The sequence below is a fragment of the Schistocerca piceifrons genome, chromosome 1 (assembly GCF_021461385.2).
Source record: "Schistocerca piceifrons isolate TAMUIC-IGC-003096 chromosome 1, iqSchPice1.1, whole genome shotgun sequence".
Classification (NCBI taxonomy): Eukaryota; Metazoa; Arthropoda; class Insecta; order Orthoptera; family Acrididae; genus Schistocerca; species Schistocerca piceifrons.
This window is the reverse complement of record NC_060138.1, coordinates 977,390,049-977,534,227: the sequence shown is the minus strand read 5'-3', so window position 1 is coordinate 977,534,227 and position 144,179 is coordinate 977,390,049.

Genomic DNA, 144,179 nt, shown 5'->3' with positions numbered 1-144,179 from the left:
GGATTACGAACGCACGAGGATTCTGGTACAGACGTCGAGATACTGGGACAGCGTTGTTAGAGAGGCCATCGAAATTCGTACCAATGACGACCTCGTAAACCGTGACTTAGCAAGGCTTGGGAACCAGCGATCGGGTTAATCAAGAGTAAATCGAGCAAACGTATAGTTGTGACGACCACGGCGGACAGAGCCATCACACCGACGTCATCTCAGACGCGTCCACAGCGCGATCGTGGTGCGGGGTGCGGACGGCGGAGTGAGCGCGCCGCGGGCGGAGGGTATCTAAATCGGCCGCCGCCGCGACCGAACCCAGTTCCCCCTGAGCAGCCATAGCGTACGGATCTCCGTGCCGGCCCGTTTACAGGAGCTCAGTCCGTCAGTTCACCTGATGATGGCGACATGTATGATCGCCGAAATATTGTGCCCGTTGGACACTGTAGACCAGCAGTACACCCGTGGATATTTTTATCATAGTTACTTATGTTCAAGAATCACTCATGTTTGAAATCATTTCTCACTGCATGAAGGCTCCATTTTAATTTTTAAATTGGACGTAATACGTTGTAAACCAACTTACTCAACAAAATACGTTTTCATTCAATCATGTTTTCTCATAATATGATTTGAGACGTTCATTTTATTTTTTTTTTTAAATTTCCTACTGGATACAGCCCATCACGCAATAACACAAAGTTATTAACATGCTTTTGACGGTCGATCGATGTGTTCCAACCTTGCATTTAGCCCTTCTTCATCGTATAAACAGTCATCTTCATCATGAGTCAGCCTAGCAGTTTCGACGGATGTGACATCGATATTTAGTGCCTAAACATAAAAGTGCAAACTATTAAACTCTTTCCAGTTGTCTCCAAATCTTGTTTGACTTTTTTTTAACATTCGGTTACTTGTCGTCAGGTAATCAATGGAATTTCGACTGCGCTTTCCTGCATCGTGCTTTCCAGTTCTTCGTGGTTTCGGAACTGTAACTTCCACCACATATCTGAGTCAGAGATCTTGTTCCACTTTACGCTGTAAACTTTATTGTTTTGCTTTCGGTAGGTAGAATACTAGGACGCTTCCACATTTGAATCCTCCTTCTTTCTGATTACAAGGTGGTTCAAAATTATTTAAATATAGATCTTGGCTGAAGCCCTCAAAACTAAAACGTCTGGTAACGTCCTAACTACTGATAGCGAAGCTCAACCGTGTATTTATGGAGTCTTTCCCAGACTAATAAAACATCAATGCGTCGATGTTACAAATTTCGCTGAAAGTGATCATTCGTAAAATATATCAGGTGTTATTTCAGAATAAAACAGTTTTGGTTGCTAAATTATGTAATATCACACTTTTGGAGCATTATTAGACTGTGTAAAAGTAGCTGGTTAGATAATCCATCCGTGATAAAGCCATATAAAATGGTAAAAGGAAGCAACACTAATAGGATATGTAGCCCATCTGTCATAAAAACATATAAAATGCAAGGTGGACCTTGAGTACAGCAGACGCCGCCGCCATAGCAGTAAAAAATAGGGCCACGCTTACAAAATAAACCTCGGTATGAGCCGCACGCACTACAGTGTTCCTTTGACTGGATAAAAACTGATCGTCAGGGTGTTTGGTCGCTTCCATGGTTCCACGTTTTTTCTTCGAAGGGCGTTGACCATCACAAAAGTTCCGCTATTTGTTGATTTTTAATCGAGTGATTCACATGTTACGGTTTGTGATATTTTCCGTAGGCCTGGGTACGATTACCCATTAATACGAGCCCATCGGGATATGGAATGGGGTTGGTCGAAAGCGAACTAAGTGTAGTGGATTGAAAGGTCAGAGGGGCGAGGGAGAGAAAGAGAGCGATAAAGACTATAGAGAGGGGGAAGGGGATGCAAAGTGCAACAACGCGTGCCAAGGAGGAAATGTCTCTGTTACGGCTGCTCCTGTAACATAGCAGGGCCGTCATATGTAAGTCATTTCGATGGTCCTTGAAAGAAATAACGAGTGTAGGTTGGGGGTTTGTCTGTGTATTGTGTTCGACATTTCTACGATTGCCAGTTCTTTTGGCTAAGGCCCAGCTAGCGGTGCTAGTTAGTAGCTGATATACATGAGTTCGCCTTATTGCGTCGTTTGTGTAATAGCATAAATATGGTAGATAGTTAGTCCCTAAGGAACCATGTGGTTGGGCACTTGTGATTCCGTCTATGGTTGCCATCGTAGTTCCCCAGGTGTATGTGAGGGTTGACCGAGTGCGCCGGCCGGAATGGCCGAGCGGTTGTAGGCGCTACAGTCTGCGACCGCTACGGTCTCAGGTTCGAGTCCTGCCTCGGGCATGGATGTGTGTGATGTCGTTAGGTTAGTTAGGTTTAAGTAGTTCTAAGTTCTAGGGGACTGACGATCTCAGAAGTTAAGTCCCATAGTGCTCAGAACCATTTGAACCATTTGAACCAGTGACTGCATTTTCTGTATAGCCAAAGACGTGTGGCGTGTTTTCTGAATAGCTCCGAGAGAGACTCCAGGGGTATTCGCTATGATGATCCACTGTGCGAGAATATCTGTAAGCATTTCTTATGGTGCCTAGAACTTTGTTCTATATTTTCTGAAGGTGTTTAGCCGCTGCGTATTCCCAGGCACGAGCAGTGTATGACAACAGTATTCTAATTAGTGTCGTATACAAGGACTAAAACGCCCTCCTGCTGAGTGTAGTATTCCTGCTCAGCATTGGGTACAGCTTTTTGAGCGTGGCGTTAGCTCTCTTGCCATATACTTCAAAACGCCTCGCAGGGAACGCCTCGAGTGCGAGGTCGCAAAATGCCAATGATGTGCACAGCGTTCTACGCCCCACATATTGTGTACCATGCAACCACAATATTGCCCGCTAATGAGAAAAGGAGGGGGGGGGGGTGAAGCAGGATTGGAGGTATCCAATGGTGAGCTCAGCATGAAGTTACGGAGCGTAGTTGAACTGCTTTGTCAATGAGTAACTCATAACAGTGCTACTGTGCTAATGTTGTTGATAAAGAGCAGAGCGATGGCAACGCTCTAAACAAACAATAATCGCCAAAGTTTACATTTCGTCACAAAGAAACCGAAGGAATTTCGCGGAATTGGAAAGAGGTGAAAGATGAAATATTAGCGTTTATGCACGACGAGTCCGTGGAATGTGTGGTATCGTATACGCTCGACTGTGCATACAATGTACAGTCGTGGACAAAACGAGCGAGACCCCTCGCCTTTTCGTTATGCTGATCCGTACAACTTTAAAGTTTGATGCATAGCGTAACATGCAATGCGACGAAGTGCTATCAACATACTATGCACAGGCGTGAAATTGAAAAACTATCCGAACTTTGTCAGACTGTTTCCAGTCACGTCTAATGCTGATTAGTGTGTTAAACACAACACGTAATTGCAAAATATAAATGAAAGAAGAAACGCTAATTAGTATGAACTGTATTAATGAAAACGAATTCCAGCCTATCGAGATAACATAACTGTTTTAGTAAGCAAAGTACCCCAGATCGATACGAATTAGCAAAATATTATGCACATTCGGCCGCGTAACGGTCTGTGTCAATGTTCAGACCAGTCGTACTGGATTACCGTTGCTGACCTACCATGAAAGTGTGCAAAATCAACAATGAAGCAAAGATTCGTAACGAAATTCAGTTAAAAACCAATTAAATTATTGACAGAAGCTGAGAAAGTAGGCAGTAACAAGTATGAAATTCTACAAGAGTTTCATATTTACATCCACAGGGCGCCGGTACAGAGTTGAGAAAGTAGGCAGTAACAAGAATGAAATTCTACAAGAGTTTGAAATTTACATCCACAGGGCGCCGGTACAGAGTAAAGGTAGCAAAGGAACGTAAAGGGGGCTCGATAAATTCTTAAAATTGCTTTATTGATAGTCTATCTGCCTCCATCAAGATTAGAACCGAAAACAAATCTGACCTCCCTTGCAGTAGCAAACACCTTTCACTATGCTAGCAGACAACCCAGGCGAACAACCCTCTATTATTACCCCAGACATGAATAAGCTGCCAATTTCGCAATAAAAATGGCAAAATGATCTGCAGTTTCTGTTTCATAGAGCTTTCTGGACTCAAAAACATGAATTTTCTACCTTTATGTCACCGCTTATGCGACAATCATTCGGGATGTTTATCGACATACCAAGTACTGTTATTAGCGAGTAAAGTTAGTAGGATAACTCTGCACCACCCCAGGAAATAAACGGCGACATAGCTGCCAAACGTATTCTACAATGTTTCGAATTCTCCATTAGACTCGCCACAGCCAGGAAACGTTCATTAGCCGAAGTGTTTCTTAAACTATGGGAATGCTCGCACTTCTAAAACGGGGTGGAATTAATACTAGGATCCGAATTAAACCGTGTATAGGCAAATGGATTTTATTTGCTTTCCTGTAAACGTGATTTGGATCGAAAGCGTAGCTACGATTATATATATGCTGATGTATCGACTGCAACTAGAACATTTCGAATGAAGAGTAGGGGGAATTATTATGCGGTCGTCATCTTCAGTGACTGTCGTAGCTATTTTCGTTGTTAGAATTTAGTCACCAAAATCGGTAAAAATAGAACCCTACTAGTCTCACTTTCTTGACCGTCTACCTGTCTACCCAACCCTTAAAATCCGTTTACCTCGAGTACGGGTAGACATAATAAGCGGAAATGTATTGCACTTCCTGCGGTATACGGTCCCTTGCTGCTGTAAAAAAGTGAGCTTCTATTTGAACGGAATCTAAAGATACGGCTGTTTATGTAAAGAAAATTTACGCAGCGGTAATCCAGCATGACTGGTCTGAACGTTGACACAGACCGTTTCGCGGCCGAATGCGCATAATATTTTGCTAATTCGTAACGATCTGGGGCACTTTGTCTTACTAAAACAGTTATGTTATCTCGAAAAAAAATTGTTCAAATGACTCTGAGCACTATGAGACTTAACTGCTGGGGTCATCAGTCCCCTAGAACTTAGAACTACTTAAACCTAGCTAACCTAAGGACATCCACACAGATCTATTCCCGAGGCAGGATTCGAAACTGCGACCATAGCTATCTCGAAAAGCTGAAATTCATTTTTATTAGTACAGTTCATACTAATTAGCGTTTCTTCTTTCATTTATATCTTATATTTACGTGTTGTGTTTAGCACACTAATCAGCATTAATATAGTTTTAGACATGATTAAAAACAGTCTGACAAAGTTCGGATAGTTTTTCAATTTCACGCCTGTGCATAGTATGTTGGTAGCACTTCGTCGCCTTGCCTGTTATGCTGTGTAGCAGACTTCAAAGCTGTGCGGATCAGCATAACGTAAAGGCGATGGGTCTCGCTCGGTTTGTCCACGACTGTATATATGGAATACAATGATGAAATCACGTGCTTAACAGATGAAAATGGTACTGAAGTAGATATCTAACCACGTAGTTTGCCATTATTATTGGACAGAGAACCACAAACCTCGTCTCACGTGAAACGTAGTAAAGGGCGATTGTTGTCCAAGGAGCGGTTTTTTTCTGGTTCCCATCCGTTCCCGATGTTGGCAACCATCTTGGCAGTGATATTCCTATCAATTGCGACTCTAAAAAGCTCTGAAGATGCTTTAGAAGTCCACGTTCTGATGATCTTAAGCCAGGCCATTCTTCAGCGGCCAATGCTTCTCTTCCCTGGTATTTTTCCTTGGAGGATGATCTGGAGGAGATGGTATCTGTTGTTGTTCCGCATGATGTGTCCCACGTACCGGATCTTTCATGCTTTCACGGTGGCCAGTACTTCTTTCTCTTTCTTCATTCTTCGTAGAACCTCGACGTTTGTGACATGTGCTGTCCCCGGAATTCTTAACATTCTCATGTACAGCCACATCTCAAAAGCCTCCAGCCGCTTACCCAACGAGTCCATGTTTCAGCACCATAGAAGAGGGTGGAAAATACGTAGCAGCGTAGAAGTCTGATCTTCTCGTCATTGCTAAGCCATGATTCTTGAAAAGGTTACTCATCTTATTGAAGACAGCCCTGGTTTCTCCAATTCGAGTTCTCATCTCATCAGAAAGATCCCACTGGTCATTTATTGTAGTGCCAAGGTAAGTGTGTTTACGTACTTGCTCTATGTCATTTTGGCCTATCTTAATGTGACATGCCGGGACTCTGTTTTTACTGATTATCATTGTTTCCGTTTTTTGAGGGTTGACATCTAGATCATATTCAGAGCTTTTTTGTGCAAGTCTATCGACACGGTACTAAACATGATTACGTGCTTGGTAGATCATCGGCAACATAGTAAAGAAACAATAATGAACAGATATTTTTTTAATGTTTTTTATTCCAGTCTTTGATCACAACATCAATTCTTTTGACGAAGACCGGTTTCAATCCGTAATGACCATCCTCAGATCTTCTCTACATCATGTCCTAAAGTGATAAGGCCGGACTTAAACCGTCAAAAGAATTGATATTGTGATCAAAGAGTGGAATAAAAACATATGATAGTATTGGATAACTGTTCGTACACGCGACTACATCGCAGCTGGTGAAATTATGAACAGATTTGAAAAAAAAGCCCGGTGCAGTATGACCGTGTAGACATAAGATGAACTACGGTTGACCAAAGGAAGACAAGTCGCACTTGTTACAGAAAATGGTGTTCGCGTGTTTCAAGAATGTTCGATAGAATTTATAGAACGTGCGTGATAGGTGACCTACTGAGTTATGCACATGAAATTCTGCGTGACATAGATTACACTGATTTCAAAGGGAGGAACGGGTGGTTGCATAACTTCAGAGTTACGTAACTGAAAGGCGTAAGATAACGAAATTTCTTCAGGGACGAATTTTTTTAATAATTTCAATTCTGACAATTATTTTGAACACTATATTGGAGATGTAAGGAAGTCATCACAAATACATTTTTTCAACAATTGCTTCAATTTACTGTACAACAATGAAAATAGGAAATGGCCACATTTGTGTACATGGTGCAAAGCAGGTTACATTAGAGCTAACACGTTGAAAACAAAGAAACCAAAAAATATGATAAATAATGGCAAAAGTCAAGTAACAAGAAATTGTTCACATCATGTATTGTGGAAGAACTCCATACATTCTGGGCAAACAGGAACTCTGCACTTTTTGCAAATGTTCTTCTTTTGCAGTTTTTATCTCTGTAATGCCTTTTTTTCAGCGCAATGGGCTATTCCATCCACGCTTATATCTGCAGAACATTCAGTGTGTTGCCTTTTCTTCCAGCGAGCATAGTCAGGGGTGTTTGATGGTCTGCCACGCTTCCTTTCCAGGCTTCCAAGCTCTATAACTGTTGTAGCAACTGATGCCTTGAATTCCACAAAAGAAATATTTCTTTCAGTGTCTGTTCTGTAAAGAAACCATGTATTTACTAGTGCAACATTATAAAAGAGGAAAAATGTTCTCAAATAAAACTTCTTGCTCTTCATTGTATGAGGGTAGTGTGCAAGCATCCGGTCAGTCATGTCTACTCGGCCCATTAATTTGTTGTAGCTTGCTACAGCATATGGCTTCTATTTCTATGCGAGTATCCTTCTTCACGTCCCATCTTTTGACAGTATCAGTTCGTTGTCTGGGAAGACGTTGAAAAATTAGGAACTGTGGAACTTGTAGTTGCGCTATTGGTCTGCACTTTTATTTACTGAATTTTTAAGAATGATCTTGTGATTCTTTCCTTCTATTCCTGGCACCATCTTACGACAATGTTCCAATTGGACCAAAGTTAGGGCACAGCGTGTTATTTTGTTCCTGTCTTTTCCCTTGGTACATTTCAAAAAATATCAAGTCTCCATCTGAGCTACAGCGTACCCATGCTTTGAATCCCCACTTTTTGCTTTCAGACTTTATATACAGTTTTGCTCTGCTTCTAACCTTGAAGGGAATAATCATTTCATCTATAGATTTATATTCAGTAGGAGTTACTGTCTCTGAAAATGTCTCTTTCTGTATGTCCAAAATGGGTTTCACCTTCACAAACATGTCAGTGTTGTTTTAAGAGATTTCGTCATTGTCCACAAAATGTAAATACCTTTTTATTTTCTCAAATCTCTTTAGTGACATAATGTCAGCAATAAGACCCATTCTCAAAGCTAGGTTTCTTGACCCGTACATACGATAGTTTGGGTACTTTATATACGTCATAATCAAAGTAATCGCTAAGAAGAAATGAATTTCACTTACTGAGACTGAGAAATTGCATTCATCATTTGAAAATGCATACGCGTGTTATCTCTCTATCACGTCCAGTGCTTCAGGAGTGAACATGTTGCAGCAGTAAAAATGTGGTTTCTTTTCTACTGAAGGATCACTATTACTTTTGTAAACGCCACAGAATGCAGGAAGTTTACCATCGAAGTCATTGTCCTTGTTTGGATACCATATAATGCGGGAAGACGTTGGAGAATTCGGAACTGTGGAATGTCATCACCAACAACACTACCATCATCAGAATCGTCATCAGGAATATCACTGCCTTCGTCACTTGTAATTGCGTCCAAATCAGAACAATTGGCATCGTCAACAGAATCTAAAATGAGTAAAATTTCCTCTGGGCTCAACGTTTTCCTTCGATTCATTTTGAATAATGCTGGAAAGAAACTGTAAAATAAATGAAAATAACAAAATGAAAAAAACCGTATTTTATAACTGAGACACTGGTGGTTACGTTGTATTTCAAGCTATGTTACCTATTTCACTGTGTCCATAAATGTGTACGTTTGTTAGCAGTCGATTTATACAAAACATTTCCCATAATAATAAATGATCAAAGCACACAGTAAAAAATTGTCGACGAAAAATTCTCCTGCAAAAAGGTGTAGATTATGATTTCAAATGCGCGTACTGTACAACAGGCAGCCACTGACTATCCATAGGTATAAAAACATCGCTCTCCATAACAGTCAAAGATTATGAACTAGGGACAAGGTAGCCAACTTATGGGAACACAATGGCCACAAATGTAACCACTGCCCATTACAGGACATCATTTTCTTCAATATATTCAGCATAAGGTCAATGATCACATATGTGCCAATATCCCTGTAGAGGTTAGAAAGGGTTTAAAACTGACGATACAAAGCAAACGGCGGAATCGGCACGAAAATTTGTAGACGATAAAACACTTTTATCCCATCGTTCAGTAAAGAATTTGTTTTTAACTCCAATCAATCAGCCTTTGCAGAGGAAGTGCACGTGAAGAAAACGCTAGAAATTAGAAGTACCAAGAGAGGTTTATCGAGATCAACGAATATCAATGCCTAAACGCCTTCGTATACCATTACGCCGACCACTCATCTGGATGGTAAATTGGGTAGAAGTTAGTTACTGTCCTGAGAGAGGTTGGAGTGCTCAGCCCCTACCATTCTTTGTGTGATCTTGCAAGGGCAGTTGCAAATATTTACGTCACAGCAAGGAAGAATGGGAGTCAGAGTACTATAATTATGGTACGAGCAGTGTTTTTGGTCAACAGCTTGACTCCTGGTCTGCATGCAAAAATCATTCTCCTTTAGAGCAAACTATCCGTGCCGAAAAGTGTAACATCGCAGTTTATACCACCCGGATCCACTGGACAAATGTATCCTCGTGATGTTTGTTTTTTCCCTGTCTACAAAACATATTGCAGCTACGCCTTGAAGGATAGCCAGTTTCATGACAAGCTCCACGACCGACTGTTTCGAATTCGGTTGTGTGCCATTCCATTCCATCATTTCTCATCACCCCCAGTATAATTCTATATGCATTCTTTAATAGTGGATACCTAGGTGAACGTCCTGCCAGATTTGTAACTCCAAAGGAGTTCGCCTTCGATCTTAATGGTAGGAACCTTTGTGATAACTGTGGGGCGCCATTTTTCATTCGGTGTTCATGGAGCAAATTAATGGTTTGTTTTGAACGTTTCTTGAATGCCGACAGTGTCCATTTTGTGAAGCGTAATTCTCGAACATACATCCCATAGAAGATTGATCACTACACCTCCCGGACACTCATTTTCGGTCGCCTTCCTGATGCACTTGATGAGTTGTTAGCTGCTAATATTTTTCCTGTGATATATAATTTTTAACACAACACTTTCAGATGAGCCTAACTGAAGAATGAACTTACGACCCCATACTCATGGGATTGATTGTTAGACTGGATTATCAGTGGAATTTAATAAATACATTGATGAGAACTATCTTGCGCCCTTATTTTTCGAAACTGAGTGTCTCTAAATGTAAATGTTTGTATGTCTTGAAATTATTCCTTGACACTTTAACATGTGTCCTATCATTCTATCCCTTCTTTTTATCATTTTCACATATTTCTCTTCTGACCGGCTCTGCGAAGAACGTAATCGGTCTTAATTTGCAGTTTCCTTATATAGCATCATATCTGAAACGCCTCGGTTTTCTTCTTAACTGGTTTCCCCAAGGTCCATGATTCACTCCCACAGAAAGTCGTGCTCCAAAGATACTTTCTCAGAAACGTCTTCCTCAAATTAACGCTTATGTTTCATATTGGCAAATTCATTGTCACCCGTAGTGTCCCCTTATCCTATGATAGTCTGATATTTAGGCCCACTTTGCTTCACCAGACATGTGTTATTTTGCCCCAGTTCACTGAGTACGTCTATTTTCTTGTTCCCAAAAACAGATAGCAAATTTCAATTTCACTTCACTTCATTCGTTCAGTCATTCTATGGTTTATTCGCAGTCCACATTCTGTACTCACCATTCATTCGTTTTAACAGACTTTTTTTCTTTCTCTCTTCTACCAAGGATAGCAACGTCATTGACAAACGCTATTCTTACAGCCGAAGTTCAACTTGATTTTTAATCCCTTACTTTATCTATCTTATATTTCAGGTGTTTCTGTCATAGATTCATGAGCAATAAGTAAGACTATTTAAACTTCGGTAAACAGTTGACATGCATTTCACGAGACATCGAAATCGCTGAGAAGTCATTCTTATACAGTACGACGCGACCGTCGCAACCCATCACAGAGACTGAGTGGAGGTGGTTTCCCGGAAGTGATTACTGGATTGCAGTGAAGTGACCTCGGTGATCACATAGGCTTCAACGTAGCCATGCAGTGCTCAAACCATTTTGAGAATATTCTGTATGGGAGACTACATCTCCTGCCTGCCTTTTTATATGCGGGATGTATCGCCATATGTGACTTCCGATGTACTCATCTCCTCCGTCCAAGTACGAACTTTAATCAGTTTTGTCCACCGATATATGAAACTTTCGATGGGGCTCACTTGGCAATAGTGGTCAACAAACCGCCTTATAGAGAGCATGCCACAATGCTGTCATGGAAGGGTGGCATCTGCATATAACCATATCCACTATTAAGAGTTTTCACGTAATTTAAAAAATATGTTTTGCATTTGTGTAACAAGCAATTTAGGTTTCAGAAGCTCCCAATTGCGTTTTGGAGATCCTGGCTTATAAAAAGTGTCCAGGTTAAGTTTGCCTTACTCCCGACAGCTGTTCTGAAAATATGCCCACATTCATTTACTCAAATTCATTGGTTAAGGTGAAGCTAATGATAATATTTTCAAGATTTTTTTCCTGTCCGTCAATGTGAACTCTTGTATCACAAAGTTTAGCTACCTTGTATGTACGGTATAAATCTGTTCTCAATATAACAATTTTATTATTTTTTGTTTTAGGCAAAGTATATCAATCTTCGAGTAAACTAGCCACAGTATCCAAGGAAATTGTGCAGACAAATTAAATGAGTTCTCAAGATAGTGATTATTTGACCAGTTGATGTTACAGCTGAATGTTGGCAGAGAATGGCGTGCACTATACGCGGGTGCGGTGTGGTGGCGGCCGGGGAAAAGGGGTGGCGTGAGTTGACAGAGGCATTTAGTGCCACCCAACCGGTTTTCGTGTATTCAGAATTCCTCGGTTAGCGGTTTCGCGGAAAGCCATGATTGTCACACTACTGCGGCGGTGGTTTAGCGTAATTGAATACGCGGTCGGGGTGTATATTTCGTGGTACAGAAATGGTCCGACAGTGTTTCAGCACAGCTGGTGGAGGGGGTACCCGTCATTAAATTGCAACAGTGGCGTGTTGTGAAGTCTTCTACAAATGAACGGGTGTGTGAACTGCTTAGGCACTAAAGAACTCGCGTATGTTTCAATTTAAATGTTACCTGAAAGGCGGTCATTCCTCAGCGTTGAAAGTAGGTCTTGAGTCGGTTACCACGTTAGAAAGGCTATAATTATTTGAAGTAAATGATTATAGTTCATCATGCGTCATACACAGGAGAATGTATTGTTTTATTTGTTATATCCCTCTTTCTGTCATTCATACAAAACTATTCTGGACATGAATAACCATTCAAAGTCTCCCATAAGTCCAACCCCTCGTCCAAGTCGTGGGAGATGGGCAACGGCACAAAGTAGGGGATTGCCTTTAGGGGCGATGTACAGCGGGGACTTCGTGTGCCCCAGGACCGCTACGGTAGCTGAGAAGGCCCTATGGGAACCCTGAAACGTGACGGCTAACGGGGCTCTGGTGAAGCTGCGATAGGCCTAGCAAGCCAGTAGTGGATAAATCAACTGCTTTCAAAAAGGGAACATGCCTCGGATCACGGAACGGATTTAAAGGAAACGGACCAAGCAATGGAAAAGGATTACGAGATGGTTTACGGCTGGGCACCTTAAACGTAAGGACTCTAACTGGGAAGTTAGAAGAAATTGTAGAAATGATGGAAAGGAGGAAATTGGACATCTTGGGACTTGCTGAGACTAGGTGGAGAGGAGTTGGTGAAAAACCACTAAGTAAAGGATGTAAACTGTACTGGATAGGGAATGAGAGGGGAAGAAATGGAGTGGCAATAGTGGTCAGAGAGGGTCTGCAGGAGGAGGTGGAAGGTATCAATGATCGAATGATAAAAGCCAGAGTACGGGTGAAAGGAAAAAGCATTGAAATCATCCAAGCATATGCCCCACAGGTGGGGTGTACAAAAAAGGAGAAGGAGGAATTTGAAGATGACATGCAAAAGCAGCTAAATGGAGGAAATCAGATTATAATAGGGGACCTCAATGCACATGTTGGCACAGACAGGAAAGGATTCGAGGAGATAATGGGACCAGAGGGCTGGGGGAACCAAAATAGAGAAGGAAAATTGTTGCTGGAATTCTGCAAGAGGAATGGGCTGGCGATCGCAAATTCGTGGTACAAGAAGAGGAGTAGTCACAAAATAACTTGGTACAGTGGGGACTGGTCCCAAACTTCAGTAGTAGACTGTGTACTAGTGGATAGGCAGATGATGAGCAGCCTCACAGATGTTAAGGTCATACCATCTGAGGCCTTAGACAGCGACCATCGGCTGTTGGTAGCCACCCTAAGAGAGAAAAAAGATAGGAGGGCAACAGATATACAGGAGAAAAGGTTGAAGACATGGATGCTGAAAGAGGATGAACGGAGGACCCAGTACCAGACACTGATCAGGAAGAAGCTGACAAAGGAAGATCAGAGAACAGTGGAAGAAGAATGGGGCGATTTTAAGAGGGCTCTAGTTGAGGCAGCTGAGACTGTGTGCGGAAGAACTAGCACAAAGAGGAGAAGTAGGGAAACCCCATGGTGGAACAACATATGTATAGAGGCAGTACTTCGAAAGAACAAAGCCTTCAGAGAATGGTTCCAGACCCGAACAGAGGAAGCTAGGGTAAAATATAAGGAAAGCAAGAAAGCGGCACAGACCATAGTAAGGGCGGAGAAGAATAAGTGGATGGAAAAATGGACAAGAATGTTAGAAGAGGACAGTGAAGGGAACAAAAAAGTACTTTACACCATGGTAAGAAATAAGAGGAATGACAGAAGCGAGTGCCTGAGGATTATGGATAATAATGGAAGAGTTGTGGAGGAAATGCATGAGCTCAAAAAGATTTGGAAGGAGTACTTTGAAGATCTGTTGAATGCTGCCAAGCAGGTAACTAACAGCGATGGAGAGCGTAAGGCAGCAGACGATTATAATAGTGGGGAAATTGATGATCTAACTTGGAATGAAGTGGAAGAAGCCATAAAGAGGATGAAAGGGGGCAAGGCACCAGGTTGGGATGAAGTAACAGTGGATATGATACGAGCAGCAGGAGAAGTAGGAACCCAGTGGCTATACAGAGTGCTGAGGGTGGTGTGGAAGGAGAACAGAATTCCTGAGGATTGGAAGAAAGGAATTATAGTCCCGATCTTCAAGAAAGGGGATAAAAGGAGATGTGAGAACTACAGAGGAATCACCCTGCTATGCCACTGTGGAAAAATCTATGAAAAGATGCTGGAGAAGAGAATAAGAAGCAGTATTGAAAGTAGACTGCAAGAGGAGCAGTACGGTTTCAGACCGGGAAGATCAACAACGGACCTCATATTTGCGGTAAGGCAACTGCAGGAAAGGCACTATGAGTACGGGAAGGACTTAATCATGGCCTTTTTGGATATTGAGAAGGCGTATGACAGTATCTGTAGGGACAAGCTCTGGGATGTGCTGAACGCAAAAGGGATAGATGAAGAGATTACACGAAAAGTCAGAAAAATGTATGAGGGAAGTGAGAGTTGTGTGAAAGTGGGGAGGGAACGTACTGCATGGTTCAAGCTGGAAAATGGGCTGCGACAGGGAAGTGCACTTTCGCCTTTATTGTTTATTATTGTTATGGATGAAATCCTACAGCAAGTATCAGATGCAATTGGAGATCATAAAATGAAAGCAGTGCTTTTTGCCGATGACCTGATGTTATGGGGAAATTGCGTGAAGGAGGTGCAAGAGCAGTTAGATGCATGGGAGGCAACGGCAGCACAATATGGAATGCATTTCTCTGCAAAGAAAAGTGAAATAATCGTCACAACAAGGAAGAAGAATAGGCCAAATGTGGATATAACTTGTGGAGGGGAAAAACTACAAGTGGTAGAGAACTTCAAGTACCTGGGAAGCGTGATTGAAAGTAAGGGGGGAAACGCAATGGAAATAAATGAAAGATGCAGAAAAGCAGGGCAGTTCTACAAATGCATTAGGGGGCTTATTTGGAGCAAGGAGGTGCCACAGAAATCCAAGGGAATTATATACCGAACCTACTTTGTCCCCATATTGACATACGGAAGTGAGACATGGGTAATGCACAAAAGCGACAAAAGTAGAATACAGGCTAGTGAAATGAAGTTCCAGAGGAGCAGGTTGGGTGTAACAAGACGAGACAGATTGCGAAATTTGTATGTGAGGGAAAGACTAAAGGAGGAACCAGTACAGGACAGGATAGAAAAATCAAGACTGCAGTGGTATGGACACATGAAGAGAATGGATGAGGGAAGAATTCCAAAGAGGATGTTTGATCTGCAACTGGAGGGGAAGAGGCCCAGAGGAAGACCAAGAGATAGATGGGTGAAGGGAGTGAAGGAATGTGTGATGAGAAGAGGAGAGAACTGGACGAAGGTGGAAGAGGGGGAATGGTGGAAAGACAGAACACGGTGGAGAGGCTTGTGTTCCCGACAGACCCAGCCAGTGGCTGGAAACTGTCCAAGATGATGATGAATAACCATTCAAAAATTGAAGTTAGTCCCCACTAGAAGCCCTCAATTGACATCATCCATCCTAAAAGTTCCTGTACTTTTATTTCTTCTATGTAAGTGACGCCAGTGTCTATGAAACGTAAACAACAGAAATGTATTCGATCAGTCAGTTGAGGGCAGGCAGTGCTAAGTAGTGGACATGCGGGCGTAGTGTGTCAACGTTGTAGTGTGTCAAATCGCAATAAAACAACGAACCGGACATCTGTAAATCATATGTTCAGCACAGCCTTCAGAATGTTTTGAAGAGTACGAGAGAGTGTGCAGAGTTTGCCTCGAAAATCATGACTGCCGAACAAGAACAAGACTCCTGGACATTGATTTTATGGAAAAAATAACAATATGTGACAAACGTCAGTGCTTCCATTTGTACCTACCACAAAACGATAGTGTGCAGAATAGGATTTAGATGGTTCGAAAGTGACGAGCGAGTTGTTGAATAACATCCCAAAGCAAAACTTTTCTGATAGTCTCACGTGGTTTTGTGGACGATACGTGCGTTGTAATCAAGTGGAGTGGAGGGGGGGGAGGGGGAGGGAAGTAGAACACATGAAGCATTAAAACCATCATCTTAACTTTTATCAAATTTTAATTAATCCAGGCTCGCTTTTTGGCCAGACGTGGCAAGAAACACGCTGTAGGTACTACCGTTCGTCAACAAACGTAAAGGAACATTACTTGGTTTTCCTTGGAGACGATTACTTCTTTGCACATCACATAGATGGAATTAGTGGTTTTACGACCTACATTATGTATCTTATTCGTAACGCGATAAGTTGAAACTTTTATACGTAAATTCAGTATACCTCTGAAGCATAAAGCATTACGTAAAATCACTGCGCATCGACACATCACCCTTCCTGAATTCTCTCTCTCTCTCTCTCTCTCTCTCTCTCTCTCTCTCTCTCTCTCTATCTATCTCTCTTTCTCATTATCTCTCTTCTTTTTTTCAATTAATCGTGCTCTGAAAACTGCCACCACGTTTAAATCTACAATATAAAATTATTTGCTTCTCTTCACAAGCGTTGGGGACTAACAGTCTACTCTTCACGAAAGTATTTCATCAAGTCATTGTCCACGGCTGTTGGTAAGTTAGAAATCTCGTTGACTGCCCACACTTACTTTGCCTCACTTCCTCTTCTTTCACGTCACACGTCCTTTATTGTTATACATTCTCAAGTCAAATCCAGAACGTTGCACATGTAAATGCACAAAATGCACAAAGAAAGACGATTTCTCCCCTTAACAAAATATTGTCGTCGTACAGTTATTCGGTCAACTCGGCCTATCGACCAGTGTCATTTCATCACTAAAGTTTGCCTGTACTGGATTGGACTTCTCTCTGAACCTCGCCATCTGTATAGAGTCCATTCAGTTTCATTTTGCCAAGTATCCATTCCTTGTTCGAGATGGCTGGCGTACTGCAGAACGCGAATATTCATATGTGAAGTAATATATACACACGAAACCAATACATATTTACAAATAATAAAATTTTACACCAAAGGACCAACTCCACAACGCTAACTACAGATGGTTGGAATGCCACAAATGCTGCTCAGACGCAAAATGGAATTTTCCCAGCCTATAGAATCTCATCTTTCTTTCAGGCTACTAACTTCAACTGCGGAAAACCTCTACAGCCACACTCTTTTTTAAACCAGACTTCCTTTCCACTTGCGTCAAACTGCTGAAACGACACCCCTGCCGATCCTTGAGCGCCATCTTCGTTCAGAAAGATCTTCGCCTCTGTAAACATGTCATTGTAGATCATTAATATTCTGAAATTAGTTTCAACTTAACGATTATCACCTGACAACCAGTGGGTTTTCCGTCACAATTTATCTGATGATCATCCTTTTTTTTTTATCCCATCACGTTATAAGAGAAAATTTGAAACTATAGTGCCAAATGACTATGACGAGGCCAGTCACCATGTAAGACGTTTTGATATTCCTGCCTCAAAAAGTAAGTAATTTACCTGCCTTCGTCTTGTCGTCAACAGAGATTTCTATAACGTCGATCGTATTGTAAATGTACTCGAAGGCTTTGTCGTCGCCCTTGAGTCTCCTATATCAAGAACACGTCTCAACTGCTTCCCCCTGCCTATCTGCTGTATTACACCGATTATACTGCTTCCCTTGACTACAACGCTACTCTCCAGAAATCTCAATGCTCCTTTAAATTTCATTTCAAGCAGTTTATCTCATGGTACAATCAGTGGTTCCTTAAGAAAAATTTCTTCAAAATACTAGCAATACTTTTAAAAACAACCATCCAAAGCTTCTGTTCCTCTGACGTTTAACCATCCATTTATTACTACCCTATCATTTAACTAACACAAAAATGTGTCGAAGGGACCTTCAACTAACAACGAAACCAAGCCTATGGAGCATGCAAGTCCACAACGGACAAGAGCTGTTAACTAGTCAAACTTGAGTATTTATAGCACAGTTTCCATTCCCCGCACTTAAAAAGCTTTTATTCAATCCATTCCTCCCAAGCTGGATAGTCGTTCCACAGAAGTTAAATCATCCCCTCCAAATCCGAACTTCATGCAGTCCGTCTTGTTTACGGTATCCGCTTATCCTTCCCTATGTGAATCCTTTATCGCATCTTCAATTTCCTCCCGCTCCACATACACACTGAACGTTTCCCTACATCCTATTCATCCCGAAAACTTTTCTCTAGACATCCATAGTTTCCCCTGTCGTTATCAACATTGATATTCTTCCCAATCAGTACCAACGTACCATATCAAATCCCGACTTATTATCACTCCGAATCCTGAACAAACGCAATTGCAGCAAAGCGCGCCCCTCCTGGTACGTATATCCAACTACTGTGCTGTATTCTTTGGATCGTTACAGCTTTCTCCTCTTTTTCAGGCTATTTCCTCCTTCCCTTTCCATAAACTTACCGTAGTCTCCAACCAAGCTCCCCTATACCAGATTCTAAGTCTTTAGACAACCGTTCTCTAATAGCAGAATTCCCAAATTACCAACTATACTTTTCCGAAACTGTGTAACTGTCTCCCACTGGCACCCATAAATTAGAGATTTGGCTCAAAGGTACATAAAACCAGCTTATCTACTGGCGCCATACGACACCCTCGGGCTCGACAACGCTTCACACGCCGAGATATCGACACACGCGGAAAGAAGGCAACAGCTCAGAAGTTTATGTGACGTGTAATGTCATTTAATGACGTCACATTGGTAGTAAACTTTACCACAATTCTGACCAAAGCCACGGTGGACGTGTCACATGACGGCAGGTTGTCACAGTCCCTCTTACCCTCATTTCGCCCCATTTATTGACGCCTCTGCGATGTTGGTTAGAACTGCGACGCCCAGCATTGAAATCAGAGCAGAAAAGGGTGCTTACGCATTTTTGTCAATTCTATTTCACCCTTCCTGTGGTGTGATCACGGGTGTGCGACATTGACACATCTACGAATGAAACGGCAAACTGTCCTAAGATCCTTGCCCCTCCAACCCCCCCCCCCCCCTCTACGCTCTGAATTCGAAATTTGTGGTAATCAGCATCCCAGGGAAAGGGATGGTTCCACTGACGCCCTTAATGCCATCCGCTGAGGCCTTTTCATAATTGTTCTGGGTGGCGGTCTGTCCGGAATTTTTCCTCGGCCACTCATCAAACAACCTCATGATTTCATCTCTGGCCATGCGGTTCTAGCGACCATGGCAGAAATGTCAAAAGAAAGTGTGAAATGTGGGTAAGAGGGGCTGTAAAAACCTTCCCAGTACGTAAGGAGACCACGGTGGTGGCGTTCAGCAGAACTGTGGTGAAGTTTGGTGTCAACGTAACATCTATAACCCACTTTACACATCGCATGAACGTCTGTGTTGCGGCCATTTCTTACATGTGTCGACACCTGGATATCTGAATTATCGCTGAGTCCGAGGGTGACGTCCCAGGGCGCCACGTTTTTCCATCATTAAAGAGGAGGATTTTACGCATCTTGGAGACAAACCGCAAACTTGTGCGTCGCTATGATGGTCAGTTACAGGGTTTACAAAAAGCGACCCATTACTTCCCTTGGGTAGTGTAAATCATCACCATCCAACTCAAGACATTACTTGTGATGTACTAATGGCTTCAACTACAATGCACCTGTGTGCCAAAGGGGTTAACTAAGTTTGTGACCGATTATTAACGTTCACTGGATTCGCACATGTCTTGGAAAGGGTCATAAACCTGTTGCTGTACCTTGTTGTTGTTATATTAACTTAATATAGCTTTATTAAATTGCATGCATCATTAGCGTTGGTGAAATGAAGAAATGTCCTTACCACAAACGGGTACCCTTTAGTAATTAGAATGATTTTTCCACACTTAATACCATGAGTGTAATGAGGGGTCTCAGAACACAATTCGGATCAGAGTTAAAGCCCATGAACCAATTAAAAATGTGACAAGTGCAGTACTGTCGGTTTCTCAAGGTCCGTGAGTGTAACTGTCGAAATATTTCCAAGTTTGTCTTGTAGACATTCTTCAAGTCCCTAAACGTATCTCCCAAAAATACTTTTAACACTTTAAACGCCACCGACACGCCGCTCATCAGTAAACGTCCGTTCTCCCCGACCTAGCAAAGCCGCTGCCAATAAAGACTCGATTTGCCGCTGTATAATCCACAAATTGACACATATTGTACGTATTACCATAAAAATTACAGATATAAGCACTCTACATGATTTGTACCTGCAAGCAGAATTCTTTTAACTGTCGGAAATACCAGTATCATTGTCTTTTTATCAGAAAAATCTTGGGTGATTTCTTTTATTTCTTCTATACAAAAGTTAAAACGAAGAAAAATTATATTAAACGTATTGATACCTTACGTGTTACATATGAATTAGGCCTAGAACTGCACCAGATTTTCTGGAATGACGTTAAGTCCTGCTGAGGTCGTTGGTATTTCGTTGCACCTTGAAATTTCCTGGCAGATTAAAAGTGTGTCGTGGATCGGGACTCGAACCCAGGCCCTCTGTCTTTGATGGGTAAGTGCTCCACCAGCTGAGCTACTCTAGCACATGTAACGCCCCCTCCTTATAGCTTTACTTGCGCCAGTACATCTCACACCTTCCAAAGTTCACAAACGTTCTCCTGCGAAACCTACAGGACTAGCACTCCTAGAAGAAAGGATATCGTGGACAAATGTTTACCCACAGCCTGGGGGATGTGTCCAAAATGAAACTCTCACTCTTCAGTGGAATTTACTCTAATAGGTTAACTTAGAGGCAAATTAAAACTGTATGCACAACCGGGACATAAACACAGGACTTTTGCCTTTCTCAGGAAAGTGCTCTACCAAGTGATCTACCCAAGAGCCACATACGACCCGTCCTCACAACTGTAGTTCCGCGAGCCGCGAGTACCTCATATCATAGCTTCCCAACATCACTGAAGTTCTCCTACGGTACTTGGAGGACTAGCGCTCTTGTAGGAAAGTTCCGGTCAGGCACCTAGTTTTATCCTGCCACTTCAACAGAAACTCCGCTGCTTTCTGTTATTTACAATTTATTTAGTGAAATGCTCTACTTGAGCATATTTGATATTATCTACATGAAACCTAATGAAAACGAACGTCTATAGATAGTTATTGTAGTCTGTTATCTAATTCTACCACTGTTCTTAGTGTCATGCAACTAACTTACTTTGACTGAAAACTGCATCCACTATTTTGGCCCATTAGTCGAAATGTATTCCTTAAATAGAGATTATGAAGCCGCTTCTCAACATTGCTGTTTAATCGCTATTCGCCGACACTTTGTTCTCTAAGGTCGCGAAATGGGTAAATTACGCCCAAAGGAATTTCTAGAGAAACACTCACATGGAAGGACGTGACCCCTAGTTGTTCAACAGAATTCACCGTTTAATTTCAAACACCAACATATATTGATCATAACTATTTAACTAAACAATCACTCAATTAAAATAAGGTTACTTAAAACCGTTAATTAATCCAGAATTTGCTGTAGCGATCTCATGAATATGTGACTAATTAATAACATCAGAATCAAGGTTTACAGGTTCACTAATGCTCAGAATAAACTGATCATTATTTTTTTCTGTTACGAAAAACGAATAGAACATTTACCACAAGGAACCAGTCATTTAAGCACAACTAGCTGAATAAAAAATAGCGCCTTTAAGAAAACGTTGGTGGGATCAAAATTACAATTGCGTCAGAGAACTAAGAGAACAATATACAATTAAGGAAACACTAGGCAAGTAAAGCTATTAATCAACACAATAACAGACCAGATACAAGAACACCAAACAGTATAGCATGCAATTTCTTGGAACATGAAAAACAAATAACTTTCAGTTATTACATAAAATATTAAAGGCCCAAGCCAATTCCTAACAACAGTGAACAGCATCTTAACTTTGCCAATTAGCTTAGATGCAACAGATACAATATACAGACGGAGTCCCTCTGGAATGTATACATACAACAACGTTTGTCACCCGATGTCTAGAAGCCCATTCGGCATCGCAGATATGCGAACTGGCCAGTGCCGCCACCCTCTCATCGTAGAGGATTAGCACAGACAATGAAACCCACACAAGGAAGCAAGAAAGGAAATTCCGGAGAAATGGTTTATCCACAGCCTGGGGGATGTTTCCAAAATGAAACAGTCACTCTGTAGTGGAATTTACAACTCGGACGGGAGGCAGACCAAGGATATAAAATCTTATTAGTCGGTATATATGAGCAAAATCTAGCGTTAAATGCACTGAGGGATAACCCCATCAAATTTTCTTTAGGAAAACCTTGCACCAGGCCACCACGCTTGGGAATGACACAAATTTAGGCAACCACCCGAAATGCCTGGGCGACAGTACCTTGGTACCTCAGTAACATCAGCAATCTCACAAAGATAGTAAGAATGCAATTAATCTGCTGAGCGGACAGCACAAGATGCTTACAGAAATCTTAGCTATTTAATTTCCAATGAAATTTAAGCTGAGTCACAAATTTACATCCAAAAACCTGCAAGGGTGCGCAGCATGCTATACGTACAGTTCCACAAGACAAATTAAGCATTAATTGCTAACAGTGTACCACAGTTCCAGCTGTGAGCCCGCGAGTTATCAACAGGTCATATACTCTCTGCGGAACAGTCGTCCAGTGACGTAACCGTAGTTCAGTCTTAGCAGTCCAGGTGAGCAGCACTAGAACGCACAAAGATTTCTATCACTTTTCAGTACAAATAATTGCATGAATTTAAAACAAATCGCTCAAAATAGCCGGAACCAAAGACGGTGAAAACTGTCGTTTTAAATACAATGTCAAGCCACTCTGGCAATACAAATGCAGAAGGAAGAAATTACAATGCTTGGATCTACATCTACATTTATACTCCGCAAGCCACCCAACGGTGTGTGGCGGAGGGCACTTTTGTGTGCCACTGTCATTACCTCCCTTTCCTGTTCCAGTCGTTTATGGTTCGCGGGAAGAACGACTGCCGGAAAGCCTCCGTGCGCTCTCGAATCTCTCTAATTTTACATTCGTGATCTCCTCGGAAGGTATATGTAGGGGGAAGCAACATATTCGATACCTCATCCAGAAACGCACCCTCTCGAAACCTGGACAGCAAGCTACACCGCGATGCAGAGCACCTCTCTTGCGGAGACTCTATCTCCTCTGTCAACCCGACCTGGTAGTGATCCCACACTGATGAGCAACACCCAAGTATAGGTCGAACGAGTGTTCTGTAAGCCACCTCCTTTGTTGATGGACTACATTTTCTAAGGACTCTCCCAATGAATCTCAACCTGGCACCCGGCTTACCAGCAATTAATTTTATATGATCATTCCACTTCAAATCATTCCGTAGGCATACTCCCAGATATTTTACAGAAGTAACTGCTACCAATGTTTGTTCCGCTATCATATAATCATACAATAAGGGATCCTTCTTTATATGTATTCGCAATACATTACATTTGTATATGTTAAGGGTCAGTCGCCACTCCCTGCACCAAGTGCCTATCCGCTGCAGATCTTCCTGTATTTCGCTGCAATTTTCTAATGCTGTATACTACAGCATCATCCACGAAATGCCGCATGGAACTTCCGACACTATCTACTAGGTCATTACTATATATTGTGAAAGGCTATAGTCCCATAACACTCCCCTGTGGCACGCCAGAGGTTACTTTAACGTCTGTAGACGTCTCTCCATTGAGAACAACATGCTGTGTTCTGTTTGCTAAAAACTCTTCAATCCAGCACACAGCTGGACTGATATTCCGTAGGCTCTTATTTTGTTTATCAGGCGCCAGTGCCTTCTCTAGAGTTCCGAACAGTAAAACCTTCGCTTCCAGGAGATCGACTTCATTCTCCAGAAATATCGTGTTAACGGACAAACGGAAGGCGCCAAAATCACATCTGTCCTTCGGCCAACGTGCAACGAAAATACGGCACGCCTCGAGGATAATAACCACTGCAATATGCTGCCAGACGCCCATAACCCTCGACGCTAACACCAGCGTTCAACACATTCAATAGCGCGCACTTGCTCGTAAACGGTCTTGCTAGGCTCGGCGCGCCCGCCTACCTACTCGAGTCAAACCATTTCTTTCTCTTAGTTTACCTCCCGGTCCCGCATCGTCAGCTAGCGATACGGCGCGGCAGCGAACCGAACATACGCCAGCAAGGATGGATAGACTCGAAAGGAGCCGCAGCGTCTTAGATCGCTTCAGGCATTTACAAGTTATTAATTTTTAAAGATAATACCTGTAGATACATTCATATCTACCATAGTCAGAATCTAAAGTACTATTATGTCTACAGTGTGGATGTTTAAGCATGCCTTCTCACCTTGATTCTTTGTCATGTGGTGCCAGTGCCTTTTCTGCATCTTTTTTTATTATAGGTTTTACGTATGCGGCGGTCGTGAAACAATATGAAGCCTCTGAGTTGCCATCATGATGACACCCTTCACACAACGAGCGGTCTAGCAAAGGTCAGTCCCTAGCAAACCTTTAGAATTCCTGCGGTCTTTATCATAGCCGGCTTACTTATTGGTCCTCACATTCTGCAGTAGCAGACTTTGATGTCGTCTGATGGTCAAACAAACAGCTGCACACGCTACCTCCACTTGGGCTATGCTCGCCTGTGTCGAAACTGGCGCCTCGCTGCGTCTTGATTGTCTTCTCTCGTACCTAACCCTTTCCCCTTCACCTTCCACCTCATTCTTCCCGTTTTTCCTCTCCTATATGACAGTGCACTGTACTGATTTTCTTCCATCTTAATATAAATGTGATAACCAATATTTGGCTTTCAGAAAGACAGAGAATAGTTTAAACATGTTCAGTGCACAATTTCCTATCTAATAATTTTAAGAAATATGTAAATAATTCACATTTTTAGCTTTTTAAAGCTTTCCGTCTGTATTTTCATAATTGCTGATCTGTACCGCTGTCAGCCCATCCTCACCCATGGGTGCGACATGAAAGAATGAAAGTTTGATTTCTCTGAAAGAAATTTTGTAAATATAGGAAAGTTAATACCAGAATAAGTCTACTACAGAACCGACAAATCAGACATCAATTACACCGTGATGCAAACGCCATTGTAGAATGCAGTGGTGGTTACATATAATGAGCCATCAACGACAATGCAGTTGAAGGAAAAATTGAAGGACAATACAAGGAAAAAAATATGATACATAACAGGAAAAATATCAAGATACGTAATGATTCCATTTAAGATATGCTGTGCTCATGTAGAGGTTTACAGCCGAAATTTCAAAAACTATTCGCGAACCACTTTACTTACTCCCGTATACGTCTTTTTAATTGACCATAACGATAACATTAGGGGATTTCGAGGTCACACAGTACTATTGGTCGTCCTCTCCATGCATCATTTACAAATAAAGAGGGGATAGATCATAGATCAAAAACCATGCAAGATTCCTTCCAGTACATACAGTACCACGTGTAATGGCGCGAGCGTAGGCAAGACGGGTGGATGCTGTATAAAGGACATTTGCCACAACACGATGGGGCAGCATTAAGCCATGGCATCTGCTAGGCGTCATTGCCTGCCTGTCATTCAGAGCGTAACTGGTTTCCGAAGTCAGGAACACGTTGGGACAGAGCGTACGTGATATCTGCACCAGTAACATTACACCAAACCTGCTATGGCACGTATAACCACTGACCATACAGCCAGGTAGATAATAAAATCGACGAGTCATCACGTCGGCGTCCGTCACAATGTAAGTTGTTATTGGTGGGAGGTGATTTTAATACTGAATATTTAATTGAATACAGGATGTAGCAAAAATGTACGGCACAAAGTTCAGATCACATGACCTCCATACAGACGACGAAATTATGTTAAGTGAAGATGGATCTGGAAAGTCTTTGTTTCTATGTTACAACTTATTATATCATGAGAAACACCCACGAACAGAGCACACCGGCATTCTACATGTAACTGTTTCTTACAGGAGATGTTCAACATTCCCTTCCGTGGTTATGCACCAACCTGCCGTCGTGTTGAATCTCGGATGCGCCGATGTATCCCGAGAGCGCTGCGTATGGTTTCGCAGCCTTCCAGAATACGCGCATGGACACTCTGAACATCTTTTACCGCGGGTCAATACAAAAGAACTTTCAAATTCCCCCACGAAAGACCAGTGGGTGTAGGTCCTGAGAACATGGAGACCAGGCAATGGGTCCATCTCTACCTATCCATCTGGCACTAAAATGAGGTGCTCCTTAGTGCATGACGTCCATGTTTTGTATCAAGACACATCCGCTAACATTCTCTACGAAATTATGATAACTTTGTCCCTTGAGCGTGGGTGGAACAAAGTGAGACCCCACCGAACGATCACCCACAAACCTTGACAGAAAATCTGTGTTGATGACCTGCCATAGAAGCTGTGTGAGGATTGATATCTACCCATGCGTGCATATAGTGAAACTTTACAATGCGCGCTCATTGTAACTCGTTGGAGAAAATGAGTTGTAACATGGAAACCGCAAGAGCTGACAGGTGCGAGAATTATCGCACAATCAGCTTAACAGCTCATGCATCGAAGCTGCTTACAAGAATAATATACAGAAGAATGGAAAAGAAAATTGGGAATGCGCTAGATGACGATCAGCTTGGCTTTAGGAAAAGTAAAGGGACGAGAGAGGCAATTCTGACGTTACGGCTAATAATGGAAGCAAGCCTAAAGAAAAATCAAGACACTTTCGTAGGATTTGTCGACTTGGAAAAGCGTTCGACAATATGAAATGGTGCAAGCTGTTCGAGATTCTGAAAAAAGTAGGGGTAAGCTGTAGGTAGAGACGGGTCATATACAATATGAACAACAACCAAGAGGAATAATAAGAGTGGACGATCAAGAACGAAGTGCTCGTATTAAAAAGGGTGTAAGACAAGGCTGTAGCCTTTCGCCCCTACTCTTCAATCTGTACATCGAGGAAGCAATGATGGAAATAAAAGAAAGGTTCAGGAGTTGAATTAAAATACTAGGTGAAAGGATATCAATGATACGATTCGCTGATGACATTGCTATCCTGAGTGAAAGTGAAGAAGAATTAAATGATCTGTTGAACAGAATGAACAGTCTAATGAGTACACAGTATGGTTTGAGAGTAAATCGGAGAAAGACGAAGGTAATGAGAAGTAGCAGAAATGAGAACAGCAAGAAACTTAACATCAGGATAGATGGTCACGAAGTCAATGAAGTTAAGGAATTCTGCTACCTAGGCAGTAAAATAACCAATGACGGACGGAGTAAGGAGGACATCAAAAGCAGACTCGCTATGGCAAAAAAGGCATTTCTGGCCAAGAGAAGTCAACTAATATCAAATACCGGCCTTAATTTGAGGAAGAAATTTCTGAGGATGTACGTCTGGAGTACAGCATTGTATGGTAGTGAAACATGGACTGTGGGAAAACCGGAACAGAAGAGAATTGAAGCATTTGAGATGTGATGCTATAGACGAATGTTGAAAATTAGGTGGACTGATAAGGTAAGGAATGAGGAGGTTCTACGCAGAATCGGAGAGGAAAGGAATATCTGGAAAACACTGATAAGGAGAAGGGACAGGATGATAAGACATCTGCTAAGACATGAGGGAATGACTTCGATGGTACTAGAGGGAGCTGTAGAGGGCAAAAACTGTAGAGGAAGACAGAGATTGGAATACGTCAAGCAAATAATTGAGGACGTAGGTTGCAAGTGCTACTCTGAGATGAAGAGGTTAGCACAGGAAAGGAATTCGTGGCGGGCCGCATCAAACTAGTAAGTAGACTGATGACAAAAAAAAAAAAAAACATGGAAACAAAACGTTTGCAGACCCATGTTCATATAACATTCTTACTTCGTCTTTATTTCTTCGTCTACATGTGGGGAATGTATCCTGCAATTTGTGCCGTACATTTTTGTTACACACTGTATATTTCGGTTTTGGAGAAAATAATCAGGACATAGGATAAAGGAGTCAATGGAGTAATGAGCGGGAAAAACAACGTTAGAACCGTCAACATAAAATGTGTGGCCTTTGCTGATGAATATCCGTCATAGCAAATAACAAAAAAGAAGCCAAAGAAGCTCTAGAGACACTATACGTAACCTTAGACGAAGCAGGACTATAAATGTCATATGAAAAGAAGCAGTCGTGGATACAAAATCCACAGATGGAGCTAGAAAAGATAATACAAGTAGAAAGTTTCATATACCAGGAAGGGATTGTACACAAAACGGAACTGAACTCGACATCCAATGAAGGAGGATTACAGCATTTCAAAAAACTTACAGGCTTACATGGAAACATTAAAATAAATGTTTATATCAATGCGAAATGAAGACACGATGATACGGCAGTCTTACCAGAGGCCTTCTATGCCTCGGAAACAACAGTAATCAAGGGAAGAAAGAAAATCAAGGTGGTTGAAAAACAAGACAGGAAAATACTAAGAAAGATCTAAGGAACGCTTCAGAAAGAGGGGATCTGGATAAAAAGACCGACAAAAGAACTGTATGAACAGACAGAGACGATTACAATCAAAATTAGGTAAAGGTCTTCGGACACATACATAGGATGAACGAAAAAGGACTGACGAAGACGATTTTTAACTTAGTGACGACAAATACAGTGAAAACCAAGTGGGTAAAGGACATCGTGGAAGATCTCAAGAATCTGAAAATCTCCACAGAAAACATGACAGACAGGGAAAAATACAGAAAAAAAAATTAAAATACCGAAATTTCATCAATCGCAGGAAGACAAGAAACAGGAAAGAAATGGACGGAAGAGAGGAAGAAAAATGACAGTGAATATACACGACGTAATTGAAAAAAAAAAGACGAAGGAAATGCCATGAAATCTGATTGTGTTTGAGCACTCTCCTTAAGAGGGAAGCAATAATAATAATAATAATAATAATAATAATAATAATTGTAGTAGTAGTAGTAGTAGTAAGTAGAGTTCATTCCATTACGAAATTAAATAAGGATATCAAATAACTCAGTTATTACACATAAATGCAAAATAAATTGTTTAACAAGCACCACCAGCAAGAAGCTAACGCTTTGCCCAACCCAGACGAGCGATCTGGAATGTTAATCAAATGAGTGCGTATCTGGATAAAACACATTGGCCGTGATTGCCGAAGGTAATACATAAAGATAGAAAACACTGCAGAATGATATGCGTTTTCATTAATAGCCGGATTTGAAAGCATGTTGGACCTCTAACTGCAAGCAAGTCTTCAGAATGAAGATGGAAATTACAAAATATCGTTAAAAGTGATTCGAGTTTCACAACAGTTGCCTTGCTGTTGCGGCTGTACTTCCCCATACTCATAATCAGCAAGTGTCGGGTGAGGTGGCAGCGAAAGGTGTCATTGCCTCTGTACCAACAACTTGCGGCTGCATCTAAGTTCAATTCAGCTGGATGAAAGACCCTCGTCTTCGAAGTAAAGTCGCCCATCAAATCGCCTGCCTAGGAAGTCCGTCTGTAGAGTCGATGGAGTCCGACGAAGTCTACCTGTCAAGTATGCCGCAGAAGCTACATTCTGCAATGAACTTCAGACAAGGAAGACCAGCTTCTCTGCCTATTTCTACTGTCACGCAATTATCATTGGCTGAATGACAAATGTTGCGAGACCAACCAGTAAAAAGTTGTCTTAAAAGACGCTGGTCTCTCCCTCGCTTACCATCATTTCACGTAGTTAATGAGTTACAAAAGTCGTTAAACAAGGAGCTCCAAAACTGTGTTCCACTCTCCCTCATACGTGGCGGCTTTATTTCATATTATCTTCCCCCTTCATTTGCTGGTGGCCCGCTAGGTGGCAAAGATTACCATTAACTTCCTGGGCGTTATTGCTGGGGCAGATTGTTGAAAACACGCCGGAGCGTGTGGATTTGAGAAGTGTCTGGGTACATGGCGATAGGGCAACAAAGACAGTGATCGGTCCGTCGGCTGTGTGGGACGAAGGCTCTGTTTGTGCTGAGACTTAAATTAGTTACGAGTATACCGTAAGTGTGAGCAACGAAATTTTCACCACTCCCTTCAGTCTTCTCATACGTCCATGCTCTGTGCTTTAGGATGCCGGCGTTTTGCATTGATCTGAAGTTAGGGAATAACGAATTTTTGGTATACCAGTAGTTGATGTGATATGCCCGCCTCTGTGTGACTCTCGCCTTATGGACCTCAAAAGATTTTTCAGCCACTGCAATTACTGTTAATCACAACTGGTCTGTTGGAATTCGATTCATTTAATGATTAGCGCCTGTTCTGCACATGCAACGGTGACTGCCCACCATTTTACTTGCCACTTCAAGTTTTGCCACGCCACAAGCTGTCTGTTACTTTAAACGTGGTGGCTTTCCGAGCAGTGTTATTTTCTGTCGGGCCGTTTGTTGTTACACTAGTGTTTAATGAAACTGGGTATTTAGTGCTGTTAAATTTATTATCTGCTAGAGGTAAGCTTCTGTTTCTCATAGACATTTCAGTTTGGCGCGGACAAGTTTCTGGCTGTGTAGCCAAGGTGACTTATTGTCTGTTTCTGTATTTGAAGTAACTTTCTGAGATTAATGATTTCACCCAATTCAGTTAAATTGTTTTGTGGGACACATTTATTACGTCATAATTTTACAGTTTTATGTTATTTATCAGTTTTTTGCTCTGTACTGTTTTGACTGACTTTACTGCTTCATTATTATGGCAAATTTGCAGGTTTAATGCCTTTAAGTTATTAAGACGTGTGCGAATTACATTTTCTTAACTTATGTATTTCAGCTCATGTTTCTCTTGAGTGTTGTTTGTTAACAGCTCTTAGTTTTACGAGTTCTGTGTACTCTGGGGCGGAGCTTGGCTGCAGGGACCTGTTGCTGATACTCACCGGAGTGGTGTTTTTTGAGAGTGTTTATGGCTGCCCAACATTACATTAGTGGAGCTGTTCGCACTGCAGCGTATTTCTTAAGTTTGTTCAGACTAGCTCTTATTTACAAGCTCTCATGTTAATATTTTCAAAAAATGGCTATGAGCACTATGGGACTTAACATCTGAGGTCATCAGTCCCCTAGAACTTAGAACTACTTAAAGGACTACTAAGGACATCACCCACATCCATGCCCGAGGCAGGATTCGAACCTGCGAACGTAGCGGTCGCGCAGTTCCAGACTGAAGCGCCTAGAACCGCTCGGCCCCACCGGCCGGCTTAATATTTTCCGCCAAATATTTTGTGTCTCTGCTGAAGTGGGTAATATTATGCGATTTATTGTTAACCTTCAGATACTCTAAAACATTACTTCAGCCTGTACTTATTGTGTTAATATTTGGAAATTTTGATCTTACTTTCTCTAGTGATCAGTGTTTGAAATGTTATTCTAACTAGTTTGCCATCACTTCCGCTATATTTATTCCATGCATGTAAAAGAAAATCTTGCTGGATCGTAACAATTGGTACTTAACATTCATACTTGCTCTGTTCTGAAAATTGAATGTATGGACTTGTAACATGGTAATTAGTAATTGCAGGTGCAGATTCTCCTTTCAAAGGCTAGTCTGACTAATGTTGAAATTAATTTAAATTGTTTTAGAACCATTTTAAGAGCTGTTCCAAGACCAAATTGCTTTAATTAAGAGATGTCTTACAGTTTTCTATTTATTGCAGATTTCTTCCTTGTGGTTCTCTATCTGACTTCGTGTGTCAGCCAATAAGGGTGAACCTCTGTAAGCACAGCTATGTTTCTTACTGAATTATTTAGTTTAACCTCTGATAACTGTTTTTATATTTTGTTAAGCATTCTGTCATGCTGAATCCAAGCACAAAGACGGCGTCTCATGGTTTTCCGATGTGATCTAAACTTTTATGGATCCATTGCACTTTCTAACATGTTACCTGAACATCCCGTGTCTTTCCAAGAATTATGTCTGTTTGTAGGTCTGTGGACAATAGCTGCTCTTCTGTGACTCTGCCGGAAACAGTACGTCTTCCCCAACCACTCAAGGCTCACTAAAAACAGTCTCTGCTGTTCTGGCACAGCCTGTAGATACACTACTGGCCATTAAAATTGCTACACCAAGAAGAAATGTAGATGATAAACGGGTATTCACTGGACAAATATATTATTCTAGAACTGACATGTGATTACATTTTCACCCAATTTGGGTTCATTGATCCTGAGAAATTAGTTCCCAGAACAACCAGATCTTACCGTTATAACGGCCTTGATACGCCTGGGCATTGAGTCAAACTGAGCTTGGATGGCGTGTACAGATACAGCTGCCCATGCAGCGTCAACACGATACCACAGTTCATCAAGAGTAGTGACTGGCGTGTTGTGACGAGCCAGTTGCTCGGCTACCATTGACCAGACGTTTTCAGTTAGTGAGAGATCTGGAGAATGTTTGTCCCTGCCAGGCTATATCTCGGGAATTAAGTATATGAGGGACAACCTGAAACCTGGGTTATCCCTTGCCACGCCGGCTTCCGGTGAAAAAAAAAGACCGATTAATTTATTTCGATGTGATCTGATTTTCCATTGTGATTTTATCAGTTAGAGCAAAGATTGAAAAAGGGGTCTTGTAAAAACAATGTAAATTGCCGCCGCGGCGCCACTGCCCTTGCACCATCATCCAGACACGACCATCACGTCAGAAAGGCCAGTCGCAATACTGATTGGCCAAAAGTCGAACTTTGGTCCTCCTAGCCGCCAATACGTGTGGCGTCCACCAGTGCCAGTCGCCGCAGACAGATGCCGGACTGGGGTTGCTTCCTGGACGTCTATGTTTCCGTCACTCACCACATGAGGGCAGGCTTGCGCTCGGCCTGGCCGTCCTAGTCAGCCTCATCAGTTCCCGACGTATCTCGGACGACGGCTTGGAATGTTTGCCGCACAAGTTACGTGTAGGCTGGGTTGCGCTGGCCGTAGAGCTGCGGGCGTAATCACAACAATGTTTCGCCGCCGAGGTTTGTGGGTCGACGCACATCTTCCAGCGACTGTTAGATATGACACTGGGCTACTAACAACAACTGTACGAAACTAATAAAGCGATTATTCTGCCCTCGATTGGTTTTTCACTCCTCGCGTTCCACCATGCTTCACCACAGCACAAATGGGTCAAATGGCTCTGAGCGCTAAGGGACTTAACATCTGAGGTCATCATTCCCCTAGAACTTAGTACTACTTAAACCTAACTAAACTAAGGACATCACATACATCCATGCCCGAGGCAGCATTCGAACCTGCACTGTAACAGTCGCGCAGTCCCAGATTGAAGTGCCTAGACAGTCTGGAACCGCGCGACCGCTACAGTCGCAGGTTCGAATCCTGCCTCGGGCATGGAGGTATGTGATGTCCTTAGGTTAGTTAGATTTAAGTAGTTCCAAGTTCTAGGGGGACTGATGACCTCAGAAGTTAAGTCCTATAGTGCTCATAGCCATTTGAACCCTTTTTTTGAAGCACCTAGAACCGCTCGGCCACACCAGGTGGCTCACCACAGCACACCCACCCCCTTTCCCGATGGTTCTTCGTAAAAGATGTAGACACGAAAAACTACCCTTGAAAAGGTTATAGACATAGCGAAAGAAAACTAAAAAAAACCTCACCGAAATGCCATCGTAAGCGGAGTCTGTGTAACTAATTGATTTTCAATGAAATAGTATTGTAGTTCAATGGGAGGTTGCACTGCCCTACAGAAACATATCGAACATGAGCTGGTAAGTGTGTAAGAACCTCTTGACCATGAAAGAAGGCTAATATCGTCGTCTTCATTCTTGACACCAACTGTATGTTGTTTCAAGCTGGATCCACGGCTTCTTTCAAACTTCACAGATTCAACGACAAGTGCAGTTCTACCTAGGAGCATTGCTGCACGCCGATTTATCAAGTAGAATCAGCACGGGCTACGACAAAGGGTGTTGCCCACCGGAATTCATGTAACTCACATGTTATCTACAGCAGGCAGCCTCGATGGTCTAATACAAGATAAAAACTGTAGAGGACAACGCTGGAACGTAGAGTTCTGTGATGAAAGAATTTCCTGCATTTAAACTGTCTTGTTCTTACGGTTGTAGTGTGCCTAGCTGCAACAGGAAACGCGGCCAGCCTAGTAGCGTGAAAGCAGAATAACGTGGCCTGCGGATGCGCAGTCGGCAGGACAAGCGTGGGGAGACTGCTTGTGGTGGAGGTTGCTAGCGGACCTTGTACGATAAATCCCGAATGCTGGAGGGGAAGTGCCGTTCTAAACTGAAGCCTACTCTAACATATCTTGTAAAAATTACGTGGAGCCTCTCTACACCCACAGCTGCATGATGACCATAAGGATCTACTGCCCTCCTGCTTTGATTAGTATCTAAAAAGAATTCTGCTGAAAATGCAACCAAAGATGGGATTTACTTTCATCTTACTTGTTAGCCATTTGCTACATTCAGAGAAGCGTCACCGGTAACGAATTTTGGGCAAACCTACATTTTCCTTGTTACCACACTAAAATTTGCTTTTTTTGCCAAAATGTACTCACGTTAACACGATTTCATCTCCCTAACATATTATGCAAACGCAACTGCGAGGGAATTCTGAAACAGCAGTTTATTAAGTGAGGAACTGAGGACAAGTAATGTCAACAGTTTATGAAAAAGCAGATCCTCGCTAAAGAAACAAATCTGTAATGTCTTTACTTACATTGTTCCAAAAGTCACAGCATTTCTCCTTTCATAACCTGTCGATGGCCTTTAAAAATTACATTCTTTCAGCGAAAAAGTCTGTAGTTAGTGGAGTACCACAGTAGGTAATAACCAAGTGGCAAAATACTCCCATGTTGCATGCTATTATTTGACAAAATCTAGTTTCGATATTTAAAACAGTTGATTACGTAAGAGGGATATTATGGATATATCATACTGACTTCATCGCTGGGGCCCGTGATCACAAATGAGTGTGTTACATACGTTCAATTTTCTCGAGAGAAGTCACCCAAGTCTAAAGAAAAATTCAATACGTTAGCTAACTTTCATAAGCAACAGCACATTACATAATAGAAACCAAACGCGAAATCATACCGTCCCCTATTTTTCATTGTAAACTTTTTCCACTTTCGCGCAGTGTCGTACTTAAATGGAAATATCATAGTAACTGTGACCATTAACGACAATCTGAGCACGTCATCATGAAGATAACAGACAAAAGCAACGCAAAAGAAACGCAAAAATGTTTCTTTTTTAGTGAATACTTTGTGTAAAATCATTTCAGGAAGATTACTGCGTGTGCTCCTCAATTCTGTCAACGCAGCGCGTCGGCAACTGGCAGAAAGCTGGCAGACAATTCTGGCTTTCCGTGCCTAAAGGAATGAACTCGCCCAGCGGTGCGGACGAAACTCGTGTGCAGGCTCTACCGTGTTGCATAACTTCCGGAAGGCATTCAGTACAGTTCTACAACGACGTTTAGAGAACAAATACATGTTTAGTGAGTACTGAATTAGGTTTGAGTACAACAACATGGATAGATGTGAACGTGATTTCAGGAGTACCACAAGGAAATGTGATACACGGTTACTGTTTGCAACACATATCAATAACGTAGCGGACAAAGTAGGAGCGAGCGTCTGTGGGGCTATTTGTGGACGATGCTGTCGACTATAGGGATCCTGCGGAACCAGCGTACTGTAGCAAAAATGCAGGGAGCAGCATAAGATTGGTGCGGGGACTTGTAGTAGAGCCTGATCGTTAGTAAATTTAATATACTGCACGTCAGTAGACGAGGAGCTCTTATGCTGTTATGCTGTATGGATTTATTTATTTTTTTTGCTTTTGCTTTATTTAATGTCACATTGTTGATCGTCTGTAAATGTGTTTGAATCGATAACAAAATTGTGTACTCTTTTCTTTGTCAAACCTTTGATGTCGTGATTTGATTCTATGCAAAGTAGTGTATCTGTAATTTAAAATTCTTTGTCCCATTTGGAGGGAACAAAACTTACTGTATATAATTGTAATTTTGTGTGAATAATTTTTTGTAGAAGTGTCAATATGTGAAAATGTTCTGTTTTATTTAATGTATTTGTTTGCTCTTATGTAAACTGCTGACCTTCACTTAGGACTCTTAGTTATTCTGTATGTAAAAGGTGCAGTGGTTCCCCTCGGGAACGGAACTGTGTAGCGCGCGCAAATTGTGGTTGGCCTAGGTGGAAAAGGTGGAACTGACAGGCAGTCGGGGACGAGCAGTCAGTCGGGATGAGCTACCAAACTGTGCACTGCTATGCAAAGTGTGCATATTGTGCTGATTCCGAGAGAGGCTTTTCCTGCTTCTTTCCAAGGCCTCGGGTGGATGGATAAATAGCTGGAACTATTCTGGAGTTTGTATCTATCATCGCCACCAAGAAATGACAGAGTCCAGCAATTCAGTCTGCGGTTCCACCTACCAACATGCAGTTGCCACCACGTTGCGCAATCACTGTAACGTAATACTATAATGATGTACAGTGAAGGATCAGCTTAATGGAGGTGTTATTGTGCGCAAATATAAGGTAATTTATATCTGAATTTATGTACCAACCTTGATTTTTCTCCTCATCATAACACCTCTCAGGTTCCTTTCCGTTTGAACTATAGTAATCACCGAGTGTCCCTACTGAAAGAACTTTTATGACCAATGTTATGCTAATTAAAACCTCTTGAACTTAGTAAAAGGAAATTTAAAGTTAATGTGGCAATAGAATGAGTTAAAGTAAATGTTGTTTGCCGAAAATAATTTTCTTATTAAAACTGCTTATTAAAGTGCTGTCGCCAACTGCAATATTAAAAGTTCTTAAGACTGAGGTTTCTAAAGTTTTGCTTAGCTATGATCACCTTGATGTCTGTAGTAAATTCTAAAAAGGAGAGTCAGTTTCTTGCAATTTTGTCAACATTGTGTTTCGTTGTAGTAAAAGTGAGAAAGCTGCAGTTGTGAAACGTTACATTTTCATGTATGCCAAGTGTTTGTCTCTCTTGTGTGCATATTAACAGTATAAAGACCACTCAGTTTGTGTAAACCCTGAAAGTGATAGTGTTTTTCTGTACCTGTTATAATCTTGAAAATAGTTCCTGCTGCTCTAACTGTTAGCTTCAATCTTAAAACATATGTGTGTTAGAGTTCATTGCACTCGCGTGTTGCTAAGTCTAGGTTGTGTCTGTTGTGTTGTCCATTATAGTTACTTATACCTACTTTCATAAACGAGAATGTTAATCTTTCTCTTGCCTAATTAGGCTGGCGACCGTTTCCCTTATTCTATAGACAGTATAGCTAGGCAAAATTTTGTTTGTCACTATTCTAATATTAACGTAATTCTGACTCTCATTTCCGATAAGCCACTTCCATTAGGAACAATACGGTCAACTTAACAAAATTCCTCTCAGAGGGTAACACTGCTCTGTTGCTTTGTGCCATAGTTACTTTTACAAAATTGTTTTATGTTACAACCTGCTTCTGGCATTGAGGTTATGGTACAGTAGATAGCAGACGGGGAGTGTTATAAGATCCACAACCGTTCGATAACACTGTTGATGACAAGTCACTTGAAGCAGTAACTACAGTAAAACACCTAGGAGTAACCATCCTGAGAGATCTAAAGTGGAATGAGCTCGTAAAATAAATGTTGAAAAAGCTGATGCCAGGCTGAAACTCAGTCGAAGAATATTAAGGAAGTGTAAATCTTCCACGGAAGTCTGTAAAATTCTTGAGTATTTCTCAATATTCTGACATCCTTACCAGGTTGGATAATTAGATAGGGTAAAATGAAGAGAGCCATGTTTCATCAGGAGGCTATTTAGTACGTGCGAGAGCGTTACGGAGATGCTACAAGAGAGGCGTTGTCGTCCACGGAGAAGTCTTGTTTACAAATTTCGAGGCCGCACTCTCCAAGTGAAGATGGTAAACGTATTAGTTTTTCCTCCACAGGTCACACGAAATGCGCAAGAGAAGATTAAAAAAATAGTGCTCATACGACAACCAATCTTCCCGTCCGCCGTTCGTGGGTGGAATGAATGGGGGAAAAGATGGTAATGGAAGTACCCTTCGCCACACACTGCAGTGTTGTAGAATATAGTCGTACACGACAACAGAGAAAGCATTGTCATCCGCTATTCTATATATTCAGCAGTCGATATTTAGCTTCCTTTGGCTTTCAGCGCATGTAAAAAAACGCCCGTCCCTCTTGACGAGGCGTCCAGCTGTGCAGCAGCGAACTGCCGTGGCCAATGTGTACGGCTGCCGTCCGTCCACGCTTTCTGTTTCGCCGCCGCACCACACACAACTTGAGGACGGCAGCTGGGCGCGTTATTACGGCCAGCCGCCACGCTACGTGCCGGCGCTGAACTTCACAGACTGCTGCTCACCAGCTCCGTCACGTGGAAACACAGCAAGCAGTTTAACGCTTTTATCAGAATACTACAACAGGTCGCTACATACGCAGTCCAAACTGTATTAATTCCGAGGCAGCCCTAAACAGTTACATCTCGAATTTAACTTTCCATTAAGCGAGTATTATTGTGCTATATTACTGCACTGGTGTTACTAAATCAAAGACAAATTCATACAAATTTTTAAAATAGATTTACATATACAGAGTGGTCAGAAAATGTCTCAAACGCTTGTAGGGATGTTGCAGGGTAGGTTGTACTGAGATATGAAAGTTACAAAAAAAATTCGATAGGTTGCGCCGTTTCCGAGTTATTTAGCATTGAAGTTAGCCAATCAGATGGTCGCGCGCGTAAATTCAAGTTTCAGCTAACGAGACAAAGCACTCATTGGGCAACACCGCCCCTGGCAGGCAGCTTGAATGTGAGCGCGCGACGCCCCGATTGGCTAAATTCTTTGCTAAATAACTCGGAAACGGAGCAACGTATTAAATTGCTTTCTTAACATTTATGTCTCAGTACAAACTGCCCTGTAACATCGCTACAAGCATTTCACACATTTTCTGACCACCCTGTATACGTATGTATGTATGTATGTATCTATGGCCGGCCGTGGTGGCCGTGCGGTTCTAGGCGCTTCAGTCCGGAACCGCGAGACTGCTACGGTCGCAGGTTCGAATCCTGCCTCGGGTATGGATGTGTGTGATGTCCTTAGGTTAGGTAGGTTTAAGTAGTTCTAAATTCTATGGGACTGATGACCTCAGAAGTTAAGTCCCATAGTGCTCAGAGCCATTTGAACCATTTTCTTTTTTTTGTATCTATGAATGTATGTGTGTTCCACAGCTCCTAAACCACTGTGTCAACCAGATTTGATGCAAATATCACTTACTATCTGGAAGGAATCGCTGTGGGGCTAAGAACCACATACCTATCAAACTGACGGAGTTGGTGTGAAGAAGCAGCTTAGCCCACGACGCTCGTATACCCATACTTCACTCTTCCAGTATTTGAGGATGAGGAACAAATTTGGCACAAAATTTTAAACCTTTACCAAACTATACCCCAATGACAACCCCCATAAAATGATGAAAGGGAAGAAGCTAATCGTTTATTACAGTTTCGCTGCCCATGAAGTGAAACGGCCGCATAAGGCATGAAGTTCCAACTTATTACTTCTTTACTACTAACTGTACTCGTGACACATTTAGTAGACAGTATTCGCATATACCAGCAAAATTACGTTATTGTACTACAAGTGATTCAGGAGCTATGACGTCAAATACTGAGATGCGTGACAAACTGCCGTATCATGTAAGACGTTCTAATTTATTAGTTATTTACCGTGAACGCTGTTCGTAACACATTTCACAGACAGTATCCACTTATGTCGCTGAATGTATCGAGAAAAGCATATTGTTCAAGAGGCACATAATTGAAGAGATGTCATAATCACAGAGACGTCTGAAGAACTACTGCATCATGCATCACATTTTAATTTTTAACTTGTTTACTGCTAAAACTTTTTCCCAGATACTTCGCAGGCTGTAGCTGCATATAACACTGGATGCAGCTGCAAAATTCTATCATTGTATAGAACATTGTCCACGAGATACGGCGTCATAAGCACTGAGCTGCGTGACAATGAAAATACAGGTCGAATTTCGCTAGAGATACAGGTGACGTATGTGCACAATTGTGTCGAAATATGTTATGTGAAATACATTTGACACGTGCGTACACGGGAAAAGTCACTGGTAGAACGCTAATTTTGAACCTCTGGAAGGTTTTCAACGAAATTTGTTTCACATATTAGTCATGATCTGGAGATAAATGCTGTTAGGGTAAGAACCACCACCTTCCTCTTGGGGTTAGAGTGATAATGTGGAGAGGAAGAGGTGGACAGATGAGGATGGAGTAGATAATAGCGGGGGAGGAGCAATTGAACAGAGACAAAAGGGAGGAGGAGATAGACAAAGAGAGGGTCAGTAGGAGATGGAGAGACAGTGTAGGGGAGAGGAGAGGGGCCTAGAGGTGGCCGATAGAAAGAGGGGGTGTAGAAGACGGAATAGAGGGAGTAAAGAAGGAGATGCATAGAGAGAGAGGGAGAGAAAAGATGGACTAAAAGAAGATTGAAATGAATACATACCCAGGCAACGCCAGGCACTCAGTCAATAAATTATAACAGTAAGTCAAAAACCTATATACAAATGTGATAGAAGGGAGGAAAAGCTTGTGGAATCCATCACGTGTCACAATGGTTGTTCGATATTATGGGACAAAACATAGGAAAAGAAAAGAAAATTGCGATTTATTTTATGGCATCACTAACGCCCTATATGCTTCTGAAATATGCAGACCTGACAAGAACTAATGTTAGGCAGGAGAAATGAAAATCTGAATTATTGTCAGAAGGCGTAATCACTTAGATCAATTCCCGTGATGACAACAGTAACTACGGCATAATTCTCAAACATATAGATCTGACATGATCGTAATGTAGTCATCAAAAATGAAAATCTGAGTTAATATTAAAAGATATAATCCGAGAACACGTCCCAAGTGATGACAACAGACAAGACTACGAGGCTTATTACTGATGAACCGCAAAATACCTAAAATAACTGATACAACAGGAAGACGTGTGGAAATCAAATCAGGATGGGTGAGGAAGGAGATGACGATGATGGTGATGATGATGGCATGACGGCCTAAAATCGCCGTGTCAGTTCGTAAAACACAAGTAACGCGAATACAAAGACCGATAAGTGTGATTTCAATACAACACACATGGTGTCAGCCGGCCGTTGTGACCGAGCGGTTCTAGGCACTTCAGTCCGGAACCGCGCTGCTGCTACGGTCGCAGGTTCGAATCCTGCCTCGGAGATTGGCGTGTATTATGTCCTTAGGTTAGTTAGGTTTAAGTAGTTCCAAGTTTAGGGGACTGATGACCTCAGATGTTAAGTTCCATAGCGCTTAGAGCCACACACAGTGTCACAAGATGCAAAGTAGTATTATGTACGTTGTATACGAATGGCTGCATCTTTCGATGGTTTGGGGCAGTTCTTGCAATATATTGCATGTCCTGAATTGTTTACTATGGAGTATTCTCATCCACGAGGCGATCTCTGTTTGGGAGAGAGTACTCATTGATGAAATCTTTATTCCACAGCATCGACATGTGGTCACGCATGTACATCACTTATTGACCTGCTCAGTCATAGTTCCACGTCGGCGGATAAGCAGACTGAGCTAAAAATTGGTCACAAAGACGAAAATACCATACCACACCTTCTGACTTTGATAATGGCCTCAATTCGGCGTAGAGGGCAATCCACATTTTCTTCAGGTGTACTATACCCATCTGAAACCACTCACTGATTATTAGGTCTGTGTTTGTCAAACAGGGATCGCGTGGTTTCAGCCCTGTGACAACAGTTGTTGTCATCTTGGAGGACGGCAGTGTCCACAGCATACTCAAGAAGAGAGAGCGACGTTGGTTCATTCAACCCGAGTGACAAACCCCAAGCTATGTTGAGAAACACACCATAGAACCGTCTTCGTCTTGAGCTTTACCTTCCAGCGACTCACTGTCTTACCCGTGAACTCGAGGTCTCGCATCTTTTAAGTAATGGCTAAATCACGATTCGTCAGACCATAAACAAAAGGATCCGATTGTGTTTCGGTATTTTACAAGATAATTTCTATTACGACTATTTCGTAAGGCTATAATACTGGTAATGTAAGTTACCAACAATTACATTTTTTTCAAATATTGGAAGAAATTAATGCTTAACGAGCTATTATCTTCTTTCGCACATTGTCCATCCATTATACACGTCTTTGTATATCGCATTATCAACTGCAAAATTCAGACATATTCACCAGATATGTTTCAATATCTTATGAAAATACCTTCTCCGGTTTGTATATAACTGGCTCAATGGACCAAACATTCGTTTGCTGTTTATTTAGAAATAGATAAACGAACTAATTGACAGCACAAAGCAACAGCAACTGCGTAATGGCTACTACATTGCTGTAGTGCTTCAAAGTGTTATTCAGATTACTAGGGCAAAGTGCTCATTCTTCTGGTGATTGCCTGATACCAGGTAGCTGTGTGTCTCCCTCCACTCTAGTACTGTCCAGTTTCTGGGCTGTTTGTCCCATCTAAAACCGTGTAGCTTTTCGTTCCACTGTGAGCAATGGCCTTTAGCGACGTATCTGACCCCATGAGTCCATTTCATGAAGTTTAATTTGCGATGCTCACTCGGAAACTGGTTGACAGGGATTGCTGTCATTGATGGCAAAATTCCTATTGATCTTATAATTACATTTTTCCCTGAGACTTTCAAGTCTCTTCTTTATCTACAATAATGTTTGAAGAAGAGGAAATTAACTAAAATTTGTGTTGCGGACAGGACTCGAACCCGGTTCTTTTTGCTTGCTGGGCAGAAATTTTAACCATTACACCACCCCAGCACTGTTGTTAACACTGCTGCACGAACTACCCAAGTTCAATGCCTCCCCCCCCCCCCCCCAACACAAACTTACTATTGCCAGGGAAAAATAAGCATAAGATATGATTTGAGTTTGTGAAGGAGAGGGCGCTCAACTTGCGTAGTCCGTGCAGCAATGTTAAACATAGTGCTGCCTCGCAAGCAAGAAGACCCGGGTTAGATTCCCGGCCGTAGCCCAAATTTTAATTTATTTCTCCTGCTTCAAACATTATGGTAAATTTCTATTGAGTTTGAAACTGATTGTTGTTGAGAAGGCGTGATAAATTCTCCGATGCCTGTCGGTCAGTACTTTTTACGTCCATTGATCTTACACCATTGTTGCAAGGCAGCGAGTAATAGACTATCCGTTGTAGACACGTTTGAGAGTGCGTGTTGACACAATAACAAATCGATTAACGTTATATGTCCGTGTTGATGCATTAACAAACTGAATAACTTTATTCACGTTAAACCCCTTCTGCCATTTCGTCACGTCCCAACTTCACCCTATCTTACTGCTGTAATTCCTACAACAGACTAGCACGGTGGTTCCCCTAAGTGAAATTCGATATTAACTAGTAGCTCCAGCCCCCACCCCCACCACGGTCACCACCATAAACGACATTAGCGACTAAGATAACTTTAAAATAATAAATTTAAAATAATAAAAAAATTTCTTTGCATACTTTCGTTTCTAAATTGACGAAAAATGAACGATAATTTATTTTGGGAGGCGTTTTATTAACTAATGAGACAGTGCGACAATTTGTACTACTTATTTTTAACAATCTTTAATGAAGCAATTCACAAAGCATCTCGGGTGATACCCACAACTCTTTGCAAAAGAATGGAAACTATTCACATTAAAGATAGGCACTTGTCACAAAACTTGCTTCCTCTGCACCATTCGTCTCCCTAGCGACCCTTTCTCCACTTATAGCCTGAACCCTTATTTAAAATCAAGAAAGTAAGAATGTTTGTTTTGTGGCGGTGTTCGTAGCGACAAGCAATTCGCTGTAGAACGGCTTACGAAGTCACCGCCACACTTTTAATAGCGGGCCGACCGGTCCGCTGGAACAGTGAACAGAAAGATGAAAGCCCAAACACTCATATTAAATAAAAGTCGGTACTTATCTTTATTAATGAAGATACAGTAACACAGTAGTGAACTCGGTGTCTACAGAAATCTGTCTAGTTCGAGTCGGAGCGGCTAGGTCAGCGTCGGCTGACGACAAACAACAACTCTGCTGCGATGAACACACAACTGACTAGCAAGTACACAATTCGGTGGCGAGTATACATCTGAGCGGCGAATACAGAACTGTCCTAGCGCTCGCGACTCCAGCGCTTAAGAACCCAGAAGCCAGCGGTGGCGCGCGCAGACTTGCGGCGATTTCCTGTATCGCTGGCGCTGCTTATGCGGACGGCGTCCGGACTTTGATGCTGCCAACCTTTTGGCAGCGGGCTCGGGTGGCATTACTGGCTAGGACATAACAGTTTGCCCTACACTTACTGACTGTAAATTGCTTGAGTGGTGCACTCCTTACTTCTGAACTGGCAAAATCGGAAGACTTCAGGTTGCTAATAGTTTATTTCTGATCGCTACAAGAGGAAAGTGCCCTATTATCGGGTACGGTTTCTAAACATAAAATTACTAGTAAATTACAAGCGTTAGAATTGTGGAATATGTGCTATATTGTGAAACACGTATGTAACGTAGCAGCGATGGCGAGGCATTGCAGCGTCTCTGACCAGAGAGTATGCGCTTGACCGCGCGAGTGTTGCGAGCAGTTTCGCTAGTTGTCGCTATGCAGAGCAGTACTCAGTCAGTTGTCGTTGCGAGCAGTAGCTCCGTTCTGTTGCGTCAAGCAGTACGCTAGTAGTCGTCATGTAGACGAGTACGCTAGTAGTCGTCATGCAGAGCGGTCGGTCAGTGGTAGCAGCCCAGTGCGGTTGTGTGATGTAGTCTGTCGGCATTCTGGTCAAGAGGCTGAATGAGGTATATTATTAATTAAGGTAATGATCAGATAATGTAAAGTTTATTTATTGTAATTAATCTCCAACAAGTGCCCCAATAATAATTTTTATTTTTTCAAAAGCATTTTTCAAAAAATTTTATTTTTTATTGAACTAACGATTTCGTTGCACTTCCCATTTCATTCCACTTCTGTTAAAGAAAAATTTCAGTAAAATCACAGAAAAAAGGAATATTATTATTTGCAATGCAGTTCCTCCAAGCCGTGCGCAAGAATAAGAGCAGAAATTTGACTACCAGTTACAATGAGGTAAGACTTTAATTCTGATTTGCACAGGGCCAAAGACCGATATTTCGGTTTAATTGAATTTCATTAGCACTGAATTGTTTTTCATTATTTTTGTGGGAGCTTACACCATAGTCAGATTGCGAATTTCACATTTTTGTTGTCATTGTCAGTAGATTTCATTGTGGGGAGGTTACACTTGGCTCCTATTCATTTATTATTTCTGTCTTCAGTGGAGAGGTTACACTTAGCGCAATGTCCATTACCATTCTTAAATAATATTGTCATTATTTTTAAACATTACGGTGGGGAGGTTACACTTGGCGACACCCAGTCCAGGATCGTATTTCGTTGAGAATCTTTTGAACAACAGTCAGATATCTGCTCTTATTTGCTTAAGTATAATTAGGATTTGGCGCTACGCTTTTAGTAATTTTGTGACTTTCTTTCCACAGGTCAACGACAATTCGTTTGCTCTGTTGTATTTGTGTGTTGTTTTTGCATTGTGCTTATTTGTTTTGTGAATATTTGTGACTATTGTAAAAATGCCGCGAAAGACTGTGAATAGTGTATCGCGAGGTATTACGAACGAAATTACCGGCTCAAACGACTTTACCGATAGGACATGTGACACGCAGTGTAATGATGTCAATCCTGCGTTCACTAACAATCAGTGTATTCCAACCACTAATGATGACTTTGGTCTTAATGATGAACAAACGAACTCGGTTATGTCCTCTGTTGATTTGACGACAATCGATGACGCGGGACGCTCTATTGTAATGAGCGCTGCCCAGCTTAATACACGCGATTTGGAAAATTCAAGTAACGTACAGACAAATTTGTCTAATGAAAATGAACAGGATACACAAAGTACGACGGATTTATTTAATTCCGAAATAGGGACTGACAGTGTATGTTTAACTGGCAAACCTTTTTGTAAATCTCAGAATAACCAAATGGTTACAGAAAACGAGACAATTCCAGATCCACCACTAAACAGCACAGAGAATATTAACGCTAGTTTTGACTTGGTACGAATTATGAGAAGTTTGCTACAACAGCAAAGTGAGAAAGCAGACAACAATTTCAAACACTTAAATGAAAAACTTGACAATAAGAACAAAAAACTAGACAAACTTATTGAACAGATCACACAACAGAGTGAAAGTTTCGACAACCATTACAAACAACTTAGCGAAACAATTGATAAAAGTTTCGAACTCACAAACGAAAAACAAGACGATCTTAAAGAACAGAACAAACAAGTTAGTGAGCAGATTACAGCTGTTACCGTGCAATGTCGGGACAATAAAGTACAATTACGTGTAGATACTAAGACTTGTGCTAATAACAGTAATGAAGAAGTTGGCACTGTTGCACAAGAATTAAGTAGCACACGTGTAGACACAACAGAATCACATAAAGACGGGATTATTGCAGTCACCGAACAATGTTCAGCAAACGAAACACAGATACATGAAATTAATGCAATCACTGAACAATGCCCTAAAAACGCAGTACAGATTCGCGACGAAGTTAATTTAGAGTCAGTGGAAGTTTCACACACTCCGAATACGGAAGTCAATAATAAAAGTGAACGACAGAACAACCAAAATGTCGAAAGTTTTCAAGTAACAGAATTAAAAACTATTTCAGTCACCAATACGTCACAGAATCCGCCACGTTGTGAGCATTTGTCAGAGTCACGCAGCGTGTATAATGTGAACAATTTACAGAGACTACGCGAATTAAAATCTGAAAAGCTACGCGACTTAAAATCTGAAAAGTTACGTAACTTGAAGTACGAAACGACACAGACAAACAGATTCACACACAAACCCGAACGTGTTCTCAAATTCAGTGACGAGAACGTTGATAATAAGCAGTTTGCATTTGTAAGAAAATGTAAGGAATTTAATAATGACAGCGTACAGGTACACGCTTTGCACTGTATACGACAATTTATCTTTGTACATTCACCGCTACTACCTGTAATGCAGAAACTAGTTTTGAACCAGATGCGACAATTTATTTTTGTATTTACAACAGCATTGCCTATAATGAAGAAACTAGAATTAACATGCAGACAGCGATTTATTTCTGAATTTGTACCGCCATTACCTATAACACAAAAGCTAAAATTTATTTGTAGTGCGTAAAAGACCTCAGGGGATTCATTACGCTTTAATGAATATGTGCCGTAGCGAGCATAGGGCCCCGAGCTGTAGTAGTGCTGTTTCATCTTTAGTTTTCTGCACTGCTTCCTTTTCTTCTACTATCCTTTATATCTATCAAAATTGCTCTTTAACTATTGCTCTACCTAGAATTAAGAAAAATATGTAATGAAAACCGGATATGACAAATCTTTACCGAATGTGACAATTTTCAGTAGGCACTCCCGTAATGACAACTACCGCCGTAATTTTAATTACAGATAAAATCGTAATCATCAGTATGTGTAAAATTAACAGCAAACGCATTTTTTTGTAACAATAGACGTTTTTCACCGCAACAGCATGAAAGTCAGCCGCTTAGCATACGTAACCAACAATGCAGTCTACAAGGTCAACCAAACTTTAATGTTTCGCCGCGTGCACGTATAGTCCCTGGTATAACAAATAGTAACGCATGGCAGCAAAAAAATAACTACGTACAGACAACACACCATTTCAATTCCTATCGCAATGCGCCGTATAGAAATTTCTATCATGACAGACGTAAAAATAACGAGCACAATTTTCAGCGTACATTTAATGACAGTCGATCATATTAGCAGCAACAACATCAGCAACAACAAATAATCATGAATGAAACAGACAATAGGTGTCATCGATAGCGTAATACGTCAGTAAGAAATAACAGAACAGTTCATATAGTGGATATGCCACAACATTCTCCCGTAAATAATAACACGTACGATAGATTTTAACCAGACACAGTACAGATTGCATATTCCAGTAACGTAAGCAATAATTTTGACACGCAGAATCTTCTTCACGAAAACGTTATTAATTTTGACGCCATCCAACACACGTTTGCATTAAGGACAGAATTACGACGTACGTAGACGACATTCTTATCGCAGAAGCTAACTGGTCTGAACACAGTCTGATTCTTGAACAACTGTTGCAAACTTTTCATGCACAAGGACTTACAGTTAATCTTAGTAAATCGCATTTTGGCAAAACTTCTATAAAATTTCTTGGACACGTAATTTCAGCAGAAGGCATTGCACCAGATCCGGAAAAACGTCAAGCTCTACGTGACATTACTGTTCCTACAACAAAAAAGCAATTACGCAGTTTTTTGGGTTTAATTAATTTTTTTCGTAAATTTATTCATCACTCTGCTTTAGACACACCCAGATTATGCCAATTAACAGGTAAAAACACTATTTGGTCTTGGGATAAGCAAGCACATTCTGAATTTGTGAACCTGAAACATGCTTTGTTGAATGCTCCACTTTTATCGCACCCAGATCTTACCAGAAATTTTTCCATTGCTACCGACAGTTCCAACACCGCTTTAGGCGTACACATTTTCCAGGAAATAGAAGAAGATGATTCAACAGTCTGTTTATCCTAGTGATCTTGGAGCACTATATTTGGTTTTGCGCTAATTCTACGTTGGTGTGCCTTGTAAGAGAGTGGTGTTGACACGACATGCTGTCCACCACCGTGAGCAATGAAGACGTTATTATGGTCCCACTGTTTGGTGTACCTAATGTACTGTCAAAATGAGAACATGGAACATTACTACGACAGTTCAGTGTCTTGGCTACACTGATAAATTCTGATGGGAAAAGAACTTCAAGTTGTGTCACTTGGTGTTGTACTTCTGTGGAAAGATATGGACTTTCAGAACAGCTGTGTGCAATCTAAAGTGCTACAACCATGATACAATCCTTCCCTTTCCTATCCTAATTCTTGTCACATAAGGAAAAAATTTTTTTTTTGGTTAACATCATTTATGTTCATGGGTTATACATTTTTTTAGATTTGCTGAACTCCAGTGCGAGTACACTTATGTCACTGGTCGACATGATTTTTTTACCATTATGTTTATTTATTGCGAAAATGCTAAAGACATTTTTTTTATTTGTTCTGAAGTACAGTATATGTACACTCTTGTCTTTTATATTGTATATACATTTTTATTTTAATGATATGTTCTGAACTACAGTACATGTGCACTTATGTTAGGCGTTAATATGTTTTCTACTGAACTTCAGTGCCTGTGCACATTTCTCATTTTTCAATATGATTTGTATTCATTCTGTATGTTCAATACTTCATTGTGTATGCACTTATGTCATTTGTTACTCATTGTGTATACATTTCATCATTTACTGATATGTTCTCAACTGCAGTGCATGTGCACTCATGTCACTTGTCAACATGATATTTTTTGCCAGTCTGTTTATTTATTCTGTTTATGCTAAAAAAAATTTTCAGTGTGTGTGCACTTTGTTATCTCTCAAAAAATTTGTATATACATTTTTCTGATTTGCTACTATGTTTTGTACTCACATTTTGTCTTTGTCTGATATATTTTGTACTTAGTGCGTGTGCACAACATTTAATTTATGTACTACATCTAAATATTCTGTAAATTGTAGAAGTTCGTTAATTAAAGAAAAATTTTGCCGCGCTTGGCAAGTCCAAATGACTCACCATCGCTGCCAAATTTCTGCCCCCCCAGTGGAGGGTTATGAAACACGTATGTAACGTAGCAGCGATGGCGAGGCATTGCAGCGTCTCTGACCAGAGAGTATGCGCTTGACCGCGCGAGTGTTGCGAGCAGTTTCGCTAGTTGTCGCTATGCAGAGCAGTACTCTGTCAGTAGTCGTTGCGAGTCCAGTACGCTAGCAGTTGTAGTGCAGTACAGTACTCTGTCAGTAGTTGTTGCGAGCGGTTCGCAGTCAGTAGCTCTGTTCAGTTGCGTCGAGTACGCTAGTAGTCGTCATGCAGAGCGGTCGGTCAGTGGTAGCAGCCCAGTGCGGTTGTGTGATGTAGTCTGTCGGCAACACTGGTCAAGATGCTGAATGAGGTATACTGTTAATTAAGATAATCATCGGATAATGTAAAGTTTATTTATTGTAATTAATTTTCAACAAGTGCCCCCAATAATAATTTTGATTTCAAAAGCAATTTTACATAAAATTTTTATTTAATTGAAGTAACTATTTCGTTCCACTTCCCTTAAACAAAAGTTTCAGTTTTCAGTTAAATAATAAAAAAAAGGAATATTATTATTTGCAATGCAGTTCCTCCGAGCCGTGCGCAAGAATAAGAGCAGAAATTTGACTAGTTGTTACAATGAGGTAAGAATTTAATTCTGATTTTTGCACAGGGCCAAAGACCGATATTTCGGTTTAATTGAATTTTCTTATCACTGAATAGACTTTAATTTTTTGTGAAGAACTTATATTTGAGTCAGATTGCTAATTTTTGTTTAATTGTCATTGTCAGTAGATTGTGGGGAGGTTACACTTAGCGCAATGTCCATTAGCATTTCTATATAATATTGTCATTACTTTCATTTAAATTTTTGTGGGGAGGTTACAATTGCCATTAAGGAACATTTAAATACTACCCTTGCAAGAAAACTTCCTAATATATTCTCATTCAGTAATAGCTAAACAAAGAATTACAACATGTAATTTTTACTTCTAGAAAATATGGTTTCTAATTTCGAGTTCCTAATTACGGGCTAACATTGAGCATAAATTTAAGTGTCAGGAAGTCTTTTCTGAAAGTATTTGTATGGAGTGTAGCCATGTATTGAAGTGGAACATGGACGATAAATAGTTTAGACAATAAGAGAATAGAAGTTTTCTAAATGCGGTGTTACAGAAGAATGCAGAGGATTGGATGGGTAGATCACGTAACTAACGAGGTGATACTGAACAGAAATGGCGGGAAGAGGAATTTGCGGCACAACGTGACTAGAAGAAGGGATCTATTGGTAGGACACGTTCTGAGGTATCAAGGTATCACCAGTTTAGTATTGGAGGGCCGCTTGTAGAGTGAAAATCGTAGAGATGAATACACTAAGCAGATTCAGAAGGATGTAGATTGCGGTAGATAGTGGGAGATAAAGAATCTTGCACAGGATAGAGTAGCATGGAGAGCTGCATCAAACCAGTCTCTGGCCTGAAGACCACAACAACAATAAATCATAAGCGGTATATAGACAATAAAATGTACTGAAGTAGTAACATAACCCTCATGCGCACCAAATATTTGTTTCAGACGTAGAGAAAACAGCACAACTGTCTATTACTCTGCAGACGGTTCAGCTATAACAAGAAAAATGCTCAATCTTCGTGCTTTTCGATACAGAAGTCATCTTTTAGTACTTTCCAAGTGTCATGTCGACACCTACTTAAAGCTGACAACACAAGCGAAAGCAAGTGATGCACTTAATTCAAGTTTCTTTAGAGGCATACGTTAACCACAGTTGGTCGCAGTATCTGTACTTCTCGCCATCTTCCTATTCAGATGATGAGCCTCCAACATGGTTTATTCAACGCTTGAATCAGTCTTCCTCACCATGATCCTGCTGCTTCGTAAAACTCTGGTTCTTTCTTACTCCCGTTCGTCCTTATGTTAAATGTCTATCAGATTCATCAGATGAAGCTCCTCGAGTAGGTTTTGTTTAAGGCCATGTTTCCCTGCTGTCTTGGTACTTACTTTCTTTATTCCTTTAGCCGGGACACTTTTTTAAAAGCGAGAACGTCAGCAGTATTGCTTTACCTGGTCTTGAGTTTGATGGTGGAAGTACAGCGGGTGGAATACTTTCAAAACTAGAACCAGCTGTTTCCTTAATTCCATGAACGGCAGTCAACAGTGGACCTGCTACGCTTCTGAGCTCTTATTCGCATTTGGTGCAGGTTACTGAGAAGAAAAATACATAGATGAAGAAATCAGGGGCTTGCAAAGATAGATCTCATATTTTATCATACTATTTGCTGCCACTTCCATTTTGCGGCTCTGCTGTAAGCCCAACTCCTGAATGGCCTATGGCTTTATCTCTGAAACACTAGGGAGATGAGATCTGGTATAAAATTCAGGATATCCGTTTGTATATACTGACGCCAAATGTCCGGTAACCAAAATAGTGAGACATGCTATTACGCGCTATTAGGGAACACCCCTTACGTCCATTTAGGCACAACCTAACCTTCAAGTGAATTGTATACGACACATCTTCTCAGTTAGATAAGAAAGACCTTGCTTCAAACTACTGTCGGATGTGAAATACTTTGGAGGTATGTGTTATCTGCATCTGCATCTACATGTACATGGTTACTCTGCAATTCACACTTAAGTGCCTGGCAGAGGGTTCATCGAAACATTTTCATACTACTTCTCTACCTTTCCACTCTCGAATGGCGTGTGGGAAAAAAGAACTCCTAAATCTTTCCGTTCGAGCTCTGCTTTCTCTTATTTTATTATGATGATCATTTCTCCCTACGTAGGAGGGTGTCAACAAAATATTTTCGCATTCGGAAGAGAAAGTCTATGACTGAAATTTCGTAACTAGATCTCGCCGCAAAGAAAACAGTCTTTGTTTTAGTGACTGCCACCCCAGCTCGTGCATCATATCAGTGACACTCTCACCCCTATTGCACGATAACACGAAACGAGCTGCCCTTCTTTGCACATTTTCGATGTCCTTCATCAATCCTACCTCGTGAGGATCACATACCGCGCGGAAATATTCCAGCAGAGGACGGACAAGTGTAATGTAGACTGTCTCTTTAGTGGATTTGTCGCATCTTCTAAGTGTTCTGCCAGCAAAGCGCAATCTCTGTTTCGCCTTCCCCACAATATTATCTAAGTGGTCTTTCCAATTTAAGTTGCTCATAATGGTAACTCCTAGGTATTTAGTCGAATTGACAGCCCTTGGGTTTGTTCGATTTATCATATACCCGAAATTTATCGGATTTCTTTTAGTACCCATGTGGATGACTTCACACTTTTTTGTTTAGTGCTAGTTGCCACTTTTCGCATCATACAGAAATTGTCTCTAGATCATTTTGTAATTGGAATCGATCGACTGATGATTTTACTAGACGATAAATTACAGCGTCATCTGCAAAAAATCCAAGGGGGCTGCTCATTATCACCTAGATCATTTATGTGAATCAGGAACAGCAGAGGGCCTATGACACTACCCTGCGGAACGCCAGATATCACTTCTGTTGTACTCGATTATTTACCGTCCATCATTACGAACTGTGACCTCTCTGAGAGGAAATCCCGAATCCAGTCGCACAACTAAGACGATACTCTATATACACGAAATTTAATAGTCGCTTGTGAGGAATGGTATCAAAAGCACTTCTGGAAATCTAAGAATATGGAATAGATTTGAGATCCCTTGTCGACAGCACTCATTACTTCATGGGAATAAAGAGATAGATACATTGCACAAGAACGATATTTTATAAATCCATGTTGGTCATGTATCAACTCCTGTTTCCTTTCTTGAATGTTCGTGTGAGCTGTGCTACTTTCCAGGCTTTAGGAACAGGCCTTTCGTCAAGTGAGTGGGTTTATATGAAAGGCGCGATTAAGTCTGCATACTCTGATAGGAACGTGATTGCTTTACCATCTGGACCGGAAGACTTACCTTTCGTAAGTGATTTGAGTTGTTTCGCAACACCTAAGATATCTACTTTTATGTCACTCGTGCTAACAGCTGTTCTGGTTTCGAATTCTGTAATATTTACTTCGTCTTCTTTCGTAAAGGAATTACGGAAAACTCTATTTAGTAACTGTGGGGCTCTGAGCACTATGGGACTTAACATCTATGGTCATCAGTCACCTAGAACTTAGATCTACTTAAACCTAACTAACCTAAGGACATCACACAACACCCAGCCATCACGAGGCAGAGAAAATCCCTGACCCCGCCGGGAATCGAACCCGGGAACCCGGGCGTTGGAAGCGAGAACGCTACCGCACGACCACGAGATGCGGGCTAGTAACTGTGCTTTAGTGACACCATCATCAGTAACGTGCAGTGACGGTATTGAATATTTTTTGCCACTGGTGTACTTTACATACCATCAGAATCTCTTTGGGTTTTCTACCATGTTTTGAGACAATGTTTCACTGTGAAAACTGTTAAAAGCATCTCGCATTGACGTCCGCACTAAATTTCGAGCTTCTGTGAAACTTAGCCAGTCTTGGGGATTTTGCGTTCTTCTGAATTTGGCATGCCTTTTTCGTTGCCTCTGCAACAGCGTTCTGACGAGTTTTGTGTACCATGGTGGACCAGTCCCGTCTCCTATTAACTTATGCGATGTGAATCTAACTATTGCTGTCGATACAGTATCTTTGAATTTGAGACACATGTGATCTAAACTTACATAATTAGCTTGGAAGGAATGGAGACTCTCTCTTAGGAAGGCATCAAGCGAATTTTTGTCTGCAGTTTTAAACAGATATATTTTGCGTTTATTTTTAGTAGTTTTGATTCATATGGTTTTAAGCCTCGCTACAATGACCTTGTGTTCACTTATCCCTGTATCCGTCATGACGCGCTCTATTAGATCAGGATTATTTGTGGCTAAGAGGTCGAGTGTGTTTTCGGAACCATTTACAATTCGTGTGGGCTCATGAACTAATCGTTCAAAGCAATTCTCAGAGAAAGCATCCAGTACAATTTCCGAAGATGTTTTCTGTCTTCCACTAGCCGTCATCCGAGTTGGGGGGTCGGTAGAAGGAGCCAATTATTATGTAGGCACGGCTGTTGAGCATAACCTCTACCCATAATAAATCGCAGGAACTATCTATTTCAACTTCACTACAAGATAAACTAATACCAACAGATACAAATACACCACCACTTACTTTATTTAATCTATCCTTTCTGAACACGGTTTGCGCCTCTGTAAAAATTTCCACAGAACTTATCTCCGGCTTTAGCCATCTTTCTGTTCCTATAACGATTTCAACTTCAGTGCTTTCTATCAGCGCTTGAAGCTCTGGTACTTTTCCAACACAGCTACGACAATTTACAACTACAATACCGACTGTTTCTTGGTCGATTCTCGTCGTTTCTTTGCCCTGCACCCTTTGAGACTGGAGCCCTTTTTGATCTTTTTTATCTGGCTTGAGAAGAGGCTTCCAACTCAACGCTGTAAAAAATGGTTATCTTGCTCACAATGCAAAAATAACTGTGAAGAATGAAACGTTAATAGCACCGGCGCTAAACTCACAATGACACACGAGAGTGACCTTCTCTACTGGTTGTCGGAACGAGCTACGGACTGCACCACCAAGCAGGGAGACACACAGCTACCTGGAATCAGGCAAGCACCAGAAGAATGAGCACTTTGCCCTCGTAATCTTAATAACACTTTGAAGCCCTACAGCAATGTAGTAGCCATTACGCAGTTGCTGTTGCTTTGTGCTGTCAATTAGTTCGTTTATCTATTTCTAAATAAATAGCAAACGAATGTTTGGTCCATTGAGCCAGTTATATACAAACCGGAGAAGGCATTTTCATAAGATATTGAAACATATCTGGCGAATATGTCTGAATTTTGCAGTTGCTAATGCGATATACAAAGACGTGTGTAATGGATGGACTATGTGCGAAAGAAGATAATAGCTCGTTACGTATTAATTTCTTCCAATATTTGAAAAAAATGTAATTGTTGGTAACTTACGTAACCAGTATTATAGCCTTACGAAATAGTCGTAATAGAAATTATCTCGTAAAATACCGAAACACAATCGGATCCTTTTGTTTTTACCTCGCACAAAGTTTCATTTTACCCCAAAGAGGCTAATTACATAGGGCTTTAAGACATTGTACTACGTAAATAGAAAATTTCAGTACCAGGACAAACGTCAGCAGTGGGGAGTGAGATGACTACCTGGTTCCAGTTCTACAGCACCTACAGCGCTTCAAAGCGACCTACCTGCTGTTTTAAGATGGGGGGGGGGGGAGAGGTAATATTTTGGCCGGTGACAGTATGTACTCGTTAATGTGTATGTCAACTAAATGATACAGGGCTCCTATACAAAGGTATTGCCTCGCACAAATACTTTTCTCGTAAGGATTTTTAAGAGGAGATAACGATATCCGACCAATCACTAAATCACATTGTTCCCTTAAATATGCCAGCGTTTCTTACATCTACATCTAAATCTATATCATACTCCTCAAGCCACGTAATGGTGTATGGTGAACGGTACTTTGGGTACCACCATCAGATCCCTCCAACCCTGTTCCACTCTCGAATAGTACGTGGGAAGAATGATTATCGGTAAGCGTCTGTATTGGCTCTGATTTTTCGAATTTCCTCCTCGTGGTCAGTACGCGAGATGTGTATGGGGGCAAGAAATACGGGTATGTTGTCCGACTCCTCCTGAAAAGTGCTGTCCCGAAATTTCAATAGTAAATCTCTCCGTGATGCACAACACCTCTATTGTAACGTCTGCCAGTGGTGATAATACAAGAAAATTGAATCTGTGCTGGTTAGCATTTGTTCGTTTGTTCCCCCTTGCTGAGAAAATAGCAAGATGAAATTAAGAACATTGTCTTCTGTAGTTATTGACCTTGAACTTTGATGTGGCGTTGTTTCTTTGATCATTGAAACCAGTAGACCTCCGGATAAGAATGTTCTGTAGTTAAATAATGATTGGAAACTGAAACATAATGCAAAATATTGACAATATTAGTAGGAAGATTAGTAATAATAATACTAATTACAGTGACGCGGTTGGCGGCACCGTTAAGAATGTGCTGGGAGGACTATGAAATTAACAGTTATCTTTACGTTCTCAGACACGGCATAGAGATGCATTTTTACCGATGCTGTGAACGTGGGTGATATTTTCTATGCTCTGCATGCAGAGCCACCTGCGCTGACTAAACTTCAATAGAGCAGAGCCACTGGTGTCAGGGGAAAACACTCTTTGGAAACCGCAAGGACGTGCAGCCGGGAGACCTGCTTATCCGAGGCACCGACGGAGAAGCTGATGTCTTCGAGGGCAAGGCCAGAAATTTAAATCTTAGCTAGTGGGAACGTAGGGGTTTTACGAATTCCCCGGCGCAGAAAAGGAGCTTGAAGGAGGAGAAGAAGCCGCCAAGGACGATGAAGAAGAGATCTGATGATTTGGAGAGGGATAAAACACTCCATTCCAGTCAATAGGTAACGTAGGATGACGCGTAGTTTGTAAGGAAAAAGAGATATTACAAGCTGTATATTCACGTGTAGTTCAATAAATGCTCAGACTGCTACAGAAATTTCTGCTATATACACCGTCCGTCCAAAAAGTTGCGAGAATGAACTTCTCCCTAGCTCACAAGCAACGACCGAGCAATAACTACGGTAGTAGCTTCAACTAAAAGCTGTAAGCGAGTGAGATGCCTTAGACCCGTCAAATGTGAGTAGGCGGTGTTAAGTTCTTGTCATGTGGCCTGACTGCGTCAGCGTTGTGTTGCAAATCGCAGTGGAGCTGGTGGTAAAGTCATTCTGCAAAACGTGATGATGCAGAAGAGAAACTGGGTGCAAAGTTTGTCCCAAACATTGACTAAAAAAAAAAGTGCACATGTTTGGACCCCTGCCATGATTCGCCTGAAGTGGAAAACGAGGATATTTCTTTTCTGGAAAAAATCATCACCGGCGATGAGAGATATCGTTTTATCAGTGCGAACCTACCGCTAATGTTCTTCATTTTGGATAGAGATATTCTTTTCTTGTCTTTAAGGATGGAGATTTATCTTAAGTGTTTACCCATGAAAGGTGAATAGCATGGCTATGTTATCGAGCCGTCAAGATGCATTCATTGATGTAGCACACTGTAGTTGCTAGGCAAGTCTTGGGTCCTGATTAAATCAAAGTAACGGTGAGTGGTCGTGTCTGTTGACGTAATCAGTAGCGGTTGACTTCACCTTATTCTGATGATATGCTTATGTCCCTTGTGGATCTTGGACATCATATGTAAAGCATACCGTTCTAAATAGCAACGACAATCTTATGCACTAATTGTGTACTTGAGAGGAACATTAAATCAGCAGTGGCATCTGCAGTTAATCTGAAATGTCCAATGATGATGTAATTATTAGTAACAATTATTGCAAGTAAAAAAGCTTCACTGTTTCAATCTTTCACGATTTTTGGTTTCCATGTTTTGGAGTTCACCTTGCTCATAAAAATAAATTACTGATAAAAAAGAGTTCATATGGAGGACTATAAACATGTATGAGCCGTAATTTGTAAATTCATCCTATTATTATTTATCCATTTCATCCCAAGCTTCTTCCATGATAACAGAAATTTCCAATTTTTAGTTCTCGAACATAAAACTACGGTAGCGTCTCGCCCACGCAGTCAGTCAGTATGGCTACTTAGAGTTCACTGCTTATTCATAAGTGTCATCTAAATCCCACGAATTTTCATTTCTGTTCATCATAGTAGATGAGGAAATTAAAAATAAAATATGTGATGAATGATTAAAATATTACAGGCAAAGAAAACTAGAATACCTCTGTAAGGAAAGAAAAAGAGTTTCCGATTATCGAAGAATACGGATTACCGAAAACTCAGCTTGGACCCACACAAAATTGTCTTATACTGTAACGATCATGTCAGAGTTGTCTCCATAGCAACAGGAGACGGCCTTAACTAGACCTTGCTTTGGTCCAGTGCATTGCCTACTGTGCAGATGTGTAACTGTATAGCGTTGGGTCATACTAACGTTTGCAGAGTCTAGGTTCCACAAATCTAGAGATATGATGCACTTGCAGCATTACGTAATCTACGGGGACAAGGAGAAATCCTCTCAGTGAAAAATAGTGACTTTAGGCCATAATGCCTTAGTCCGCCAAAGTAACTTCCTTTAGGTCTAACCTCTTTGTTCCGTTTTCTAATAGACACATTCTGTCCTAAACTATGATTTTGAATGGTTCACAACATACAATTTTTGGCTGCCATAATTTTTATTGGACTCAAAATTGTTTACCACGCTAGTTGTATACCAGAGGAAATTTAATCAGAGCATACAAACCCTATTTAATATCATTTATATTCAAACATTTCCCTTCATATACTCCTTGCATGCGCGTTATCCATGCAACCATATAAATAGTTGTATTTACCTTGTGAAAGAATATTTCCTTATCACTTCACTGCGAATCGCATCTCATGTATATTTTCAGTCAGATGGTCCAAAGGCTAGTATAGCATTTGCCTCTGATTGCTTTCAAAACAATGCAAAAACAGCCAAAGCGCAAATTCCATTTTTATTTACTTCGTGAGAAATTATACGTCGAGACCCGTTTTCAAAGCATCCAGGTAGTCAAAATGATATTTCCCAAAATATAAGAAGCATATATACAGGGTGAGTCAGAAAGAAAGGTACATGCTTTGATGGGTGATACTACTGGTGATTCTAACAAAAAACTTCTAACAATCGTATGCCCTTTTCTTAACCGTCTTTGGGTATACAAATAAAAACAGCCAGGAACAGGAAAGGTGTAGGTGACGGTAAATTGAGATACCGTTATATTATCGTTTGTTTCATTGTGTACGTTTCCTCACAGAAGATGTTCAAACAGTCCACCGGCAACTTTAATGCATATTGCTGCTCGTGTAGACGGGTGTTGTGTCAAACGGAGCTCAGTTTTGCATTCCGTGAAACATCCTGCTATCTGGCACTCTGCAGTTCAGATATCGTTGTTGATATTCTCGCACAGCAGCTCTGAAATTCTAACTGGAAAAACCATAGACAAACACGATGTCAGCATACTCTGCATGTGTGAAGATCTGTGGCATTTTCACTATACAAAACTGTATTCGTTGTTCACGTAACAACACTGTAGTACCGTGCAGTACAACAAGCACTGTCTGATTGAGACATGAGGTAAACAACTGCACCATGCGCAAGTGATCTGCGTTCCGACACTCCCAGTGAAGACGACGCTACACTTTTCCCGTTCCTAGTTGTTTTCATTGGTTTACCCGGAAACGGTTAAGAAAGGGGCATATGTTTATTAGGACCTTTTTTGTTCAGAATCACCATTAGTAACACCCCTAAAAAGCATCTACCTTCCCTCCTGACTCACCCCGTATTACCTAGTGCAAATGAACAGTTGCGGAACACAAATACCTGCGACATGGTTCTTGTTTTATTTATTTACTTACACGTAAAGTTCCGTAGGACCAAATTGAGGAGCAAACTTCCAAGATCATGGAACGTGTCAGTACATGAAATTACAACATATAAGTAATAACAGATAAAAATAAAATGTTTGTGAACCCAAAAAAGTCAAGCCATATGTGTCAGTAAACGCAGTCAACAATATAACATAAGAATCAACTTAATTTTTCAACTAACTTCTCAACAGAATATAAGGACTGAGCTATGAGGAAACTCTTCAGTTTCTATTTCAAAGCGCGTGGATTACTGCTAAAATTTTTAAATTCTTGTGATAGCTTATTGAAAATGGATATATATATATATATATATATATATATATATATATATATATATAGAGAGAGAGAGAGAGAGAGAGAGAGAGAGAGAGAGAGAGAGGCCAATGTCAAAATACCCAAACTAGTGAACAAGGGTCGACAAGAGTTTCGCAGGGTGACACAACTTATTGCCAGCAGCGTCCGTTTCTGGGCCAAAATTATCCTTTTATAATGGGAAGGGTTACCCCAAAATGTAACACCATACGACATAAGCGAATGAAAATAAGCAAAGTAGACCAATTTTCTTATCGATCACTTACTTCAGATACCGTACGAATAGCAAAAATGGAGCATTGAGTCTTTGAACAAGATCTTGAACGTGGGCTGTCCACGACAGTCGACTATGTATCTGAACACCTAGAAATTAGAACTGTTCAGTTTTGTTAATCATATGTCCATTTTGGGGAATTAAAACGTTGGGAATTGTTGAATCATGTGTTAGAAATTAGTTTATTTTCTACAAGACATGAACTTATGTCATGAACTGCACTGTTTGAAACCGAACCAATGTTGCAGACAACGTCCTTTACTACCAAGCTAGTGTCATCAGCAAACAGAAATATTTTAGTTACCCACTATACTACAGGGCATATCATTTATATACATAAGCAGTAGGAGTGGCCCCAACACTGATCCCTGAGCACCCCCCCCCCCCACCGCCCCCCCCACCCCCCCCCCCATTTGACTGTACCCCACACAGACCCCACATCACAGCCATTCTCAACGCTGTGAATAATGACCTTTTGCTGACTGTTGTTAAAGTAAGAGGTGGACCAATTGTGAGCTACTCCCCGTATTCTGTAATGGCTCAACATCTGGAGCAATATTTTGTAAATGGCTCTGAGCACTATGGGACTTAACTTCTGAGGGAATCAGTCCCCTAGAACTTAGAACTACTTAAACCTAACTAACGTAAGGACATCACACACATCCATGCCCGAGGCAGGATTCGAACCTGCGACCGTAGCGATCGCGCAGCTCCCGACTGTAGCGCCTAGAACTGCTTGGCCACTCCGGCCGGCCAATATTATGTAATCAACAAAATCAAACACCTTAGTTAAACCAAAATAAATGCCTAGAGTTCTAAACATTTTGTTTAAACCATCCATTACGTCAGAGTGAAAAGAGAATATATCATTTTCAGTCCTAAAGTTCTACAACCGAACTACACATTTGACAGCAAATTATGAGATATAAAACGATTAATTATTCTTACAATTATCCTTCAATAAATTTAGCAAACACTGATGGCATAGAAATAGGTCTAAAATTGTCTACATTACCCCTTTCTCCCTTTACATAAAGTGGATTTACTACTGAGTACTTTAATCGATCAGGATGCTGGCCATATCTAAAAGAAAAATTACAAATATGGCTAAGCACAGGGCTAACATGTGCAGTACAGTACTTTAATATTCTGCTAGGCACTCCATCATATCCTTGACAGTCTTTAGTCTTCAGTGATTTAATTATTGACTCGACCTCCCCCTTGTCAATATCACAGAGAAGTATTTCAGACATCAGTCTCGGAAAGGGATTTTCCTAGATAATTATATGATTCCCTGTAGAAACTAAATTTTTATTTAATTCATCAGCAATTCCCAGAAAATGATTGTTAAATACTGTACACATATCTGAGTTATCAGTAACAGAAATATTTTTTGTATGAACTGATTTTACATCGTCGACCTTGTGCTGCTGACGAGGCACTTCCTTCACAATTGATCATATGGTTTTAGTGGTATGCTGTGAATCAGCTGTTCTTTTTGCCTACCACATACACTTTGCCTTCCTAAAAATGTTTCTGAGCATCTTACAGTACTCTTTGTAATGGGAAACTGTAGCTTGATTGTGACTGCTACTAACATTCTGATATAATTCCTGCTTTGTTCTAGATGATATCCTCATCCCACTAGTCAGCCACCCAGGCTACTTTTGGGAATACCATATTGACTATCTGTATGACTTGAAAATGGATCTCGACTGGAAACCAGTCATCAGGTAAATAAATGTGAAATGTGAAACTTCGGTTGCTTTTCTGTTGTATTGATTAACACATGTTGCTACCATGCAATTACTCCAGCATGCTAGAAGTTCGTACTTGTTGCTCTGTCATCTGCAGCGTCAACAGTAAGACGCAATCCATGTGCATGCTAGAAAATACATACAAAAAACTTTCCGGCTGACGAAATCGACTCTGCGTTTACGGTGCACCAAGAACTGCGTGCAGCCATTCATTTGATTGTTGTTTCATACCTGGTGTGAAGCAGTAGGGGCACGTCTAATCTGTACTACAGATTAGACGTGCTGCGCACACAATCTTCTGAATTTTTTAAAACCTATTAAGGGACAGCTGTCCATTATAATTATCCGGGCTGTTATGCCGTGGTCGGTTGATGAATTCTGTGGTGATTCCCAACGTTTCGTCTCCAACTGCGGGAGACATCTTCAAGGGGGTCCGTAGCTCGATGGAAGGTCCAACACACCCACTGGCTCGCTACTGACTGCCGCTAAATTCCGTGTCCGCGCGTCCCCGCGCCGCGGCGTGACGTCACGTGTTTTGAAAACGTCAGTGCAATTGGCCGCTGTCCGTCGCCGTCGATCGCCGTTGCCATCACCCAGTAGTGGACGAGTGGTACACATCTTCTTTAACACCGGCATCCATATACCGTTTAATTTGACGCCCTCCTCCTTTCGGTTGAAATTATTTGGGTGTTTAGCGATTTCGATTGCCTCCCTGTAGAGCCTTTCGTAGTATCCGCTCGTGGCCGCTAGTACTTGCGTCTCCTCGAAACGAATATTGTGGTTCGCTGGCTGGAAAGCATGCTCCGCAACAGCTGATCGTTCCGTTTCTCCTCTTCTACAATTTCCCTTGTGCTCTTCCAAACGTTTAGAAACAGTTCTTTTGGTGGTACCCACATAAACATCACCACAGCTGCATGGGATCCTATACACTCCAGATTTTTCCAATGGTTTGCGAGCGTCCTTGGCAGGCCTAAGGTATTCCTGTATCTTCCTGGTGGGCTTGTAAATTACGGTAATATGCCGCTTCGTCAAGATCCTCCCTATTCTTTCCCTTACATTTTTAACAAACGGCAGGAAAACCTTAGAGTTTGCAGTAGCCTGTACGTCAGTATGATTTCTGCGTGGCTGCCTCAACGCACGTTTTATTTCGGCGGACGAATATCCGTTCTTCGTTAGTGCATTGTGGAGATGTTCCATCTCAGCGTCGAGCAACTCAGGTTCACAAATATTTCTAGCTCTGTCCGCTAACGTCTTGATAACACCCCGCTTCTGTTGTGGGTGGTGGTTCGAATCCCGGTGCAAATAACGGTCCGTGTGCGTGGGTTTGCGGTACACTGAGTGGCCCAAACTACCATTTTCGTTTCTAAAAACAAGCACATCGAGGAAATGTAGTTTGCCGTCTACCTCCTCCTCCATTGTAAACTGAATTCTTGAGTTTATACTGTTCAGATGTTCGTGGAACCGGCTTAGATCCTCCCTACCGTGTCTCCACAACACAAACGTGTCATCCACGTATCGGAACCATACGTTTGGTTTCTTGCTGGCAGTACCTAAGGCCTGTTCTTCGAATTTCTCCATAAAGAAGTTTGCAATTACGGGACTTAGGGGGCTTCCCATAGCCACGCCATCCGTTTGCTCATAAAACTGTTCATTCCACTTGAAGTATGTGGTCGTCAAACAACACTTAAACAGCTCTAAAATATCGGCAGGAAAAATTCGATCCAGCTGTTCCAATACATCATTAAGTGGAACCATGGTAAACAGCGATACCACATCGAAGCTGACCAATATGTCCTCCGGCTGGACCACTATGCCATTCAATATCTGCTGATGAAATGTGTCGAATTCTTTGTATACGAGTCCGAACGGCCCACATGTGGTTTTAACAGCGTAGTCAAAAACTTGGCTAACGAGTAGGTGGGCGAACCAATGGCACTTAGTATTGGTCTTAACGGAACATTTTCTTTATGAATTTTGGGCAATCCATAAAGCCTCGGTGGTAGCGCAACCGAATGACGACGATAGTATTTTGGTTCTCCCAGCTGACAAAGGAAGCGCAACGGTGATTATGTATGTGGCCGACTATCAGAGAAAAATTACGGATCTACTGGATCCGCAAGCATATAGGAAGCTGAATAAGGACCCCACTAACAACGTTCTCAGAACTGTGTCGCGGTTAATAAAAAAGTCCTCCATTGAAGAGAGTGTACAGAAAGGTCTCTGCAGTTCGGTTGCGCTACCACCGAGGCTTTATGGATTGCCCAAAATTCATAAAGAAAATGTGCCGTTAAGACCGATACTAAGTGCCATTGGTTCGCCCACCTACTCGTTAGCCAAGTTTTTGACTACGCTGCTAAAACCACATGTGGGCCGTTCGGACTCTTATATAAAGAATTCGACACATTTCATCAGCAGATTGAATGGCATAGTGGTCCAGCCGGAGGACATATTGGTCAGCTTCGATGTGGTATCGCTGTTTACCATGGTTCCACTTAATGATGTATTGGAACAGCTGGATCGAATTTTTCCTGCCAATATTTTAGAGCTGTTTAAGTGTTGTTTGACGACCACATACTTCAAGTGGAATGAACAGTTTTATGAGCAAACGGATGGCGTGTCTATGGGAAGCCCCCTAAGTCCCGTAATTGCAAACTTCTTTATGGAGAAATTCGAAGAACAGGCCTTAGGTACTGCCAGCAAGAAACCAAACGTATGGTTCCGATACGTGGATGACACGTTTGTGTTGTGGAGACATGGTAGGGACGAACTAAGCCGGTTCCACGAACATCTGTACAGTATAAACTCAAGAATTCAGTTTACAATGGAGGAGGAGGTAGACGGCAAACTACATTTCCTCGATGTGCTTGTGTTTAGAAACGAAAATGGTAGTTTGGGCCACTCAGTGTACCGCAAACCCACGCACACGGACCGTTATTTGCACCGGGATTCGAACCACCACCCACAACAGAAGCGGGGTGTTATCAAGACGTTAGCGGACAGAGCTAGAAATATTTGTGAACCTGAGTTGCTCGACGCTGAGATGGAACATCTCCACAATGCAGTAATGAAGAACGGATATTCGTCCGCCGAAATAAAACGTGCGTTGAGGCAGCCACGCAGAAATCATACTGACGTACAGGCTACTGCAAACTCTAAGGTTTTCCTGCCGTTTGTTAAAAATGTAACGGAAAGAATAGGGAGAATCTTGACGAAGCGGCATATTACCGTAATTTACAAGCCCACCAGGAAGATACAGGAATACCTTATGTAGTGTCGGTAGCTGGACCGACACTGTGGAGTTGACTGCTGCAAAAGAAAGCTAGTGGCTAACGCTGTGGCCGATAGTGCACGCACAGCAATAAGCATACGGGCGTGAAGTCTGGAACATAAAAACTTATGAATGAATAAGAAGAAAAGTATGTAGATGCTTTTTACTTAACTTTTATTTATCCTTGGAATACAAATGGCTCCTTGCTAGTTCGTAGCCAGTAACTTCTGATGGCTATTGTGTCTCTCGGCTAATGAGAGAGAAAGGCTTCGTACAACTGGGCGATAGCTAGGTTCGCGTACAACTGGCCGGTAGCTTGGTTCTCGTACAACTGGGGCGATAGCTAGGTTCGCGTACAACTGGGCGGTAGCTTGGTCCTCGTACAACTGGGGCCGAGTCCACTCTCGTATCACGAGACCTGCCTTGGTGGTGGCGCTAGGTCTGCGATCACAGTGGCGACACGCGGGTCCGACATGTACTACATGGACCGCGGCCGATTTAAACTACCACCTAGCAAGTGTGGTGTCTGGCGGTGACACCACATTCCTCCCCCGCAAATCGGCGAACGGTCGTGAGATAAGGCTTCCGCCCGCCGTGGGGAGGACCACATGTTGACGTATGCGATGAGGTGGGGAGCCTAACAACAGGCGAGGCTGTGCCACCCGCACCCGGCCATCCGGTCCGAGGGGAGCTAGGAAACGCCTGCAAAACTAGTCCAGGGTGCACGTCAACATGCGGTGTATGCGCCCGTGAGAAGACATGAGGGACCGAAGGGTCTATGTCCATGGCGTCGGGGGAGCCGACGCGCGATGACGTCATGTGGTCCGGAGCGGGCTGGAGTTCCATGGCGGAGGACAGCTGGTCACGGGAAGCGATCGGCGGCGCGTGACCCTGGGAGGCGCCTGGCGGCTGCAACGAAGCGTCGAATGCGGTCGCCGGCGGCGGGAGAACAAGCGGCGGCGGCGGCGGCTGCTGCGGCTGCGGCGGCGGCGGCGCGTCGCCATCGGGCAAAATGGAAGGCATCGTCGGTAACACCTGGGGATGAGGCGAGCCAGTAGATGGGTCCCCAGGGCGCTGACCGGACGGCACCGTCGCTGAAAGCAGACGGGGAGCGGCAGAACCCGAGCGACGACAGAGGCGCAGCTGATTGAGATGCCGACGCACCTCACCAGAGGCCCCCAAAACCAAATACATCGCGCGGCCGAGGCAGCGAAGAATGCGCCCTGCGAGCCAACGCCGTGAACCTCGATAGTTGCGATAAAATACAACGTCGCCTGGAGCAAAAGCAGGAGTCTGCCGCTGCGCAGGAACCTGATGCGGCGGATGCAGCAAAGACATCAAGGTGCGATGAGGACGACCGTGGAGCAACTCAGCCGGCGAGCGACCATCTCGGGGCTGAGAGCGATACGAAGACAAAAAGAGCAACAATGCGTCCTCCCGAGAATGCGACTCTTTCAATTTCAACATCTGTGACTTGAAAGTCCGGACCAATCGTTCAGCGGCACCGTTGGACTGAGGCGAAAACGGCGCGGATGTCAGATGTTGAATACCATTGGCCTGGCAGAAAGACTGGAATTCTGCGGACATGAATTGTGGGCCATTGTCGGAAACAATAGTCTGCGGAAGACCTTCAATGCAAAAGATAGCAGACAACGCTTGGATGGTGGCGGAGGACGTCGTGGAAGACATCCGAACAACAAAAGGAAAATTACTGAAGGCGTCGACCAGAACCAACCATCGAGCATTCCAGAATGGACCAGCAAAATCAATGTGCAAGCGTTGCCAAGGGGAAGTGGCTTTTGGCCACGCAAAGACTTTCCGCGGCGGTGCGGACTGTTGTTCGGCACACGCCGGGCACGAAGAACACATATTCGTAATCGCAGCATCGATTCCGAACCAAGTACAGTGCTGACGAGCAAGTTGTTTCGTTCGCACTATACCCCAATGTCCGTGATGAAGAAGCCGTAAAACAGAGGACTGTAACGAACGTGGGACCACGACTCTAGACTGATCATTATCAGAACGCAACAACAAAACACCACGTCGAACAAAAAGTCTCTCCTTGTGAGCAAAAAATCGGCGAACCAACGGATCCTCGATCCGAGACTTTGACAAAGGCCATTGCGTAGCAACAAAACGTAAAACAGTAGCAAGGACAGGGTCAGCAGCTGTGGCTGTAGCGACACGACGAAAATCAATCGGAAACGATTCGACCACGTCATCGGTTTCCGAATCAATGAACATGCAAGCAAGTTCGGAAGAATCGAATGCTTTATCCTCAGCAACAGGCAAACGGGACAACGCATCGGCGTTTCCGTGCTTAGCAGTGGACCGATACAAGATATCGTAGCGGTACTGCGAGAGGAAAATAGACCAGCGAATGAATTTCTGCGCCGTACGTGGAGGTACAGGCTTGGTCGGATGAAAAAGCGATGTCAAAGGTTTGTGGTCTGTGATGATGGTAAAGTGACGACCATACAAGAAATCATGGAACTTAGTAACACCAAACACGAGAGCCAAAGCTTCTTTCTCTATCTGTGAATAATTTCTTTGCGCAGACGAGAGCAATTTGGACGCAAAGGCAATAGGGCGATCATGTGAGCCAACTTTGTGCGCAAGCACAGCACCGATCCCGAAATCCGATGCATCTACCATCAACAAAAGGGGTTTCTGGGGATCGAATGGCGTAAGGCAAGTATTAGAAAGCAACGCCGATTGCAACTGGCGAAAGGCGCGTTCGCATTCCGTCGTCCAGAGAAACGGAACACCTGTACGGCGTAAGCGATGAAGCGGAGCTGAAATGAAAGAGGCATTGCGCACATTCACTCACACCTTGTGATTCTACATTGTTCAATGTTCTTGCGACCTCATCACGCAAAGCGTGGGGAACATTGCGCGCCCTGAAAATTTTCGGTTGCGCGTTGACCTTCAGTTCTAAATGTGTTTCATAGTTTGTAGCGCAACCTAAGCCCGGTGCAAAAATGTCTGCAAATTCGTCACATAAGCGAGAAACACTGTCTGTAGGCACAGTCTGATTCACTGAGAGGACCTGATTTACAATAGACATGTTAAACAACTGAAATAAATCTAGACCAAACAAGTTCACAGCAGAAGAAGAACGAAGAACGTAAAATGACACAAGTTTTGTTTGTCCCTTGTATGTTGCAAGAAGGCTGCACTGTCCTAACACAGGAATTTTCTGTCCGGAATATGTAGTTAGCTTAACATGTGCGGCACGCAACGGAGGTGCGCCCAGTTGTTTGTATGTGTCGTGATTGAGCAATGAAACTGCAGCTCCGGTATCGAGCTGGAATGGTATCACTTGGCCTTCAAAGTCTAAGTCCACAAAAAGTTTATTGTCCTGCTGACGACAAGAGCGACCGTTTTGTGCAATTGGAACAGACACTGGTACAGAATCACTTGCTAATTGACGTGATTTCCGGCGACGTCGGCGCACAGTTTTTGTGGGACGATCACAGTCACTGTTAGAGAAAGTGTCACTGGACGAAGTGGAATTAACGACATGAATGTCCATAGGCGAAGGTCCACGAGCCTGAGTGTCCTTGGTTCGATTCCGGCGCGAAGCAAAGGGCCTGGAATGATTGTGATTGTCTGATCTGAGCTTTTTCTGGCAAACACTTTGAACATGTCCTTTCTTATTGCAGAAAAAGCAAATAGCTTGGCGTGACGGGCAATGTTCACGCGAATGTCTAGTAGCACACCGCGGGCATGATTTCACTGTATTTGTGTGCTGGCGCGGCACACCTGGCTTAGCACGCGGCGGTCGCTGGGCGGCCGTGCGCGAGGCCCGGTTACCGGGCCGCGCGGCGCGTCCAGCGGGCCGGTTAATGTTACACACGGCTGGCGAAGTTGCAAAAGATTCCTGAGCACAGTCCAGTGTGTCCTGTCTTTCCAATATGTCTATCACTTGTTGAAGGGAGGGATTAACTAGTTTCAAAATTTGCTCCCGTATGCGAACATCAGAAACGTTCTGTGCAATTGCATCACGCACCATTGTATCTGAATAAGAAAGACCACAGTCACATTCAAAGGCACAGTCCCTAGTAAGTCCTTGCAATGTTGCTACCCACTCCCTATTAGTTTGACCGGCCGTACGTTTTGTACGAAAGAACGTATACCGTTTTGCAACCACATTAACTGTTTCTTTGAAATAGGTATCTAAGGCAGACAAAATTTCCTCGTAGGACAGAGTTGCTACGTCGCGCCGGGGAAACAATTTCACTATCACACGGTATGTGGACACACCGACACAAGAAAGCAAAAACGGCTGCCGCTCATTACCTTGAATTCTGTAGGCAGCCATGTGAAACTGGAACTGACGAGACCACTCTTGCCAGGTCTCATCGGCTGCCACGTATGGTCGAAAGGGAGGTGCAACAGCGTTCAGTGGCAGCGGTAGCGAAGAAGCGGCGGCGGCCGCATCGGTTTGAATGGTACGTTGACCCTGGACGAGCTGTCCAAGGGCATCCAGTAACGCCTGCGTCTGCTGAGTCTGCAAGCGATAAAATTCGGACAGTACATCTGGAGAATGGGGCGAAGCCATGACACAATTAAATAGAAACAATCAGAACACTTGAAACGTCAGCAATGGTACAAACAAAGTAATACAAACTCTTTATCTCGTCGCCATATGTAGTGTCGGTAGCTGGACCGACACTGTGGAGTTGACTGCTGCAAAAGAAAGCTAGTGGCTAACGCTGTGGCCGATAGTGCACGCACAGCAATAAGCATACGGGCGTGAAGTCTGGAACATAAAAACTTATGAATGAATAAGAAGAAAAGTATGTAGATGCTTTTTACTTAACTTTTATTTATCCTTGGAATACAAATGGCTCCTTGCTAGTTCGTAGCCAGTAACTTCTGATGGCTATTGTGTCTCTCGGCTAATGAGAGAGAAAGGCTTCGTACAACTGGGCGATAGCTAGGTTCGCGTACAACTGGCCGGTAGCTTGGTTCTCGTACAACTGGGGCGATAGCTAGGTTCGCGTACAACTGGGCGGTAGCTTGGTCCTCGTACAACTGGGGCCGAGTCCACTCTCGTATCACGAGACCTGCCTTGGTGGTGGCGCTAGGTCTGCGATCACAGTGGCGACACGCGGGTCCGACATGTACTACATGGACCGCGGCCGATTTAAACTACCACCTAGCAAGTGTGGTGTCTGGCGGTGACACCACACCTTAGGCCTGCCAAGGACGCTCGCAAACCATTGGAAAAATCTGGAGTGTATAGGATCCCATGCAGCTGTGGTGATGTTTATGTGGGTACCACCAAAAGAACTGTTTCTAAACGTTTGGAAGAGCACAAGGGAAATTGTAGAAGAGGAGAAACGGAACGATCAGCTGTTGCGGAGCATGCTTTCCAGCCAGCGAACCACAATATTCGTTTCGAGGAGACGCAAGTACTAGCGGCCACGAGCGGATACTACGAAAGGCTCTACAGGGAGGCAATCGAAATCGCTAAACACCCAAATAATTTCAACCGAAAGGAATGGATGCCGGTGTTAAAGAAGATGTGTACCACTCGTCCACTACTGGGTGATGGCAACGGCGATCGACGGCGACGGACAGCGGCCAATTGCACTGACGTTTTCAAAACACGTGACGTCACGCCGCGGCGCGGGGGCACGTGGACACGGAATTTAGCGGCAGTCAGTAGCGAGCCAGTGGGTGTGTTGGACCTTCCATCGAGCTACGGACCCCCTTGAAGATGTCTCCCGCAGTCGGAGACGAAACGTTGGGAATCACCATAGAATTCATCAACCGACCACGGCATAACAGCCCGGATAATTATAATGGGCATGATATTTCCGGCAGTGAAAGTTTACATTTTAGTAGAAGGGACAGCTATTGTTATTGCACCGACCCACTCATTACTGGGCTGTTGTGTTAGCGCATGAACCGTCGTCTCATGTCGTTAAGTGTACACACCTGTATAACTACACACTACTCACATCATTTTCACCGCAGCCCGTGAAAACTTCGACATATGGTCACATAATGCACACAATGTCACATCGGTATGAAGTGCACCAAGTGCTTAGAAATGAAAATAATTAGCAGTTGAGCTCAAAATAGCGCTATTCACATCTTGCATATTATAAAAGACTATGCACCGGCATTCTCGTTTACAAATCACATTTGGTCGTATTTGCTAGTGAGGTAACGGCACAAATCCTCTTGTATGATGGAGAAAACCCTACCAGCGTCTCGGAACTCGGCAGCAACAGGACTGTGGAATAAGGAGTCTGCAATCGATGATATTTATCTAAAGGTGTAATGGTACGTCTCAAGGCTCATGGATTCTACACAGTAACTTGAATAGTCTCTTAGTTGCCATTTCACTAATGATTTTAAAGATCCTGAAGGAAATTAATCTATCTCTTGTCCCTTGTTTGATCACAAGTCTTCAAAATTCTGATGGACTTTGACTTTAATACTGGATCCACTGTCTTCTGTATCGTCTCCCTTTTCTTCCTTCAGCAACTCCTCCCCTCATATAGGCTTTTCTTGATCTCTTCCTCTCCTCTCTGTTTAACAGTGTAGCTCCCAATGGGTTCTTAATGTTGGCGTTCCTGGTTTTAAATTCACCGAAGTTCGTTTTGACTTTTCTGTTTGCTGAATCAGTCCTGCCCACAACCATTTGTTTTTAGATTTCCTACTGAAATTTCTGGTTTGCTTTTCATGCACTTCCTGTCTAATTCATTCTATTTCATTCTATATCACTTACATTGCTGTATTCCTGATTTGGTCTAAATATTGTAGTACTTTCTTCTTTTGTCAATCAGTTGACGTATTTCTATCGTTACCCAAGGTTTCTTCGCATTTACTTTCCATATACCTATGTTTTATTTTCCAAGTTTTGTGATTGTCCTTTCCAGAGATATCCATTCTTCTTCAACTGAACTGCCTATTTTGACATTCACTATCACAGTATCCATAGCATGAGATAATTTCAAACACATGTCAGCATGGCTCAGTACTTCAATGTCCAACTTTTCAGTACATTTCTTCTTCTGGACAATGTCTCCTAAACTTGAACTTATTCCTCGTAATCACTTAATTATAATCGGAGTCTGTATCTGCTCCTGAGTACGCCTTACAATCCAGCATCTGAGTCTGTAGCATCTTTCTGACCACAATGTGGATGGAATCTTCCTGTATCTCCAGACCTTTTGCATGTATATGTCATCCTCTTATGATTTATAAACAGTTGTTTGCTATTACCTCCTCAAATTTGTTTAAGAACTGAATTAGTCTTTCACCTCTCTCATTTCTTACTATCAAACCCATCGCTCTTTTTCTTTCCAATTCCCTGTGTATGGCCAATACCAGGTTGGGACTATGTGGACTACCAAGCTCATATACTCCAGTAATTCTTTTTTCCGTTCTCGCCTTCACAACCGCTTTCGAATTCTACATGATTATCAGATTATCATCTCCTTTCAGGTATTGATGTGTCCCTTCGCTAGCCTCACATACTTACTCCAACTCTTCTCCAGTTTGTGAAGTATCGATCGCTGGACTGTTCGCAGTAACTCACTCCCTGTTCTACTTTTCTGTTCATAACGAATACTACTCCCGCTATACCCCAGTTTGATACTGTTTATATCGCTCTATATTCTTCTGACCACAAAACATGATCTTTTCATTGTACTTTACTGACCCCAGAAAATCCAGACTACCCCTTTGCATTTCCCTTTTCAGATGCTCGAACCGCCCTACCACGTTCAAACTTCTGGGATTCCATGTTCCAAAACGTGAACTAATCTAGAGTCTTTTGCCAATAGACAGATCATCGTCACATTTTTTCCAATTAAAGGCCGCATATCCTATGTATGCACATTGTGCGTCTTCTTTTGCAGTGATTTCCGTTACCTTCTGCCTTATGCCGTTTATCACTGCTGACTCTTTCGTCTTTTAGGGGCAGTTTTCCACACCACGGGCAAGATATTGACCTGAAACTCCGTCCACTCTTCCGCTCTCTTTGACAATGCCGTTGGCAGAAAGAGAGTGACTATTTATGTCTCTCCGGGCGCCATTGCTGATGATATTTACTCGAAATATTTTGATTACATGTCAAAGATGCTTCCACGACTATACTATGCGCATTGTATACGAAACGAAAGTACACGAACATCAATATTATCAACGATTTTACGTCCACTGATAAGTAGAAATGTTCTCTAGACTATTCCACGCAGTACGAACTCTGTGCATGTGTGCTACTCCTGTTTACAGTCTACCGTAATGTATACCCTTTCCGTTAGTTCGTGTCCTCTGATCTTTTTTGTTTTGGGGAATCTAGTGAAAGACTACCTCGTTACATATACAAATAATTCGGTTGCCGACATGATGCACATAGCTCCATGTCATTCCATTTGTATTATTTTCCTGCCTCTCCTAGTAATTTCCACCAACGTCTTTCCATTTCGCCTTGAACAACCTTTAGCCTTTTAGCAGTTTTCGCATTAAAGGGCAATGGTGCAATGTGGTAATTCCTAACTGGTTGCAAACATTCTGTATTAGATAAACTGGAATCCTAGTTTTGAAAAACGTATTCCTTTTACTCAAAGAACTTCAAACCAGTTTTTCTCTCCCAATAACTTATATTTATGCCGTCAGCTATAGTAAGAACAGAAATTCGTCAAATGATTCCACGACATCATTAGTAGCTTTAACTATTTTTGCTAACCTGCTGAATATAAAACATATTAATTATAATTAAATTTCACCCCCACTGTGATATTTTCTGCATTTTGTCCTTCCGAATTATTTTCGAGGTCATCTCCGCTAAAGGCAACCAGTAAAAAGTCATCATCGAAACGAAGATGGTTCCAATACATTCTGTAAAGACATATTTCATCTTCCTTCTTCCAAGATTTAGGGGTTTGAAATTTTTCTACTTCTGCTGAGGGCAATTTTAGTGATGTAGAATGTATTTGTCTGGTTTTTCTTTCGTTTCTTGATTTTCCTCTACAAAGATGAAGTCCAATCACGGCAATAGTATTAATGTGCATGTTCTCCATTGTAATAACATCAGTTCTCCAACCTGTCCTCTCAACAAATATACGAGTTTCTAATTACCTGCAAAGAACTTCTCATTTTGACGTACTGTAGGCAAACCGTGGGATAAAAATGAAGGTGACCACATAATTCTGGTAGTTAGTCATGGAGCTGTTTCGTGTTGCATGTATGAGGTAAATTTCTCTATATTAAATGGAATTAACAAATATAATCTAGCATGCATTGTTCTGTACAGTACTGTCGAGGTTTTCTTCCTGCTTTAGAATGTATTATGTATAGAGCTCGGAACTGTACGAGATTCAGTCTTCCTATCGTCTCACTGGACACTGGGTGAAGCCCACATTGGAAACGAAGTGGTGCTTATTCCGTGTGTGATTCCAAATGGTTCAAATAACTCTGAGCACTATGGGACTTAAAATCTGAGGTCATCAGTCCCCTATAACTTAGAACTACTTAAACCTAATTAACCTAAGGAAATCACAAACATCCATGCCCGAGGCAGGATTCGAACCTGCGACCGTAGCGGTCGCGCGGTTCCACACTGAAGCGCCTAGAACCGCTCGGCCACCAGCGGCCGGCCTGTGTGTGATAAAAATGTCTTCATTAGTAATGTGGACCACTATCTCTTGTCCTCAGTAACACAGCAATACGTAGTATAGTACATGAGGTGCTCGAGGAAGCAATACCTTACACTTATTAAATCCTTTGTCATTCCATGACTGATGGGTAAGGTTAGTTTTGGAGGCGCATGGTGATATAGAAGAGAACGTATGAAGTGATCTCCTCAAGAGCAGCAAGTGACTCTGTCGTTAGCAAACCCCCATTTTTGTCACTAACGCCTTTGTATTGAAGGGGCCTGTTTAGTGTACATTCTGCATAAGCCAGCAGCTATCTTATACGACGTCAGTTATTGGTATCGAAACAAGATAATCTCCGTCACGTATTAAAGAACAAGCTATGGAGTTCACACGAAGAGAGATATTATCAGTGGTGTGTGTAATCAATGGTTGAAATGGTGTAATCTGCTATTTTTAATGATGACTTTAGTTACTGTTATTATCCTGAACAGTAAAAGAGAAATCTGTAGCTAATAGTGTGAAATGGTAACTCAGTAATATCTGTTGCCTCTTCCCTTTCAAGAAACAGTAAGAAAGGGAAAGGTGAATTTCTTATGTTCATACACAATTTCACTCATTTCACCCACCGTTTCTAATAAATTCTCGATTTATATTCCTGGTTTTATGACCTTTCGCGAATTTCATTTTATTTTCAAAACTGTGTTCACTGAAGGTTTTTTCTTTGTGAATGTACTACGCTTCCCCCAGCGATCGCCAGCAGTGTCTGGCCAACTGGTGGCTGCATAACAGACACCATGTCAAAATGACAGATGGACTATCGAATAGTACTTGTGGCTTTCTGTCAGTCATTTTTCTTTCGTAGTATTGTAGGCTAGTGTTATAAATTTAATATCCTGATTTCCTTGAACATCAAGAATTCCTAGCTTAGTGTCGTACTAGGACAGTAAATCATATTTTTGCGAGTTTTTCTTCATCTGGTTCATCTACACCTTAGATAGCTATTACTCATGTAAATGTATTGCAACTGAAGATAGATGCGAGAGAAGTAGCAGTCTCAGTAACTGTGGAATGTCCCAGAAAAGTTAAGTGGATTCGGGGATTGAATTTGTTATAATGTTCCACAGCCAGTGCGTGTACGTGAGTGATCTATTTTACCTTTCTTTCGATAGGTATAGTGATGAAACTGACAGATGGTTAATTAGTTGGGAATCAGTTGGGAATGCGACCACGGGATTCGCAATGGGGAATATTTTGGAGAGCATTAGAAGGATATTAAAAAATTAGAAAAGAAAGGTTGATCGTAAGCGGTGGTTTGAAACTGTTTTCGTTTGTATGTCTCATAAAATGTCTCAGACAAAAATATGAAGAAGTTGTATATTTTGTGTAGAAAATCAAGCTACGGCAGTCTGTACTATTCCAAGACAGACGTCAAGTAGTGGAGTGAAACTATCCCTCTTCGCCAGCATTTTAGTTCTTTTATTTTGTTTACCAGTACGTCCTTCACCTGATGCTAGTAGGGAGCCACTCGAGAAATGTCTGAAAGCGCCAATATGCTATAAATGTCTTTCTTCAAGCCTCCATTGTGTGAGGAGACGCTGTGATTGTGCGGAGGATGTTTATCGGCTTTACAGCGAGATTTCTGTAGTGTAATCGAAACAATCTTCGCAACATGTGCGCGGGCATTACAATACAGCAGAATGATGCCGACAGTCAAAATTTATGGGCGCGCTTAAAATTTTGTAGTGTGTCCACGTACCGCTGTGCGTTAGTTGTGGTGCCGTGTCCACAAAGTGAACCAGTAGCGCGTACCTTCAGTCAAAGGAAAAGGTCATCATGATTTTTCGAGAGCTGGTGTTCCTGTTGTTTCGACTACGTTGCAGAAGCTTCGCTGGGAAGCGCTTACAACTGGTACGTATCTCTCCCCATGCGGTACCCAAATTTTTGAAGTGGTAGAGAAAGACATTCGTGGTCGCCGATTTCCTTTGGACGAATAGGTGCACACCTGGGTACAATAATAGTTCCGTAAGCAACCGGAAACATTTTTACATGATGGCACTGGCCGTCGTGTTTCACAATGGGATGAGTATATTAACATTCATGGCAATTACTTTTGAAATAATGAACCGTTTACTTACTTTCTTCCGTCTGTCTTGTTTTCTCTTTATTGTCCGTTATACCTCGCGACAAATGTTCACTATACCGTACGCTTCCTCATGTAGGTCATCTCGTGTTAGTCTTCGGGAATAAATCACTACTATTTTCGTCTAACGAGACCGTTTTATGCCTTCATAATAAGCCCAATATATGATGGTGACGTGAGCAGAGTCACGAAATAATCATTATACTTATTTCAGTCTCATAGACACGTATGGGGATGTTATAGACCAGTATTATGACATCTGTCGGAGAGAAGCGGTGCACTGGTTAGCATCCAAGAGTCGCATTCGTTTTATTTACCTGTGCAATTACTTCCCCTGGCGAGTTTAGAACACTCAGGCTGTCAGTTGCATATATTCACGTATACTTAGTAAGTTAACACTACAATTACTATAGTTTATGAACAATAGAATATAATAATAATAATAAAATTTTAACATGTAGTAATGAAAACATGCGAGAAGTGTCAGTCTTATTAGCATTGTGTTTAAGCAGTTTCCTTATTGTGACGAGTGAAATGTGAGTTAATACATCCAACAGAAATACACGACAGCAGTACAGATGGAACCCATCTGGAGAGGAAATCGTCTGATCCGAGGAAGAGCGAGAAATAACAGGTTAAGATTAGCGAAAGAGATGGACATAACAAAACAAAAACAGGTAGGGATGAGAAAAGCATGAGTAGTATAAAATGTGGCTGAGATACCGGTTTCCATTTCGTCAGAAGACGTCACTGACAACAGACAAACCTTTGACCTTGTCTTAAACGCAGCGTGGTTTTAGATATGGCTGGAGTGGACGACGAAATGAAGTGATACAGTATTACGCAAACATACAGCAAAGATGGTGGACACATCCGATCAGGTACTGCAGTTATAGAATATAAGCATTAACTACGTCTGCAGGTCCTGGTTGGCTTGTTGGTACCGACGAATGACCGTTTCATCCTCTGCTAATGGTGTAATTGGAGGGACATGTGATCACCACAACGCTCTCCCGGCAGTTGTCAGTTTTCGTTACCTAGAGCCGCTACTTCTGGGTCGAGTAGCTCCATACTGCCATCACGATGCTGACTCCACTCCACTCCACTCCTCCGACCACGGAAAAATTGCTGACAGTGCCAAGAACCGAGACCGTGTCCTCCGCTCTTAGCTAAGGAGGCAGACTCTGTTATGGAATGATGTCAGCAGTTTGATACGCGAAGGGAGATATTGAAGTAGTAGTGATTTAGAAACTGAGGAAATATACAGCATGTGAAAATCACTTCGCCTTTCTGGAGACGCAAAAGGGAGAGCTGACGTGATCAAACAACCGAATATTACGCACATATATTTTGCAAACATTCGTAGCCACCGAGAGTTCTCCTATTTGTGCCATGCTGAACAACTCCACAATAGCGAAGATTTGACATGAGTAAGTAATGTATTCATTTTTGTGTAATTTGAGATGAAATATTTTTCAAACTCTCCGGATTGCGTGCAGGCAAGACCTGGATGCGACAAAAGTTTCTCCTTCCAACTCTAGGTGCTCATCCAAGATTATGCCGAGATCCGCTACCGTTTTTCCTAGCGTAACTGGATACTATTAAAAATGAAGGAAAGGAAATTAGGTTTTAACTATCCTACAACATAGAGACGTACCATTAAGAAGTTCTGGATGGACTGTTCCACGAAATTGCCTGCTCATCAACTTTCGATGCGATTATGGATGACTAGTAATTTGTTAGGGTTTAATTTTGCGCACGTCATAACAACGAACAAAGGCCGGCGTTCATACCTGATAAAAGCATAAACTAGGCAGGAGTTGCATTCAAATCCTCCTCCGGACATTTCAACGTATTCCGTGCTCCTTATCTTGATTAAGGTGAAATTGGTATGGTTGCCATTAAGAAAGCGCAGTCGATTGCCTGCCCCAATCTTATTAGACTATAGAGATCCAAAAAACGAGAAGTAGCACCTTGGTTAAGGGACTACTATGATTCTATGGGTTCATAGGTCGGTGGAAGACAAAAAAATGACATCTCCAATAATACCATACTCAATAAAACACTTTGTGTTAAACGGCGAGACGACTTTGTCCTCGTCAGTGGGACGTTATAATATGATCTCCCCTGTCTTTGTTTCCTTTGGAGTGATTTCCAGTCTTACTCCGATCCATTCCTTTTACTCTTCTAACTGGTATGTAGATACTTCCCAATCTTTACTTTCCTCTACAGTTTTTTAATCTCTACAACTCCCTCTAGAACGACGGAAGTTATCCGAGATGTATTGACAGATGTCCTATCATTCTGTTGCTTCTTCTTGTAAGTATTTTCCATACATTTCTTTCCTCACCGATTCCTTCCTCAAATTAAGGCCTTCTCTTGACCAGAAAAGCCCTTTTTCCAGTGCTACTCTGCTTTTTTATGTCTTCCTTGCTTCGTCCGTCTTAGGTTTTTCTTCTGCCCAGGTAGCAGAATTCCGTAACTTCAACTATTTCGTGATCATGAATCCTGCTGTTCTTATTTCCGCTGCTTCTCATTACATTGGTCTTTTCGATCTTTTCTCAGTCCATATTCTGTACTCATTAGACTGTTCGTTCCATGCAGCAGATCCTGTAATTGTTCCTCACTCTTACTGCAGATACCAATATCAACACCTAATGTTATCATTCATATCCTTCCATCTTGAAATTTGATTCTACTCTTGAATCTTTGTATTATTTCGTCACTGATTTTTCGATGTACAGATTTAACTGTAGGAGTGAAACAACATATCATTGTCTTTCACCCTTTTAAACCACAGTACTTCTTTTCTGGTCTTCCGCGATTATTTTTCCCTCTTGGCTCCCGCACATATTACCCGAATTTCCCTAGAGCTTACTTTTTTTTCCTAGGGATCTCGAACATTTTGCGCCATTTAACTTTTTTTTCTGGTTACAGATCCCGTAAACATCTCTTGATTTTTCTTTGCTTTTGCTTCCATTATCAACCGCAAAGTCAGAACTGCCTCTCTGGTGTCTTCACCTTTCCTAAGGCTTAACTGATCGTCATCTGACGCATCAGTTTTATTTTCCATTCTTCTATGTATTATTCTAGTCAGCAATTTGGACGCTTGAGCTGTTAAGCTGATTGTGCGACAGTTCTCGCACTTGTCAGCTCTTGCAATCATCGGAATTGTGTGGATGATGTTTGTCCGAAAGTCAGATGGTACGTCGCCAAACTCGTACATTCTACACTCCAAGGTAAACAGTCGTTTTCTTGCCACTTCCTGCTATGATTTTGAAAATTCGGTGTTATTTGGTGTTAAGTCTACCAAATTTCTTCTATATTGCTTCCTGTTTGTTCTCCTATCACGTCATCACTCAGGTCTTCCCCGTCATAGAGACCTCTTTCCTTCTATTTGCTACCTCCTCTGCATTTTACCAGTGAAATTCCCACTTCACGCTTGATAGTAGCACCCTTACTTTTAATTTCACCGTATATTGTTCTGGATTTTCTATCTGCTCCGCAATACCTTTCGACAATCATATATTTTTCGATTTCTTCACATTTTTCATGCAGCCCTTTCGCCTTAGCCTCCCTGTGGTTTCAGTATATTACACTCCTAAGCGACTTGCTTATCTGCTTGTACACTACTGGCCATTTAAACTGCTACATCAAGAAGAAATGCAGATGATAAACGGGTATTCATCGGACAAATATATTATACTAGAACTGACATGTTAAATCATTTTCACGCAATTAGGGTGCATATATCCTGAGAAATCAGTACCCAGAACAACCACGTCTGGCCGTAATAACGGCCTTGATACGTCTGGGCATTGAGTCAAACAGAGCTTGGATGGCGTGTACAGGTACATCTGCCCATGCAGCCTCAACACGATACCACAGCTCATCAAGAGTAGTGATTGGCGTATTGTGACCAGCTAGTTGCTCGGCCGGCCGGCCAGAGTAGCCGATCGGTTCTAGGCGCTACAGTCCGGAACCGCGCGACCACTACGGTCGCAGGTTGGAATCCTGCCTCGGGCATGGATATGTGTGATGTCCTTAGGTTACTTAGGTTTCAGTAGTTCTAAGTTCTAGGGGACTGATGACCTCAGAAGTTAAGTCCCATAGTGCTCAGAGCCAACTAGTTGCTCGGCTACCATTAACCAGACGTTTCCAGTTGGTGAGAGATCTGGAGAATGTGCTGGCCAGGGCAGCAGTCGAACATTTTCTGTATCCAGAAAGGCCCATACAGGACCTGCAACATTCGGTCGTGCATTATCCTGCTGAAATCTAGGGTTTCGCAGGGATCGAATGAAGGGTAGAGCCACGGGTCGTAACACATGTGAAATGTAACGTCCACTGTTCAAAGTGCCGTCAATGCGAACAAGAGGAGACAGAGACGTGTAACCAATGGCACCCCATACCATCACGCCGAGTGATATGCCAGTATGGCGATGACGAATACAAGCTTCGAATGTGCGATCACCGCGATGTCGCCAAACACGGATGCGACCATCATGATGCTGTAAACAGAACCTGGATTCATCCAAAAAAATGACGTTTTGCCATTCGTGCACACAGGTTCGTCGTTGAGTACACCATCGCAGGCGCTCCTGTCTGTGATGCAGCGTCAAAGGTAACCGCAGCCATGGTCTCCGAGCTGATAGTCCATGCTGCTGTAAACGTCGTCGAACTGTTCGTGCAGATGGTTCTTGTCTTGCAAATGTCCCCATCTGTTGACTCAGGGATCGAGACGTGGCTGCACGATCCGTTACAGCCATGCGGATAAGATGCCTGTCATCTCGACTGCTAGTGAAACGAGGCAGTTGTGATCCAGCACGGCGTTCCGTATTACCCTCTTGAACCAACTGATTCCATATTCTGCTAACAGTCATTGGATTTCGACCAACGCGAGCAGCAATGTCGCGATACGATAAACCGCAATCGCGATAGGCTACAATCCGACCTTTATCAAAGTCGGACACGTGATAGTACGCATTTGTCCTCCTTACACGAGGCATCGCGACAACGTTTCACCAGGCAACTCTTGTCAACTGCTGTTTGCGTTTGAGAAATCGGTTGGAAACTTTCCTCATGTCAGCACGTTGTAGGTGTCGCCACCGGCGCCAACCTTGTGTGAATGCTCTGAAAAGCTAATCATTTGCATATCACAGCATCTTCTTCCTGCCAGTTATATTTGACTTCGTTAGCACGTCATCTACGTGGTGTAGCAATTTTAGTGGCCAATGGTGTATTTCTGTAGTGCTCTGTATTTCCCTCAACATTTTTGTAATCTCTTCTTTCGTCGTTCAACTGAAACTTTTCTTCTGTCACTCATGGTTTCTTCGCAATTACCTTCTTTTCACCTATATTTTTTCCTCCAAATTCTGTGATTCCCATTTTCAGAGATGTCCGCTCATCTTCAACTGAACTGCCTACTGATCTGTTCCTTATAACGTGTCTATAGTCTTATAGTACTTAAAGCGCATCTGTTTATTCATTAATGCTTCCGTATTCCACTTCTTTGTCCTCTGATTGGTGATCTGAGTCTACATCTGCTCATTGGTAGGCCTCACAACCCAATATCTGATTTCGGAATCTCTGCTTCATCATGATGTAAACTGCCAAATCTCCGGGCCTTTTCCAACTATACCTCCTCCTCATCTGAATCTTGAACAGAGAATTCGCTATTAGTAGTTGAAATTTATTGCAGAACTCAACTAGTCATTGTCTTCTTTCAATCCTAGTACCAAGCCTACCTCCTCCGATATCCCTTTCTTCTACTACTTCCCTAAAAAGACACTCCAATCCGACATGACTCTTAGATTTTCATCTCCCTTTTTGTACTGAATTATTCATTCATTATCCTCATACACTTCCTCTATCTCTTCATCTTCGTCTTTTGAGGTCGGTATGTATATGTGAAGCATAGTGGTCGTTGCTGGTTTGCTGTTGATTCTAATGAGTAACTCAGTCTTTGTTCTAACTTCCTATTTACACGAATATTACTTCCGTTATACCATTTTCCGCTACTGTTGATATCACGCTACACTCATTTGACCAGAGATCATTGTCTTCTTTCCGTTTTATTTCACTGACCGTCACTATATCTAGATTGTGCCTCAGCATTTCTCTTTTCAGATTTTCTAGCTTCTCTACCACTTTCGACGTTCTGACAGTCCACGCCCCGTCTCGTTGAAGGTCAACTTTCGTTACTTATACAATGTTTTTATCTTGATCAGATCCACCTTGGTAGTGTCCTCCCGTAAATCCGAATGGGGGACTAGTCCAGAATCTTTCGTCAATGGAGATATTATCATGACAGTTTTCAAATTACAGGCGTCATTCTCTGTGGATACACATTATGGGTTTTAAATGCAGTGTTTTTATTGCATTCTGCATCCTCTTGCCTTTGATGATTGGTGAGTCCTCCCCGTTTTGGGGCAGTTTCCCACCCACGGGCAAGAAAGTGCCCTGAACCTTTGTCTGCCCCTCCACCCTCTTTGATAGGGAGTTGACTGAATGAGGGTGACTTTTTACGCCGGAAGTCTTCAGAAAGCAGTGCCTGCTACACTAACACAAAATTTGTATCATGTGGAAGCATGGTGCAGATCCTCAAAGAGTGGAAGATGCTGTAAGTGTGGTGTTACACATGTTAAAATTCAGAGAGTGTTTCTCCATAGAACATATATAGCTTCCTCTTATGTATAAATCTTGAATAGACAGTGGTTTTAGAATTCGGGAGAGATTCGTCCCCACACGCAGCTTTGCCATCAATCGTCGCGACTTCAACAGAAACGCAGGAAACGCAAACTACCCCATGTCACACACTATACTGTGGTTTTCTCAATATATATTTGTATGAGAATATAGACTAAGCTGTGTTTCCCTGTAATAGTTCCCTTCTGGTATTACGCACATTATAAAGTCAACCACCCCTCTATGCTGTAACTGATGGCTCAGACAGCTATCCCCTCTTTCCGTATTCTTTACCTCTCGCTTTCTCCTAAAAAATCATGGGTACGAGGCCGTATCTAGAAGGATACTTAAGTATGTGATGCGTATGTTAGCGCTGTAGTTAACCGCGTTTGTAATTTTTCTTTTACGATTTGTCATTTTCCTGAGTGTTTAAAGTACTCAGTTGTGAAAGGAAAAACAATACTGTATACAATTTTACAGCTATTTATATGTCATTAGTGTTTGCAAAAGTTATTTAAAACCGAGCGAGGTGGAGCAGTGGTTACACACTGGACTCGCATTCGGAAGGACGACGGTTCAATCCCACGTCCGGCCATCCTGATTTAGGTTTTCCGTGATTTCCCTAAATCACTCCAGGCAAATGCCGGGATGGTTCCTCTGAAAGGGCACGGCCGACTTCCTTCCCCATCCTTCCCTAATCCGATGAGACCGATGACCACGCTGTCTGGTCTCCTTCCCCAAACCAACCAACCAACCAACCAAGTTATTTAAAGGTTGCATATATAAAGGTGAATGATCATTTCAGTCCTCATAATTTCTCGTTGAAAGAACAGTTTGGTTTTAGAAGTTGTTTAACATCTGAAAATGGTATATTTCCTTTTGTCTGTAAAGCACTGGATGAACTGAAGAAAAATTTACGGACATTAGGCGCCTTATTTGATTTAGTAACAGCGTTTCATTGTGTTGATCATAAAATATTAGTGCTCAATTTGGACAGTAAGAGAAGTAGCTCACAATTGGTTCCTTTCATATTTTAATAACGTACAGCAGAACGTCAATCTTCAGAATAATGAGAACAGCTTGGAGGTGGTTTCTGGCTAGGGCACGGTTAAGTGTGGAGTAGGAGGGGAGGGAGGGTGCATTAGGGGTAAGTGCTATTTTTTCTATAACTATATGGTACCTAATATGACAGGTGATTCTAAAATATTTGTGTCTGCAGATGACACTAGCTCGACGGTGAAGGATGTTGAGTGCAATACAGGCAGTGTGCTAGATAGTGCAGTTTAAGAATTAAGTTCATGGCCCATAGAGTATAAGCTGACATCAAATCAAGGTAAGACTTGTTTTTTTTTTTACAGTTTCTAACAAACAATTTGTCTAAAACGTACATTTTAATTACAAAAAATAGTCATATGATTAGTTAGCCAGAACAGTCCAAATCCCTATGTGTTCAGACAGATGGTAAGCTATCGTGGAAAACCCATTTTCAGGACGTGAAATGATGCTATATTTCTCATTAGAACAGCATCAGCAATAAGTGATGGTCAAATACTACTCTACTTTGCTAATTTCCATGAATTTGTGATACACGGAATTATGTAGATATATCAAAAAGATTTTTTTGCAGAATTGAAACATCGTACAAACTTATTCATACTACTCACAAACTTAGTATTCAAGTCATCTTGCAGGAAAATAGACCAAGTTTTGACTGTCTGCTATGACGTCAGGAATTTCCTAAATGTCCACTTTCCACGTTTAATGAATGGGTCGAAGTGCGGCAGTTGCATCGACCACACGTTCACTAGACTTGACACATCTTCACTTTTTCTTTTCGGATATAGATAACGGTACCTTGTTTGGTCCACCCTTACCAGCTTCCCTACCAGAGCTCAGAGCTGGCAACCCCGCGACGGAACGAGTCATTCCTGACATGCTGCAACGCATACGGCAAGAAATCGACGTCCGATTGGATATGCGCCATACATCGAGTCCAAGTCACTTTTAATCTGTTTAGGTACTTACTAAACAATTTGATGCATTTGTCCATTAAACGAAATAAAATCATGTCTGTGGGTTACATGAATAAATCAATATGAATTTTCAAAGTTGTAAAATCCTTTTTTATATAGCCTAAAAGGGTTTTTTGGCCTCGGAAACGGGAAATTCGAGCGATATTAGGTGTAAGTTGGCAAACCTCTTGTCGACCCTTCTATAAAACGTAGTTTAGGACGTCTGACTTTGGCCTCTCGATATACAGTCATTAATGCCGTTTCTTATTTACAATATGCCCTCATTTCCAAGATTCAGCAATCGTTACACAGTTAATACTAGACAGAAGAAGTAACTACATATGGATCGCACTTCCTTGAGACTTATGCAGAAAGTCGTACCGTATTCGACTACATCTGTTTTCAGTGAGATAACACTAGAATTAAAAAATCTTAGCAGTAGTCCTCGCACTTCCAACTGTAAATTCAGGAATTTTCTCATGGCTCGCGCCTTGAACTGTGTCGAGGAGTTCCCGGAAAAAAATTTAAGTAAGTTTCTATGTTTCATTTTTGACTGTGCTAATATTGCTCATCGGATTGTTGTCTGCATAGCATTCGTTTAAATTTACTTACTTTCATTCGTCTTATTTATTAAGGATAACACACTACGAGTCAGAACGTGGAGCGCCAGTAGTTTGAAAGTGACAGAGAAGTTATAATATCTGAAAAGTGAAAGTAAAGGCTTAATCTACATGTAGCGGAGCTTAGTGACGTCAAATGAAAAGAAGATAAGGATATCTTGTCGGGCGTTATAGGGTAAAATCAACAGCAGCAGAAAATGTTAGAACGCGAATAGGATTAATTGGGAATACGAATTTAAGGTGGAGGTTGAGTTACTGCGTTACTGCGGACAGGTCAGTGATAGAGATGTTCTCATCAGATTCACCAGAAAACCAACGTCAAGAACACTAGTTCATTTATATACGCCAACGTCGCTAGAGAAGACGAAGAGACAGAGCAAGTATGTATGGAAACACAACGGATAGTTCATTATGTAAACGGAGATGAGGATTGGAACGCGGTTGTAGCAGAAAGAGTACAAACGTTTTACGGGAGAATATGGGTTTAGTAGTAGGAATAAGACGGGAAAAATAATGAGTTCTGCAATAAATTTCAGCTAATAATAGCGAATACCCATTTCAGTAACCACAAAAGGTGGAGGGAGGCGTACTTGGAAAGGTCCTGAAGACACAGGAAGATTCCATCTGTATCACTTCATGGGTAGACATAAACTCCGAACTCAGTTATTAGTTTGTAAAGCGTACTTAGGAGTAAATATACACTCAGATAACCATTTGGTAATGAAGAAAAGTAAAACGAAGTTTAAGAGAATCGTCCACAAGAACCAGAGAGGAAAAAAGTGGCATACCGGACTAATGAGAAATGATGAGACGCGCTAGAAGTTTGCTAAAGACGTGGATAATGTCATACGAAATGGCACAGCAAGCCTTTCACTTGAACATGAGTGGACATCACTAAACAGAGCAATCACAGATGTGGGACAGACAAACATAGGTACAAGGATAACAACTGCGAAGAAACCTTCGGAGCAGGAGAAATACTTCAACTGATCGACGAAAGGAAGAAGTACGAAAATTTTCATGGAGAAGCAGGAATACAGCAATATAAATTCCACAGAAATGAAAGCAACGGGAAGATCAGGGAAGTGAAGGCGGAGGATGTGAAGAAATCTAAGAAGAAATAGTAGTCGGGAGGACTGACTTATAAAAGAAAAAGTCAAAACATCCTTCGGCAAGTGAAAAGTAAGGTCGGTAACATTAAGTGAGCAAGGGTAATTCCACTGAGGGGGAGGACCTGTCTGATGATGTGAGTTGATGTGGAAGAGACAGCGGATACAGTATTAGTGTCCGAACTTAAATGAGCTATAGAACGCCTGAGATCAAATGAGACAGAAGTGATAGATAATATTCCATTGCAATTTGTAAAATAACAGGAGAAAGGGACATACCAACGGCTATTGAAACTGGTATGTAGAGTCTATGAGACAGGGGACATACTACAGACTTTCGTAACAATATCTTCTCCACAATTACGAAGATAGCAAAAAGAGATGTGCGAGAATTATCGCACAAATTGCTTAATAGCTTATGCATCCAAGTTACTGGCATGAATAACACACAGAAGGAGTGATCAGAAAATTGAAAACCTGTCACATGAGGATCAGTTTGGCTTCAAAAAAGATAGACACCATAGAGACAATTGTGATGTTGCTGTTTATAAAGGAATAAAAGAAAAATCAAGACATGTTCGCACGAATGTTCGATGTCGAAGAAGCATTCGACAGTGTAAAATGGTACAACGTTTGGAACTTCTGAGAGAAATAGGGGTAAGCTACAGGGAGAAATAGGATACATACAGTAACTTCAAGAACCAAGAGGGAAAAATAAGAGTGGAAGACAAATCATCAGAAATAGCAGCTGAAGATTTCCAGCATATGAAGTCACCCTAATTCTGCAAGCGACCTTCTCAAGGAGGGTTGAGGAGTGGACAGCGCTCATGGCATTATGTTGCCATTGGGATGGGAAACTGTCCAAAGTGGAGGAAGAATCGGCAGTGATCAACTACTTTAAGATGCTGAAGGCAATGGAAACCACAGCATCAAGGGCACGTTATATGTATCCACAGAACACGAGGCCCATAACTGAAAAAACTATATCTCTCACTTCGCAAATGATTTCGAACTAGCCCACATTCAACCTTCCGAGAGGCGACTGACAGGGAAAGAGACCTAGAGAAAAAGAGTGAATAATAAATGAAAAAGTAGCGTTCTACGAGTCGGGACATGGAATGTTAGAAGTCTAACGTGGTAGGGAAGCTACAAAAATCTGAAATTGGGGGTTCTAAGGCTCAGTCTAGATACAGTGGGCGTCAGTGAAGTGGAAAGGAAAGAAGACGAGGATGTGGCGGGACCATTGTAGGGTAATATGAAGAGCAAGAGAAAACGGCATAACGAGTGTACGATTCGTTACGAATAGGACGGTAGGTCATAGATTAATTGTGAACAGTCCAGTGATAGGATTGTTCCCATCAGAATCGACAGCAAAGTAACACCGACAATCATGGTTCACTTGTATCGTACATGCAGACATCTTAAGTATAAGATTAAAAGATAGATTTTGTACGGGTAATCCAGTATGTAAAAGGAAATGAAAATGAAATAGCTATGGGGGATTGGATGCGGTTGTGGGGAAGGAATAGAAGAAAGGGTTATGGAAGAACACCTACATAGGGTTCCATCGTTTCCAATTATAAAATACTCAAGTGTCATTGTTTAAATAGCTAAAAGGAGAGTATTAAAAATCTTTTCCAGATTTGTTTGTTTGCTAAAAGATAATTGAAAGCAATTAATAATGAAGCCTCAATAAGCTACCCATGTTGTTCAATAATATTTAGATATGAAGTGATTCTTGCTAATTGACTGAAAACAAAATAAAATCACTAAACTTAAAGTAAATTTGACAGTACCAAACTAAACAAAAGAAAATTAACTAAGTTTACATATTTAATATCTGTGTCTGTTGTAATAATGCTAATGTGTATTGGCAAGGTTCATATTTCGTCGTTGTCAATGTGCCGAAAGCCAACAGCTGCTTATTTGATCCTATAAATTTTCGTTGTAAATTACAATCTATTCGTAGTACTTACTTAGCTTGCCATGTCTTGAAATCTAGTGGACATAATTAAGTATCAATAAGAGGTTACATAAATTACTGTACCTGAGTATTAACTTCATCAGACAATTGCTTTCGTTATTCATTACTATTTCGTAACATATTATGTTGTCAGAAGCATGAGTCAACCTTCTGTTACCACATTTACAGCCAAAGGGTTACATATTCGTTTCTGTCTGCGTTATTAATCAGAAAGTGGATAGAAAGTGCCCAATTGGTTTCGCGACCGTATTTATCAGTTACTGTATTATTTCAACTAGACTTGTTGTAGGCTCTTTGAGTCATGTGGTACCCCTTTGCGTTTCGTATTTTATGAGAGCGATGGGAGTGTTTTAAATGTTACAAAATCCATGTGAGTAGAAAGTGCAGGAGTAGAATACCTTGTTCTTTAGAACGACTTATTGTACACTTCTCCCCACTAACCAGTCTGATTTCCTTCGGAGACGATGGCCTCAACGAAAATTAAATTCCTTAGGTGTCCGCGATCATGTTCATATTATCGCTTACGTGGAAAATTACAAGCTCTCCCGAGATACAGTATATCAAGCTGAATGATGTCAATAGTTGCAGACGCCAATAAACCGTGAATAAATAGAGTCTGTGCTTCATGGGTTTGACATTCACTCTTTGTTCAACGAGACTACAGAAAAAATGATTGTTTTACTACCCATAATCTTAATACCTAAAGTTGTTTGCGTCCATTAACAATACACGTTTACTTGGTGTTCGCCTAAATTCACAAATGTCTTACCAGACAATGATATCTACAACTACATCTACATCTACATGATTACTCAGCAATTCACATTTAAGTGCTTGGCAGAGGGTTCTTCGAATCACAATCATACTATCTCCCTACCATTCCACTCCCGAACAGCACGTGGGAAAAACGAACACCTGAACCTTTCTGTTAGAGTTCTGATTTCTCTTATTTTATTTTGATGATCATTACTACCTATGTAGGGTGGGCTCAACAAAATATTTTCGCATTCGGAAGAGAAAGTTGGTGACTTAAATTTTGTAAATAGATCTCGCCGCGACGAAAAACGTCTTAGCTTTAATGACTTCCATCCCAACTCGCATATCATATCTGCCTCACTCTCTCCCGTATTACGTGATAACACAAAACGAGCTGCCCTTTTCTGCACCCTTTCGATGTCCTCCGTCAATCCCACCTGGTAAGGATTCAACACCGCGCAGAAATATTCTAACAGAGGGCGAACGAGTGTAGTGTAAGCTGTCTCTTTAGTGGACTTGTTGCATCTTCTAAGTGTCCTGCCAATGAAACGCAACCATTGGCTCGCCTTCCCCACCATATTATCTATGTGGTCTTTCCAACTGACGTTGTTCGTAATTTTTACACCCGGGTACTTAGTTGAATTGACAGCCTTGAGCTTTGTACTATTTATCGAGTAACCGAATTCCAACGGATTTCTTTTGGAACTCATGTGGATCACCTCACACTTTTCGTTATTTAGCGTCAACTGCCAACTGCCACACCATACAGCAATCTTTCCTAAATCGCTTTGCAACTGATACTGGTCTTCGGATGACCTTACTAGACGGTAATTTACAGCATCATCTGCGAACAACCTACGAGAACTGCTCAGATTGTCACCCAGGTCATTTATATGGACCAGGAACAGCAGAGGTCCCAGGACGCTTCCCTGGGGAACACCTGATATCACTTCAGTTTTACTCGATGATTTGCCGTCTATTACTACGAACTGCGACCTTCCTGACACGAAATCACGAATCCAGTCGCACAACTGAGACGATACCCCATAGGCCCGCAGCTTGATTACAAGTCGCTTGTGAGGAACGGTGTCAAAGGCATTGCGGATATCAGCAATAAAACATTAAATAAGAAATTGTTCCAGATGATCTGAGTATCCTTTCTCTTGAAATCACTTAGGTGCTCACATGTAATATGATGAAATGTGGCGAAATCGTATAACAACACACTGAGGGACCGCACCCCTACAAACTTGAACATTATAGATTTTCTAGAAGCACCATTTTTTGTGGCTCACGTAACGAACGATACGGTACACTCCAGAAAGCTTTCGACATCGGCCTGATGCGATCAGGTACAGTTGCGCAAGCTTACGCGATGGTATCGGGGCCAGCAGCGCCTGGTTGGGGAGATAAGAGGCAGGCGTTGGGCTCAACAGAGGCGGGCGGGCGGGGGCACGCGAACGGGGAGAGGCGTGCCACGCGAACAGCACGCCGCCCCCACGTGTCACGCCACTGGAGGCCAAAGCGTCGACTTTGGTCTCACTGACGGTGGACCGCCAACTCAGGCTCCCAAAATGGTCAATCAGCGATGTGTTTTGCGACATGTAGTTCCAAAAGTGTATGAATTGATTGTTATCGATACCGTCCAGATACAGATCCATTTTATTATATACTTGCTAACTGGCTTAATAAGTCTGTTAAATTTCCATGAAAGAATGGAACATTATTATCGTGCCTTCATGGTTGGTAAGCTAATTATTGTAAGGATCGTATTAAGAATTTCAACGACATACAGTGTACAGTTCATGGTTGACAGTCCTCTGAATTGGTCACTATGTTGACTACGAATGAAAATGGAGAAAACCGAGTTTCGAGCTATCAGTAAACATTTTCATTTCCAGAGTTGGACTGCTGCACAAATCAAAACAGAATTGGACGAACTTCACGTGCACTCAGCACCATAATTGAAGACCATTTACTTTTGGATTAATGAATTCAAACGTGGTCGGACAAGCACCAAAGACGAAGTACACTCTGGCTATCCAGCTGAGGTCATCACAAAGGAAACCAACAAGAAAATCCATGACATGTAAATGCAAGATCACTGGATAAAAATGCGTGAGACTGCCGAGATCGTAGGCATCTCAAACGAGGGAGTGCATAACGTCTGGCATGGAAATTTGGTTATGAAGAAGCTGTGCGCGAGGTAGGAGCTGCGACTGCTCACAGTCGGCCAAAAGCGTATTCGGCACAATATTTGAACATAATTTTTGACGATGTGTAATTGCAATCTGAAAGATTTTTGTGCCGATTGTTGACGAAACCTAAAAAATATAATAAAATAAAATAAAAAAATGGAATGATCGTTTGGAATTGCCGGCCGCCGAGTGCGAGTCTTATTACTGTCGACGCCACATTGGGCAACTCGCGTGCCGGTAATGAGGATGAAAGGATGATGAGGACAACGCAACACACAGTTCACGAGCGAAGAAAATCTCCAACACGGTCGGGAATTGAACGCGGGCCCGCTGCATGGTAGGCCAGCACGCAACCTCTCAGCTGAGCAGGCGGACTGATGAGATCTACATCCATCATTACACACTAGTCAAACCGGCAGTCGCAACAGCGGACAGCGTTTTGTGAATGTGTACTGAAGAAGGCAAAGACCATCTTGTCAGCTGGTTTGGTGACGGACATTGCCACTATATTTCCACTGCCACTATATTTTTATGTTTCCCAAGCAATAATTCTCGCAGGAAAAAGGCAGAGCCGTGTCTGGACCCTATTGTGCTTCACTGTTGGACCGTCTGATACTTGTTTTGGTTGAAAATAAGAACATGGTTCGAACACAAAAAAGTACTCTTTCACCAGAATAATGCGCCAACACACACATCAACCACAACAACCTCGAAAGTGCGTGGATTGGGCTTTGAATTGGATCATCTATTCTGTTCATCAGACACAGCCCCAAGTGACTCCTTCCTGTTAGCTAAATTGACAGTTTCTCTTACTGGGAACAAATTTTCATCGAATGAGGAAACGATAGTTCCAATTAATGAGCAGACTCTGTTTTTCCTATGGGATGAAAAAGTAGATCTCCAGACTATGTGTATATCGCTCAAAGGAGACTATTTAGAGAAAGAAAGTGAGTTGTTTACGAAACAAACATTTTTTCTTGCTTGTTTATCAGACTTATCAAACCACCCTCGTTGATTCCACATCAATACTCTGCAGCCCACTTCAAAGTGAGGAGGGTAGTTGCTGTTTTACCAAGTATTAGGGTTTCTTCCCTTTGTGTTGCATTATGGAGCGCACGAAGAATTATTAACAATACGCCTCTGAACGCATAGTAACTTGCCCATCTCTTCTCCGTGGTCACTACAATAGCGATAGTTAGGGAAAGAAGGAAACCTCTGCAGTTCTGGACTCATACGGGCTCACCGCAGCCGACGGATGTCAGTGTCATCCAACAGCCTGTGGAGTCACTTGGATCTAGTATGAAATGGGGGGCAGGGGAAGGCGTGTGATCAGCTTATCGCTCTCCCGTCCATTGTCGGGTTAACAGACACAGCGTCGCTACAACTCCGTCGTGCAGCTCATCAGTGGCGTCATGAGGCTACGTGGACACCATTCCACTCCACATACAAAGGAAAGACCTCTCGCATTACTGAGAATCGAAACTGAGTCCTCTACACACCTGTCATCTGCAATAACCCATCGGCTGCGGAGGTGGACGATTATTCTTATTTCTTAAAGTTGGTTCTTGAACTTTTGTGACTACAATTTCGTTGAATAGATGGGGTCTGTCTTCCAGCTGTCTGTTGCCCTCAGGGTTTTCAGCGTCTCCATGACTTCCTTCCATGGTTCCAACAATCCTGTGACCTCCTGTGGAGCCCTTCATTACGAATGTTTGTCCTTTGTTGGTCCTATTTGGTATGAGTCCCACACGTTTGTACAACATTCTGTGATAGAGTGCACGAGTGATTTGTAAGCAACCGAAATCTGCCACCTGCTTTGCTTACGACTGACCTCATGGATCATTCCATGTCCACATGGGTTCTTAGAGCGCAATTTTTGTATGAGGTTAGTGTTTCAGTGTTATTTTCTTTTTGTGAACTGCACCATTTTACTTTTACAATACTAAAAGCAAGTTGCCAACCTATGTATTGCTTGGACATCTTATCACTAGTTGACTAAATATTTGTCCTGCTTTTGTAAGTAAATTGTAGATTACTGCATAACCTGCGAGAAGTTCTAGGTTTTTATTAGTGTTATCTGCTAGAGTATTAGCGTAGCATATGAAAAGCGAGAGTCGCGTACATCTGTCGGTGACCTGTATCCAAGGTAAGAGGCTGCATATCCTTATCACGATACCCTCAATATTGTCACAAATTTTGTTTGGTGCCCCATAAGATTGTACTTTGGTTAGAAAAGGTTGATGCGGTGAGGAGTAAAATGATTTTCGGAAGTCAAGAAATACTGCATCTACCTAACTATCTTGATCAATGTCTTTTAGGATGTCTTGTGAGATAAGTACGAGTTGGATTTCATGTGAGCGATGTTTTCGCAATCGATGTTGGTTGGAATGGAAGAGATCATTGTGATCTCACAAAATGTTCTACGGTTCTACAACAGATGGATGTTGAAGTTATGTGATGGTAGTTTAGTGGGTAACTTCTGCTACCCTCCTTGTAGACAAATGTGACCCGTGTTTGCTTTCAACTACACAGCACAAAACTTTGTTCCAGGGATGTAGTGCTCATACTTCTTTAACAGTTGCGATATTCTCCTTAGGCTGACTTCAGTGTCCATAACCATTAGAAGTGGAAGGAATGTTAGTAGGAATGGGACGATGGTTTAAAGCAGTGATAGTCAATCTGGACCTTGTGACCCACTTGTGGGTGTTCCAGCATTCGTGGTGGATGGTACGTGGTAGAGTTTTCAAAAATATTTTCGTTACATTTTCGTAAAATTCCTTGTTGTTGTTGTGGTCTTCAGTCCTGAGACTGGTTTGATGCAGCTCTCCATGCTATTCTATCCTGTGCAAGCTTCTTCATCTCCCAGTACCTACTGCAACCTACATCCTTCTGAATCTGCTTAGTGTATTCATCTCTTGGTCTCCCTCTACGATTTTTACCCTCCACGCTGCCCTCCCATACTAAACTGGTGATCCCTTGATGCCTCAGAACATGTCCTACCAACCTATTCAATACTTCCTCATTAGTTATGTGATCTACCCGTCTAATCTTCAGCATTCTTCTGTAGCACCACATTTCGAAAGCTTCTATTCTCTTATTGTCCAAACTATTTATTGTCCATGTTTCACTTCCATACATGGCTACACTCCATACGAATACTTTCAAAAATGACTTCCTGACACTTAAATCAATACTGGATGTTAACAAATTTCTCTTCTTCAGAAACGCTTTCCTTGTCATTGCCAGCCTACATTTTATATCCTCTCTACTTCGACCATCATCAGTTATTTTGCTCCCCAAATAGCAAAACTCCTTTACTACTTTAAGTGCCTCATTTCCTAATCTAATTCCCTCAGCATCACCCGACTTAATTAGACTACATTCCATTATCCTTGTTTTGCTTTTGTTGATGTTCATCTTATATCCTCCTTTCAAGACACTGTCCATTCCATTCAAATGCTCTTCCAAGTCCTTTGCTGTCTCTGACAGAATTACAATGTCATAGGCGAACCTCAAAGTTTTTATTTCTTCTCCATGAATTTCAATACCTACTCCGAATTTTTCTTTTGTTTCCTTTACTGCTTGCTCAATATACAAATTCCTTATAAAGGCATAAATTTAAGACAGTGTACTATTTTATCGCCTTTGCGTTAGTTTAATTCAAGGTACATAATTGAATCTAAATGCCGCTCTCGTGTGACAGCAAATAAAAGAGAATCGTCCCTAAATAGCCCTCACGTCCACACTATCCAGCTGTAACAAACAGACAAGTGGAGGTGGGGGAAAACGCCACTCTCTTCCGAAACACAAGTCATAATGCGCGAGAGACATGCATCGACTACGATACATAGTGCAGGGTCTTTTGTTTTCGGTCACGCTGCTCAGAACACCTATTTGTGAGAGTGAACGCGTGCCTGCAGCTTTAAACAAAATATTTGGAAATATGTCAGACATCCAAATAGATAAATACGTTCACAGCTATTTGCCAGATTATCTGAAGATGGATTTAACAGAATCCGTTAAAAACAAATAACGTCCATTATGATTATTGTGTCATAAAACATTACGCAATGAGACCAGGTGAAATGCGAGAATATCTTTCTCCAGAGCAGCCAAATGATAGGGACAAAAGCACTGAATATTTTCAGGAAATATTTTAAAAAAATTGTTGTGTTATTATAGAAGGAAAATGTACTGAATGAAGATGGATTAATTGCCACTTATCACATTTCAAAATTAATTGCAAAAGTAGTAAAAGCTATAATATTGGAGAAACTGTTATAATACCCTCTAAAAAGAATTTATATCAACATAAATGCATCAGGATATGCCTGAAATTTTAAAAATGTTGCATTATTGACTCTTCTTATTCCAAGCAACTGGAAGAATCTACCAATGCAAGTGTTAATGGATTTTTGGTGCCATATATATATATATATATATATATATATATATACTATTTTGACGAGAAAAATACATGTTAAGTAGAAATACTATGCGTAATAAATCTCTTTTCAGATTAAACAGGATTACTGATGTTTAATACTGAAAAATCATACATTACGAAACATATTATTGCTTTGCACTAGTGATGGAGCACCATTAATGGTAGGTCGTCGATTTCTTGGTTATTTGGAGGGGGATGTGCCAAATGTTTCATGTATTCATTGAGTGCGGCGGAAAAATGGTTCAAATGGCTCTGAGCACTATGGGACTCAACTGCTGTGGTCATAGGTCCCCTAGAACTTAGAACTACTTAAACCTAACTAACCTAAGGATAGCACACAACACCCAGCCATCACGAGGCAGAGAAAATCCCTGACCCCGCCGGGGTGGCGGAAAAAATCTTATAGTGAAACATCTAATTATACAAGGCCTGCTCAATTAATCATTAACCATAATAATTCGAGCCAACGACCTAGCCGCAGTGGTAACACCAGTTCCCGTCAGATCACCGAAGTCGGGCTGGGCTAGCACTTGGATGGGTGACCATCCGATCTGCCTAACGCTGTTGGCAAGCGTGGTGCACTCAGCCCTTGTGAGGCAAACTGAGGACCTACTTGACTGAGAAGTAGCAGTTCCGGTCTTGGAAACTGATGTATGACCGGGAGAGCGACGTACTGACCACATACCTCTCCATATCCACATCCAGTGATGCCTGTGGGCTGATGATGACACGGCGGCCGGTCGGTAGCGTTGGGCCTTCATGGCCTGTTCGAGAGGACTAATAGTTTGATGGGCAAACATCAATTAGGCGCAGTATGAATGTAGTGGCGTAGACATGTTGGGAATGTGGGTTTCACGGGGTGCATTATCCTCTGTGCCCTCGGTGGCTCAGAAGAATAGAGTGTCTGCCATGTAAGCAGGAGATCCCGGCTTCGAGTCCCGGTCGGGGCACACATTATCAACATGTACCCTATTATGAGTTTCAAGGCCTGTTTGCAGCTAGGGTGTCGATGTAATTATCATTTCATTATAAAGAAGCTGCATGGTCATAAATGGTATACGTTCTTTTGGGAACAGATACTACCTTCATACATAGACAAAATATTTAAATTGTTACACATTCATTTATGTGGAGTCGAATAAATAAAATGAACACTGAGGAGATAGGTGTTGTTATAGATGAATAATGAAAAAGGAAAGAGATTTTTGGTAAATGATGGGACAATATTTGCTAAAATTAGAACTGATAGAAGAGATTTATGTGTCATAGGAGGAAGCGCACGTGAAAAAGAAAAACACAAAGATTCTGGAATATTTTATAAAAAACTACAAAAACAAGTAAATAAATGTAATAAGGCTCATCACTTGTTAAAATTAGGAGACCTAAATAGAAGAACAAGAAAAATACCAATAGTGGATACACTAGTTGCATTTGGGGAATACCTTAAAAAAAATGGCGAGACATTAAGGGATTTTGCAACATCTACTCAGTTAAGTATTACAAACACCTTCTTTAGAAGTAAAGACATAAATAATTGCACTTGCAATGGAGGAGGTTCATGCTCAATAATTTGTTATGCACAGCCAATAGGACAAAAGTTCGCAAATGAAAGGTATTCAAGCATTTAGAGGACATGAAATATGCTCTGATCCCATCTTAGTTACCTCAAGCATTAAAATACGGTCATGATGAAGAAAACAAACGAATATAAAGGAGATCCAAAGCCAGTACTTGAAATTTAAACTTCATCTTCTACAGGAGAAACCATAAGGAATTTATATCAACTAAGACTCAAATATGACTTGTAAATGGTTGAAACTAATGACAACAATGGAAAAGAATGGGAAAGACTAATCCTAAGCAAGGTTGGAAGTAGGTCATTGGATATAACGGAAAAGTGAAGTATCAAACCAGAAAAATAGCCTGAAAAGTGGTATATAGAAATAGCCAACAGAAAATTAAAGAAAAAGAGGTTCTTGTACCGAGAAACACAAATGAATAAGGCTTGAGTAATATACAAACAAAAATGAAACGAAGGAAAGCAAATTAATAAGAAGATAACATAGAGAAACATTCATTGCTAATGTTGAAAATGACATACACAGAAAACAGAATAAAGCATTCAAACCTATTAAACACTTGAATGAAATGGAGAAAGACACTGCAAGCATAAGTATAACAGAAACTCAGTGGTCACAGCTTTACAGGAATTTATGGCATGATTAAGACAGCAAAGAAAGTTATTATGGAAGAACCGATAATATCTCTGTAGATAAAATAGACATCAGGCAGCTAAAAGCAGCCCTAATGTAACAAAAAATAGAAAAGCTACTTGCCTAGATGGAATAAATGCTGAATTAATCAAATATGGAGGAATCATTTAAGAGATTCACATTCTCAATTTTTTAAGTATTTGTTGGATGATCTATTTTGTACCTGAAGAATAGAACGCAGCCAAAGCTATTTCTATATATAAAAATGCAATAGGAAAGACACAGGAAAATGTAGAGTAATAAGTTTAACAGATGCAGGACATAAAATTAATGTGAAAGCTCTTAATCAAAAATTGCGTAATATCTTTGGTGCAATGATTTTCGAAGAAGAATCAGGCTTCAGGAAGAGACTTTTCATGTACTTATAAAAATTATTGAAAATCTTCTGGTATTTGGCATAGAAATGCTTTTGGTAATGGGCCTTTTGTATGGAAAACCTAGAACCAAAAGTTTCATAAACACCTTATTAAGACCGTGAAGAGTCTATACATAAATATGATTATAGTTAAAAGTTCGGGTTTGAAAATGTCAGATGAAAGTTTAATTACAAACTGTTCAACAAGGGTATAGTTTGACAAGGGTGTAGTCTGTCATCTGTGATGTTTCATTTATTTACTGATGACCTAGTTATGAAGTGGAAAGACGAAATAAAGTTACAGAATTAAAATAGTATCTAGAAAACCACTAAATACTCTACCACATGCTGATCACTAGATAATTATACAGGTAACAGAATATAAATTACTGAGACCAATATATAGAATGAGCCTAAACTCAACATACTACAGTTTAATTACATTTGCAAATAACATGATAATGGCTTTCAAATGGAAGTATCCAATCAGATTGAAAATAATAATAAATGATAAAATTTTAGAACAAGTATCAAACGTCAGTTATCTGACATGTGATATTAGTTTTAACTATGACGAATAAGTGAAGGACAAGATTAATAAGTTTCAAGGCACCTGCAGGACAAATGGAAGAAGTTGAGAAAGGAAAACAGGAAAGGACACACAAATGAAAATCTATAAAATTTTAGCATTCACGGTGCTTGTGTCTCATATGTCTCCAAATCATGAACACCAATAAAGAAAAAAGAAGAATCACACATACAGGCAACAGAGATGAAATTCATGACATATGTAAGTTGTAATATGGGTAAAATAAGGAATGTAACAATAAGTTCAGATATAAAACCTTTTCACTTAATGACACGATAGAATGGAATAGAATAAAATCACAGGATCAGGTTTATAGAATGACAGAATAGATTGCCAAGAAAAATAACGAATTATTGTCCAACTGGAAAGACAGAACTAGATAGACCAAGTAAGAGGTGGATGGACAGTAGACACTGGAATAGGCGACTGTAGCACCTGTTCCTTGGAATGAGGTGATAATGATGATGATGATGGTGGTGGTGGTGGTGGTGGTGGTGGTGGTGGTGACGATGATGCTACATTAGGAGCTACATTAGGAAGTAGTAGAGGTTATAGGAAACTAAGTTGTATGTGTCAATGGCTAATAGACACGCAATTCTTAAGGTTAATGTTGTGGTCTTCAGTTCAATGACTGGTTTCATGCATCTCTCCATGTTACTCCATCCTGTGCAAGTCTCTTCATCTAAAAGTAACTACTGCCACCTGCATCCATCTGAATTTGCTACTGTGCTCATCTCTTGGTCTCCTTCTACGATTTTTACCACCAAAGTTGTATCCAGCAATAAATTGGTGATTCCTTGATGCCTGAGAACGCTTCCTGCCAACCAATCCATTCTTCTAGTCAAGTTCCGCCCCCAAATTCCTCCTCTTCCCATTTCCGTTCAGTTCCTCCTTATTATTTACGTGATCTACCCACCTAATCTTCAAACTATAATGTAGCACTACATTTCAAAAGCTTTTTTTCTCTTCTTGTGTAAACTATTTATCGTCCATGTTTGACATCAATAGACAGGCACACTCCATACAAAAACTTTTAGAAAGGACTTCCTGGCACTTAAATCTATGCTCGATGTTAACAATTTTCTCTTCTTCAGAAACGCTTTTCTTGCCAACAGTCTACATTTTATATCCTCTCCACTGCTACTATCATCAGTAATTTTGCTGCGAAAATAGCAAACCTCATCTACTATTTTAAGTGTCTCGTTTGCTAATCTGATTCCCTTAGCATCCCCTTATTTAATTCGATTACATTCCATTATCTTCGTTTTGCTTTTGTTGGTGTTCATTTTATATCCTCAAGACCCTGTCCTTTCCATTCAACTGCTTTTCCAAGTCCTTTGCTGTCTCTGACAGAATTACAACGTCAGCAGCAAACTTCAAAGTTTTTATTTCTTCTTCTTAGAATTTTACTGTTGCTCTTAATTTTTCTTTAATTTTCTTTACTGCTTACTCAGTGTACAAAATTAATAACATCAGGGATAAGTTACAAACCTGTGTCTCTCCCTTCTCAACCATTGGTTCCATTCGTGTCCCTCGGTTCTTACAACTGCCATCTGGTTTCCATACAAATTGTAAATAGTCCTTGGCCCCCTATATTTTAACCCTGCTACCTTCAGAATTGGAAAGACAGTGTTCTAGTCATTATTGTCAAAAGCTTTCTCTATCTCTACAAATGCTATAAACGTATGTTTGCCTTTCCTTAGCTTATCTTCTATGAGAAGTCATAGAGTTAGTACTGCCTCACGTATTTCTACATTTATCCGAAATCCAAACTGATCTTCCCCGAGGTCAGCTTCTACTAGTTTTTCCATTTGTCTGTAAAGAATTCATTTTAGTATTTTGCTATCGTGACTTATTAAACTGGTAGTTCGGTGATTTTCACACGTGTCGGCGCCTGCTTACTTTGGAAGTGGTATTATTACATTTTTCTTGAAGTCTGAGGGTATTTCACCTGTCTCCTACAGCTTGCTCACCAGATGTAAGTGTTTTGTCACGGTTGGCTCTCCCAAGGCTATCAATAGTTCTAACAAGATGGTATCTATTTCTGGAGCCTTGTTCCGACTTAGGTCTTTCAGCTCTCTGTCAAATTCTCCCGTCTCATATTCGTCTACGTCCTCCTCCATTTCCAAAAACTGCGCTCAAGTACATCTCCCTTGATCAGACCCTCTATATACTCCTTACACCTTCCGGCTTTGCTTAGGACTTGTTTTGCATTTGAGCTACTGATATACATACAAGTGCTTATCTTTTCTCGAAAGGTCTCTTTAATGTTCCCGTAGACGGTGTGTATCTTACCACAAGTGATATGTGGTTCTACATCCTTACATTTGTCCTCTAGCCATTCCTGCTTAGCGCTTCCTGTCGATCTCAATTTTGAGACGTTTGTATTCCCTTTAGCCTGCTTTATTTAAGGCATTTTGTATCTTCTCCTGACATAAATTAAATTCAATATCTCTTCTGTTACCCAAGGATTTCTACTAGCTCACGTCTTTTTACCTACTTGATCCTCAGCTGCCTTCAGCATTTCATCTCTCAACGATACCCATTCGTTTTCTACTGTGTTTCTTTCCGCTCTTCTTGTCAATCGTTCCGCAAAGCTCTCTCTGAAATACTCTACACCCTCTGGTTCTTTCGCCGGCCGGGGTGGCCGAGCGGTTCTAGGCGCGACAGTCTGGAACCGCGCGACCGCTACGGTCGCTGGTTCGAATCCTGCCGCGTGAATGGATGTGTGTGATGTCCTTAGGTTAGTTAGGTTTAAGTAGTTCTAAGTTCTAGGGGACTGATGACCACAGAAATTAAGTCCCATAGTGCTCAGAGCCATTTGAACCATTTTGAACGTCTGGCTCTTTCACTTTATCCGGGCCACATCGCCTTAAATTTTTACATTTTTGCCTTTTTTTCAGTTTTAGCCCACAGTTTGTAACCAATAAATTGTGGTCAGAGTCCACATCTACCCCTGGAAAAGTCTTGCAGTTATTTGAAACCTTGTTCCTAAATCTCTGACGAACCATTATAAAATTAATCTGAAACCTTCCAGCGTGTTCAGGTCTCTTCCACGTAGACAACATTCTTTCATGATTCTTAAACCAAGTGTTAGGTATGATTAAATTACTCCTGTCCATATTCACCTAGTACTCTTCCTTCTCTTCCTTTTCCTACAGTCGAATTCCAGTCCCCTATGACTATTAAATTTTCGTGTCCCTTAACTATCTGAATAATTTCTTCGTGTCTATCTTGGTTACAATAATGCGTTCACTCACTGTTCTTAATAATTTATCCACGTTCCTATAATTTTGTTCATTATTAAACCTATTCCTACCTTACCCTTGTTTGATTTTGTATTTATAACCCTGTGTTCACTTGTCCATAAGTCTTGTTCCACCTGCCACTGAACTTCACTAATTCCCACTATATCTGACTTTAACCTATCCATTTCCCTTCTTAAATCCTCTAGGCTGTCTGCTCGATTAAGACGTCTGACGTTCCACGCTCCTGAAAATGACATCCTTCTGAGTAGTATCCGCCCGGAGATTCGAATGGGGTACTATTTTACATCCGGAATATTTTACTCAATCGGATGCCATCATGATTTAACCATACAGCAGGGCTGCATGCCCTCGCGAAAAATTATGGCTGTAGTATCCTCTTACTTTCAGACGCTCACAGTACCAGCGTTTTGGTTGATGTTACAAGCCCAGTTCAGTCAATTATCCAGGCTGTTGCCCCTGAACCTATTGAAAAGGCTGCCGCCAATCTTCAGGAGCCACGCGTTTGTCTGGTCTCTCAACAGATACCCCTCCTTTGTGATTTCACCTACGGTATTGCTACGTGTACCGCCGAGGCACGCAAGCGTCCCCGCCAGCGGCTTTGTCCATGGTTCATGGTGGTGTGTGTGTGGGTGTGTGTGGGGGGAGAGAAGAGTGGGAGGGGGGAATTTTTAAGGGTCACATATCCAGGTTTAGGCTTTACATAATTTTCGTAAATCACAGAACAAGTATCAGTATTGTTCCACTGGAGATGGCACTATTATTCTTGTCCTTGTTGACTCTAAACTTTGAGCCTAATGGTCTCGTCGTCGATAAGAATGTAAAGGCAGATCAGCTTTTGAATTTTCTCGCTGATATGATGTAACGACACGCTTCTGCATTGCTGCTGTCCAATGGCGACTTGTACCCATTTTCTACGTTCAGAGACGATATCTTGGCATATGGTGGCGAAAGAGGCATGTGACTCTTGTGTTCTCCAGCAACAGTTATATGCCACCTACAGCTTGCATGTATATCTCTTCTTTTCTGTAAATTTTCCGCACATGATTTTAACGTTATCAATGTTTCCAGCGACTACTGCAGTGTTGCACATTGAAGGAAATGGAGAGTCTTGCACCATGAGGCACCAGCGGGTGTTGCACTAACTTCAGTGCTAGTTAGAACTGAAGTCTGTCATAATCAGTACTTGGTAAGACAAACAGACTCACGAATATACTGTTGTACTCGTTATGGAATGGATGCCAAAGGCAATTGAACTTCATCTTGAGGAACTTTTCGCTCTGTCTGAAACATATGTTGTAAGTTCGTGAGATTGCTTCCCTTTATGCTACACGTGCTGTATGTCGGAGAGATCGGGGCAACGGAAAAGGCCAGTCAAGTATCATTAAATTCATCAAGGAGTTTGTAGTATAAACTGCAGTACTTCGTCTTTCATTGTTCTTAGAATATAGCATTTGCTCCCCAGTCATGAAGCATATGCCAACAGGGTTTGCCATTATTGCCACATAATGGCGAGCATTTAACCTCCCTTCAATAATTACCAAATCCTGTTTTCGTATTCAGTAGCTCCTTACACCATAACTCCAGGAACTGGAGAGGACTAAGCATCAAAAATCACTGCTTGTTGAGACTTTTCACCACTTCGTCTACGAGATTGTGTTGATGTGACTGCCTCAAACGAAGTGATGCTCATCGCTGAACATCACATTATGCCATTCACTTAGCTCTTTACCACTCAAGTGTTTGTTTTCAGTGGTGTGATACCAGCTGTAAACGACTTATGGCAATTGGCCATTTCAACCCAGGATCCAGGAATCAGTTCCCGATATTTGGATATGATTCCCTGCTTGTAACTCTTCCGCTATTTAAACTGTATTTATTCGTCTATTCGCCAGAGCCAGTTGAGCAATCGCCCAGTCTTCTCGTGCTGCTTTCATTATGGAAAGAGTTGTGCCTAGTCTTCTCGTCACACTGCTGTCATGTGATCGTATTGAAAGGGTACAACCTTTCCTTTCTCACTTTGGTTCACTTGGGATAGGCATGCAGGCTTAAGTTCGTGCCTATAACATTCATGCTTTATCGGGGTAGTGGTACCAGTGAGATATGGAGGAGAGATAGACACCCGCTGTTATGTTACTTTTCACTGCACATCCCTTCCTTTTCCTCAAGTGTCCTTGTTGGATCAGTTGCAGTATTTATGTGATTCACTTTTGTCTTCTTCTGTTCTTGGGTTTGGAAGTTAAACGGCATGGAGTGAGTCGTCTGCTCAGATGTTACAAGTTTTCATAGATACTATTTATGCAGTCTCAAGCTGATGCTAACTTGAGTTTTCTTTCCTGGGCTTCAAACCAGGCCAAGATGACTGGCAGCCAAGGCTGGTAGATAGTCCTCTCCATCGCCACCTTCCGGAAGCGCGTTTCGGTCCTGGTGCCGCCGTGTTAGACACTCGGGCGTTGAATCTGGAGATAGTCTTTAGTGTGTGCTCCCTGAATTATGCCCACGTAACGGTTTTGTACGTAAAATATTTAGCTTGAAGTACGCAGTTATCATTTCTTTTTCAGGTGGTATATGTTGTTAGATTGAGGGAGATTTTTTTCTCATCCCCTTGATTAATTTATGAACATGATTTGACTGAACAATGGTCTTTTGTCTTAAACAACCGGCACGCGTTGGAAGCATAGATGTATAGGAGTTACGAGTGTGCTGGATTAAATTGAGATTACATGGATGTGTACTATTGAGTTGAGATCACTTGCGTGTGAAATACACTCCTGGAAATGGAAAAAAGAACACATTGACACCGGTGTGTCAGACCCACCATACTTGCTCCGGACACTGCGAGAGGGCTGTACAAGCAATGATCACACGCACGGCACAGCGGACACACCAGGAACCGTGGTGTTGGCCGTCGAATGGCGCTAGCTGCGCAGCATTTGTGCACCGCCGCCGTCAGTGTCAGCCCGTTTGCCGTGGCATACGGAGCTCCATCGCAGTCTTTAACACTGGTAGCATGCCGCGACAGCGTGGACGTGAACCGTATGTGCAGTTGACGGACTTTGAGCGAGGGCGTATAGTGGGCATACGGGAGGCCGGGTGGACGTACCGCCGAATTGCTCAACACGTGGGGCGTGAGGTCTCCACAGTACATCGATGTTGTCGCCAGTGGTCGGCGGAAGGTGCACGTGCCCGTCGACCTGGGACCGGACCGCAGCGACGCACGGATGCACGCCAAGACCGTAGGATCCTACGCAGTGCCGTAGGGGACCGCACCGCCACTTCCCAGCAAATTAGGGCCACTGTTGCTCCTGGGGTATCGGCGAGGACCACTCGCAACCGTCTCCATGAAGCTGGGCTACGGTCCCGCACACCGTTAGGCCGTCTTCCGCTCACGCCCCAACATCGTGCAGTCCGCCTCCAGTGGTGTCGCGACAGGCGTGAATGGAGGGACGAATGGAGACGTGTCGTCTTCAGCGATGAGAGTCGCTTCTGCCTTGGTGCCAATGATGGTCGTATGCGTGTTTGGCGCCGTGCAGGTGAGCGCCACAATCAGGACTGCATACGACCGAGGCACACAGGGCCAACACCCGGCATCATGGTGTGGGGAGCGATCTCCTACACTGGCCGTACACCACTGGTGATCGTCGAGGGGACACTGAATAGTGCACGGTACATCCAAACCGTCATCGAACCCATCGTTCAACCATTCCTAGACCGGCAAGGGAACTTGCTGTTCCAACAGGACAATGCACGTCCGCATGTATCCCGTGCCACCCAACGTGCTCTAGAAGGTGTAAGTCAACTACCCTGGCCAGCAAGATCTCCGGATCTGTCCCCCATTGAGCATGTTTGGGACTGGATGAAGCGTCGTCTCACGCGGTCTGCACGTCCAGCACGAACGCTGGTCCAACTGAGGCGCCAGGTGTAAATGGCATGGCAAGCCGTTCCACAGGACTACATCCAGCATCTCTACGATCGTCTCCAAGGGAGAATAGCAGCCTGCATTGCTGCGAAAGGTGGATATACACTGTACTAGTGCCGACATTGTGCATGCTCTGTTGCCTGTGTCTATGTGCCTGTGGTTCTGTCAGTGTGATCATGTGATGTATCTGACCCCAGGAATGTGTCAATAAAGTTTCCCCTTCCTGGGACAATGAATTCGCGGTGTTCTTATTTCAATTTCCAGGAGTGTATTTTGCACGGACAAGCGCGCACAAAGGGTGAGCACATTGAAAACCATTGTCCAGAGGATTTGGTGCTAACTGGCGTCGCAGACAAGAGGAGAGAACGTACTTGCTGTGAGTGAACAGTTATTGTAAAATACCTACCGTGTGACTTGTCTAAATCGTCTGTATATCTTGTTTTGGAGAGAAATGTTTTTCTAAACTGAAATTAAGAATGTGCATGTGAAAGTGTCTACATTTGTGGGGACAGAGCCCGAATTAGCAGATCGTCATACATTCATTAATGCGTTGGGAGATTCTCTTTATCTGGGATTAAAATGCTGTCTTGATCTGAAAGCGTACTCATTCCTGCTCTGCTATTTCAATCTCATGGGGCATATCTAGATTTCCTAAGCTTGAAATTGTCTGAGTGCGAATGAGTAACGAGGACATCTCCTTTCCCTGATCCATGTGCAGATTAACAGAGCATTTAGTAGAGTTACAGTATTCCAGAGAAAGTAAGAAAGTTAACTTGTTTTATAAAATAATAAAATCTAGAGAGAATTAATGTCCGTAAGAGACCAATTGTATTAGGAGAAGTTAATGTAGAATTGATAAGAGTCTAGAGAAATTAGAATTCATAAGAGACCAGTTTGTTTTAGTAGCAATTAATGAGGGAATTATCTATTTCCAGCTAGGATTGGACCTTAAGGAGGATAAAGTTCATGGTGTTCAAATAATTAACAGAGGCGTCCGTACTATGTCGAAGCCAGCTGCAGGTATCCATTCTCGACATATTTACCCAGTATGACTGTCTTCATTGTGCAGTAACTAGACTACGCTGCGCGCGTAGTGTGAGAGGGATGTGGACATCAGTCATTGAGTGGATCACCGTGCCTAATCCTCACTGTTTTGAGATCATTTTAAAGTTACCCGTTGCGCGAGATAGTCTCTGATTACTATGAAACCGTAGTACTAAAATTATTTTGGTCTGATAGTTGCGAAACTGTGGGTGCACCTCATAAAAATATGAATGGGGCTATGACCTTACATCTGGCTAGCTCGCATTTGTCCAAAACTGCCATCTAAGATGGTACGCCTTAGACTAGGATTTAATCTGCCATAATTTTATTTCGCGAGAGTCACTGTACAATAAGAAATAGCTGAAGAGATGGAAAAGTACTTAATTCTGAAACCCTCTTCTCAATGGTTCAAAGTGGTTCAAATGGCTCTGAGCACTATGGGACTTAACTTCTGAGGTCATCAGTCCCTAGAACTTAGAACTACTTAAACCTATCTCACCTAAGGACACCACACACATCCATGCCCCAGGTAGCATTCGAACTTGCGACCGTAGTGGTCGCGCGGTTCCAGACTGTAGCGCCTAGAACCGCTCGGCCACCCCGGCTGGCTTTTCTCAGTATCGTCATAGCTTGTTCTCCACTCATTCAATTACAGCCAACTCTGCACGATCTGTCGATGTAATGCACCCGTGTCCCTTGTGCCATAGATTCAATCTTTGTCAAAGTCCGAAAGGATAAGCTTTACGTGCACGCCCTTTGGGTATGCTATATTGCCATTATCCACTTGAAAGTTCCAGTAATTTTTGCCACGTCCAATGCCTATAGTGTAATCAAAGTATTATCTATCCTCAGGAATGGCCTTTCTGTGGAGTGGCAATTTTGGAAATAAGCTCAAATAAAGGTGCGATTTTCATCACAATATCAAACAGTCAATGAAATGCTGAGGTATGAGACTGGTTAAGTTCGATCAAGGTGTTCATGGTTTGACACCTTTCAATTTTGTTAGTCTGTATGAACAACATCTCTTCTTTGACAGGGACTATTGCAATTTAACATTTACTCTTTCCCTGACGCTTCAGTCTTTGCTGAAAAGCTATGATGTAGACAGCTATGTATTTCCTCGTTTGTACTCATTGACCTGGACGTTCGGAGAATCCGACATCCTGGTTGGTCCCACTGACGCTGGAAAAATCTTCCCAAAGTGTCTACTGAGGAACAGTTGAACTCTAGAGTGAATTTGAGAGGCACCTCTAGTGTCAGTAAACGAGTGTTACACCCCCTCGTGTCACCTTGTAAGGGGTTCATCAGGGGTTCATTACTATTCGCTAGCGCACTTGAGCAGACCTAATTTCGATGGATTGCTCACGCGCTGCCTGCGATTTGGAATATCTGTGCTACAATAGAATCGCAGGTCAGAGCAGTGTTGGCAGTGAGTCGAGTTTAGTAGCTGCGCAGAGAGCAGTCGTGTTTTGTTGCTCGCACAGAACACCTGAGTTATGGAGTTCGACTATCAGGAGTCCATCAGAAAGTTAATTGGGTCATAGTGTACCAATCAACGCGCCGGTTCAGTTCTGATTTCAAGCATGCCATACGGGAAACTATCCTCGCACAGAAACGAAACCCATCTCGACATCTATTACAGAGGTCCCTAAAAACCGAATATACCTCTACTCACCATGAGGAGTCGGTATTATTTTTATTTCGTAATTATTTTAAATCAGTAACGTCAGAATATTTCGCATGAATTGAGTCGATGTTCGTTCAAAAATATTTCACTATAAGCCATAATATCTTCTACATTAAGGAAGACAGAAATAGGGTATGTTCCACTTTGCGCATCGAAACAGAGCTCTTGGTTCTCGTATGTTACCTTTTACTGTGGTTGCCTGCAATGCTCCCCCCCCCTCCTTCCCCAACTAGTTGGCTCGTTCTTTGAACGTGCGTCAAGTAGAGACGATGATTACACAGCAAGGAAAGACGTTTTCCGTTATTCGTTTCAATAGCTGGAATTCAATTACGACTGTTTGCGAGAGTTTCGTCCGGAGTCCGGCATTACCCTTACTATAACTGAAACAATTTGACGATACCATGAGAAGTTTATATGTGGAGAAATCTACCGATTGGTTCCGTGTGCTTATTCTACATGTAGAGCGATTACTAGAGAGTTTTGCACATAGTCGTATTCTTCACAATACCCGAGCGTTAGCCATTCCTCATTTGCCTGTCTGGATGTGTGGTATAGTGACACTATGTCCCATTTAAGTGAAAAGAGTGAGGCACGACAACGTCGTTTCTCGAGAAAAGTTTAACAGCGCGTTCTTTTCTGCGGAGAAGACAGTTACAGGGGCCTCCAACTTAGATATGATGGACACCTGGCTGTTTCCACAATTGCGAGAATATCTCAAAAACTCCATTCGTTGCACGAAAAAGATAAAAAGGAAAGAAAAATACAGATTTCCAGGGGTTACAGAAAAATTATATGCGACAAAGTTGAGGCTTCCTCAAAAATCTAACAGAATAGGCTTGAGAACTTACTTTGAAATCCCACCTTCGGCAACATATTGGTCCAAAAGAATAAATATAAAAACTCAGAAATTTATCAGCTCAACTATGAAAATTATGAACAAGTATACTTTGGCCAAATAGGCTGCACTTTTCAAATAAAATTCTAACGATATTCAAATATGAATAACAAATAAGCCTTTAGCATCCATGCACCATACGGTTTAGGAGATAAAAAAAACAAACATGGAGATTTTACGTAACACCCTAAAATGCAGAAAAATGGGTCTTTCAGAAGAGGTATACAGTCGTAATAAACATACTCGTATATCAGATCGTTTACTGACGATTAAATAGAATTCAATCACAACAACTTTATAAGTATTTTTTATTTTGACCAACTCTGTTCAGTCTGTGATTATTCAGTATCATTGTAAAGTATCGTTTGACCTCAGGTAACTTCACAGTCTGAACTGAGAGTGGTAAATTCATTCAATCATAGGAGTACTACGTGATATTAGTACAATAATGTATTCGTAAGTATAGTGAACCCTTGGAATATTTCGTGTTATCGCAGACAGAAATGGTACGGCATTGCTGTCTAGTCATGTGCATGTTATAGCCTAGACGTCGGGCAACTTCACGCTCTAGACACCGAATGACGTTCTGAGCTGAATGCTAGATCCTGATAATATAACTGGGGTTTGACACATCTTACATACGCCGAAGACTAGAAACACAAGTAACAGACGAAAATCAAACCAATACTATTATTTTTTTATCATTGCACACCAGCAACCAAGACATCGAGCGACATTAACACAGGCCTTCAATTACTATAATGTTCCGTTTCGAATATATCCGATATTGTTACCTACTACTGTGGCTAAGACATACAAATTGTCTGACATTGTTTCGACCTCCGTTATGATACATAATGCTGCATATGAATGAAGCTCCTTAAACCATGACTTGTTATTAAGACATATAGCATAGTACGTTTTAAAGATGTCTCCCTTTATCGTGTGCATTGTCACACATTTTACATCCTATACAGTTTAATAATTGTATAGTCTTTTCTTATAACCATTACCGTCACAATGACGCACATTTGTCTGTCATTAATTCCAACTCAGTTGCGGCCCATAGAATTGCCTGTTGGTGATGTTCTTTATAATCTCAATCTTTGTTTATATATGTATTAAAAATAAAAACAAAAATATTGTGAGACATTGGCTAAGACCGGCAATCCATTTTAAAGTATCAGTACTATAAATTATTACATAAAACTACATCGCTTGGTTTATATAACATCAGCGGATTCCTATCACCCTAGTTGTTCTCATTAAAGTCCTGTTGGCTTAACTATCGGACGAGCAGTATTGATGGTAGCTATTTAATTTTAATTAGGCTTTTATCTTGCTTCTCAAGTCGCTGTTTGAACATGTAGAGTTTATGGAAGCTATACAGCCAGCTGCTAACCTCACCTAGCGCTCTTTGCCTCCAGTAAAGTGTCAAAATCAGGTGGCCTTCAGTCATCATATCCCGACAGTACCGTCTTTGTATATGCCGAATGGTACGCCTTCTGAAGCTGCACTGGGCGTCAGCTGCCATGCTATTCACATGTACCATGTCATAGCAACACACATACGACGATCTCTGTTACGAAATGATGTCAATACTGGTTGCACCAGTTACTAAGTTGTAACGGCATAATGCCTTTAGTAAGACGATATCTTTTACTTTTAGCCATTTTAGTGTATAGTTCCTTATGTAAATATTGTTTTGTTTTCACTGCCTATTATCAATACTAACGTGTGTTTTCCGTTTTATGGATATAGTTCAATTACACTGGCCACGAACGATGAAAAACTGTTTTTAATTGCATCGTGTATGGATGTCGTGTATGGATGTTGTCACTTTGAGAAAGATTTTTAAGGATTGTGAAGCTGTTATGGTCCCAGCACTAATTAAGAATATTTTATGGTATTTATTCTGCAATTAATTCGAGTATGTACTCTTGAACACAGCTACAATATAGTATGCAATTCTGTAAGTTGTTATACGTTGCCAATATGGGATGAAACTTGTTTCATATCTTAGATCTGAAGATGGCTAGAATGTTAAGCGAAACCAGTAATCAATAAATCAAGTAAGATTTCGTGTGCAATCTTGTCTTCATGGGTTTACAATCCCTGTCATAAATAAATAATTTGCAACATATCGCGTTGTCCTGGTTGACAATGCCAACAAACTTTATGTGCATTTACGTTCAAACGTTCAACACGCTATCGTGGTGTTTGCTCTTACTTGTCCAAGTTCTGTACTTTGCAGAGGGAACGCCAAGAGTTCGTAGAAATTTTTCTGTCGACATCGCTCCAATGTCAAGCTCAAACATACAACAGAATCGTTGCGTTCATACCGAAACCAATGAATAAACAAACGATTAAACTAACAGATAAAGTGCAGTTTAGGTATAACATTTCGTGTATCTAGAGTTTCTTTACTTTTGGTTGGTTGGCCAAAATCCCCAAAAGACGACTTGCTTTTGCGCATATTTGTTGGCAATGAATATATCTGGACATTTTATTTCACAGCGATGTTGGTAAACAATCTCGTTACCATTTAGGAACACCTCAGAACTGTAAAGGAGTGATATAGCATGCGCAGAAGCGTCGACCCAGTCTTTGGAGTGACGATCATGACAGCAAAGCCAAAGCAAGAAATTCAAAGACGGCCAGGACATACATTCGGAATTGAGCGTCCGATGAGTATGGACTCAGACACCAACAGTTCACCTCATCCTCCAAGATCGTAAATCATTGTCAGCTCAGTCAATTTGTAGATACAACAGTGCATTGCAGTGCTTCATTTTCGATTATCTTTCATATAGTCCAGGATAAGGTAGACTTTCACGACTAAGACAGATATTTACTTTTATATGTGCTTTTTCTGAAGGCTGTGAATCATATATATAAGTTAACGAATTTAAAGTTTAATTTTTGAGAAGTAAAGACTAAGAACATCACGTTAATTGGCATTTTATTGCACTGCAACAACCTTGCCAAATTTATGTACCTCATTTATTTTCACTGCGAAGAGCGAGCGGTCAGTTAAACGGTTTGCAAAGGCATTCTAACTCTTGAATCATTGTTATTTTTGAGAATGTTAATATTTTTCTATACTGTAAGTACTTTTTGCGTACGTTAGTGTCTCTGAATATTACGACAAGATAACTGAGTTAGATTTCAACCGCTGCACATATGTTCTGAAACAATCACGGCCGATGTTTCTGCTAATCGCACGTAGCGGTCTTAACCTCAAACAAAGCGTCAAAATCTTATGGCCCTCAGTCCCCATTCGTGGCAATACCGTCCATACATGTGTCCCCAAAGGAATTTCTTGCAGGAAGTTACATGCTAACATATCTTCAAAAGAAAGCGAAAAGCGGGTAAAACTTCGGAGTATCCCTTTACGGTTATGGTAGGGTAATGTCTGATCAACCACAGGAGGACGTAGAAGGAAAAGAAAGCAGTCATTTAAAGGAAAAATGTGCACCTATAGATCCTTTAGTCTTCTAACATATTCTGAAGAGACTTGGTAACTCTTGGAGTATGAGACATTGCTCTGTGTTCTATTTGTCATGTATGTTATTACTGCTGTGCATTTGTGAAAAATACAGGAGATGCTTTAAATGGCTTCTGACACTTATTTACAGTTATGTAGATGCACGTTTCATTTGAAAAAGGCTTCCAAGCCTGAAATTGGTCAACAGCAGTTAAATAACTAAGTGATATGCTTTTACAAATAGACAGACACATCAGTAGAAAATGGTGTTACGTGCCAGTAATTTCTGACAACTGTGGTCTTTAACATGGAAAAGCTTGTACAAAACAGATTTGAGAGGGCCAAATGGAGAAAAAGTGGTCAGGAGGCTAATACTATTCTTGCGGCAGAAATGTGTAGCCAGGGTAAGAGAGCGAGGACAGTATCTCGCATATGAGGGAAAAATGTGTGTAATCTTTGTGGCTAGCATAGGGATCTCACTTCAGGAGGACATTATATGCACGCCGTGCTGATAGAGTACCGTCTCTGGGTATGACGTGCTGACCCTTGTCTAGGCTGAGAAGTTAAGATAGCAGACCAGACTGACAGGGTCGTGTGGGCGACATCAAGTCATCCGGGAGATGGATGGTCGTAGACCCACTTAGCTCTGGAGGCACCATGGCCGTCACTGAGGAAGTGGATTTAACACAATTCAGCTTTCGCGCGTCGTGGAAGACAGTGAGATTTCGTCCTTTTAATTTATGACAGCTATTTTCGGGTTTCCGTTATGTCAGTGACCAACACACCTGACAATTTACGCCTTGTACTGCTACAATATTACCTATAATTTTCCAGGATTATTAACAAATTTACGGCCTCCCTGGATGCAAAAATAGAGCAAAAACTGGAAGAATCGTCTTTCCTTTAGGACAAACACCGATTCCCATATTGAATCGATGTCTTTGCCACATAACATTGGGCATCAAGCTCATTAAAGGAACAATAATAAAGTAGAAAAGAGTAATAAATGCTAGATTCCTCACAAATAAAGGTTTCAGAGATATTCAAAAAAGTTTCTGAGAATAAAGACACAAAAGGATGAAAACAATACATAATGAAACGTTTGTTTTATTGTTTATCCTGGTTCATAACAGAGTAAAGACACGTCTTCAATTATTGAGTTGGTCAGGTGTTAAAGTTGTCGAAGCTTTTCGTTGGAGACGCCTGCGAGAAACGTAATAAAACGTTATTTTTACGTAATAAATTGGATTGGAATCCATATGGTCCCGTTGTGTGTGGCGATAGTTGGAAATAGACAGTGGAGAAAATAACAACAATCGACAGCGAATTTCGTCGTTTTATTACAGCAAATTTACATTTACATTGTTACATGGTCATCTCAGTGCACGTAATAACAGGTGACAATTCAGACTCCTGTGTGATCTACATCGATCAATACTGATTATTACATAACATTTTGGACTAATAACATCTATTGTCATAATCGCTGAAGATGACTATGAACTAGTTAAAATACAGAACTGCTGTAATAAAACTACTGGCTCCGTGATCGATTGCTGCTGTTTTCTCCATTGTCTAGTTCCCTAATATCAACCTCTTCGTCTTTAGTTTAACGATCACCATATAGAGAAACTTTTATTACAAGAGCAAGTGTGAAAACTACAAATGCAGACCATCACATAACAAGCTGCATATCAAACCACGGTAATTGTGTAACAATATGAAGTAAAATATCCTTCCTGAAATTATATGGCCACATTAGAATCAAACAGGTACGAAAGCGCTATGGAAAGAGGGCTTACAACAAAGACAACATCACATTCAGAATTTCTATTAAGATGCGTACCAGAGTAGAGTCTACGTTTTACACTACTGTCTGAAATTGTATCATTCGACTAACGGGAATAACGGGTGCTTTGACGGCAATGTAATATGTCAGGCTTCTCTTATGCAGTGCGATTCTAGCAGAAGCTGTAAGCTCAGCACCCTCTGTGCAAAAAGTTCCGAGTCTTATTTTGTTCCTGGAGTATAAGTGACGCCAGGTCAGTAAATACGGTGGCAGCCTGAACCATCAACTACAAACAATAGTCGTGCGCTGGACCAGTCAGTTGTGAGCAAGAAGTGTTAAATAGGGAACGTGAGGCCATACCGTGTCAGCTTTTTAGTGTCACAAATCGCAAGGAGCAACGTCTCAAGATATTCTCAAGACATTCTCCAGAATGTTTTGAAGAAGAGATAGGTGTGTGCAAAGTATGTCCTGCATACCTTGACTCCCGAATAAAAACAACAAAGCGTGCACGCATACGGCGATTTGACTGAGAAACAAAACGAGGACAACTCTGTTCTGAAACAAAAAAAAAATCATCAGGGGTGACGAGACTCGGTGTTCCACATGCAGGGCCGTCCTCTCTAACTCCACAAGACGAGAAACAGTTTCATATTTAAAAAATGTAATCAGTATCTTTTATTTCCCGTTTTATTTATTGATTCCGGTGTTATTTGTTTATAAGGTAAGTCTAACAACAAAGAATGACGTGAATTAGCACACAAAGCTGAGTTAGAAGCACATAGAACTTGGTTAAGTATTGAAATCTGTCAACATTATGAAAAACAGCTTGACATAAACAAAATAACTACATTTTTTTTGCATTTGTTCGTTGTTGATCGTTGTGTTTTGGTCGTTGCGGACGTCACATGACATCCGTTCAAGTTCGCTTGTTGATCCTTCCACTCAGTTTTTTATTACAGAGGCCAGCCAGCTCTCTGACCGAACACGCTGAGCTACCGTGCCAGCTATACGCAATTTGAACCTGGAGGAAGCAACCTATCTGAGCATTCCACAGTCCTGCGACACATAGAACCGCTAGCTACGAAAATAGCAACGGAACAGCAGGACACAGAATTAAGAATTTAATTGCGCTAATGTGAACACACACACAACACTTTAAACAAAAAGTTTTCCCAAAGATAAAGAATGTCACAGATAGCCTATATAGCTAAGTGAAGTGGAAACATAATATTTAGGGAAAGATCTTAATATTACATTAACAAGAAGAAATTTTGACATTAGGGCATCATGATAGAAACATGGCCTATCGCAGGACATGAAAGATAAAAATGCAGGACAAATGAACGAACTGATCGGGTAACAAGTAAATGGCTTCATCGAAAACAAGAGAACTCATTTGAACAAACAAGAACATAACAAAGAAGCAATAATAACTAAGCTGACAACGAAAAAACTGCTCAGATGCGAGTAGGACTCGCTCTCTGAGATCTCTGTACAAATTTAATTATGTACATGGACAGTTCATCTACAGGTTTTGATGTGTGAATTTCATAGTATCAGAATACAGGGTGGCGCACGAAATGTGTTACCATTTTGTTTCTGAATATAAACTTTATTGTCAATACAATCTGAAAGGAACATATACTACAATTACGAGCCGTTCATGGAGATTTGTTCTAGCTCAGCACATGCTCAATATGTCCACCATTTAGTTTCCTAACTTCCTTCAAACGAACACTGAAGTTAGTGATTACCCTGCGGCACATGTCTTCCGTAATTTCACTGCAAGCTTGAAGGTTCAAATGGCTCTGAGCACTATGGGACTCAACTGCTGAGGTCATTAGTCCCCTAGAACGTAGAACTAGTTGAACCTAACTAACCTAAGGACAGCACAAACATCCATGCCCGAGGCAGGATTCGAACCTGCGACCGTAACGGTCTTGCGGTTCCAGACTGCAGCGCCTTTAACCGCACGGCCACTTCGGCCGGCTGCAAGCTTGAAGAATAAGTCTTCTGAGCTCCATTAAATCACATGGACGTTCCTTTAGGTACCCCCAAAGAAAAAAGTCACATGGATTGAGGTCTGGACTATTAGGGGGCCAATTTTGTCCGTCATTGAAGCGACCTGGAAACCTGAGTGAAATGATCCGCATGACGAAATACTCGTGTAAAAACTCCAACACAGTGTTTGCAGTATGTGACCTTGCTCCATCTTGCATGAACCACTGCGTGTTGAAGGGCAAGGCAGTAGCAAGACGCTGTGGAATGAAGCAATTGCGAAGCATGCTCAAATAACGGTCGCTGTTTACAGTTTCTTCCAAGAAAAAGGGTCCAAGAAGTCTGTGACTGGAAATTGCTGCTCACGTTGTAATCCTCGGAGCATAATGTTGTCATTCATGAAGCACTTGTGGGCTTTCAGTGGCCCAAAAGCGTACATTTTGTTTGTTAACAAAACCGTCTAAATGAAAATGCGCGTCGTCTGAAAACCAAACGTTGTTGAGAGTTTCTTCCCTATCCTCCGCCCACTGAGCAAACAGTAGTCTCTGCTGCTTGTGTTCTTCAGTGATCTTCTGTGCACAGGTCATCTTGTATGAATACATATGGAGGTCACTTTTAAGAAGGCGTTGAACGGAGCGTCAGGATATTCCCAGTTGCACTGATGCCTTTCTACACGATTTCCCAGGACTTCTCTGTATAGCAACTCGTACCGCTTCAATATTCTCCGGCGAACAAACAGGCTTAGGCCGAGGTCGCCTCGCTTCCAATACTGTTCCTTCCTGTACAAATTTGTCGTACAACCTGTGGATGGTCTTCTTGCAAGGGACCCATCGTGTGTTAAACTGTTGTCGAAAACGCCTCTGAGTCACAACACGGCTTTTCGTTTCATGAAAAAGTAACACAATTGCCAATCTTTGCTGTGTCGTCAGTCTTCCATTGTCAGCCATTGCTGCTTACTAGTCTCCTAGCGGCAGTATTGTGAATTACACGTCATTTCGTAACTCATTTATTTTTCCAAGCTCTGCTGGTACTGCTGTAGACATCCCAGCGGGATATCTAATGTGCGTCGTAAGTTGTGAAAGAAACAATTGGTAACACAATTCGTGCGCCACCCTGTATGTGACTTATACGGCCGTATCTCCTGACTGCATTGAGTTAGAAACCTAAATGTTTTACACGGCCAGAAAATGGTTGACCTTAGTACTTGGCATAACTTTTGGCATGATACTTCTACCCACTGCTGAGGAAAAGGGTGTTAACGGACGTACCACAAAGTGATCCTATAATGATTTTGTTTTTACCTGTTGTGATATGGAAACCTACAAAGTACAGAGAATGAGCAACAGCTACAAAATGGGACAAAGTAACACTGCAATGCTCATGAATATACAAGAATATATTAATAAAACAACGGCTGATTATAAAAAAAAACTAATGTTAAAGAACTATAGTCTTATTTTTCTATTGGATTCGAAATGAAACTGAAAAATACATTTAAATTTCAAAACTTACAAAACGCAGAAATAAAAATTAGCAGCTCTCAGGCGCCAACTGAAGATATGTAAAAACTATAGCCGCTAAAGACTAGTTATCAATTTCAAGAGTGCTTCCACATACCGAGTTCACACACTACACACTAACACCTAGCTACACCTTGTAAACTAGAGAACAGACGTATACAATAATCCTTAGCATTAGCCCAATATTATACATAAGATCTGAAAAAAATTATTTCCTTTGATGTTCAAGACACGTACACCTTAATCTCATTTGGTGACGCAGTCGACATCACAAAAGAACAACTGGCTGGAAACACTGAAATCTCAAAGAACACCGCAGAAGAACTGATAGAAATCATAAAAGTAATCAGTGAGCCAAGATACATTCAGTTTAACAGTTCATCTATTTACAAAGAAAGGTCTCTCGATTGGAGTGCAGTTTCATACACGTTGGCCAGATCTTAATTAATCACACTGGAAACAGAATGTCTTCAGAAATAATAGCAACAAAAAATATAAAGATTTATTCTGGAAAATACATGTAAATCATATAGTATAGCATATATGTAACATCCCCCCCATGAACCATGGACCTTGCCGTTGGTGGGGAGGCTTGCGGGCCTCAGCGATACAGATAGCCGTACCGTAGGTGCAACCACAACGGAGGGGTATCTGTTGAGAGGCCAGACAAACGTGTGGTTCCTGAAGAGGGGCAGCAGCCTTTCCAGTAGTTGCAAGGGCAACAGTCTGGATGATTGACTGTTCTGGCCTTGTAACAATAACCAAAACGGCCTTGCTGTGCTGGTACTGCGAACGGCTGAAAGCAAGGGGAAACTACAGCCGTAATTTATTCCCGAGTTCATGTAGCTTTATTGTATGGTTAAATGATGATGCCGTCCTCTTGGGTAAAATATTCCGGAAGTAAAATAGTCCCCCATTCGGATCTCCGGGCGGGGACTACTCAAGAGGATGTCGTTATCAGGAGAAAGAAAACTGGCGTTCTACGGATCGGAGCGTGGAATGTCAGATCCCTTAATCGGGCAGGTAGGATAGAAAATTTAAAAAGGGAAATGGATAGGTTGAAGTTAGATATAGTAGGAATTAGTGAAGTTCGGTGGCAGGAGGAACAAGACTTCTGGTCAGGTGGCTATAGGGTTATAAACACAAAATCAAATAGGGGTAATGCGGGAGTAGGTTTAATGATGAATAGGAAAATAGGAATGCGGGTAAGCTACTACAAACAGCATAGTGAAAGCATTATTGTGGCCAAGATAGATACGAAGCCCACACCTACTACAGTAGTACAAGTTTATATGCCAACTAGCTCTGCAGATGACGAAGAAATTGAAGAAATGTATGACGAAATAAAAGAAATTATTCAGATTGTGAAGGGAGACGAAAATTTAATAGTCATGGGTGACTGGAATTCGAGTGTAGGAAAAGGGAGAGAAGGAAACATAGTAGGTGAATATGGATTGGGGGACAGAAATGAAAGAGGAAGCCGCCTGGTAGAATTTTGCACAGAGCACAACATAATCATAACTAACACTTGGTTTAAGAATCATGAAAGAAGGTTGTATACATGGAAGAACCCTGGAGATACTAAAAGGTATCAGATAGATTATATAATGGTAAGACAGAGATTTAGGAACCAGGTTTTAAATTGTAAGACATTTCCAGGGGCAGATGTGGACTCTGACCACAATCTATTGGTTATGACCTGTAGATTAAAACTGAAGAAACTGCAAAAAGGTGGGAATTTAAGGAGATGGGATCTGGATAAACTAAAAGAACCAGAGGTTGTACAGAGATTCAGGGAGAGCATAAGGGAGCAATTGACAGGAATGGGGGAAATAAATACAGTAGAAGAAGAATGGGTAGCTTTGAGGGATGAAGTAGTGAAGGCAGCAGAGGATCAAGTAGGTAAAAAGACGAGGGCTAGTAGAAATCCTTGGGTAACAGAAGAAATATTGAATTTAATTGAAGAAAGGAGAAAATATAAAAATGCAGTAAGTGAAACAGGCAAAAAGGAATACAAACGTCTCAAAAATGAGATCGACAGGAAGTGCAAAATGGCTAAGCAGGGATGGCTAGAGGACAAATGTAAGGATGTTGAGGCCTCTCTCACTAGGGGTAAGATATCGCCTACAGGAAAATTAAAGAGACCTTTGGAGATAAGAGAACGACTTGTATGATCCTCAAGAGCTCAGATGGAAACCCAGTTCTAAGCAAAGAAGGGAAAGCAGAAAGGTGCAAGGAGTATATAGAGGGTCTATACAAGGGCGATGTACTTGAGGACAATATTATGGAAATGGAAGAGGATGTAGATGAAGATGAAATGGGAGATACGATACTGCGTGAAGAGTTTGACAGAGCACTGAAAGACCTGAGTCGAAACAAGGCCCCCGGAGTAGACAATATTCCATTGGAACTACTGACGGCCGTGGGAGAGCCAGTCCTGACAAAACTCTACCATCTGGTGAACAAGATGTATGAAACAGGCGAAATACCCTCAGACTTCAAGAAGAATATAATAATTCCAATCCCAAAGAAAGCAGGTGTTGACAGATGTGAAAATTACCGAACTATCAGCTTAATAAGTCACAGCTGCAAAATACTAACACGAATTCTTTACAGACGAATGGAAAAACTTGTAGAAGCCAACCTCGGGGAAGATCAGTTTGAATTCCGTAGAAACACTGGAACACGTGAGGCAATACTGACCTTACGACTTATCTTAGAAGAAAGATTAAGGAAAGGCAAACCTACGTTTCTAGCATTTGTAGACTTAGAGAAAGCTTTTGACAATGTTGACTGGAATGCCCTCTTTCAAATTCTAAAGGTGGCAGGGGTAAGATACAGGGAGCGAAAGGCTATTTACAATTTGTACAGAAACCAGATGGCAGTTATAAGAGTCGAGGGACATGAAAGGGAAGCAGTGGTTGGGAAGGGAGTAAGACAGGGTTGTAGCCTCTCCCCGATGTTGTTCAATCTGTATATTGAGCAAGCAGTAAAGGAAACAAAAGAAAAATTCGGAGTAGGTATTAAAATTCATGGAGAAGAAATAAAAACTTTGAGGTTCGCCGATGACATTGTAATTCTGTCAGAGACAGCAAAGGACTTGGAAGAGCAGTTGAATGGAATGGACAGTGTCTTGAAAGGAAGATATAAGATGAACATCAACAAAAGCAAAACAAGGATAATGGAATGTAGTCTAATTAAGTCGGGTGATACTGAGGGAATTAGATTAGGAAATGAGGCACTGAAAGTAGTAAAGGAGTTTTGCTATTTGGGGAGCAAAATAACTGATGATGGTCGAAGTAGAGAGGATATAAAATGTAGGCTGGCAATGGCAAGGAAAGCATTTCTGAAGAAGAGAAATTTGTTAACATCCAGTATTGATTTAAGTGTCAGGAAGTCATTTCTAAAAGTATTCGTATGGAGTGTAGCCATGTATGGAAGTGAAACAGGGACGATAAATAGTTTGGACAAGAAGAGAATAGAAGCTTTCGAAATGTGGTGCTACAGAAGAATGCTGAAGATTAGATGGGTAGATCACATAACTAATGAGGAAGTATTGAATAGGATTGGGGAGAAGAGAAGTTTGTGGCACAACTTGACCAGAAGAAGGGATCGATTGGTAGGACATGTTCTGAGGCATCAAGGGATCACCAATTTAGTATTGGAGGGCAGCGTGGAGGGTAAAAATCGTAGGGGGAGACCAAGAGATGAATACACTAAGCAGATTCAGAAGGATGTAGGTTGCAGTAGGTACTGGGAGATGAAAAAGCTTGCACAGGATAGAGTAGCATGGAGAGCTGCATCAAACCAGTCTCAGGACTGAAGACCACAACAACAACAACATATGTAACATAAACTCCATCATTGAATTCACTATGTAAATGGAAGGAAAAGGTACAATAGACTATTTTGACTTCAAAATCACTCATAAAACAGACACTGCTTCAATATGTTCAGGAAACAAAGAATTACAGGTATTATAACACACTAGACAACAACTAAAACCATCTACGAGCTTAGAAAATCGCAACTACCAGACATATGACATCCGAACAATGCAGAAACTCTCTAAGCAGACATTATTGCCAAGAAGAGGTAAACGCGTTCAACAACATAGCACAACAGAATGGATCAGCAGCTAGACAGTACATAAGCTACACAAAAGCCAACAACATAAGACAGCAAAGTAAGAAAAGTTTAAACACATTAACACGTAACACGTAACAGACAAGTCAAGTAAACCCTGAATGATAAATACACTAGGATGTTTTTGCTAGAGACGCGAAATTTAACCGACAGGAAGAAGATGCTGTAATATGCAAATAATTGACTTTTTAGAGCATTCACACAAGGCTGGCGCCGGTGGCGACACCTACAACGTGCTGACATGAGGAAAATTTCCAACCGATTTCTCATACACAAACAGCAACTGACCGACTTTGCCTGGTAAAACGTTGATGTGATGCCTTGTGTAAGGAGGAGAAATGCGTACCATCACGTTTCCGACTTTTATAAGGGTCGGATTGCAGCCCATCGCGATTGCGGTTTATCGTATCGCGACTTTGTTGCTCGCGTTGGTCGAGATCCAATTACTGTTAGCAGAATACGGAATCGGTGGGTTCAGGAGGGTAATACGTAACGCCGTGCTGGATCCCAACTGCCTCGTATCACTTGCAGTCGAGATAACAGGCATCTTACGCGGATGGCTGTAACGGATCGTGCAGCCACGTCTCGATCCGTGAGTCAACAGATGGGGACGTTTGCAAGACAACAATCATCTGCACGAATAGTTCGACGATGTTTGCAGCAGCATGGACTATCAGCTCGGAGACCATGGCTGCGGTTGCTCTTGACGCTGCATCACAGACAGGAGGGCCTGCGATGGTGTATTCAACGACCAACCTGGGCGCATGAATGGCAAAATGTAATTTTTTCAGATGAATCCAGGTTCAGTTTACAGCATCATGATGGTCGCATCCGTGTTTGTCGACATCGTGGTGAACGCACATTGGAAGCGTGTATTCGTCATCGCCATACTGGCTTATCACCCGACGTGATGGTATGGGGTGCCATTGGTTACACGTCTCTGTCTCCTCTTGTTCGCATTGACGGCACTTTGAACAGTGGACGTTACATTTCACATGTGTTACGACCCGTGGCTCTACCCTTCATTCGATCCCTGCGAATCCCAACATTTCAGCAGGATAATGCACGGCTGCATGTTGCAGGTCTTGTACAGGCTTCTCTAGATACAGAAAATGTTCGACTGCTGCCCTGGCCAGCACATTGTCCAGATCTCTCACCAACTGAAAACGTCTGGTCAATGGTGGCCGAGCAACTGGCTCGTCACAATACGCCAGTCACTTCTCCCGATGAGCTGTGGCAACGTGTTGAAGCTGCATGGGCATCTGTACTTGTACACACCATCCACGCTCTGTTTGACTCAGTGTCCAGGTGCATCAAGGCCGTTATTACGGCCAGAAGTGGTTGTTCTGGGTACTGATTTCTGAGGATCTATGCACCCAAATGGCGTGATAATGTAATCACATGTAAGTTTTAGTATAATATATTTGTCTAGGTGCAGTTGACAAACGCACAGGAGGAGCTAGATAGGATGAGGAGGGAGAAGGGGGTTGGGGAATGGGAGCTGGCTGTTGGCAAGAGATCTGCTAGGAGAAGGAGATTTTCAGATAGTTTTACTATTGGTGTTTGTAATAGATATGACCAACTGTCAGAGTCTAGTGGAGAGAAATCTCTAGCAGCTGTAGCGGCGCATCGAAAGCTAAGTACTAATTAATTGTTTGTGTGTAGTAGTTTATTTAGGAACTTTAGTAGTCTTCAACCGGTTTTCTTGGTGTTTTCCGGTGAAATAACTTCAGAAGAAATTTTTGCGAACTGCTTTCAGTTTCGTTACTGTCATTAGACTTTTGATTTTCTTTCTGTGTTAGTATTTTGTTATATTCTCATTTGTTGTTGATTAATACTGTCAATAATAGTAGTTACTTTCCTTGTAGAGCAAGTTTGTGATTATTGTAGTCAGTTTTTAACATCTTCTTATTGTAGTAGCGGAACTTAGATAAAGTTGTTTTCTTATTTCAATAACTGTAAAATTTTAGCATGAGTGAGAAGTGTGGGCTTTGCCGTAGGTTCGTGAGTAGTGGATTGCGGTGTGAGACTTGTTCGAAGTATTTTCACTGGGGGGAATGCAGTGGGGAAGCCAGTGGGCATTCTGGTGAGATCCTCTCCTGGAACTGCAGGTTATGTAGCAAGAGTAAGTTGATAGAGGAGCAGGAGCATAAGATCTGTGCCCTTCAGGTGCAGTTGATAAACGCACAGGAGGAGCTAGATAGGATGAGGAGGGAGAAGGGGGTTGGGGAATGGGAGCTGGCTGTTGGCAAGACATCTGCTAGGAGAAGGAGATTTTCAGATAGTTTTACTATTCGTGTTTGTAATAGATATGACCAACTGTCATAGTGGAGAGGAATCTCTAGTAGCTGTAGATGTAGGAAGTATGCAGCAGACCTCAGCAGTTACGGTGGCTAGGACAGTTGCAAAGTCTAAGAGAAAGAAGAAGGTTCTGCTGTTAGGTAGTTCTCATGGTAGAGGTGTAGGCCAGCAGTTGCAGGAAGTTTTGGGGAGGGAGTACCAGTCACCAGCATTGTGAAGCCTAATGCAGGATCGGCTCAGGTGACTTTTAACATAGGGGGGTTATGTAGGGATTTTACAAAAGAGGATCAGGTAATGATTGTGGGTGGGGCTGGTAATAGTATTGATAGGGATGAGGAGTATGACATAGATGGTGACCTGGAAAAGATAGCCACTCAGACTGGCAACACGAATGTGCATTTCGTGGAACTGTTTCAGCGTCACGATCGGCCTCATCTTAATACAGCCGTCAGGCGTAATAACATGAGACTTGGGGGTGCGCTAACGACAGAAGGAATGAGTCACATTTCAGTTGTGTCGGTGGAGTCTATCAGCAGGACGGGTTTCACTAGACATAGCCTGCACCTCAACAGGTATGGAAAGGGGGGAGATTGGCAAAGCTTATAGGTGACAGCATAGGTGGGGTTGGTGGGATCACTCATGGGAAAATTCCTGCAGTAGTGGGTGTTAGAGCTGCACCTTTTTTAGATTGAAGTCAGCTGATAGGTATTCCTGCTTAAGGGAAGTCTCTCTAACAAGGGAATCACTTTTGACAAAGCTTAGGTATCCGAGTAATGAGGGAATTAGTATATTTCATCAAAATATACAAGGTATTAGAGATAAAGTTAGTGAACTGCTTATAGATGTTGACTCTGAAATTATTGGTATATCTGAACACTTCTTAAATAAGGAGATAATTCAGAGGCTTCCTTTACCAGGATACAGGTTGGCTGGCAGCTTTTCTAGAAGCTCTTTGCGGTGTGGGGGAGTAGCCATGTATGTGAAAAACGGTATCCCATTTGAGTCAATTGATGTTTCAAAGTACTGCACTGAAAAGGTGTTTGAATGTTGTGCAGGTGTGGTTAAATTTAGTGGAGCTAAACTTCTTACTGTTGTTATTTATAGATCCCCAGACTCCGATTTCACAACATTTTTGCTAAAGCTAGAGGAGGTTCTTGGTTCACTTTATAGGAAATATAAAAAGTTAGTTATATGTGGTGACTTCAATATAAATTGTATGAGTGATTGTGCAAGGAAAAGGATGCTGGTAGACCTCCGTGATTCATATAATCTTACGCAAACCGTATTCTTTCCAACGAGAGTGCAAGGGAACAGTGGAACAACCATAGACAATATTTTTGTTCATTCGTCATTAGTAGAAGGGCATTCTGTTAGCAAAATGATGAATGGCCTTTCAAATCATGATGCACAAATTTTAAGTCTAAAAGATTTTTGTGCTGCAACACATGTTAAATATAGTTACCAAGTTTTTAGGAAAGCTGATCCAGTTGCTGTAGAGACTTTTGTAAACCTTATCAAGGAACAAGAGTGGCAAGATGTTTATAGTGCTGATACGGTAGACGATAAATATAATGCTTTCCTCAAGACTTTTCTCGTGCTCTTTGAAAGTTGCTTTCCTTTAGAACGTTCAAAACAGAGTACTAGCACAAACAGGCAGCCAGGGTGGCTGACTAAAGGTATAAGAATATCTTGTAGAACAAAGTGGCAATTGTATCAAAACGTTAGAAACAGTCACAACCTAAATGCAATAGCCCATTACAAACAGTATTGTAAGGTGCTTAAAAAAGTTATTAGGAAGGCAAAAAGTATGTGGTATGCAGATAGAATAGCTAAGTCTCACTATAAAATTAAAAACATACGGTCAGTCGTGAAGGAAGTGGCTGGTCTGCAGAGACAGGTCGAGGATATAGAATCAGTGCGTAGTGGGAATGTCCGTATTACTGATAAGTCGCATGTATGTACAGTATTTAATAATCACTTTCTGAATATAGCAGGTGAACTAAATAGAAACCTGGTCCCAACAGGGAATCATATAGCGCTCGTTGAAAAAAGTGTTCCGAGACTGTTACCTGAAATGCTCCTCCATGATACTGACAAGAGGGAGATTGAGTTAATAATTAAATCACTGAAGACCAAGAACTCTCATGGATATGACGGGATATCTAGCAGAATACTGAAGTATTGTTCCACGTATGTTAGCCCAGTACTTAGCCATATCTGTAACTTTTCCTTTAGGAGTGGTCGGTTTCCTGACCGATTAAAGTACTCGGTAGTGAAGCCACTTTATAAAAAGGGAGACAGGGATAATGTTGATAATTATAGACCTATTTCTATGCCATCGGTGTTTGCTAAAGTTATCGAGAGGGTTGTATATACAAGGTTACTGCAGCATTTAAATTCACATAATTTGCTGTCAAATGTACAGTTTGGTTTTCGAAATGGCTTAACAACTGAAAATGCTATAGTCTCTTTTCTCTGTGAGGTTTTGGACGGATTAAATAAAAGGTTGCGAATGTTAGGTGTTTTCTTTGATTTAACGAAGGCTTTTGACTGTGTTGACCACAACATTATGGAGTAAGGGGAGTAGCTTACAATTGGTTCGCCTCTTACTTTAAGAACAGAGAGCAGAAGGTAATTCTCCGCAATATTGAGAGTGGTAATGATGTTCAGTCCCAATGGGGCACTGTTAAATGGGGTGTTCCCCAAGGATCGGTGCTGGGGCCACTGCTGTTTCTTATTTATATAAATGATATGCCTTCTAGTATTACAGGTGATTCAAAAATATTTCGGTTTGCTGATGACACCAGCTTGGTAGTGAAGGATCTTGTGTGTAATATTGAAACATTATCAAATAATGTAGTTCATGAAATAAGTTCGTGGCTTGTGGAAAATAATTTGATGCTAAATCACAGTAAGACTCAGTTGGTACAGTTTCTAACTCACAATTAAACAAGAACTGATATTTTAATCAGACAGAATGGGCATGTTATAAGCGAGACGGAACAGTTCATGTTCCTAGGCGTACGGATAGATAGTAAGCTGTTGTGGAAAGCCCATGTTCAGGATCTTGTTCAGAAACTAAATGCCGCTTTATTTACCATTAGAACAGTATCTGAAATAAGTGACATTTCAACACGAAAAGTAGTCTACTTCGCATATTTTCATACGCTTATGTCATATGGTATTATTTTTTGGGGTAATTCTTCTGATTCAAAAAGGGTGTTTTTGGCTCAAAAACGGGCTGTTCGAGCTATGTGTGGTGTAAGTTCGAAAACTTCTTGTCGACCCCTATTCAATAGTCTGGGAATTTTGACATTGCCCTCACAGTATATATTTTCTTTAATGTCGTTTGTTGTTAGCAATATTAGCTTATTTCCAAGAGTTAGCAGCTTTCACTCAGTTAATACTAGGCAGATATCAAATCTGCATGTGGAATGCACTTCCTTGACTCTTGTGCAAAAAGGAGTGCAGTATTCTGCTGTATCCATTTTCAATAAGCTACCACAAGAAAAAAATCTTAGCAGTAGCTCAAACGCTTTAAAGTCTAAACTGAAGAGTTTCCTCATGGCTCACTCCTTCTACTCTGTCGAGGAGCTCCTGGAAGAGCTAAAAAATTAAGCAAATTCCAGTGTTACATTCTTGATTTTCTTTATGTAAACTAACGACGTGTCGCCTGAATATGTTTCTTATATTTCATTTTATCTGTTTCTACAATCTACAACTGATTATGTTTCTTATATTTCATTTTATCTGTTTCTACAATCGTGTTGTGATTTCATGTATTGACTCGTTCCATGACCATGGAGACTTCTCCTTAATGTGGTCCCACGGAACAATGAATAAATAGGACATTAAAGTGAAAATGTACCCATCCCACATACACAGAACATCAAATGAAACAAACTCACCATCACACTAAAAATTGATGACAGTTCTGTACCATTACAAAAAAAGAAAGGAAATACTCATTCTCCAAGAAGAGTTTTTCACGAAGAAGAGCATGAAGAAAGCGAAAATAATCTCAATAACGAAAATAAATTAGCCACATGCTAGTAGGACTCGAGCTCTCTAGGTTCCGTGCAAACTTAATTATGTATAATTTTTGCCTGTTATTGACATTGAAACTGGCAAGATTTCGGTCCCAGAGCTTCCAAGATTTTCGAGAATGTTTTCATGTCAGTCATTTAAATGTGACATGAGGGCATGCAGGAGGCAGGCGACCATGTCTACAGTAACCATTAGTTCTTCGTTCAGGCTCTCTGGGTCACAGTGTTAACAGTCAAATATCAGGCAAGAAATGAATCTATTGTCCTTATGACTCGTTTCGTAATTTGTCCTTCATCAGATATCCAGGAGCGATTATTGCTTGTAGATGTAGCGTTTCAAGTTCCCTGTGAAAGAAACCTTCACAGGCTTTAAACGCCGTATCTGTTCGCAGTAATCGCTTCTGGATATCTGATGATGGATAAACTCTGAAATGCGTCATGTGAGCAACAAAGTACTGTGAATCCTCACTTCTGGCCAAATATCGTCATCGTAGACCAACCGTAAGTACTCTACAGGTTCTGATGAGTGAGATTGCGAGTATTAAAGTATAAATGACCGTAAATGACTGCATAGATTCGAAGTTTGAATTTTTTACACCACTAGGGAAGCCTTAGTACTTGAAATAATTTTCAGCATTTCTGAGAAGAAGGTTTCTTTTTGTTTTTTACCACCTTTCTCACTGTCATCATAACTCGATGGACTAATGTTGAGTGTATATTAACACTCGTATATATATATATATATATATATATATATATATATATATATATATATATATATATATATATACACAGGGTGTTACAAAAAGGTACGGCCAGACTTTCAGGAAACATTCCTCACACAGAGAGACACAAAGAAAGAAAATATGTTATGTGGACACGTGTCCGGAAACGCTTATTTTCCGTGTTAGAGTTAATTTTATTACTTCTCCTCAAATCACATTAATCATGGAATGAAAACACACAGTAACAGAACGTACCAGCGTGACTTCAAACACTTTGTTACAGGAAATGTTCAAAATGTCCTCCGTTAGCGAGGATACATGCATCCACCCTCCGTCGCATGGAATCCCTGATGCGCTGATGCAGCTCTGGAGAATGGCGTATTGTATCACAGCCGTCCGCAATACGAACACGAAGAGTCTCTACATTTGGTAATGAAAGTCAAGAGGGTTGAGCTCGGGAGAGCTGGAGGCCATGGAATTGGTCCGCCTCTACCAATCCATCGGTCATCGAATCTGTTGTTGAGAAGCGTACGAACACTTCGACTGAAATGTGCAGGAGCTCCATCGTGCACGAACCACATGTTGTGTCGCACTTGTAAAGGCACATGTTCTAGCAGCACAGGTAGAGTATCCCGTATGAAATCATGATAACATGCTCCATTGAGCGTAGGTGGAAGAACATGAGGCCCAATCAAGACATCACCAACAATGCCTGCCCAAACGTTCACAGAAAATCTGTGTTGATGACGTGATTGCACAGTTGCGTGCGGATTCTCGTCAGCCCACACATGTTGATTGTCAAAATTTACAATTTGATCACGTTGGAATGAAGCCTCATGCGTAAAGAGAACATTTGCCCTGAAATGAGGATTGACAATTTGTTGGATGAACCATTCGCAGCAGTATACCCGTGGAGGCCAATCAGCTGCTGATCAAATGGGCATCTGCCAACTCCGCATTTGTAAACATTGCACTGACTGCAAAACCACGTTCGTGATGAACCTGTTGATGCTACGTACTGATGTGCTTGATGCTAGTACTGTAGAGCAATGAGTCACATGTCAACACAGGTACCGAAGTCAACATTACCTTCCTTCAATTGGGCAAACTGGCGGTGAATCGAGGAAGTACAGTACATACTGACGAAACTAAAATGAGCTCTAACATGGAAATTAAGCGTTTCCGGACGCATGTACACATAACATCTTTTCTTTATTTGTGTGTGAGGAGTTTTTCCTGAAATGTTGGCCGTACCTTTTTGTAACACTCTATATATATATATATATATATATATATATATATATATATATATATATATATATATATATATATATATATGATTTCTGTAAAGAGCGTTAACTTTCTGCAATCTCAAACCATATAGAAATAGAGTTTTCAACAAACACATCACTGGATTATAGAAACCTCACTTAGAAAACAGTATGGCATTCACGTGTTTAACTATAATGTTAAGGACGAACTGCGTTTAGCATTTACTTCATAGTTAGAATTAAAAATCTAAACAGCTAAAATAGTGGGATCAAGGAGAGAGGAACACGTCTGCATATCAGACGGCTTCAATGCAGGCAAATGCAGTGTCACCCGTTTCAACGAGTACGCCAGTAAACGAGGCGTTGTATGCTACAAAAAAATACCTTCATTGGCAACACACTGCTCCCATCTACTTGTTGTTGCGTGGTACACGCGCTGTAACATTTGAGGGTTATTAGCAAGCATGCCTCTCGTATTCGCCGTTTCAGTTCATTCAAGTGTGGCACTCTGATAGCATAAACTCGGCTCTTGACGAAACCCCACGCAAAAAAGCCCAGGGGAGTGAGGACGGGGGAGCGAGCAGCCCACATGCTACCTGCAGCTCTTCCTACCCACCTGTTACGAAAGGTCTCGCTCAGGTAGTCCCAGACAATGTTTGCATAGTGGGGTGGTGCCCCATCTTGTTGATACATGACAGAGGCAAGGATACCATCCTGTTGCAACTGTGGCTCCAAGAACAACTGCAGCATGTCCAGGTAGGTTGCTCTGGTAATTGTCCTTTCAGCAAACATAAACGGCCCATATATCAAATCTTTCATGAGACCAAGCCACGGCCGGTCGGAGTGGCCGTGCGGTTCTAGGCGCTACAGTTTGGAACCGCAAGACCGCTACGGTCGCAGGTTCGAATCCTGCCTCGAGAATGGATGTGTGTGATGTCCTTAAGTTAGTTAGGTTTAAGTAGTTCTATATTCTATATTCTAGGGGACTGATGACCATTTGAGCCAAGCAACACATTGACGTTGGGAGAGTCCCTTTTCCACTCGTGGGGTTGCTCCTCTGCCCAGATCCGGCAATTGGGTTTGTTGACGACGCCACAGACACGAAATGTCGCCTCGTCGCTGAACATAACATGATTCATCAGTTCCTCCTCGGTTACAGCCTCCAACAGATCATGACACATGGCTGCTCGTGCCGCATGGTCTTCACCCTCTAGCTGGTGAAGCACCTGGATATGATATGCCTTCTTTTTGAGGGTGTAGTGAAGCACTTTCCACACTATGGATTTCGGCATGTATAGTTCACGACGAATCCGGCTGGTAGATGCCGTTGGACTTCGACAGCTTCCCTCACACGCAGTATAGATTGCGGGCTGACCCGTGGTCGCCCAGAACGTCTCTCATCAGCTACAGATCCCGTACACCGGTATTTGTTGACGAGCTTCCGATTGGCACGTTTTGTATGGGCAGTTTATTACTACGCAGAGCCAGTGAACGAGTATCTCGAAAGCAACGAAGCTGGTCGATTATTCCCGTGCTACTGTGAGGGTCTACGGAAAGAGGACAGTAAAACTACCAGTAGGCCTAAATGGTTGGACGTCACAAAACGTGGGCATCGAATCTTTGCTCTGCGAAGCAAGATAAATGGTGATCTGTGGCGTGCCAAAAGAGCAAAATTCTGGTGCACGCATAAGCTTTTCGGATCACACAGTTCATCGTACACTGTTGAACATAGAGCTTCGCATCACATGTTGACCCATCGACATGGGCAATTACGATTTCCGTGTGCTTGGAGCCATAAGGATTCGACGGTCGACCAATGGAAACATGTCGTTTCTTCGGGTGAATCACATTCTTGCTACACTAGGTCAATGATTGTCTCCACAAACGCCGTCATCGAGGTGAACGTCGGCTCCGAACGTGCCGCACGCCACGGGTGCAACTTGGTAGGAGCAGTAATACGTTATGGGAGAAACTGTCCTGCGCTTGCGTGGGACCTATGATAGTAATCGAAGACACGCTGAAGCTGCGAACCACCTGCGTCCCTTCATGCTTGAGTCTTCCCCGACGGCGATCTCATCTTTCAGTAGCATAATTGTCCGTACCTCTGAGCTAAATCCCAGCTACAATGGTTTGAGGAGCGTTACAGTGAATTCAGGTTGATGTCCTGGTGTAAATCCTATGCAAACGATCTGGGTCGCTATCGGAAGTCATCAACACGTGTACAAATCAGAGCTCCGTTATTTACAAGAATTATATGACCTACGAGTAGACATCTAATGCCAAATACCTCTACAAACCTATCAACAAACTGTCGGATCCGTGATACTCAGAATCAGTGATGTACTTCGTTCCAAATACGGAAAAACAAGTTACTGCGCAGGTTCAAAAATGGTTCAAATGGCTCTGAGCACTATGCGACTTAACTTCCGAGGTCATCAGTCGCCTAGAACTTAGAAATAATTAAACCTAACTAACCTAAGGACATCACACACATCCATGCCCGAGGCAGGATTTGAACCTGCGACCGGAGCGGTCGCTCGGCTCCAGACTGTAGCGCCCAGAACCGCACGGCCACTCCGGCCGGCTTACTACGCAGGTGATCATAATGTTTTGCTCATCAGTGTACCAAGTTGGGGTAGACAAGCGGAAATTTATTCCTCATTATTAGGACACAACAAAGAAGGCAACTTCCCGTAACTACGACGAGCCTGTAGAATGAGACACGGTGAAAGCAGGTAATTTGGAAGAAAATCAGCTGTGCCTTCAAACAAGAAAACGTCTTCGTGATGGGCTGCTATAATTTACGAAATCATACAAAATTTTAATAAAGATTCTGGAAGAAGGGAGCATCGTTTAACTGTCTTGTTACTAATTTGATTCGGATGAATCTTAAGATATTTCAATTTATATATTAACAAATTTTCGGGCAGAAGACAGCTGGGTTTAAACATCTTGTTATCAATTTGATTCGATGGGATCTTAAGATATTTCACTTCAGTATAGTACGTGCAAAAATTCGTAAGAAATATAGTTTCAACAAGGGGATTTATTGCTGTGTCTAATTTACCAGTGACAGCGAAAATTTCTTCATCTTTGGAAGTGAAGTGGGTATATTTTACGACATCTTCTTCGTGACTTTAGGAAGAGAATTTTACTGGCGAGTCTGTAGCTGTTAAAGTATTTGTTGTGAAAATAGTCCGTCGGTAGCTACGCTTTGTTGTTGTTTTACTTGTTATTCGCCCTTCGTGACTTATTTCGGGATTGTAGGTCTTTTTCCGAACAATGATTTCCGCCACCAGACAAGCATTCAATCTGATGACCGGTATCGGCATCTCTCAAATCCAAACTTACTTCACATAGACTTGTCTGACCTCTTGAATAATAATTGTTTGAAAATGAGTCTGCACTTCAAAATTAGTCGCAAAGACCGGAACATAAGTAAGTGAAAGAAAAAGAAAGTGTATATACACAATGTTTATTTCCAAAACAGATACTACCAAATTTATACAGTCCCATCCTACTATTCGTTCATTTATTTTCCTTAAAAGAATCAAATTTATTTTAGCTCTATAATGAAACTCTTATCTGACCCGTCAAATGATAAGAAACAAAAATCTGTGAAGTCATTATGAAACCTCTTCATGCAATGACCACAGTTCCTTACATGAGTGTTGTATTATCAGCTGCCACTGTTGTCTTAGGAGTGGTGACCTGATGTGCTTTATCGTCATACCGAATCGGATATGGGAGACGCTATGAGATGCACGTACACATCTGATGTTTATCTTTTCACACTTAGCTCTGAACACGGAGGATCGAAACAGCATACAAAGTTTCTCGGTTTAGGACACGTAAATACTTCCAGACTACCCACAGCGTTTTCGTAACTTTGTGAGTAGCAGTATCTGCTTGTATGTGATGAAAGCACAACGAGAATTACCAAAATACGGTAGGGACCCAGGGTGGCAGAGAGAAGGTGGAACGCACTCTTATATTTACTTTAAATGACCCTTGAAGACCACCAGACGGAAACAACATTGGATAAAGCAATTAATCCTAATGGTCGAATACCAAATTCAGTGAGTGTGAATCTTCAAATACTGGTTATTCTTTGTCGGAACGTTAATTATGTCTCACTTAGAAAACATCAGTAGCATATCCTATTATTAACTGATAGCAGATTGGAACCTGACACTACAAGTGCGTACCTTTTGAATACATATGATCCGGCCGCTGTGACCGAGCGGTTCTAGGCGCTTCAGTCCGGAACCGCGCGACTGCTACGGTCGCATTTTCGAATCCTGCCTCGGGCATGAATGTGTATGATGTCCTTAGGTAAGTTAGGTTTAAGTAGTTCTAAGTTCTAGGGGACTGATGACCTCAGATATTAAGTCCCATAGTGCTCAGAGCCATTTGAACCATTTTCAATGCATATGAGCCAGACTACTCTGTTGGGGCAGACTTATAGTAATAACTGCATATCTCTACATGCCGTCAAATCGGACCATAGGTCATAGAGCTATTTAAAAATAGCCTAAAATCAGTAGCAAGAGAATATCCGTAACATAGGTAGTAGACGGCAGGATCTGATAAGTGCGAGAATTATCGCACAGTCAGCTTAACAGCTCATGCATCCAAGTTGATTACAAGAATAATACACAGAAGCATGGAAAAGAAAATTGAGGATGTGCTAGATGACGATCAGTTTGGATTTAGGAAAAATGAAGGCACGAGACAGGCAATTCTCACGTTACGTTTAATAATGGAGGCAAGACTAAAGGAAAATCAAGAGACGATCATAGGATTTGTCGACCTCGAAAAAGAATTGGACAATAGAAAATGGTGCAAGATGTTCGAAACTCAGAAAAAAATAGGGGTAAACTACAGGGACAGGCGGGTCATATACAATATGTACAACAACCATGAGGGAATAATAAGATTGGACGACCAAGGACGAAATGCTCGTAATAAAAAGGGTGTAAGACAATGATGTAGCCTTTCTCGCCTACTATTAAATCTGTACATAGCAGAAGCAATGATGGAAATAAAAGAAAAGTTGAGGAGTGGAATTAAAATTCACGAATATCAATGATACGATTCGCTAAAGACATTGCTATCCTGAGTCAAAGTGAAGAAGAATAACATGATCTGCTGAAGTCTAATGAGTATACACTATGGATTGAGAGTAAATCGAAGAAAGACGAAGGTAATGAGAAGTAGTGGAAATGAGAACAGCGAGAAACTTAACATCATGATTGATGGTCACGAAGTACATGAAGTTAAGGAATTCTGTTACCTAAGCAGTAAAATAACCAATGACGGACGGAGCCAGGAGGACATCAAAAGTAGACTAGCAATAACTAAAAGCGCATTCCTGGCCAAGAGAAGTCTACTAATATCAAATATCGGCCTTAATTTGAGGAAGAAATTTCTGATAATGTACGTCTGGAGTACAGCATAGTATGGTAGTGAAACATGGACTGTGGGAAAACCGGAAAAGAAGAGATTCGAAGCACCTGAGTTGTGGTGCTACAGACGAATGTTGAAAATTAGGTGGACCGATGAGGTAAGGAATGAGGACGTTCTGCGCATAATCGGAGAGGAAACGAATATGTGGGAAACACTAATAAGCGGACCGGATGATAAGACATTTGTTAAGACATAAGGGAATGACTCCCATGGTACTAGTGGGAGCTGTAGATGGCAAAAACTGTAGAGGAAGACAGAGATTAGGATACATCCAGCAGATAGTTGAGGACGTAGGTTGCAAGTGCTACTCTGAGATGAAGAGGTTAGCACAGGAGAGGAATTCGTGGCAGGCCGCATCAAACCAGCCAGAAGACTGATGACAAAAAATAAATAAATAAATAAATAAAAATGTTGTGGGGACAGGTGGCCGACCAGTCGAATACAAAAACGACGCACACCTTACAGCATCGTGAATATATATATATATATATATATATATATATATATATATATATATATATATATATATATATATATATATACTTACTTATCGCGAATGGACCCAGAAGGATCACGCAAAGCTTTCTGACGTCGTTTCTTCCATACTTCTTTCATTCGTTCTCCATGTTTTCTTTTTCTTTCTTCTGTCCATTTTGTTCCTGGTCTCTTTAGTGCTTCCTTCTCCGACAATACAATCCACTTTTCCACCTTATTTCTAAAAGTTTTTCTATCTTTGACATCTTTAAGTTCAATATTTGCTTTTTGTAAATCTAATTTTACTTGGCTAATCCATGGTGTTGTTGATTTGACTTCTTCTATGTAAGTGAGAATTCTGTTGGTGAGTCGTGTGGGGGGAAGTCTAGTGAGATGTCCATAAAATTTAAATCTTCGCCTTCTTATGTCTGCTGCCAGGTTTGATATAGTTTCTGTGGTTCTTCTTGATTGAATCCGGTATCCTTCTTCTGTTAATTTTGGACCTAAAATCTTTCTCATAATTTTGCGTTCTTCTTTTAGTATTTTTTCTAAATCACATTTTGTGTGGAGTGTGAGCGTTTCACTAGCATATAGTGCTGCTGGCTTAATTACTGCGCAGTAGTGTCTGATTTTTGTGTTCGAGGAGATGCATTTTTTATTGTATATTTCATGTGTCATACCATATGCTCTCTTCATTTTCTGTTGTCTGATCTTCTGTGCAACTTTCTCTCCTCCGGTTGGCTCCAAAATTTCACCTAGGTATTTAAAATGTTTTACTCTATTTATTTTTCCATATTTTGTGTTCAAACTGTGTATATGGAATTTCGTACAGAAAAATTCTGTCTTTTGAAACGAAATTTGTAAACCTACTTTATCCGCGCATTCCTCAAGGATCTCTATTTGTTTGGTGGCGATTTCTTCATCATCTGCAAGTATGGCCAAGTCGTCCGCGAATGCTAAACAAGATATCTTCACGTTGTCTTTGGTTCTACCAAGATGGATTGGTTTCCAGTAGGATTGATTTTTTAATTCTTTTTCCCATTCCTTAATGACATTATCCAGGACTATATTAAACAGAAGTGGAGATAGCCCGTCACCTTGACGTACTCCAGTTTTTATGAGAAAAGGTTCAGAGATTTCTCCTCTGAATTCAACTTTAGATACAGTGTCTGTCAGTGATTCTTCGATAAGCCTTAGTGTTTTGGAGTCAAGTCCAAGTTCCTCTAAAATGTTAAACAAAGATTGCCGGTCAATTGAGTCATAGGCTTTCTTAAAATCTACAAATGTAAAAATTATGGGGGCATTTCTAATTGCTTTGTGTTTTAATATTGTCTTTAAATTAATTGATAATCACCAATTTGGCGTTCCAGCTGCTCTTGTGTTCTTTTCAGCAGGCATGTTGAGAGAATTTTGTAGGTGACTTGTAAAAGTGAGATTCCTCTGTAGTTATTGACATTTGTTCTGTCTCCTTTTTTGTAACGGGTGAATGTGCCCTTATTCACCCGTTACATAAAAAAGGAGACAGAACAAATGTCAATAACTACAGAGGAATCTCACTTTTACAAGTGAAACAAGTGAAACAACTAGACTGCTAATCAAAACTACAAATAGACCCGATCTCTTAGAGAGAGTCACTTGAGGGCTGGTTAACGACTATGACGCTATTACAAGAGCAATGATCACCACAAACAAAGGGCTGCCAAGCTAGATCCTTTTCACAGTATCTAACGACGAGCTTAATATAAGAACTGAGAACGCAGGTCATATCCTATGAACGCAGACAACTTGTTTAAGTTTAAAGACATTATAAACTGCGAACTAGATAAATACTTACAATGTAAAATAATGGTACGGTGCTATTCGGGTAATGATGCGAAGGCGCAGCTTTTAATGCAGTGATTTATATAAGTACAGATATTCCACGTGACGAAACAGCAGCGACTATTCAGACCAGTCCCTACCACAGTGGAAGAAATGTAAAAAAAATTAATTCTTTAACTTCGATCACAAATTCAGACTCCTGATAAAATTTCGAGTAATTTGATGCTAAATTCAGACCAGACAGTTGATCAATTAACACATCATAATCAAATCATCATTCCATACCAGCAGACACCACCGATGCTTTGTCTACACAGAAAACCATCCGGTGGAAGGTGGGGTAATTTTGGCATTTCCTGTTTAATATACAGGGTGTCCCGGAATTGTTTCGAGGGATTGCAGAGGGTGTCCTGAGGAAAAAATGGAGAATAGAAACCTGTGTCCAAAATCGTCATCCATCAAGGCAACAGAGCATCGCATTCATAGGACACCAGACCTTTCTACGATTCAGCCATCTCTTTCTTCTCCACTGGCGATCGTGGCAGTCAGTCGCGATCAATGAATGAAAAACAATGTTGCGCGACGTTCCGCCTACGGTATGTCAGCGTGCAAAGTCACGTTTGCTGCTGAAGGGGTGGCCTCGTGGCAGGCGTCAGCATCTTTTAACTTCGACGTTCTGTAGCGTGATCGGGTGACGTTTCCGGACTTGGATTCCTATCCTCCACTTGTTCCACAAGACACCCTCTACAGAGACTCGAAATTTGTTGCTTACATTTCTCGGACACTGTGCAGCAAACGCCCAATATGGCGAAATCCAGAAAAGTGCCCTGGCTGTTATTTCAAATTTAAGCTGAAGCCACGTGGTGGCCGAGGTCTACTTCATCCTTCGCTTGGAGAATTAGCGCCCAAGCAAGAGTCCCAACCTCAGAGGCAAACAGACCGAGCCACCACCGGAGTGAGGTACACTAAACGATTCGTATCCACCACCTGTCGTGTTGGCTGCAGGAACCTAGGTGTTACGAGTAATTGCGAATGTATAGCACGGTGCGGAGGCCGAGATTACAAATATCGCTGAGAGCAGCTCTCCAGCTCCATTCCTTCTTTTCAGCTTCTGAACAAGTCTAAATCGCAAGAATCACAGTTCAGATCCTTATTTTGGCCGAAAAGTAGAGCATCCAAGATATTCACAGGCGTTGGCGGAATGTCTGTGGAGTTCTGGTAGTGAACAAAAGCACGGCGACTTGCAGGGCGAGGCGCCTGTCATCATCGCAACTTGGTCGCACAAACCTGTGTAAACTCACTCATGCCAGCCAATCGCATGCAGCTGAGACTCCTGCAACGTTAGAACGAGCGGAACCTCTCATTCAAGATGCTCTGCGGATCCCTATCAAACACCTCGCTGCTCAACTAGACATCACTGTTGGCAGAGCTAACACACTCGTCCACTAGTTCGGGTACTCAGAGGTGCTTGCCCGTTGGGTACCTCGCCGGCCAATAGAAGACCATCAAGAGTAATGAAGGGCCTTCTGGATGAAATTTCTTGCTAGTGACAAGGCTAATTGTGGCAATGTTTTGTCGAACATCGTCACGGGCGATGAAACATTGGTTCATCAATTCGAAACCGAAATAAAACGACAAATGATGGAGTGGTGTCACACCGCCTCTCCTCCGAAGGAAAAGTTCACCGCTGCACCCTCAGCAGGTAAAGTCATGGTGACTGTCTTCTTACTGTGAAAGAGTTATTCTGTTTGATGTCCTATCTCACGGTGCACGATCACCTCTGCAGTGTATTGTACTATCCTCAGAACAATGAAGAAAGTACTTCAGCGTGTTCGTTGCCAGAAAAATGCAAACGATCTTATCATTCTCCATGGCGATGCAAGGCCTCAAAGAAGTCTGCGCATCCAAAGGGGCTCACAAAACTTCAAGGGACAGTTCTTCTTCATCTGCCCTACAACCCCGACCACGCACTTTTCCTTTCCATCTTTCTGGCCCAATAAAGGAAGCACTCCGTGAAAATCAGTATGCGGATGAAGAGGAGGATATTCGTACCGCAAGACGTTTGAATGTCTATCATTAAGACGCTACTAAAGAAACTGAAGCTTCTCTCAGAAATTTACCATGGTTTCACGAAAATCGCTGAGAAAAATAGCTAGCTTTATTCACACACGAGATATTGCAAATAGTAGATGCAGGTGAAGTGGTTGGTTGTGTCGTCTTAGATCTTAGACAGCCATCTGATATTGTATGCCGTTGTCAATGAACACGGTTATTTAATGCTCACAAATCTGTATTTGGTACACAGAACCTTTCGTTATGGACGGAGACTGTTAAACAGGAAGGTAAAAGCAAGAGCAAATGGTTCAAATGGCTCTGAGCACTATGGGACTTAACATCTGAGGTCATCAGTCCCCTAGAACTTAGAACTAATTAAACCTAACTAACCCAAGGGCATCACACACATCCATGCCCGAGGCAGGATTCGAACCTGCGACCGTAGTGGTCGCACGGTTCCAGACTGAAGCGCCTAGAACCACTCGGCCACACAGACCGGCAAAAGCAAGAGTAAGTCATCGTAATTAGATCAGTACAGTTCTCAATAAACGTAAAGAATTCATAAGATATGAACAGTAGCATTGTCAGAATGTTCGCTGGCAATTTCGGTGAACAAACAAAGTTTGTTGAAACGAGTCCAGTTGCTGACATGGATGGTAGGTCTCATTGAAATTCGATAGAAGCAGGTTTATACCTATTACAAGGAGAAAGAAAGGGACAGTGCCTAATTACTAATTAATGGTAAATTTCTTGAGCCCATTAGGTTGTTTTAATTCTCAGGGATAATATTAAGAAACGATACGAAAAAAGGAGAGCATCTCAATCTTGGTACAAGTGATGACGAATGAAGACCTAAATTTGTTGGGAGGCTATAGGAACCGAAGAGCATTGTCATACCTGTAGCTAGTGCGAACAGTTCCAGTGCACTGCTCCAAGATTTGGTGTTCCTGTTTAGTGAGATCGTTTTCACATAGGACGCCATCTTAACGAAGCAATTTAGGTGCCAGTGCGGAGATTTGCGTGCTCCGGCGAACCTGGGGACTATGTCGGTGGTTACGTAGTTGCTGGTAGGGTCACTTTTGTTGAACATACCCTGGCTGAGGAGCCAGACGAAGTTTGTCCTGCAACGATCTGTCATTCCCACCCCTTTCCTTTCCTTGACCGCAAGAACCGATGGGAGAACTAAGTAGCGTAGTCTCTTGCCATTTTAGTTATTCGTTTCCCATATTCTTCACAAAACGGTAGAAAGTACTCTTGAGGGTTGATGAAGTCAATCTTGCTGCGGGTATGAAACCCTGATGACAAATCCTGGTCCTCTAGGTTGGTGGTTGTGGAATGGACAGCTCCCCATCAATAAAAAAAAAACAACGACCTAAATTTCCCAGTAATACCTCGGTTTTCGAATCGTTTTAATGGAATTCGACAAT